General features: G+C 37.6%; 1 protein-coding gene across 1 annotated transcript; it reads right to left on the bottom strand.

The window, feature by feature from the left end:
* Positions 1-61,673: 61,673 nt before the first annotated feature.
* pcgf3 (polycomb group ring finger 3) lies at positions 61,674-135,423 on the bottom strand. Its single transcript, XM_030146217.1, has 10 exons — positions 135,319-135,423; positions 108,727-108,836; positions 104,069-104,186; positions 93,766-93,862; positions 90,546-90,601; positions 90,122-90,229; positions 80,054-80,142; positions 72,839-72,976; positions 67,954-68,034; positions 61,674-66,449 (listed from the first exon to the last, which is right to left on the bottom strand). Exons 2-10 carry the CDS (start codon positions 108,739-108,741, stop codon positions 66,402-66,404), a joined length of 750 nt encoding a protein of 249 aa, XP_030002077.1. The 5' UTR covers positions 108,742-108,836; positions 135,319-135,423; the 3' UTR covers positions 61,674-66,401.
* Between the last annotated feature and the right edge of the window lie 8,756 nt (positions 135,424-144,179).

The raw sequence follows: 144,179 nt of genomic DNA, 5'->3' as shown, positions 1-144,179 counted from the left end.
GCAGTGGTACAGCCCTACATCTTATGCAAATCATGGAAGGTTTTACATATCATACAGGAGATACACACAGAAAATCAAAGAGTTCACAGGAGAACATGTGAGCGGGATGATGTAACTGTTTGGATGGTGCAACAATGTTTGTGAGTGGGGGGAAAAAAAAAAAAAAAATCTAGAGAAAAACACATTTCATTAAAAACAAATGAACATCATGGATATAGTGAGATATGACCTGGTTTATTTAATGTAGGCAGCTGCTTTGATAAGGAATTGACACTTACAGAGAGGGTTTTCAGGCAGCGTTTGGCACTTGAGGGAGGTGATGCAATGATAATGACTTATTGAAGCCTCACTAGATGTGATATCGACTTCTAAAGAACCTCCCATGAAATCATTGCTCCCCGAGGCTTGTGTCGTTTGTTCATCATGGTGAAATATTGCACTGGCGCCTTTGGATAAACAGGATGGATTTGAGAGTCTCTTATAATATATGCTCCATTATACCTGGCAATTCAGATATGCAACGCAAGTCATGAAAAGATTCCATCTTTTGAAATCACATTTCCTTCTCCTAGTCTTCTCTGTATGGCAATTTTTACAATCATGAAAATCCCACAGATATAAACAGGAGATCAGAAGATTCAGAAGGTTCAAAGTCTTTGCATGATTTATCATTTTACTACAGGATGGGGCTTAATATATGCCCTGTGATGGATTTTCTATTGTATAACCCTGAATCTGACTAATGCAGAAATTATTGCAGGGTCCTGTTATATTCTTGCAGGAGTGAGTAAAACCAATAAATCATGTTTCCAGTGGGACTGAGTCTGAATGTTAGGATTTGAAGAAGAGTGAATCAGCATCCTCTAAAGACTGGAGAGAGTAGCTCTGTCTGAGGCTGAAGATCTGAAATGTTTCTGTCTACACACTGTGGTCAAAGTTTTCTGTAGGAAGTTTGGAGAAAATCAGTAACTCTGGGAGAAAATAATTCTCAGGTTGTACTTCCGTAGTTCCAGAAAAAGAAAAAAAAACTTCCAAATGCAGTAAATATTGGGCTGCTGCTGCTGTTACACTCTACTCTGTATGTTTATAACCACTCACACACATGTAGAACTAGCCCTCGCACTAAACTGATATTTAGTTTTTGGACCTTGTAATGAGTTTGAATGTTCTCTCCATGTCTGTGGGGATTCTCTCCACTCTTCCAAAGACATGCACCTTAGTAGGTTACCTGGTCAATCTAAATAAGGGGCGTAGAATTGCGTAGGGATGCTAGGGACACGTCCCTACCAATATCCAACCATTACTGTGTAGTCACTATCAATCCAACCGCTGTCTGTAGTGTTTAGTCAATGATTATGGCACACAAAGGGTTAACAGTCAGTCTCTGCCAGAACTCCCGCCTCTAACGTAAATATCGCTCTCTGATTGGCTCTTTGGTTTTGCTAACATGCATGTGATTGGCCATCCCCGCTGTCACTCCATCTACTTGTAAAAGGAACCTACTAGTTGGACCGCTAACGTAAGTTGTCAATATGTTTGGCATTTGTTCTGCCTGGGTCACGTTAGCTAGACGGATTTGAATATCAGTGGTGTCATTTACATTTGTACATGTGTTTGTTCACGTGCGTGTGTGCTTGGTAATTAGGATTTGAAGAATGTCAAAGAAAAGAAAATTGGACATAAGACACTTCTGTAGGAGTCAAAGTGTAAGTTAGTTCAAGGGTATAGAACTGCAGAGGCTCAATACAGATATTGAACAAAAGACACTATTTAATACCAAACAGAAACGCTGTTTAAAAGTTATTTTACTCATTATTTTCATGTATTTCTAGGGAAGAGAGCAACTATTTAAAAAGACACAAATAAAGAAAATTTGTGGGGAAAATACAATAAAACTTGAGATTGTAAATGTGATTCTAGATGTGATTTTATCCATATTTTTGGGGAATAAATTACATGTAATAATAGAAAGTAAAAGCCTTTTTTGCTCAGGCAATAACTGTACCATCAAACTCTATGATCACTGTATCCCTAATCTGTTCATGTCATGCATCAACATATTTATGTCAGGTAACAAACAGTAGAGAAGCAGGAGGAGGTAGAGGAGGAGAAGAAGGAGGAGGTAGAGGAGGGGAGGCTGGAAATTCCCAGTTGAAGTTAAATAATAATGCAAATGTCAGTCATGAGAATAACACTGCAGAATGCATTAAATTTTGTATTGTCCTTAGATATTCAGATATGCATTATAAACATGTCAATTACTGAATTTTTTTTTTTCCTGACTATGATTGTTTGCTCGTTTGATCAGCTCTACATGACATGAAATTCTGATTGCAAATGAAAAAAAAAAACCATCAACTTTCAGGAGTACTGCCTTCGAGCACTTTTGTGTCCCCACCAATGTCAAAATCAAACCTACTCCCTTGATCTAAATCACTCATAGTGAATGTTTGTTCGTCTGTATGTGTCAGCCCTATGATGAACTGGAATACTCCACCTTCACACACTGGTAACCAGGATGGGCTCCAGCATCCCATTACTTCCAAAGATTAAACCATTCAGAAAATGAATGGGTGAAATTAGAATCAGAATCATGTTTATTGCCATGTAAATAAACAGGATTCACATTACTATGAATTTGTGTCAGTGGTTTGGTGCATGGGGCGACACGGTGGTGCAGTGGATAGCACTGTCACCTCACAGCAACAAGGTCCTGGGTTTGATTCCAACCAGGGACCTTTCTGTGTGGGTTCTCTCCAGGAAGTCCGGCTTCCTCCCATCATCCAAAGACATGCACTGATAGGTTAACTGGTTAATTTAAAACCATGCCTTCACCCATGGGTAGCTAGGATAGACTTCAGCACCCCCCGCAATCCTAGTGAGGATAAAGTGGGTTCAGAAGATGGATAGATGGATGGTTTGGTGCATACATAGAAGATGGAGGAGGTAAGAAGCGTGCAGTAAAAAATAAACAAGTAAGAGAGTTAGAGTGGACTATGATGTTTTTCAAAATATACAATATGGACAAAACCAATGGCTTTTTAATGAGACTCTGATGTTGCAGAAGAGACTGTATATCGTTTCTCAACATCACACACTATTATTACACTATATTTATTTAATGTGTGGGAGGTAATTCTGAATAATATATTTCATGGCACGTAGCTGTCACACTTCCAACATTCGCAGATGTAGCCCCATGGTAACTCATGCTACTTTTAATTTATCTCTGAAGTTGGAAGTCAGAGCTGAGAATAGCACACCCAAGTTTACTGAACTCCAGTACAGTTAGAAAACCCACAGCAGTTCCATTTCAAGGTAGGTGTGCATACTGTTAATAACTACAGTAATACAGACCAGTGCACTGGATTTTGCAAATAGTCGGTCCATTGATAGAAGTTAGGCCAGTATTTTAATAAGATTCTAAAACTGTGAGCAGACATTAATTGGAACAAATCATTAATAGAAGACCATAGTTCCAATCTTACATATAGAAGACTCATTGTTTTCCAAAATATTAAAATCCCTGATTAATAAAATACAGCACAGAGAAACAGCCAAATAAAGCGAAATACACATTGCCAGCAAGGATTAAAAAAAGAAAAAAATGAATAATTACTTTTTGTGCACTTGTATTAATCTTCTGTTCATTATGTAAAATACTTAGAGTACCATGAAGTACAAGCCAAGGTACAATAGTTGACAAGTGCTGTTGTGTAACTGGGAAATTATATTATATTATACACAAAAGCAGACAATGGCTTATTGTTGAGTGATTTCTGATGCATTTTGATTTCAGACTTGTAATTTCTTGCAACTGTTTGAGTTGTAGCATTAAATAATGTCCATCAGACTTTAAAGTATCAATCTGAAATATTTCAGTATCATTCTCTTTGGCGGCCCCGACTGATGATTAGTGGTAATAAAGGGCTGAAGTCCTGCTTCTTCCACCACCTAAATACATTTATTTATTTATTTTTTAATCTGAAAAGTGGCCAATGGAGACAGATGAATACTGTTTTTCTACTTTTTAAATTGTTCCACCATTTACATATGTGATGTGTCAACTGAAAAGAAAAATTTCATGATCCAACAGAGTCGAGGTTTGTGGTAAAGATAAATTAACGTGAGGGTTCGTTAGTGGTTAATGGTTCATTCTTTATGAAATGAGACAGCAGGATGGAGATGGATTTCTTCTTAAACAGTGCTTTACTTTTCACATATGACAACTACCGCCACAACACTTCCTGACACATCATCTCCCATGACTGAACTAACCAATCAGGAGCTAGCAGTAATTAGGTTGGTAAATGTAAGTGAATTAGAAAAGGCAGATTCAACAGATTATCGTAGTTGCTTGTATACAACAAATGGGAATAATTAAATGTGTAAATAATTCTGCAAGTATAAATGTAAATAGTTAAATGGGTAAACACTGTCAAGATATTTTTAACAAATACATGAATTAACTTATCCCCTGTAATTTATTTCGCTGTTAAACCTTACATTTCTTCAGCATAAATTACTTTAACTTCTGAGCCTTACAATAATAAACAAACATCTAGTTTTATGTGAAATAACTCAATGGACTGTATCTTACATAACATGCATACTTATCATCACCAAAATTGCCCTTACCTCTGCAAATAGTCACTGGTGTTCATTTGATGGTAGTGAACAACATCTATTTCTATGAAAATCTTTGAGAATGTAATAAGCCTTTGTTTTCACAACATAATTCTGAAACATGGAAAACTTAAGATTAAGTTTTGAATGATCAATATTGCCGATCTCGGTAAAAGTGCAGTGAGACTTTACTAAAGTTAATGCCTGAACAGGTGTTTACAATAAAACCTCTTATGATCCCTGACCCCTAGCGATCGAAGACGGAAAAGCAATTTGTGCTATAATTGCTTTTTCGCCCTATATTATTTATAATTAGTGTAATTAGTATGTCTTTGCCTTGAGTTTAAGAGGCCTTTTGTGTAAGCCTTAAGCTTCCCACTCACTTCACAGAATTTTTAATCTACATGTGCTGTATGTGTGTGGGTTTGTGAGTGTGTACAATGGCCTTGGAGTCAATAGCTTCATTTCTTCATTTGTTTTTTCCACTCAGGGTTTTCAACCACAAAACCACTTCAATGCAGTTCCAGTTACAAAGACCAAAATAAAAATCAATGGTTTGAAAGAAATTAGACCCAGAGGATGAAAAGAAGTTATTATGTAAGTAATGATCACTGAAATATGAGACAACACTCAAGCGTATTACCAAGTTCCTTTATATGGATTCTATACAGCTAACATGGAAACAACACATTGAATACATTAAAGGGAAAATCTCAAAATCACTTGCAATCCTGTATAAATCTAGAAATGTATTGAATTCCAAGGCCTTGCATTTAATCTATTACTCATTGATTGTTCCCTATATAACTTACTGTGTGGAATTGTGGGGATCCACCTTCAAAACCACCATAAATTCAACAATAAAACTGCAAAAACGAGCTATACGTATTATCAATAAGGCTGATTATTATGCTCACACGGAGCCACTTATTCTAAATTCTTATGTGATGAAATTTTATGATCTCTTTTATTATAAAATAATGCAAATTATGTTCAGAGCAAAATCAAAAATGCTCCCAGACCCAATACAGAGGTTCTTTTCAATTCAGGACATTCCATATAATCTCAGAGGTGTTTGCAAATTTACCGTACAAAAAGCTAAAAAAGGTATGAAAAGGAGATGTGTGTCCATTATTGGAGTTAAATTTTGGAATGATGCCAACATAAATTTAAAAACATGTAATTCTTTTTTGGTTTTTAAGAAAATGGTTTGTAAAGCTATTTTTGAAGCTTATAAATGCGATTAATTATCTGTTGTTGTTGTTTCTTTGGAGGTTGGTAGCCTAAAAAGTTGTAATATAGGATAGGCTTTGATAAGCAGTCTGCTTCTGCCTATACCTTTTCAGTCATTATTCAACACATTATTCAACACATGATTCTTGATTTTGTGATTCTGTGATTCTTTTCTTTCTTTTGCGTGAAATGTCAATACTGTGTACAATATTTGGTGTTGTCATGACTGAATAAACTACTACTACTACTATACAGTTTGTATTTAGATCATCTTTTAAACTATTCTGCATAAGATAAAAAGCAGTTCAATTCAACTTTATTTGTAGAGCCCAATATCTCAACAAGGTTGCCTCACAGGGCTTTACAGAATTTGTTGAATATGAAAATAAACAGTTGAAGTAAATGGATGAACCCTTTCACACATAGTGGTCACTACAGTGGACAGCTATTCTACTGCTCTTCTCTTGTATATTCATGGGTTTTGCTGTTTTAGTTCCATATCAGCCAACACAGCGGACACTTATGCATCATGTAACTTTGCTGTTCTTGATAAACCTGATCAACAGTAACACGTTTGAGAGTAAATCAATTGTTATTAGACTATAATTATCATTTTTTCTTTAACAAAATGGGTATTTTTGCATATTATCTCCATGAAGTGAGTAATAACTAGTATTAGAGTATGTTTAAATATGAGAAAACATCAGATTAGCAGCATTAGAAGTGTTTTTATTTCATAGTTTTCACAGTATACCAGTAAATACACATTTCTTGGCTTCAAAAATTAAACACAACATATCCATTTGAGTGGATATTTTTGCAACTCCATGGAAAATAGGTTCATAAAAAGCTGTCAGTCGCTTTTTTTTTTTTTTTTTCATGCCTAAAGAGGAATTAAAACGGGAAAAATCATGATTAAGGTTCTCATAATTCATGCATGAAAGGGTTAATGTCCCGGGAATCCCCCATCCTACTAGTGCTGCATTCCAGAGTGCTGGGAGGTAGAATCCATCTCCCTTGGAGTCAACTTCATCCCACCTCAAAATATTCCAGGTGATCCATGTTGAACATAATCAATAAACATGGACCTGGCAGATCTAAGCTCCTATTTGCTTTGTTACTGAAGAAGCATTTTGACTGTCGACAACACAGTGTTCTCATACGCAAACGAGATGGAAGAGGTGAAATTAAGGATGAGCTAATTATACATTATGAGGTTTTTTTTTTTTCATTGTGAACTTACACATTGTGCGCCAAAATTGTTGTGTTGACATCACATTGTAGTTCACAGTGAGGTCAGGGTACTTCAATCTGGCCCCACCTTGCAACAAGGACCTCCAGCTTGGACAAATGTTCCAATGCATTTTACAAAGTTGGACGTCGGAAACTTCCCATCTCTCAGGACTCGGGAATGCAGCATTAGACCCTCGTCCTCGGCAAAAGGAAAAACTTCAAAAACCCAGTAGGAAAAGAGAAACCTCAGGGAGAATCTCAGTGAAGGAGAGGTCCACTCCCATGGACGGACAGGCTGTAGATGAAACCAGGACTGACGGACATCCATTTGCGGATGTAGTTCCAGTCTGGTGCAATGTCAATGTTATATCACAGAGACCAGAAATGATCCAATCCTGCACAAATCCAAAATAAATATGGCCTTTTCTGAAACAATAGAAGCATTGATTCCCAGAGTTAGAACAGAATAAAAGGTCAAATCAGAGCTTTGATAACATCTTAAAACTCTCTGTTTTCAGGAGGGAGGACCTAAACTGTCAGGGCTTTGATTTTTGGTCAAAACCAGGCTCTAAAATACAGGCTAAAAAAAATAATATGGATAAACGTCTGGTGCTTGTCATTCTGTATATGAACAGATACATTTCTTTTGTTTAATTTAACACATTTAATAATATTATCCTGTCTTTTTTTAGGACTTGTCGCCAAGAATTTTTGGGAGTGACAAGATTTTTGGAATCTTTCCTGCTTTTGTGTTAAACTACAGGAGATCATGGCTTTGATCTGATGCTTAAGTAATTCCTCCCACACACTGTATATCTTTGTAGTTTTTAATTTACAGAGTTAAATGTTGACTGAGGCGAAGCAGAAGGCACAGTATGTATCAACTTCTCTCTCAGATTAAAATCAAAGTGAACAGATGGATGAAAGTTTCTGGAAAATCCATTTAAATGTCTACTTTAATTTATTTGAATGATAGACAGACGCCGTTTCTCCGACCCTTAATGTAATTATATGCAGATAAGTTTCCACATTTGAGCGAGCGCTGATCTAAATGTCATCTTTTATTATGTGAACATCAGTCCAAAGTTGATCTTAGATTACTACCTTGATTCATTTAGATGGTGGTTATACATGTTCAAGTTTTGAATTTTGAGAGAAAAGTTTTACAGAATTTCCCTTTAAAAGTACAATTAAAGTTTGACAGCGCTTGGAGCTTTTATACAAAAACTAATTTGGCTTGTTGAGATGTTTACCAAAAACCCTTGAACAAATAAACAAGAGATGACACAGCTTTTGAAGCTCGCCGTGTGCTGAATGAAGCTTTCAGCTGCTTTTGGCTCTGCGTGTCGTTTCAGAGTTATCATTGCGAAGACAGAATAAAGCTTGTTTACTTTGGGTCTTCAAGCACCTGATCATGTAGTTGCATAGCAACCAGTTGGAAAGAAAGACGAGTCGACCCATGCATGGTGAGCCTCAGACTAGCCGGCATTGACTCCCACAACTCCACCAGTACCTCGAGTTAGGAAAACACTGTGGGCCATTTGATGCCATGAATGTAGAGAGGATGAATTTTAACCCTATAACGCATATGAATCATATTTGATACGTGAGTTTTGAAGCCCTCTACATGAGTGTCATTTTTTTCTTGAAAATCCTGATGTATACAATTAGATACATGCAATACACAGATAATCCACCAGGGGGGAGGGATTCATTCACCAGAGGCCTTTTCAGTGACACTACAAGATTGTCATTAATGAGGAAGGAGGTAGAACTTTGGCAATTTTGAAAAGGAATTACCAATTTGTTAGACATGTTGTGTTATATTATGTTTTTGTTTGTTCAAATATAATATTCGAGTATTGAGACCCGATGTATCAAATATGATACAAAATTGAAACTCATACATGGAAAGTTTTTTGGTTGTTCAGAAGGACCAATAAAGGCTCCAGTTTCAAAGAACTGGAATTTTATGTCAATGATTTCACAGTTCAGGCTTTACAGGGTTAAAGAAACGTTAATAATATGAGGTTGTGTTTATGTTTCTGACAATATTAAGTGCATGTGTAAATAGCTAAAAGCAACAAATGATTAGTTTAACTGTAGTATAAATTATTTTTTGGAGGATTGTCAACAGTCTATGGTTACTTTTTTTTCTGAATACTCAAACATTTACAAACAAGGCATCACACTGAATGTTCCCCCAATTTGTAATGTTAGAACATTTTTACAGAGCTGTACACACAGCCCTCTTTCTTTCATTTGGTTTCATCATTATGTGGATAAAGTCTTATGATCTGACCCACAGAGAAAAGGGAGATTTATACCATTTATCCTGCGGGAGGTTGTAGCGGTAAGAAAATCATCAGTTTATTCCCAAAACAACACCCGTCTTGGGAATATATCTGAACTTCTGATTTTTCTGTTTTTTTATTTCTACTGCCCTTTTCTTGTTTGAGATACAAACAACAATCTATACTCCTTATTTGTATACGGTGTCATTTTCCAAATAGACATCCGCATTTAAAAAGGGGTCATATTTTTCTAAACCCACTTTTATTAGTCTTGGGTTCATTTGTGTATTTGGACCCTAGTAGTTCCAAAAGTTTGAATTTGAACCCTCCAGGTGCTGCAAAGCTATCTTTATATTCATTCTGGCAAAAATCTAGTGCATTTCTACAACCCGTTTTAATTCCTGCTTAATTTGTTACATTTATAACTAGTTATGTAACGACATTAGCACATGTAAGGTCAAGACGAATATTTCTCTGAGTACGCCATAATTGTCAGCAGCAGCGGTTCCAAACTTCGAGCCAATTACCTAAAATGTTCAGATGTTAGTTGTACAGGACAGAGCAGCACTGCCAACAACCTGGAGGGGGTGGGGCGTGAAGTGGCTCATTTGCATTTAAAGGGTCAGCGCTCAAAATGACCTTTCTGGTGTCATTACTCAGAAATAGGGTTGAAGATGGACCTGTGGAGTTGAATTAATGAAGAATTCAGACCCACGCCTAGCATTTACAGTTTATGTAGACCACAGGGAAATGTTTTAAAATGCATAATTCCATTTTAAAAAAGCAAAATATCACTCCTTTAACACATTTGCATAACTGTGTATCACATATTACAAATTTTATACAAAATGTTCGGCCCTGCACAAAGAAAAGCAAAAGCCACACGTTTACCATTTACGCTATAGCTCTTATTTTGTGTGTTTATTAGTTTGGTTTGTGTGCACTGATATAAAAACACAATTTTGCTGGGATAGGTTGCAAGAAAAGGCCAATGCTTTGCTTGTTTCATGTGGGGTTTTGCAGAAATATCAAAAATGTTTCCAAGTACCTCAGAAAAACAAACATCAGTTTTATGGTTTGCAGTTGGTTAACAATCACTTGTGCATCAACTCTGTTCAAAACCATGTCAAAGTACTTTCACTGAAATTAATCGTTTCAGTATTGATGATAATTTTGCTGTTGCTCTGACTGAATGGTAATTATTTCAGATTTGAGGTTGATTTTGGAACAGATATCTGGCTGTTTCATAGAGTACTACAGATTATTCGCCATTTTGTAGTTTGCTCATGAGTCACGCTTTTAAAACATGTATGCGCCCTGACTCTCACACATGATCCACCACATTAAACTCTTCAGATGGTATAACATGCTTAGTGTGCGAATGTAAATTCACCATACAGTGCCTTGAATAAAACTGATGAATGCCCACAGGTGCAAATGAATGGCCCTCGATTGGCAACAATGAGGCTGCCATTCTCTATCCAGCACCAGAACGACGATACTTGCCAATTATGAGCCATTTCCTGCTCTCATTTTGGCACTCGAGCTCCTGCTGCAGCATCCTGTATTTATCTCAAGTCTGTTTATGAAAGGAAAGGCTGCATTCCTGGATAGAAATAAAATTAAAAAAAAAAAAAAAGCTTCCCAAAGGCCTGAGCACTGTGGGGTAATGAGGTAACGATAGCACTCACAGTGGAAATGGAGCTTAAGCACTCTGGGCCAATCTCTGTTTGTCAGGATTGTGATAACGTGTGCATGTAAACGGTAAATAGAAGCGAAGCAACCAGCTTAATCCTCTGAAGCCCATCAGCCGCTGAGTAGACAATCAGTGTATTCTGGGTTTCCACAGGAGATCAGTGACATTTCAGCTAATTGGTTCAAGGTCAATCGTCTTTAAAGTACACCTGTCACTTAATCACTACAGCAAAGAAACATATTATTGAGCACTTGAAGCTCTGACCAAGTCATGTTTGGTGGAGACACTGGATTTTCCTGTTTCCTACGACCATGTACAGTAATGTACATGACCAGTGATGCTGATACACAGCTTAGCCAAAAAAAAAAGTCCACACCTGGATTTAACTAAGCAAATAAGAGCCTTCTGTGATATAATTTTTACTGGGATTACTGTGTTTTAGCTGAAATACTGATGCACAGATTATCTTCTCATTTCTTAAAGCACCATCAGTCTGATAGAAAGCATAAACACTGGACTGTGTTTCAATGGAAAAAGGTCATGTGATCTGATGAGTCCACACTGACCCTGTTCCAGAGCGACAGGCACATCAGGGTGAAAAGAGGGGCTGATGAAATAATTACCCATCATGCCTAGTGCCTGCAGTACAAGCCTGTGGGAGCAGCATTATGATCTGAGCCGGTTGGTCAAGTCCAGTAGCGTTTTGCGTCTAAAATATGATGGAGAGAATTGTTGTGATATTGTATAAGATTACTGTAGTATAGTGAAAGGTGATGGAAAGAATTTTTTTTTTTTTGAGGATGAGGCTCTGTATTTTAAAGTTATACTGAAATTCATAATGAAGTTAAAAAAAAAAAAAAAAAGAGGAACACTAATGCAATTCAGAAAAGTGAACAGCCACTGAAAACAATTCAAACAAGTCACTTTGTGGCATTTGTTAAGTTTCCCCCAAAATCAAAATTTACAACTCATAAACAGGGGTTGCAAATTGGGAAACAAACTAAAACAAACTGCACAAAAAACATGAAAATGGGTAAAAACCAATAAAGGGTCCTTTTAGGGGGTCCTAAAAGGTGACTGAAAATAAAAAATTTGCAACCACCCACTGACTCTATCCCAAAGATAAAACAATTTAAAAAAAAAAAAAAAAAAATCAATAAAAAAAAAAGCAGGCCTTAAAGGTGGGGTCTGAGATCTTGGAAAAACTGTTCGAGCTAGCTACATTTTGAAAATACTCAGTTCAAAAGTCTAAACCCCTTTCTTCAGACATCCCTCTGAAGCCACGCCTCCAGAGTGGTGGCACGCGCAATGCTTGTTCCCGAGGGTTCATGAGCACTGCGCAGTAACAATTCACTGGCTCTGCTCTGCTCCGTACCTGGGTTGGGCTCCGACGCCGTCTACAGTCCGGTCTGGTCCGGTCCCGTACGTCTCGGGCTCCTACCCCGACTACGGCCCCGGCTGAGCCTCCGGCTCGCGTATCCCTCATTCAGTCTCCTCTAACACCCCCACTCTTCCAGAACAGCCCCAGTTCAGACCTATGGGACTAATGTTACATTTCCTAGTGGTTTATGTTAGTGACTAAACAGGTTGCAGGTGAACTTTCCATCCTAATGTAACTAATATAGCCAAGCTCTGGCTACGCTTCCTGTACAAGGCTCCAGCCTGTGGGTACGCGCAGAGGGGGGAAAGGGGGAGGGGTGAATGGTAGTTGAGTTTGATAGACATATCACCGTTCAATCATTTCGAGTGGGCACTCAAAATGATTGGATGGTGTTTTTTCAGTCCTACCCGTTCCACAGGTGACTGATTTTTTTAATTTTTGTGTTACAGCATTTAATTAATTAGTTGTAATCGGGGTGTGAAGGGGATTTTAAGGAATATAATAAAAAATGCTCCAGAAAAACATCTCAGACCCCACCTTTAATATTTGGAAATGGGAGTCAATAGCCAGAGTGGAGGGAGTAAAAAGGGTAGGGAAGGGGCCAACTGGAAGCTAACCTGGGATGTTGACACTTGGACAGCACACAGCCAACTGAGCTGGAAGAGCCAGCTCCTTTTAAAGACGAGCACTGACCAATCACAGCCAGGTGTGAAAAACATGGCAGGTGCACCTGATAATCACGAACAACCTGTGACCGAGATCCAACCAAGAAAGAAAGACAGCTGTGGGGTATGTGTGCCTGTAATACATGAAATAATACACAGATCTGACTGAGCAAGAAACATTTAGACATCAAAAATGTCCACACAGGTGAAGTTATACTGGCTGTAGTTACACAGACTGAAATTATTCTGACTAGAGTTGTAACTTTTCCTAAAGATAATTGGGCTGTTTTTTGTCCCAATTTCCCCCCTTCCCAACCAAGGACGACAAAAGCCAGATTATTTTATGTTTTATAAGATTATCCTGTAAGATTCTCTTGTGGTCTGAGGTGTTAAGAGTGAATTTGTCCTGATAATTGGCTCCGAAACGGGTCAAGGCCGAGAATTGTAAATAAAATAAACTTGTTCAATAAATACGACCAAAAATCTTCATGTGTGAGGGGAAAGCCAACAACTCCCAAGTCTGTGAATTGTGACATGGAACAGAATGTAGCCAATCAAGAAGCGACCAGACTGAGGAACAAGGAAGCAGGTGTGAATAAAAACAAGCATGGCATGGCTCACTCAGTACGCTATAAAGTCTGTGTTCACACCGTCTCAAGGATTTTTTCACAGTCTTTTTTTTTTTTTTTTAGTTCAGAATTTTTTCATCATAAACAGTCCCAAGAACACCATCATTCCCTCCTCTCGTATGTCCTCTTCCATGTTGCGTGTTGTGTTTTCTGGTTGTTGCTATGTTTCTTCTTCAGTTTTGTTAGATGACGTTTGAGATTTCTGTCTTGGAGGACTACATTCTAGATCGGTAGTGTGACAGAATCATTATATTTGTGGTGTTCTGTGTTGAGATTATCGGAGCACAACACACAGTACGATCAAAACTGTTCAATGCCTGATTTCTTATCTTCATGTGTGGGGTCTGTAACGGACAAAAACTCTCTTCAGATTTAGAAAATCCTTATGTGTGTACCCCACTTAAAGTCAATAACAACTGATCTGATGTTTTTACCTGCACTGAAGCATGTCCCCATGTCCCTCCGTACAGACACCTCTGTATCTCAGGTTGAATGTTGTTAATTCACATTCACACACACTTCTTCCACCTTCCTTTTTTTTTTTCTATTTGTTTTCAGGACAGTAGTCGTGTGTAAGTTCCTGCTATTATTCCGAAAGCTCAAACTATAGAAAACTTACACATAAACCAAGCCATGGTCCAGTTTGACCTGGATGGAGGCCACATCTGTTGGTCCAGAGGTTTAAGAATGATGTTTTTCCAAACCTCAACCAACTGTTTTCACACAGAACATCAATTTATAACATTCTCCAGATGCTGTACTCAAGAAGGGTATCACATTGTTCTTGTCAAACTACACTTCCTGTTGCACATAAAACTATAAAGCTGAATTTTCAGTACAGCTGAGGCAAACATTGCACCAAAGCCGTCTGCAAGTTGTCGCAAAATACACAGAAGTTGCTCTTAAAACTCGACAATACTGTCGCACAATAGTGAGAGTGAATTTTATTTTGCTGTATTTCAAAATACAAGTTTCTTTTTCCCTCAAAGAAAAGCAGATAGATGTTCTTTGTTTATGTAATTAGCCTACTTTTAAAAGCCCTTCAGTTTGTGGACTTTTTTCACTTTTTGGTTGTTTCCATAAAGGAGGGATGTGAAAGCTGTTGTTTGGGGTTTTGTTCGGTCCGTCACATGTTTTTCTCTTGGTCTCCAGAGTCTGGCTGTATTTTTTTAAATACCTCCACGTGAGAATAAAGCTGAGAACATCAGTCTGCCTGTGTGTGTCTCAGCATCTGGGTTCTGATGAAACTGTTACACAAGAACAGTCAAGCTTGACTTTTATATGGGGGGGGGGGGGGGGGGGTCGGGCTTTCTGTTGTTTGTATCAGCGCATGTTTCTTCACACAAGATGTGGGCACCTGGCGTCTCACTCACACATAGTGCTCAAACTCAGTCTTTAATTGACTTAATGAGGCCCAGATTATACGACAATGCTCTCGGGTGAAAACGATAAAATATTTTATCAGATGTGCCTTTTGTTTAGACAGCAACAACGTTTTTGGGGGTTGACAACGCAAAAAAGTGAAACCACCGTCCAGAGTGGAAATTTTTAAAATGCTCCACTCTTGCGTTACCGTCTAAAGGTTTGAAAACACAAAAAGCCTAAGGCAGGACTATTCAACAGGAGCCCCTCTACCCATAAATAATAAACTACAAAAGCACTCGGAGAGCACAGACCTCCACTAAGGCAGATCAGCCCCCCCCCCCCCCCCCCCCAAAATCACCACCAAAATGTAATCATTTGTTCCTTGTGCCAGTATCAATATTTCCTGAAAATTTCATTAAAATCCTTTCATAACTTTTTGAGTTATCTTGCTAACAGAGAGACTAACAGACAAACCCTGATGAAAACATAACCTCCTTGGTGGAGGTAAGAGCCACTAAACCGTACATATGGCTATTTGCGACACTTTCCATCATTTTGCATCATTTTGCAGCATTGCCATTGTTTATAGAAGGCCAGATAGATCAGCTTCAATATGAAAACACGGCGCATTCAGAAAAAAAGAGAAGAGACGCAAAGTTGACTGAAAATAGAAAATTTTACAAACTGTGATTTGTCTTGGTCAGAGAACAAATCAACATTGATGGTCACAAATTAAATGTTGTTTACATTTCTTACTTGCACTAACAGCCAGCAGTTACTGAGACTGTGATGGTACATGTTATACTCAAATTTAACACAACAGAGTAACAGTTAACTAAAAATGTTGAAAAGGTGGTGGTGATATGTGTCAATTGTACATCCAATATCAAAGTAATACTACAGGGGTCCGGCCCACAGTCCATAGTATCCGACAGTTTGGTCAATGAGAAAATATAGTTGAATAGCCTTGGCCTAAGGCAGTGTTTTTCAACCTTGGGGTCGGGACCCCACGTGGGGTCGCCTAGAATTCAAATGGGGTCGCCTGAAATTTCTCGTAATTGAAAAAACAAAAAACAAACTAATAAAAATATATGTTGAGTTGAGAGAGACAATCTCAATCCATAAAAGACATGACAAACTGTGAAGCTGAAACTGAAGCACTGTGGTACTGTTTATGTGTCAAATGTTCATTGTGGTCGGTTTCAGATGCTGCAGCTCTTTCATAATTCATAGTTTGAGTTCTTGTTTGTTCAGTATTAATTGTCAGCCTTGTAAATCCAAGCTGGACTGACTGTACATATCCTGACCAAGGAAAATCAAATTCTCACTTTGTGCAGTAATCTACACCTGACTTTTCTGCCTCCGTCCATAAAATGGGGTCATGAACTAAAAAAGGTTGGGAACCACTGGTATAAGTGTATGGGAGACTTACCACTCAGTTACATTATATATTATAAACTCTAACTCTTCTCATTGCACTGAATCACTAGAATCTGTTCATTAAAACCACAGTTCAGTGCTCGACTGGGTGTGAAGTAAACATTCATTGTCCCAAAGGAGAGATTTATTTTGTGTGTAGTGCTACAGTCCATTGCATTACATTAAAAAAGTCACAGTATACCAATATTTGACAACACAATTTACCATAACAGCAGTTCTTGTATATTTTATAAGTGCATGGTAGATATACTGTAAGGTCTAAAGTGCGTAGATGCTTGTGCACGAACCTTAAATTATTGAGTTCAACAGTTTAATGGAGGCCGCGCCAACTACGTCTAAAGGAGATTTGATTTAATGTTTTACCTTGACAGACAGGGGGTGTTGGGTCTATGTCTGCTATGATTTTGCTGAAATTTCTTTTGCCTCCATATGAACTCAGGCTGATTTACTAGGAGCAGAAGTCCATTTACACACCAAACTCTGCTCATAAAACTGGACGGTTTAACCCTTGTGGATCCTTCAAAAAAAAAAAAAAAAAAAAAAGTACATGCACAAATCAACAGCTCTAAAATCATCATATGTCAATATTTTTTCTGCTTTTGTTGCTACCATTATTTATTTTTATTTAGTATTTATTTTATTTCTTTGCACATCACAAACAGTAAGAAAAAAAAAAATTAAAAAACAATTTTCATGCAAGTAACACCATTGTGCAGGAGAGGATAGAAGACAAAAAAGGCTTGTATAAATACCTCCCCGGAAATAAACAATACACAGGAAAAAAATTAAAATATGATATAACTGAAATAATAATCTAAAGTAAAAAAAAAAAAAAAAAATACAAATCAGATGATATAAAGCCTTACATGTTTTGTAAATTACAATCCTTTTCAGATGCATTTTAAATAATGATAAAGAAGATGTTATTATACTCTCTATTACCATTTCATTTCATAATTTTAAGATTTGATATGTTTTCTATGTTTTTTTGTGAATAACTTTTGGGTTTGTGAGGCTTACAAATCACTGCATTCTGTTTTTATTTACATTTTACTTTGTCCCAACTTTTTGGGGAAATATTCTTCTGAATATTATTTGTCTCTCAATATGCCAGAGGTAAACACAGCATTATTCTTTCAATTCACAAACACTAAACTATTATTATTATTATTATGATTACTATTATTACTATTATTATCATTATTTTCTATTTTCTTTGAACATTTAATGATAGTTTCTATTCTACCCTATTTACCTTTTATATATTTTATTTTATATTTTATTCTTTTATCTTCTACGCTACAAAACCAAGACCTGGGTAACTATTTTTCGTTCTATCACGTTCCTTTGATCGAATGACTACAAAGCTGAGTTTGAGTCTGAGTCTGATTAATGTGGGCTGCGAGTGAAAGCACCACGTTTTCTCCACACAGGAAATTATCCCACAGTGTAACGTGAGGTAGCATGATGATGACTGATTTGTCACTAATCAAGAGCTAACTACCATGATGCAGTTCAGAAAAAAAGATGAATTCAGACGGCTGCTAAATGGAAATGATGACCTGATTAGGGATGGCTGGCATCTGACGCATTACATTAGTCCCATAAGCCCAATGGAAATTTTACATTATTATACACAATAATATTCACTAATAGTAATTCCCCACTTAGTTATTTAACCTCTTACTATACCTGCCTTTTTGACTTCAAACTGCTGCTTATGTGGGACCCTGGGCAATAAATGTTAATCTTTTTTTGTTTTTTGTTGTTTTTTTTTTAACCTGCCACCACCACCCCTCTTCAGAAGACAACTTTATTTTTTATTTATAGCTTGTGTTTAAGTAACAATCTCCAACTTTATATTCACATGTTCATCCATTCCTTGCTCGTATACATATATATATATAGTGTACAGGGACAGAATGAGACAGACAATTAATGTTAATGTTAACGAACACTGGTCACCCCCCATTATTATTTTATTTGTTGATTGTTTTATTTATTTACAGTTCCAGCAGTTATATTTTAGGCATGTTTTTAGGCACACTAGTCCCTTTTCTATTGACTCTCAAATTGCGCAAATATAACTTGTGCATAAAATTTTACCTAATGGAAAAATGACAGTCTCATTTTTTGATTAAAAGTTTTTGCGCTGGCAAGGTGGTTTTTCAGGTGTAGCACAAATGGCATATCACGCAAAACTGTGATGGAAAGACCTTTTTTCGCAACTAGAGTCAGGTGAATTAAAAAACCGGATGTTGACTGACGTTACAACAAGCGAAGAAGAAGAAACATGTTGCGGTTTGTGTGGACACACCAGGAAATCCAATTATTTTTTAAATTTAGTACGAGATAGAAGGGTAATATATTTAGGGATGGGAATCGATAAGAATTTAACAATTCCGATTCCATTATCGATTTTGCTTATCGATCTGATTCCTTATCCATTCTCTTATCGATTCTCATTGGGTGAGGGAATAAAAGAGTACAAACGAGTGTGCTTGCATTAACTGTCTTTTATATTTCCATCTCTGCACAGAAAATATACCATGTACAGTATGTACAAATTATAATAACAATAACAGATGATGCTGGGCCCGGCAAATTCCCTCCAGTTCAGTGAGAAGGTACTTCTCCATGAATTCTCTTGGATTTGAACTCAATCATCAATATGCAGCAAAATATTAACCTTCTTTACCCACTTTTCTTTCATATACATTAGTAAACTTACTTTTGAAAAACTCATGCATGCCTGGAACTCCTGTGCAACAGTTATTTGAGTCAAAACATTTTTTTTTGTCATAAAATGCAGAAGAATCCTTCTAAAATGATGAATTGAAGGCTCCTTTAATGGGTTTGGAGTATATTTGCGCAGTAGGTAGATCCATGTGAACCCAACTGGTGAATGAAACTCCCCAGGACCACACACAACTCCCTGAAGTTCTCTGACTTATTTTTGTTTTATATTTTTGTCAATCCCACCAGGCGGGCGCTTCACTTCTCTCCGCACGTGGGTGATTAAACAGCAGCTTAATAGAGTCTCAGGTGGTTTTGATGCCGAGTCGTGCAGATGGGTGGGTGGGTGGGGGGGTTGAGGAAGTAAATAAATGCTGCTGCTTATTACATTGTCTTGTTCTACTTCTTCCCAGAGAGAAGGGAATATTTCCCAGCATTCGCCGTGTGTGTTCGAAATCACAGTGAGAATGAGATTTCTGTGTTTTCTTCTCCACTTCAGCTCAGATTGTTTGTGCATCTTGCTTTCTAAATTGCAGTGTGGAGAAAATTGCTTCAGCTGCTTTTCACAGAAACCATTTGATCAAAATCCTGACTCGATGTGCCACTGATGCCACAGCAGAGAATAATAGACCCAAGACGGCAGCGAGATGCATCAGTCCACTTGTTTCCAGTGATTACTCTCATGTATTTGAGTTTATTTTTATTTATTTTAGCGTTGAGCATTTCACGCATAATTTACCAGAAAACCAGTATTTCTCAGCCTTTTTACCTGCCCATTAAATCCAGTGTCCTCCTACTGTCAAGTTCTTATGTATTAATTTCACAAACACAGAATTTGTGATTCAAAATATGATCATTTAAGGTAAATGTAACAGAACTGAAACCTCCATCCAATTCCTGAACAGCTTAGGGTGTGTTCATACGAAGACGGCTTCAGTCGTATCCGCAAAAGTTTTGTATCCGACAGGCCTTTCGTCCACACAAAACCAGCGTTCCCAGTCACTGAAACTGCAACTTTTTGAAACTGGGTCCCAGACTGGATTCATTTGAAAACACCAATTTTGTGTCTTCGTCTGTACGACCACACCACAACTTTTCTAAAATGATGATGTCATAGCCCCGCCTCTCTAACCTTTCAGTAAAGGTTAGAGGAGTAAAGGAGGACTGTAAGAAAACACTGGGGGAGACATTGGTGTTACAACCCGAAGGTGAAACATATTTACAAAGGACACCGGAGTCAAAGGAGTATAATTCAAAAGAACATATTTTATTACCTCCGTCAAGGAGGTTATGTTTATGCTGGCGTTGGTTTGTTTGTCTGTCTGTCCGTGTGCAAGATAACTCAAAAAGTTATGGATGGATTTGGATGAAAATTTCAGGAAATGTTGATACTGGCACAAGGAACAAATGATTAAATTTTAGTGGTGATCGGGGGGGGGGGGGGGGGGGGGGGTCTACTGATCTGCCTTGGCGGAGGTCTGCTGTATTTGATTTATTTTTGTTTCGTTCTTTGTCAGTTCACTTCTTTCTGTAGAAACAAGCTGCTTTTAATTAAGCAGAAACCCACCCTTTAAAACCTCATGCGCAAAGTAACAAAAGAAAAGACCAGAGTGGACCGGCAAACTAAACATAAAGATAGTACGCTGGACAGGCCAACCCTATACAGGGCCATAGAAGGTGCCAGCGCACCGCTACCCTATTAAAAGAACAAACCACAAAATAAGTCCTAACGAAAGAAAAAGCAAAAACAGGACGTCCGGATCCACCTGGCCAAACTAAAAAGAAGAGCTAACAAAAGGCTAACGAAAAGCTACGCTGGCATGCAGCAACCTGACTGGAGCAGATGCGCTCCTCGACATACACGCTCTGGACGCTTGCATCGCTAGAGGAGGAGGAGAGAGAGAGAGCCCCCCCACGGGTGCTCAACTAAGTTTAAACATAAAAATGAGAAAACTACGACAAAGGACACAAAAGTAGTTAACATAGAGAAACACAATCAACTAGGTAAAATCTCTCTAAAATTATCACTCAAAAATAGACCAAAGTCAAAAGGAGAAAAAGACTAGAAAAAATAGTGCACAGCACCTAACAACTGGTTATTAAAAACTGAGGAGCTGTAAGAGTCAGAAACGACAGATATAGATATAGATATATACTTTTGTGGATTTGTTATTTGTACAGAAACTCTGTTACAGGTCGGTTTGATGCATTTTATGAGTTACCAAAACAATGTCAATGTCTTTCAAACTCAAACAACAACCCCAACAAGAGACAACCATTCAGGCTAATACTGACTTTTCCAGAGGCTCACAAACCTGTACCAGAAAAGAGGAATTAATATCCAGACAAATATTAATGTTAATAAATGTTAATCATCCTGATCAGTCATGTGTGCGCTCCACTGTGTCTGTGTGACTTTCAGCTCCTACATGTTTGGGTTATAAATGAGTCCTTCTGGGTATCAGTAAAATTCTGGCCTCATAATTAATGGGAAAAGTCATATTGACTGTGCACAGGGACACAAAATAATTATTCAGAATTGCAAAATACAGAGGACAGATGGAAGCAAAATGTGTTCCATTAAATTGTTATGCAATCTAACAGGATGGAAAATTTAGTTAATCATAGATCTTTAGGTGATCGACAGTTAGTGAGTGAATAATTAGCGATAAACAACAATGTTGTAGTTGTCATATGTTAAAAAAAAAAAAAAAAAGGCCATTATTACTATTCAGAGTGGAAATGTGACAAGGAGGATGAATAAAACCTTGGACTAAAAACTAAACTTGAATTCCTGTGGAAAAAACCTGAAAATAATCTGCATAGCAGTATAGTTTTATTATTTTGGAAGGCAATAAATTGCACTTAAACAAGAGGGAAGACAACTTAAAGGATAAACAAGCAAATAAAATCATAAAAAATAGTAGTAGTTTCACCTGATTTACATTGTCTGATTAAAGCAAAATGAATAGATTTTGTAACCGAATTAAAGAATATACACTGATTTTTATCACTTCATGGTTTACAGTTATTGTGAAAGTTGATTTCTATGGGCTGAGGACATGATACTGATATTAGATTGATATTATTCAATCATAAAGAAGCACTAAATATATAATTAAACCACCTGATCAAAAATAGGGTTTTAAAAAAACTTGTCATATAACATTAATAGAATTTTTGTTGCTGTTGCCATTATGTTTATTTTAGGAAACCTTGGCATCATCAGACTGTCTCTAAAATCACAGTAAACCACAGCATCATTGGGGCTTATTGCTTTATTTTCTCAGTGTCTGTAGTATCAGTAAAGCACCTGTTAAATACTAAAACCTTTCAGTTGTACATCAAATCCAAATGCTGTATGTAAAATCTACAAATGTAGTTTTATCTTTATTTTCTTTAACTGAGAGCAAATATCCAGAAATATAAAACCAAACTCAGGCAGTCTGATCCAACAAAGCAATAAGAAAATGAAAACAAATCCAGCTAGTTTTTTCTGAGGCTGCAGCCAAAATGCTACTGGAATACACAAAGAGAAATCAGAGACCTTGAGCAACAGCTAGTCTTGATTTATTGCACCAAGATTATAGCGAAGCACACCCATGTCCTGCTAATTTGCATGTAAATGTATGCATGAAAAGCCAGTATAATGCAAAATTAGAGCCATAAATGTCAGAACCCTGCATGAACTGTAGTTTTCTGAGTGAAGATAGTAAATATCTGAGGCTGAGCGGACAAGTAGAAATGATTAAATTCTGACTCACAGGTGTCAGGAACGTCACTTTGAGACTGCAGTTGTACTCTTATACTTTGAGGTCATAATGTAGTTTTTAATGTAGTTCAGTTAATGTAGTTCATAATGTAGTTTTTTTTGTTGATGTTTTTTTTTATGTGGTGACTACAGTACTGTGGGACTAACTTTCTCATTTGTCTATTACCACAGAGCCAATCAGCGCCCTCGTTATATGTGTAGATTGGTAACCTGTCCCCCTGCTGCCACAGTACTGTGGTTGTAAACATCCCACATGCCATGTGCCTATCCAGTTCCAGGAACAGTCTAGGGCAGGGGTGTCAAACTCTTTTTAGTTCAGGGGCCACATTCAGCCCAAATTGATCTCTAGTGGGCTGGACCAGTAAAACAATAGCATAATAACCTGTAAATAATGACGACTCCAAATTTTTCTCTTTGTTTTAATGCAATCAAAATTAAATTATAAAAATATGTACATTCGCAAACTATCCAAACAAAAATGATGTGAATAACCTAAAAAAAACTGACATTTCTTGAGAAAAATAACAATATTACACCTCAACGTACCATTTATACATGCATATTAACAGATTGGATCAACAAAAGGCACAAAATATTTAATAACAGGAAGAATAATGTTAAAATTTCACTTTCAAAATGTCATGTTTTTCGCATTTTATTGTTAAAGGATAGTTTGTAAATGTTAATATTTTCATTATTTCATGTAAGTTTTTACACTAAAACAAAGAGAAAAATTTGGAGTTGTCATTAGTTATGTACAGATTTAATGTAATATTATGTTTTTCGTATTAAACTAAGAAAACTTGGAGTCATTATTTTTTATTGGTTATTATGCTATTATTTTAGTTGAGATCGCATTGGTCTGTATGTGGAACCTGAACAAAAACGACTTCGACATCCTTGATTGTTAATATCTTAAGTGTAATTTTTGTGCTTTGCAAATTCATCCCGCGGGCCAGATTGGAACCTTTGGCGGGCCGCATTTGGCCCCCGGGCCGCATGTTTGACACCCCTGGTCTAGGGGACCAGTTACTGGAGGCTAAGTCCAGACAACAACGCTCGTGGTATTTTTCTTTTGCTGATACTAAAAGTTCCACGTCCATATACGTGTTGTTTCAAGAAATATCTGCATCCAGGTGGAAACAGGAAAACTGAGTTAAAACGTTGTAATGCGTTTGTCACACCAATATGTGGCGCTGTACACAAACAAAGACAGAGCCACAGGATACACTAAAGTCACAGAAGAATGTACTGAGCATGTGCATGAGGTTACATTCGGGGTTTTCTTCTTCTAGTCATGTGGTACTATATCGTCATCGTTTCCATAAAGTCATGTTTCGCATATCTATACGGCAACACGACGGCGACGTTGTGAGATTTTTCCACTCTGGGACCTGTTCTCCAAAAATACCATTTCGGGGCACCAACAACACTGGTGTCATGTGGACGAAAGGCCGAAATGATATTAACCCTTTCATGCATACTGGTTACTACGGTGGACAGCTATTCCACAGCTGTTCTCTTGTATATTCATGGATTTTGTTGTTCTTTTTGCTGTTGTTGTTGTTGTTGTTGTTTTTACACTTATCTTTATTAAAGATTTAAGACACTACATATCTTTTCTGACATGCATTGGTAACATTATGTAGATCTCTCCTGAGCATTAACCCCCAGCATCACAAGCCCTCCCCATAGTTTTCACACAATTTATCAGTAAATACATGTTTCTGTACATCAAAAATTAAACGTGTGGTGTCCAGCTGAGTGGACATTTTTGCAACTTCATTAAAAATAGGTTCATAAGATTTTTTTTTTTTTTTTTTTTTAGGTATTTTTTCATTTTTTTTTTTTTTTTAATTATTTTTTTTATTTTATTTTTATTTATTTTTCAGAAGAAAATTTTCAATTGCATTGTTTTTTTCATGCCTAAAGAGGAATAAAAACACTCAGGAAAAAATTTTGATTAAGGTTCTCATAATTCATGCATGAAAGGGTTAAACTTTTGCAGATTGACATAATGTCACTGTCGTGTGTACAGGGCGTATACACCATATATCACCACAGTACTGAGGCAACAAGAGGTTAATGAGTTCATGGAACAGTACGCATGATTGGATCTGTGGCAACTAAATGTCCTTACTGCTTATTGTCACAGTACAAATGCTAACATTTGATTGGCTCTGTGGTAATGGACAAACCAATATTTCGTGCTACATTACTGGCAGTAGCTATTGCCTTTTTGTTAATTCTAAACCTGGGGAGACTAGTTTGATATGTTTGTGTCTGAAGGGGAAAACATGCAAACCTCTTCCATCAGATTGTGATTATTTACAGGCTGTTACCTCACCTGCCTGCTGTTTGTGTTGGTGCTGATCACCTGAGCAGAAGACGAGTGTGAGATTAATTGGTTTAAAGCAGAAGTGTGGAGCAGCAGATCAGATGAGGTCAGTAGGAGGCGGATCGATGAGTTGTTAAGCTCAGAGAGTCAATAGAAGTTGAGAGGCTGATTCAGTGCATTGATGTCTTTAACTTCATATGAACAACCTGAAGACGCTGGCCTCAGGGAGGATTATGCAGCTGAAAGCCCAGGATTTTTTAGGGCTATTTTTTATTTTTCGTGGGAAAAAGAAAGTCTCTGTACTCCCAAGAAACTGCAGGAAAAATGTGATGCTTACATGGATCCTTTTAGTGAATAGTCTATTCAGTTGGACAGTTTGAAGCCTTTATTTGGGTTTTACGTAACACAACAGGAATTTTGCAGTTTTTTTCAAATGGTCTTAACTGTAAAATCAGTTTAATTGTTGTTTTTGTCATTCTTAAACCCCTTAACATCCCTGTCGTTGTAGAACTTGGCTTAAGGTTACAAGCTGGCAGAAAAGGCCAAAATACATGTATTAAACTTTTATAATCTAATAAAAACACAACGTAAACTATATCGGTTCAGCTGAGTAGGTAAGTGGTGATTTAATAATAATAATAATAACAATAATAATAATAATAATAATAATAATGGATTGGATTTATATAGCGCTTTTCTAGACACCCAAAGCGCTTTACATTATTGACCCATTATTCATTCGCTCTCGCATTCACACTCTGGTGCTGGTAAACTACATTTGTAGCCACAGCTGCCCTGGGACAGGCTGACAGATTTAACCCTAATATGCAACATTTCTGCATTTACACATTTCAGCTATAGCCTGTTATTTAATTTTGACTCATCTTCTCACATCACATCCAATGTTTCCAACAACAGGCCATATATGAACATTAAAATGTTACTTAATACAAAAAAATATAGTAATTCGCTGCCTCATCTGCGAACATGATTTCTGGCTGAATTTGTCAGATACACACTGTTGCCCATAAGGGTGGGATTAAATATTTTTACCTCTTCTCATGAAAAAATTGTGACAAGGTGAATTATTCTAGATCACAGGTGTCAAACATGCGGCCCGGGGGCCAAATCCGGCCCGCCAAAGGGTCCAGTTCGGCCCTTGGGACGAATTTGAGAAATGCAAAAATTACACTAAGATAGTGACAATCCTTTTAGTTCAGGTTCCACATTCAGACCAATTCAATATCAAGTGGGCAGGACCAGTAAAATATGATCATAATAACATAAAAATAATGACAACTCCAACTTTTTCTCTTCGTAAATGTAAATATTTTCATGTATTTACACTAAAACAAAGTTTAATTTCACAAAAAAATGTGAATAAACTGAACAAATATGAACAACCTGAAATGTCTTACGTGAAGTACATACAATTTTAACAAGGTTCTGCCTGTTATTAAATGTTTTGTGTGTTTGTAGATCCACTGTGATCTGTAAGTTACAATGTACATATGTAAATGATAAACTGAGGCATAATATTGTTAAAATTACACTTATTTTTTCAGTTTGTTCATGTTAATAACATTGTTTGAAAGGATACTTTGCAAATGTAAACCTTCTCATAATGTAAATTTACTTTTTTTGTTTTAAAACATAGAGAAAAGTTTGGAGTGGACGTTATTTATAAATTATAATGTTATTATTTTACTGGTTCGGCCCACTTCAGATTAAATTTAGCTGAATGTGGCCCCTGAACTAAAATGAGTTTGACACCCCTGTTCTAGATGAAGTGTAACTGGGACCCAGTATGTAATTGGTGCAAATAAATTTTATTAGTTCATTTTGGTACCTGGTACTTTTCCAACTTTTTAGACCCAGTAATAAGAGAGAAATTTAGACATATTTCCCCCCAGGATGTACCTAATGGTGACCTCAGATAAATGCAAAAAAATTATACTCTTGCTCTGAGCCATCCCAAAATTAATGAATTTTAAATAACATGTTGGGGCCAGAATTGGGACAAGAAAAACTACCTAGGTGTCAGTGCATTTGATCTGGAAACATGGTTTAAAATGGTCTTATATACTACTATAAATAAAGACATTGTGTTAAATTTGACAATCCTAATGGTTTTTCTAATCCAGACATGTTTGTTTTTCATGAATCTCAGTCTCATTCCAGGTTTTGTGTGTAACCCATTGTGTCCACTTGTGTTACACGCGGAACCTGCCCATTTAAACACAAATAAATCACAAATTATTTTACAACAGCTGTCATTTTTGTTAAACAAGTCTTGCATAATTAGTTCGATTCCCAAAATGTACCTGTGACAGAATAGAGATATTAAAAAAAATAGTACAGTGTAATTTTTGTGTCCTTTTAACCGTGTTCCATGCGGATTTTTGTATAAAAACAATGCAAACTAATATAAAAATGTGTATTATCTGAACAATAGTTTCTCTTTTATCTCAGTAAATATTTATTTTTAAAATCGATCCAAAGTGCTTCCAAACTTGCTTCATAACATTAGTCTACATCTGGTTTGAATTTTTAGCCCCATGTCCTGTTTTTAGGGACTTTTAAAAAGATGTACAAATTAAGTATTGTTCAAAAACATAGACTGAATAAAGAAAATACTTGTTTAAAAGACTAGGATCAATATTGGTAATTGAGATAAGTACATGATTAATCTGAACTAAATTAAATATGTATTCTCTTCTGTTGTATATTTAGCAATGATTACATTAAATTTTTTTTTTGTTTGTTTTCATGTGGAAACATTGTGTTAACTGTAAATAGGTTTAGGCAAAATAAGCCTTAACTTCAGCCTAAACCTGTTTGGTCACATTATATATGGAACAATGAATATGTTGTTTTTGTTTGTTGTTGAAAGTAATTAACAGCCAAATAAACTACTACTACTATAGTTTCATAAGCACACCCAATATATTGAATATTTTTCTGGTATTTTGGAAAAGACAACAACACAAAATGTAACTTGAATTTCAATTTCAACACCAACTACACGCTAACATAAAACCTCAAATTTCTTCTTTTTTCAGACAACCACAGACTTTGTTCTGTCCAAACTAGCGTCACTAATTGTTACCAGATAAGAAGTAAAGCTTGTCAAGTGATTTATGTTGGAGGAGTTATTTTTAGGATTTGTACCCGGTCAATACCAGGTTATAGACAGGAAACTGATCCAAGACAGTATGGGAACAATGGGAGAAAACTTTTTCCATTTCTTCCTGTGAAGGATTACGTCTTTCAAAAGTTCACACTCTTCGAGGTAATCTTGAGAAAATAGCTTCCTGTGACGAAGGAAAATGAGCCCTGGTATCTCCAACTGTGTGGACTATGAGCCGGACAAATGGAAAATGAAGAGAGAGAGAGAGAGAGAAATAGGGGACAACCACGACCACAGGCAAAAAAAACTAATAAAATCCATCATATTGGTAGCTTACGGACTTTTTTTTTTTTTTTCATACAAATATCCCCGCCAGTTCAGAAAACATGGCTTTGCAAAGCAGGGAAGTTTAGTCTTTCCTGCCGCAGCTGTTCAGTTTATGAGCTACTATATTAAGGTTGAGGGGAAAAAAAGCCTTTCTGCAATATGTCGAGAGCTTTACAGCGGCAGCTCAAAATATTGGGTCACACATTTATACAAGAAGGTTTATCTGAGATGTAATAAATCAAATCTGTCTGCATCCACAACAAATATGGCAAAAACTGGAAAATATTCACAAAAATTGGATTCTATGAGAAGAGAAGTTGCGGTTATTTCTTTAAATATAGCGTTATTCGTTGGGATATTAAGGAATAAGGAGAAGGAGCTGTATGTGCTGAGTTAGAAAGTTATAAGACATTAACCCAAAAAGACCCAGTGTTACATTTAGGGCAGTTCCAAAATATTTTTTTCTTCTATATTTACTTTTCTTAAGTGATTTATCACAATTGATTATAACTAGTGCTGGGCAGTGATTAAATTTTTTAATCGCAATTAATCGAGTGGATTTCTGCAATTAATCACATAGTTATATGGGGGGGGGGTTGCCTATTGCCTTTCAGTGATATTTCAGACTTGAAGTACTCCGGTGATAAAAATAATTCCACATGTCAGTGCTTCCAAACAACTGTGTCCTTCTCAACCCCACCATCTGAAGACATTTAAAATGAAAATGTCCTTGGAACAGACCGGTACTTTTCTCCATGTTTATGTCCACACCAGTTTATTTCTGCTTGTGAGTGATTGACAAGAGTCTTAAGCCCACTAATAAGTACTAATACTAATAAGCCCAATAATATGTGATGTTCAGTTGTTCAAAGCAAGCAAAGGGGGCCCTCTAGTGGTCGGAATAATTTGCACTAACGTATGTTTTGTCCTTGCGGTGTTCCTGTAGTCAGTTCGGACATAAGAAGGAACTAACAGACACATTTCTTTCACTCTGTTTGAATGGCCCCAAAATCTGTGAGTATTTTATGTTCAGTTGTTGTAAGAATGAATAGTATGAAATACCTCTGATGTGAACCTTTGTTGCTGGATAAAAAGACGTAAATCTTAAGTTAATCTGTAAATGCTAATCGTTAGCGTGTCTATGGATTTTCCCATTCAAGTTAGCATCGAGCTAATTACATCGTAAATAGGTAAAGGTTTGTTCAAAGGCTGGCATATTATACCTAAACACAACCAATGAATTTACATAAACGTAACATGAGCCTGCATAAAGAATTAGCAACCCATCTCCAACTGCTAGCATAAACGAATTAGCTTAAACATGTTAATAACACATTGTAATAAACACATCCAAAATAAAGTCATAAACATGTTTCTAACGGCACGTTTGCATGTGAAATTATTTAGCAAACAACAGAATGATTGATACATACAGGCGTTGCTTCTGCAGGAGTTACACAAAGTTTGATTCAGCATTACTCGGAAAGTTTGCTTTCTCCTCTCAGCTACGTGCAGTTCACACAGAGCACCGGCACTTTGTGCGTGTGGAGTGCCAAAATAAAAGCATGAGTTTCAAAATAAGAGTCCTTATGTATAAATGAACTAAGACTGGCTTGAAAGGCAGAACAGCATTAACGGGAGATTTAAAAAATTGTCGGCGTTATTTAATGAATGCGTTAGCGCGGTAATAACGCGTTAACTTGCCCAGCCCTAATTATGACATAATCCTGTGTATTTTGTGTTTTTTTTCAGTGAACATCATGTATTTTCCTCCATTTAATTCACTGATCATACAGATGTTCATAAAATCTTAGATTAAAGATGAGGATTATTGTATCAAAAACAGAGGAAACTAAAGAAAAAGGGACTTTTTCAGCAAAAATCTATCATTAACTGAACATATACCAGGTGTGTCCATTTACTGTCATTGATTAAACTCCATGGGTTTTACTGGTGAATTGATGTTGTAGAACACAGGTGTCAAACATGCGGCCCGGGGGCCAAAACCGACCCACCAAAGGGTCCAATCTGGCCCCTGGGATGAATTTGTGAAATGCCAAAATTACACTGAAGATATTAACGATCAAGGACGTGAAAATCGTTTTAAGTCAATTTAATCTAAAGTGGGTCACACCAATAAAATCCAATAAATAATAACCTATAAATAATGAAAACTGTAAATTTTTCTTTATTTTACTGTAAAACAAAAGTTAAATTACACAAAAATGTTTACATTTACAGACTAGCCTTTTACAAATAATGTGAATAACTTTAACAAATATGAACAACCTGAAATGTCTTAAGAGTAGTATGTAGAATTGTACCAATACTCTGCCTGTTACTAAATGTTTTAGGCATTTTTGATCCACTGTGATCTGTAAGTTGTAATGCACATGTATAAATAATAAACTGAGACGTAATATTGTTAACATTGCACTTATTTTTCTTAAGAATTTTTAGGTTGTTCATATTTGTTCATGATATGTTCCAGTACAGTTCATAGATGTAGACATTTTTATTATAGAATTTAACTTTTTTCTTTTAAAAGCACAGGAAACTTTGAAGTTGACACTTATCCTATTATTTATATTATTTTACTGATCCGGCTCACTTTATATCCTATTGGGCTGAATGTGGCCCCTGAACTAAAATGAGTTTGGAACCCCTGTTGTAGAAGATGATGGTGTTTCCACGGTAACTACGTAACCTCTGAATGTCAAATGAGTCATATCTGATGACAAACTGCATTTCACACCAATTATTAACATGTATTGATAGAATTAGTGATTCAGAAGTTGTTTAACATTTTAGATCGGTAGATGGTTTTAGTCGATCAGTGGCTGTTTGGGTCTTTATGGGTTAAAATAAAAGTAGAAGTTACTTTTGAGAAGTTCATTGTGAGATAAGGTTGAGGGGTGAAAGGGTTCTTTTACCTCCATCTTACATATGAATCATGTCTCTGATGTTGAATAGAAAAAATAAAGGTTTTATACATTATGGAGCCTTCAATAAATTATGGTTTTATAAATATTTGATATGTTTTCTTTCATCCTACCTATTTCTGCCTCTGTGAATCAATCCTTCTTTTACAAAAGCAACCTGATGTTCACAGGTTTTATTATTTGACAGGTACATTGTTGCCTTATTGTGATTATAGAATAATATACTGTGTGTTCACTGTGGTCTGATATAAAAACAGGAAAAACTGTTCACTGAGTTCATTCAGTACAAGACAAGAAATAAGTTTTATTCTCAGGACAGAGAGTAGGTAAAGTGTTGAATTAAGAGCGTACAGGAGGTTATAGAGTGTGTGTTTAGTCCAAAAAGGGTAGTTTTCCTCCCATCTGCCTCCAGGGGCGTTTAGAGGTTTGTCAGAGACACCGAGCACTAACAGATGGGTCAAAAGGAGAAATACCAGAAGTCCTGGAGGAGAAATGGATCCTGTAGAAGACACTACACACCATAGAGGACTCATTGCATCTGAATTGAAAATCATCTCATAATCTTAATCTGTAAAAATTTACTTTCATTAATAATTAAAAAAAAAAAATATATATATATATATATATATATATATATATATATATATATATATATATATATATAATTTATCCAATCCATTTTTATTTATAAAGCACAAATTAGAATAAACACAAAGGTTTCCAAAGGGCTGTACAGTAAAATAAACACAATAAAACATAATAAAAAGATAAAATACTAAGATTAAAACACAACGAAACATGATAGATAGATAGATAGATAGATAGATAGATAGATAGATAGATAGATAGATAGATAGATAGATAGATAGATAGATAGATAGATAGATAGATAGATAGATAGATAGATAGATAGATAGAAAACTGACAGTGCCCCTAGTGGCCAAAAGGTGCAGGGCTGTCACACTGACTCATAGCCTAAGTATCACAAATCCGTAAGTCTTTCTGTGATTACTCATCTGAATCTTTTCCCTCACGGTGAACAATTTCGAAGTGTACTCCACCATAAACAAACCATTTGTTTATAGTATGAATAAAAATTATAATCATTACTTTTGTAAAATACATAATCTTAAATGCAAAAATGCACCACCTGTATTGTAAATTATCAAATAATTCTGTATTACACCTTCAGTTTAAAAAAAAAACCAAAAAACTTCTGAACTCATTATCACATCTTTTTACTTTTCTTCTCTTGGAATTTAACATAACAGATGTCATTATGGGCTGCCATCACAAAAAAAAGACTGTGCTTAAAACAAAAGCAATAATATTCTTTCTTCAAAAATAATCTGTATATTTTCTTCTAAGACACAAATGTATCATAAACACAGACTAGATAGATAGATAGATAGATAGATAGATAGATCGATAGATCGATAGATCACCCCAGATAAAATATCCATGCTCATAAAATCAACAACCTACGCGGTGTGAAAAGCCAAAGAGAAGAGGTGGGTTTTAAGAAGAGTTTTAAAATTAGACAGTGAGGAGGCCTGTCTAATGTGCAGCAGCAGTTCATTCCATAGTTTTAATTTCTGTTTTGACAATATTCATCTAAGTTAAATTAATGGAGTGTTTGGATCGAAGTGATATTGACCTTATGAGTGTAAATCATTGAAAAATCAAGAACATGATGGGTTTAAATGGGTCAGAAAACCAACTTTCACATTTTAAAAAAAGAAGTTTGTTATTAACATTTGCTTTAAGGGTTTTATGCCATTATTGGAGCAACTGCAAGAGTTACAACTGACCCGTGTTACAACTGTCCCCAGTCTCCCCTACACTATTAACACCCAGGCCTGCTGGTAGAATGAAACTGTGAGGTAGACAGGAAGTGCACGGACATGGGTGTGTGTGGGGGGGTGAATACTTCATAAGATGGAGGGGGGGGTAACGGTCCATCCTTGTCAGAGCACGCAGTAGCAGTCCATGATTTTCGCCGGGGTGGGGGTGATAGCGTCATTGTCCAAGCAGGAGTGAAAGTGAAACTAACTCGCTTTAAAGTTCCTCTTATTCTCCGGGCAGCACACACACACACACACACACACAGGAGCAGTGAGTGACAGAATCTCCACGCAGCAAAAAAAGGTTTATATATCGGCTTCATATTGGCCGATGTTGATTAATTGGTGATATGCTATAATTGGCCCGATTAATCGGCCGGACGATTAATCGATTGGGCTCTACTACAGTAATTATTATTGTGTTTAGAATGAGCTCCGAAGCCAAAGTTCAATGTTATTTTTGATTGTTTTTTTTTATATTGTACGTACAGATTGTAGAGATCTGAACTGGCTCTATCCTTACTGAAGGTCTGGCAGATTTATTTATATTCTGGACCTGTGTGCTAGTCCACATCCTACAGTATGAAATGTGTCTTTACTGACATTGACAGCAGCAACAGCAACCTACAGTGAATGAAAGTGAAACTCAGAACACAAACAACTCAAGTCTAATGTCTGGGGAGCATTTTGGATAGAATTCCCACATGTGGTTTTGCATTTTTTCTTTTTTGGAGACAAGACTGAGTTGTTGAAATTCCACCAAGTGCGATGTCTTGCCATGTGTGACCCTCTGTCACCAATCATTCATGTACAGTTGTGGAAAAAATGATTAAACCATACTTGTTTTCTTCAATTTCTTGTTCATTTTAATGCCTGGTATAATTAAAGGTACATTTGTTTGGACAAATATAATGCTAACAACAAAAATAGCTCATAAGAGTTTAATTTCAGAGCTGATATCTATCCATTTTCCATGTTTTCTTGATAATAACCAAAATCACTTCAGTTCTTACATCAATATCTATGGCATTGTACGGACAAAAACAGTGCTTTTAGGCATTCCATATTTTCTTTTCTGTCTGTTTTAGTCACATGATACACACAGGAGTTAGTACTTGATTTCATAACCATTGTTTTTCATGACTTTTGATGGTCTAATAATTTTTTCTGTGACTGTAATTTGAAAACCTTATTTATTTATTTATTTGGGATGGTGCAGATTAATGAACATCTACAACAACTGCAGCTGTAAATATGCCAGATTGTAGCAACAGTGCTAATTTCCCTCTGTAGTCCCTAGGCAGGTGACAAGAAAGACAGTTGACAAAAAGGCAAAACATCGTAAAAACACACACAACAACACAGTGACGACAATCTACTGATGGTCACAGGCTTGGTTTTCCTTCATCCAATGTTTAAGTTGTGATCTGAAGGAGGCATATGATTATGAGTCTCTTATGTTGAGTGGTAAACTGTTCCCATATTCAGCTCCAGTGACTTAAAGTGTAGTTTGTCCGAAAGTAGAAGGTATGAAATAGGGCTGCACGATTTTGGCAAAAAAAAAAATCCCGATTTTTTTCCTCTAAAAACTCGATTTTCGATTTTGATTTCGATTTTTGGGTAAAACTACAAAAGACAACAGAAGTCAGCACACCATTTTCGTGAGCAGCCAACAATGCAAGGCACTGCTCTGACCTCAAATCTGTGATGGGATCACGTGATGAACCCACAGAAGTTTTATTCTTAATTAAATCTTTATTGAATGAAGTAGAGTATACAAACAATGTATACAACAAGAAAATAACAGAAGTTTGTCAGGGGGAATACACTATATAATACAATGTCCAAATCAGAGCAAATACTTATGTTTTTTATAGCCTTTTTGTTTCCGCATTTATCTAACAGCTTTAAATAAAGTTCAACATCTTTCAAAAAATAAATAATATTTGGTTTTGTGTAACAGAACTTACATTTGTGAATGAAAAATTTAGCAAGTAAGAGGACTAAATTATAAATATGTACATATATATATATATATATATATGTATATGTATATTTGTTTTGTTTTGTTTTTTTTTCCTGGGTATCTGGGCCCACAGAAGTGATACCAATGTAAGTCAGTGACAGGCATCAGTCGTGCGTGCGTGTGTGTGTGCGTTGACCACGTTAATATGAGTGATCCACATGCGGTTCTATTTAAACTGGGGGATCCGTGCGTGGAATAGACCGACCCAGGACACGCTGGAGGGATTCTATCTGTGGAGCTGGTGGATGTGTGTGGGCACAGGGCTGTGTGGGCTCCTCTGCTTGACGCTGATGACCCCGAGACTCGGACCCGGTTCGGAAGAAGACAGTACGGTACGGATCTGGGACAACGGAAGATGAATGATCCGCATGTAGTTCTATTTCAGTTGCGGGATCCGTGCGTGAAGCCACAGCTTACATTGCTATAAGTACTGAGGGCTCATGAACAGATTTAAAGTCCGGTCATTACACAGACTTCTGTGACAGACCGCTGTCACTGATAGGAGGAGGAGCCTACGGGAGCCCGCAAGCGCGCGGCCCGCAGGTACGAGAGAGATGAAATCGATTTTACGATTTCCCTTTTTTAAAAATCGTACTAATTAAAAAATCCGATTTCGATTTAAAATTGATTAATCGTGCAGCCCTAGTATGAAACCTCATGCTCTGTGATCAGTCCATCAGTATGTGGACTATTGATGGTCTTTAAGCAGCATTAAACAATTCCAGAAGTTGGTATTTGAGGGAAAAAAACTGTAGAGCCAGAGCAGACAAACCTGTCAGTGACATTTGCCCCTAAACACAGTATCTCACTTTTTTTTGTACTGCACATTGATTCACAACTATTGGATAAGTGTCATTAAGTTATGTCCACAGCCCAGAGGATGGACTTTGACTTTTCTTTCGGAGCCACAGGAAAGTGCACATTTGTAGTTTTGAGTGATTAAATATGTGATCCTGACAACTATTGAATGGACTGTCATGAAATTTCATCAAATTGCCCCTCAGCGCTGTGTGTCCCAGGCCAGAAACATTATCAAAGACACCTCACACCCCCACCATGGACTTTTTTCACTTCTGCCCTCTGGAAGAAGATTCTGCAGCATCCGGTGCAGAACCACCAGATTAAGAAATAGTTTTTCCTCCAGGTCATCAAACTCTTAAATTCATAGTCTGTGCACTGCAAAAATCTAAATCTTACCAAGTGTATTTTTCTCATTTCTAGTCAAAATATCTCATCACACTTAAAATAAGACATAATCACCTAAAGAGTAACTTGTAAGTGATATATAAAAACTTATTTTTAGACTATAGATCTTGAAAATCTTATTTCAAGAAATCTGGCCAAGATAATTTTCACTTGTTCCATTGGCAGATTTTTTTTTTGCTTAAGTCAAGCAAAAAAATCTGCCAATGGAACAAGTGGAAATTATTTATATCATTTTTTTTATTATATTAGAAACAGAGAAAACTGAAGAAAAAATTACGTTTTTAGCAAAGATGTCATTGACTGAACATAAAATAAGTGTGTCCATCCACTGTCATTGATCCAACTCCATGGGTTTTACTGGTGAATTAATGTTGTAGAAGATGACGGTGTTTTCATGTTCACTACGGAGCCTCTGAACGTCCAAATGGGTCATATCTGATGACCATGAAAAGATGACAAACTGTGTTTTACACCAATAATTTACATGTATTGATAGAATTAGTAGGTGAACAGGTAATGAACAATTTTAGTTCAGTTGATGATTTGGTCACCGGTGAATGTTTGGATCTTTATGGGTTAATTTTTATTCTTATTTCTATTCTCGTTGCTTTTATAAGGGATTGATTCTTGCACATCTGATTTAAAAAAAATTCATGTTCATTATCACACACTGCAACAACGGACTGTTTTTTGTTTGTATTGGTTATTGTGTTTCTGTGACTTTATTATTATTATTACTATAACATACGTGGATGTATGTGAAGCCAGTCATGCAGAACTAAAAGGTAAGCAGAATACAACCTGGTATTTTAAGTAGTTGTTATTACCCCACTGCAGTTGCAGACTTGTGGCAGTTTATGGTTTGATTTTAAAGTTCACTGTGTGATATTTAGTGGCATCAAGAACTGAATTTGCTGGTTGGAAGCAAATGAATACCCTTCAACTTCACTGTTCTCTGCAGTGGTGGGACGTCTCTAGAGGCGGTGTTTAGTTCATTTATTCTTGGCCTTTTGGTTTGGAGGAAAAGGCTCTATTTGACAGAAAGGCATGTTAATAATGGATGCAACCCACCAAAAAAAATGTCAAAATAGAAAAATTTGCTGCTTTTTCACAGATGGTTTGAGCTCAACATATCTTGACCCAGTATTTTTTTTTTTTTTAGTGTTCCCGTCATGTGAGGGCTGAGACCACCAGGTAATATCAGATACTATTTTAGTTTCATCTTCACTGAGGTTCCAAAGGAGCTAAAGGGATTCTAAATGTGATGGAAAATCATGCAGGTTATAGATCGGCTGAACTACAATCATTGCTGTGTCAATGACTGTGTTTACATGCACATCAATATCCTAATGACTGTGAGTTTTGAAGTACCCCCTCTTTCTGTTTGCCATGTAAACATCATATCCTTATTTCACCCATCCCGATAAGACATTATCCTGGTTTTGGGAAACCCAGATACCCTAACAGTTACATGGATACTGTTACATGTATTCATCTTATCCCAGTTTCTTACAGATTAAATAACTTTCCATATTTTTTGCAGTGGTATTTAATAGTGCCATGTCTGCTAGAAAACCAAAGCGGCCTTGTTTTCAACAGAGACGGAATGTTTAAAGCAGTAACAACTAAAATGTCAGCTCAAATGACCAAGTAATGTTGTAAACATCACAGATGCCCTGCACAAACAGCCGCAGTAATGAGTAACCGGGTCAGTATTTATTATAGAAATCCAAATTTCTGTGTGTCATGTAAACATCCCATCCAGTGTATGGTTGAAACTAATGATAAACCACATAACCCGGATACTAGTGTGCAGGTAAACACTCAATACAATAACATCAGCGCACATTTTCCACAAAAATCTACCACAGAGTTGAGGTTTAAAAACAACAGTATATTTTCTCAGAGAAAAAGAAACAACTTTAAATAAGAACTTGTTTGTTTCTTTGCTAAAACGCTAGTAACAAAACTATTGGGTGAATTCATACCAAATTTGGTTTATAGTGACCCAGTGACCAGTGACCCAGTGACCCAGAATAGATCTGATTGTATTTTGAGAAAAGTTGGTCAAAGTTTGAATTTTTTATGATTTTTTTTTTAAAGCTTTTTTTCCCATTTACTTATAATGGGTGAAATTTCAAATGTCTGTAGCAGCAAAACTATTGGTTGAATTCATACCAAATTAGGTGTATACATTGCCAGTGACCTAGAATAGATCTGATTACATTTTGGGAAAAATAGGTCAAAGTTAAAATTTTTATTGATTTTTTTTTTTTTTTTTTTTGGTAGTTTTTTTCCCCCCTATTTACTTATAATGGGTGAAATTTCAAATGTCTGTAGCAGCAATACTATTGGTTGAATTCATACCAAATTAAGTTTATAGATTGCAAGTGATCCAGAATACATCTAATTAAATTTTGGGAAAAGTAGGTCAAAGTTCACATTTTTTATAAAAAAAAATTTTCCCATTTACTTATAATGGCCGAAATTTCAAATGTCTGTAGCGGCAAAACTACTGGTTGAATTCATACCAAATTGGGTTTATAGATTGTCTGTGACCCAGAATAGATGTCAATATATTTTGGAAAAAGTAGGTCAAACTAAAATGTTTTTAAAATTAATTTTTAAAATCTTTTTTTTTCATTTACTTATAATGGGTGGCATTTTGAATGTCTATAAAAACATCAATTTTATTTCAATTTTCTTCAAACTTGGCACATATATAGAGGCAATTTATGCTGACATCAGCACATGCATAGACGTGATGACATCAGCTGGATCGATTCCAAAATAGGCTACAATATGTGCGAGGGGTGGGGTTTGTTGTGCCTGGCACCACTTGTTTATATATTATGTTATTATTTTACTGGCCCGGCCCACTTCATATCAAACGACTGAATGTGGCTCCTGAACTAAACTGAGTTTGACACTCCTGGTCTACATGACACAGGTACATTGTGCAGCCTGGGCTGTCTCTGTGGAGGTTGTAATGTTTGTACAGATTCAGACCACAGCTTGTCTCCTGTGAACCACTCTGTGATGCTGCTAATTGGAATTGGTTCAGCAATGAATGGGCTCTCACTGTGTGTGTGTGTGTGTGTGTGTGTGTGTGTGTGTGTGTGTGTGTGTGTGTGTGTGTGTGTGTGTGTGTGTGTGTCTGTGTAAATGCATGTGTGAGCCGTGGGGTGGGTTCGACAGCTGTTACCATGGGGACAGTTAATACCCGAGCTTGGGGAGATGTTCCTCTGAGTCCATGAGTGTTGACACTCTCTGTAGTCTTATATCCAGCTGACACAGATCACAGTAGACAAACTTTGGCTCTGTAATTCTTTAATCATCAAACACAGAGCTGCTTCTTTTTCGGTTTTCTGAAATAATAATGTAAACCAAAGAAAAGCTCATCTGAAAGCCATCTGTTCTCAGCAATTATGGATTTCCCCATTCTGTTTTTACACATTTTCTCTAATGTTGGAACATTTAAGTTTGATGTAGATGCTGTACACTAAAATTTACATCTTAATGTATCACACAAATATAAAAAAAAAAAAAAATACAGGAAGAAGCATCATCCTGCAGTTGAGTATTGGAATAAAAGGACTCACTAAATGATATTTTAATGTCACGCTTGTGAAGTATGCATTTGTTAAGCATTTTCTACTATTACCTTTGACCTGCAGAACATCACTGTTCCCTTTTTTCCCACATTTTTTTTACATGAAGGTCATTTAAAAGTTCAGTGTGTGATATTTAGTGACATTTAACAATAAAATTGCAGCTCACAACCAACTTATTACTCAATACCTGTGGTGGCTGCTCGTCTTTCAGAGAAGGGAAGCTCATTGGCAGCTTACATCAAAAAACAAAAAAAAAAAGTCAAGGTATTTAAACATAAATTCGTCCCTCTGTTCCTTTTTAAGAAAATGGTCAGTGACCGTATCGTACCAACTAAACAAGAAAACGTTGAAATTATGTTAAATTGAAACAAGGAAGTACAATGAGTGTGTTTTATTTACAGTGCAAGAAATGAACAAGTAATTTCATTGTGGTTTCTCTCTCCATTTCACAGCAGAATGCGCAACGGTATTAAACTGAACTGTGTCAGTGAAGGAGTAGATCTGAAAATAGCTGTCAATCAAACAGGATTCAGCCTTTCGACTGATCCTCCAATCAGCACGTGGAAGCCCAGCGTCCGGCCTGGCTGAGCTCCGCCCACAGCTCCATTCACCCACAGAGACGCTGAGCATCCAGAGGCGGGACAACATCGTGGCATTTATCCAATTACCGTCCAGTTTTGAGGCAATGAAAAAACTGTTCCACTCAGTCCCATTGAAGTGCATGGACGCTGAGCGTCTACGGGCAAATGCACTGAGCAGAGATTGTATGAGAAAACAGCACAACGGGAATGTATGAGAAGTGAACAACATCGAGTCTGTAGATTTGTGATAAAGCTGATTCTGAACGAACTCGTCTGTGAGATGAACGTGTTCTAACACATTTGTAGTCAATGAAATGTCAACAGAACCGAACATATTTAACCATTTAATTTTCGTAATTTTAAGGGAAGCCGAGCTTCCCTTGCAGTCTATGAGAAATCGCCTGTGCTCAATACACAGCTATTGGTGTTATGCTTTGTGCTTGTTAGTTAAAGGGGTCATATTTTGCTAAACCTACTTTTATTAGTCTTTGGTTAATTTATTTGTGTAATTGGGGACACTAATAGTTCCAAAAAGTTTGAATTTGAACCCTCCAGGTGCTGCCAAGCTATCTTTATATTCATTTTGGCAAAAATTGAGTGGATTTCTACAACCTGAATGAATTCCTTCTTAATTTATTATGTTTTATAACTAGTTACGTCACGACATTTGCACATATAAGGTCAAGACTTCAGATGAACATTTCTCATAGTACGGAGAAACAGGACAGAGCAGCACGGTCAACAACCTGGAGGGGGTGGGGCACATCGTGGCTCATTTACAGTTAAAGGGTCAGCATTCTAAATGACCTTTCTGCTGTCATTACTAAAAAATAGGGTTGAAGATGAACCTGTGGAGTTGAATTAATGAAGAATTCAGACCCAAGCATAGCATTTACAGTTTATGTAGACCTCAGGGAAATGTTTGAAAATGCATAATTCCATTTAAAAAAGCAAAATATGGCCCCTTTAAGGTAACATTACCTCTGTTCTACAATCAAACATACAGTAATAGGTGATGAAAATGCACCTTAAACCTGGATGTCATCTGTCATATCTCATAAAGACCCAGTACTACTTTTGTGGTAGTTCCCAAATGAATTTTTCTCTCTATTTAAGGTTTCTTAAGTGATTTATCTTCATTTATTATAATATGATCCCCTGTATATTGTCTTTTTTTCAGTGAAAATCAGGTATTTTCCTATATTTAATTCACTGATCATATAGATGTTCATTAAAGCTCAGATTAAAGTTGAGGGTTATTACATATGCAGCAAAACATATTATTAACTGAACATAGAATAAGTGTGTCCATCCACTGTCATTGATCAAACTCCATGGGTTTTACTGGTGAATCAATGTTGTAGAAGATGACGGTGTTTCCACGTTCACTACGGAGCCTCTGAACATCCAAATGGGTCATATGTGATGACCATGAAAAGATGACAAACTCTATTTTACACCAATTATTTACATGGATTGATAGGATTAATGGATCAGCAGGTATTGAACAGTTTATATCAGTAGATGGTTTTGGTCACCGGTGGCTGTTTGGGTCTTTATGGGATATACAGGAAGTCTTTTCTGAGTTGCTGAAACATGGTGACACAACATGGTGGATTCCACGAACAGCGACCCACTCACTCTGGAGAAATAAACAGCTCATTTTAATTAGAGCCTCCTAAATCCCTTTAAATCTTACACACTGCCCCTTTAAGCTTGTAGATTTTCTCTGTCAAGTCACGTAAACTTTAATGTCCCGAAGGAGAAATTAGTTTTGGACTCAGCACACTCTATTACATTCCCTAACAGAAGCATCGTACAAACATATGGACACATCTGATGGTTTAGAAGGTGACTCTAAGGACTGTTGTGTGCTTAAGTTCTTCACCCTTTATTACACTGACAAACATGTACATATGAAATTCAAGCGCAAACCTGTTTCATGTCTGTGTTTTAATGTTACATCGATAAATATGCACCCGTTGTATCCTCTTGCACACTTACTGTATTAACTGTATAGTTTATTTTATTCTAACCTCTCTGTTTATGTTTTAGTCTCATAAAAGCCCTTCTAGAGACGACTACTGCAAGATAACTTTCGCTATTAAAATGATGATACTTGCACTGGGGAGCTCTTTCTCCTTTTATGCATACATATATATTTCCATCTGCATTAAGTAAACCATAAATAAATAACTGCTGTGAGTCCTGCTAAGCTCTAGGGATTAAAATATATTAGTTTAAGCCTCAGACTTTTGGACATCATAAACATTAATGTTCTTTTTCTCCGAGTATTGATCTGGAGATGTATTTTTTTATTTATTAACCTTCATTTAACAAGGAAAAAATGACTCCTTGAGATTAAAGGTCTCTTTTGCAACAGTGTCTAGGCGAGGACAGCTGCAGAAATTGGAGAAAATATAAATTTCATCCTTAGATCCACACTAAAAATACATGAAATACAGAATAAAAGTCAGTGCTAAAGCCATACAGTGAACACCATACAAAAACATACATATAAAACACCACCAATATCTTAAAACTATAGTAATATAAAGTATAGAGATGAAGTTTCGTAGCTAGCATGACTGACACAAACTGAAAACTGAGCCGCTGTCAAATGCATACATTAAATATTAAATTTCATAAACTTTCACGATACAAACTCATAATCAGAGAGAAACCCAAATGTTTTAGTTTAGCGTCGCGAGGCAGAGATGCCAACTTTGTGTCTTCATTGATGAATTATTGACCTGTGCTTTCTCCACCGGCCTCTGCGCTGCATTGCACACAGCAGTAATAACTCGGAGCAACAATATTGCAGAACCCATAAAAACACCAGAAATGAAAGGAAATGAAAGGAAATAAATAAGAAAAATGAATTTGTAAAAGACAGGAAGATAAGATTTCTGTAAACAAGGAAGGGTTTTTTTTCGTCTCTGAGGTGCGATGTTCTGAGAAAGTCCAACTTCACTTTCATGTGGGTGATTTACAGCAAATTAAAGACGAAGGTGGTTCATTTTAGACTCTCTATGTGTCAATATGAGGCTTAGATTTGTGGAGCCCTGAGTAATTAATGTTAATGAACACTGGTCACCCCCTTTTCTATATTATAAAAGCCAAGTGGCCTCTGTGTGCTTGTAAGTGTGTACGGGGATTCACACAAAATCTGTAAAGAGCCGACTGTCGCACTTTGGCATACATGTGTATTTTTGGTCGAAGAACAGACTAGCGAAAACGACATGTTGATCGGACTAATATTTTGGGCGATATTAGTAATTTTGGAATACTATAGCCTTACAATCATGTTGCTATGCCCAGAATGCTTTGGCAGTGACTGCTGGACAAATGCGGTACAGCATGAACGAATACGCAACAGCATAAAAACTACCACATCTAGAACCCGTGGATCCTCATGGGTCAAGTTATTGTTTATTATTTAGCTTGTTTATTGTTTGATTTATTTACAGTACAGCTTCTAAATCCCCCCCGATGTGTATCATTCAGTAGTATCTGCAACCAAATTGCCCATTTTTTCCCCTAGGATGGTGAAGCCATGACCCGCCCTACTCTGCCTCTAATTGGCTAGTACTCGCTGCAATCACTGATTAGATTGGTTAACTTAAGGCATGAGGACTGATGAGCCAATCAGACGCAGAGTAGACTGGGTCATGCCGAGGAAAACTAACTAATTAGCTAACTAGCGCTGGCTACCTCTGGAACCTGATTGGACACCTCAGGTGCCAGTGCCACCTCAGTTGATTGACAGGTTACTGCACGTCTTGTTGAAAGATGCGCGATTATTGGAAATGCTTTGAGAAAGGTAGAATAAATGTCTTTCAAATGAGTGACACATATCGACAGAACCTACTTTCATGGAATACATAATTCTGATGTAAGTTTTAAGGTGGTTCCCAAATGTTTTAAACTACTGACCATATGACTGCACATATGGAGAAGAGATTTTGTCGCCAATAGTTTAACTGTGTGAGTAGGCTAACGTTATGAAAGGCTAACGTGATGAAAGGCTAACATGATGAAAGGCTAACTTTATCCTATGTTTGCCTCATGTTGAATACATTTTCATTTATGCAGCTGCTTGTGTGACCAGTAATACCTACGAACTGCTCCTGATCAAGTCATGATCATTTTATAATAGTGAGCAAATACTACTGATGGATTTTTGGTAAACTAAATACAGTAGTCTGACATGTCACTATATCCAAAACAGGGCATTTTTCTGGAATATTAAAAAAATAAAATAAAATAAAATAAAAAAATTGAGAGTATACCCACTTCTCCAGGGACCACTACACCATTGCATACAGGCATTGTGGGGTAGTGGTCCCCGGGGGGTCCTCAGGTGTGAGACAGGAAGAGGAACACCTGTTGTTAGTAGCTAAGTGTCTGAAGTGTGTATCTGTTTTGCTGCATGGAAATAAAGTAAACTTATTTTGGAAAACTCATGCACGCCTAGAACTCTGTTTGTGTCGGAGTGTGCAACAGATTTTTACTTCGGAGTGAGAAGGGAATCAGACAGGGACGGGGCTGTCAACACTGGCAGTTCTGAGGACATCTTTCCACCCATGCTTGTCTAGTTACATCAAGAGAATTGGGCGCTGCAGCTCTGAAAAAAACAGTGACACATGTAAATTTATGTACATCTGCAGGGTCGTCCAGAAAGACACGAATCACATACTTCGATGGTTCTGCTACGACTGTAACCCCAGAGCTGTCAGCATCTTCGTACGTTATGGAGGAGGTCATTTAAGGACAACTCAACGGGACCAATTAAGGTTTCCCTAAAATATAGACTCACACAGAACTGCCTGCGCTCCTGTTTTGTTTAGTTTTATAGCTGTGCCAGGCAACCTAAGCACTGCTGGTCCCAGGAGGACGCTACTGTATCCAGTGTGCAAATGTGTTTTATTGCGCTGCGAGTAGAAGCCCTACATTTCTATTCAGCACCACTTTATCTGAAGGACTGGGCATAAGACTGACACCACCATCAATGTGAAGAACACGAGTCTTTATGAATGTTTATCACTGTTGTCAACAAGCGTCAGGGAGTTATTCTAAAGTTGACAATGTTTGAGAAGTCTTTGTTCAGACATGTTGACATTTACCAAAACAACATAACCTGTCAAACGCAGGCTTTAACAGCTCTAATTATAACGTTACATGAACCTGTCATACGTGGTTGGTTTTGACACTGGATGTCATGAGACCATTATAATCATGTCATGAATAATTCCCTTAACCTCAGCTACATGAACATGACAATATGATGACATGTCATTAAGTGTTATTGCATCGTCGGATAGTACAAAGGTGTCATTTGACAGATTAGTTCACACGTGGACAAAACACAGCCTGAGGGCCAGAAGTGACCAGTCGACCATCTTAATCCATCCTAACACATCCTCAAAGGAGAGCAAAACAACCCCCAATAAATTAACTGAAGGCAGCGTTGTACTGATAATGCACAGTGAACAGTGAACATTAGCTCCTTTAGCAGGATCTTTAACTTTACCTGGGATTTTGACAAACCTCAGCGCATTTCCACTGAAATTACCTGGGTAAAAATTTTCCCTCAACCCTAAACTTTCCCTGAAAAGAAGTTCCTGGTGGGGGGGTATGTTGAGCTGCATTATGTAATAAATTCCCATTATGTAATAAAAGTTCAAAATGTAATAAGAATGTAACGTCGTCTTGTAATAAAGCCGCATTATGTAATAAACTGACACATTTTGTAACTAGAAAAGCACTCGGAGAGCGCAGACCTCCGCCAAGCGCAAAAATTCCCCACATAATCGGTGATACAAATCCTACATTTATTTTAAAAAATAAATCCGCCTTCTGGATCAGATCCGGATCAGCCTTTGAAATGTGATAGAGGACCCCCATTGTCAATTCCTGAGTTAAATTTCATGAGTTTTGTCAATAATTAAGCGAGATATTGGGAAACGAAAATTTTGGCCCCATTACCACAATGTTAACGAAAATTTCAAAGTGATCCAGAATCCAGGATTTCTTCCGGATCACCCCCAAAAGTTAATCATTTCTTCCTTATCCCATTTCCAACAAACCCTGAAATTTCATCAAAATCTGTCCATAACTTTTGAGTTATGTTGCACATTAACGGACAGACAAACAAACAGACAGACAAACCAACCCTGGCAAAAACATAACCTCCTTGGCGGAGGTAATAAACTACCTCAATGCCTTATGTAGTAAATTTTTTCGCATTATGTAGTAACTTATTACAGTTTGAGAAATTTATTACAAAATGCACTTGATACATTTTTACAAAAAAAAATGTAATAACATGGTTCATTATGTAATAACAATCCAAATTAATATAATTTCAGAGCAATTTAGAAGAAGTTAGTTACAGGAGCTACAGGTAATGTAATCAGAACTTTAACCGCACAGTTTAAAGATTAATTTAGCACATTACATTTTCCTGAAAATACAAATGTGTCAAGTGCATTTTGTAATAAATTTCTCAAATTGTAATAACTTACTACATAATGTGAAAAAATTTACTACATAATGCATTGAGGTAGTGCATTACAAAATGCGTCAGTTTATTACATAATGCGGCTTTATTACAAGATGACGTGACATTCTTATTACATTTTGAACTTTTATTACATAATGGGAATTTATTACATAATGCGGCTCAACAGGGTACGACTTTTCAGATCACCCAGAATTTTTGGGGGTGGGCTATGTGTCAAAAACAGAGTTGGGAGTAACACGTTACAAAAGTAATGCATTACAATAACAGATTACTTTTTGCTGTAATGCAGTAGTGTAAGACATTACTAATCAATTTTCAGTAATATTTTCAATAATGTTTTAGTTATTGAAATATTTGCTGAAAAAGTCACTTTTACTTCAGTTTACTCTGTTTCTGATATAATAACTCAACTTTAATCTGAGCTTTAATGACTATCTACATGATCAGTGAATTAAATATAGGAAAATACATGATTTTCTGTGAAAGAAACGCAAAATACAGAGGATAATATTGTTATAATAAATGGTGGTAAATCATTTAAGAAAGGTTCAATACAGGGAAAAAAATCATTTCAGAGCTGCCACAAAAGTAGCACTAGGTCTTTATGGGTCAAAATCACTGTTTTGAGAATATTCTGTTTACTCCTACAGTGCATTCGTTTTGCTCCTACGAGTGCATTGCAATCATCTGTCTGCTCATCCAAATACACTGAAGAGTGTGTTTGCCAAATACGCTCGGCAACTGGAAACAACTAAGCCTCACTTGAACTTGAAGATGCAATGGAAATGCAAACCACACAACCAGGAATTCTTTTATCACTGCAAAAATCTAAATCATACTAAGTGTAGTTTTCTCATTTCTAGTCAAAATATCTCATCACACTTAAAATTAGACATAATCACCTAAAGAGTAACTTTTCAGTGAGATATAAGAACTTATTTTTAGACAATAGATAGACAGTGTTCCATTGGCAGATTTTTTTTTTTTTTGCTTAATTCAAGATTTTTTTTTGCTTAATTAAAGCAAAAAAAAAATCTGCCAATGGAACAAGTGAAAATTATCTTGGTAAGATTTCTTGTAATAAGATTTTCAAGATCTCTTGTCTAAAAATAAGTTCTTATATCTCACTGAAAAGTTACTCTTTTGGCGATTATGTCTTATTTTAAGTGTGATGAGATATTTTGACGAGAAATGAGAAAACTACACTTGGTAAGATTTTGATTTTTTCCAGTATACCCACTAAATAAATTCCTGGTAATAAAAGTTCCTGGAAAGGTTGCTATAAGCTGTTGAGATGTCAGAATCAGAGTTAGGATGAGAAGTTTACTCTGAATGCAGCATTTTTAATCAAAGCATTCAGTATGTTTGATATGTAAAGAGTACCACGCCATTATAAGAAATACAACATAGAAAGATATTTTTGGTGCTAACTATTGAGGTAAAAAAATCTTCTGGTGCAACAAAATACAGGTCTGTGAACAACTGACATTTACATTCAAGCCCAACATTTATAAAACTTCAAAATGATACAGTATTTAATTATTATTTGCTGTAAAATGTAATGTGTTGGGCATCCATATGTCACATCAAGTGCTTTAATTCAATGGATATGCATGTAATTTCTGTGGAGCAGCAGGTGCGTTTCTAAACTGCATTTCCAATTTGCACATTAGCAACCTTGATGTATAGCAAATAAAAAGATGGTTACAAAAGGAGGGTGGGGGATTTGTTGGGTTTTGTTGCCATATAATCTTTTTAAGGCCATGATCTGGATTTGTGAAGAACTGTGAGATAATATTATATTACGATATTACAGGGCGCCGGCTACTAATTGTGGGCCCCATGAAAGCTAAATTTCATAAAATTCAGTATCTTGTCGATCTGTCAAAGGGGGGGGGGGGGGGGGGGGGGGGGGGGGGGGGCATAACGTCACTTGTGCTAGCGTGGAAATGAAACTGAAACTTCCCATGCTTTCAAAGTCCAATTCCAGACTTCTGTGTCTCTTATACAGCGGATCTTACAGGATATTTTCACGACTTCTAACCTGTATCCACTGGACCCCTCCTCTGCTCTATGGGCCCCCCACAAATGCTGGGCCCCATGAATTTGTCATGCGCACCCCCCCCCCCCCCCCCCCCCCCCCCCCTTTTTGGTGCCCCAGATAATATGCATGCATGCATGAAGAACAGCAGAAACAAATGAAGAACTTTGACCAACTGTGGATCAGATGGAAACTACAAAAAAAAAAAAAAAAAAGACTAGTGTCAGGTTTTTGTCAAAATACCTCTAATATTTCTCAGCTCCTCAACCAAAAGATCAGATTTTCATATTACATCTACTGAGCAGACCTTTAAATGATGATGTTAATGATAATGAAGAACCAGCTCTTAATATTAGCATAACAGTTTTGGACTTAAACATGCATGAATTTACTTTTTCTTCTGCTGATTTTCTGTTAATGCTGTAAAAATTTGGCCAGAGAAAAAGCTGCCCAGAGCACATAAAACATACTTTTGCCTTTCATCAAATCTACATCGATCATCACTAACTCCCAAAAACTTTTGGTGTCTGAATAAAACTTGATGAGAACACAGCAAACATTTCTAAAGTCTCCTTCATGTTCTTGGTAGATGTCATGTTCTGCAGATAAAGGGCTAGCCGAAATTTCCTCAAACTCCACATCCTGTCACATCATTTATCTGCTTTTTCCAACTGCCTTCACGCCGAGGGGGGTGTGACGACTCAAGTTCTGTGAAATACGTCCAGGGATTCCAGATGTGTCAGTTCGAAGGCCCGAAAATGAAAAACACCACAGAGCTCACAACCTGCTCTGAGGTATCACAAGAAGACCAGTCTCTGCTGAGGTCACAACCCTAAAATGTTGGGATACTCTTTATTTGATCATCCAAGAGCCGTTTTTAGAGTTTCATCAACTTCCCTTAATTTGGACTCTTGATTCCCCTGTTGATGTAATAACAAGCAGCACCATGGGATAAAACATCAATGACAGGAAATGACAGATCCACAATCTCCACATCATGGACCTTGTTAATGAGTCAATAATGTGGTTTTTCTCTTCCCATTTCACACATTTGAGCACTCCGCCCACAGATACCGACTGAAATAGCTGCCGTCTAATGATGCTGAGAAAACAAACAACATATCGCATCCTGTTGTCTTCGGAGAGTAATTTCCCCTCAAACTGCAAGCAGCAAATACAATCCTGATGCTCATCTTGCTCCACAGGGGGGCATCGAGACAAAATGAAGTCACGTATTTATCACTTCAAATGAATAATCAAGTTTCAGGGGATTAAAGACGGCCATTCGTACTTGATTTTCATGCATCCAATCATAAAGTGTGTTGACACAGCTGCTTTGGATGTTGTTAGCTATAGAGACTGAGGATTTGTTGACTGAACTTATGATCTTGGCACAATATCAACAAAACCCAAAGGCTAATGAGCACAGTTTTTAGAGATTTGCATTGAATTATAGATGTTTTATTGTTTTCATTGCTTGTGTATTCAGATTCTTTTAGTATTCTAGAACCAGGGGGATGAAAATTAGTATTAGCAAAATATTTTTGAGTAATTTACTTAGACTTTTCACGAACATCTATCAGGGTTTCTCAACCTTTTTTGAACCAAGCCCTGCTAACGGTATCATGAACCTATATAGCACTGTAGATAAAGCTGTGAGAAAGTGAAAGTCAGCTCCCCTCACCTTGCAACTGACTACCCGCTGCCCCCGAAAGCAAATTTGCGACTGTGGGGTGGGGGGTGGGACAAGACTGAAACCAGAGAGTCAAGACTAAGACAAGACCGAGATCAAGACAAGACTAAGTCCAAAGAGAGTTGAGACCAAAGAGAGTCAAGACTAGGGATGCACAGATACCGATATGAGTATCGGGCATCGGCTCCGATACTCAGTGTGTGTACTCGTATTCGTACTCGTAAAAGATATCCAATACAATTTCACCAATACCACTTACGGCTGTGTGACATTCACAGTTCAGTGCAGCAGGTACGCGGCGGTGGAATAATGTGTGGGGAGTGTGAAGAGTGTGGAGATTTTTCAAAATAAATGATGGTGGTAAAAGTAACGCTGACTGCAAGTAACGTTAAAAACACAGACAGATACAGACGCAGCGTACTGTCCATCCTCTGCGTACATTCCATCCATTTACCAGGTGCTGGCAGATGCATACCCAGAAGAAGAATACCACTGGGAGTACGGAGCGGTGCGAATTGCCGCCAGCGGAAGTGAAAACAAATTTATCACTCATTTCTCTTTTCTGTACCTGCTAAAGCTAAGCTATTAAACCTTAATAGCAAAAACGCTGCAATATTAGTATCACATTAGTGTTACCTCTGTCGTCTCCATGTTTGTTATTACTGACTTTCTTCTTCTTCCTCTCAAAAAACTCTACTCTTCTTCGTGGTATTTGTCCAGTATGGTTAATTCAGAGCGGCGCCCCCTGGTGGATTAATTGGGAAATGTTCATTCCAACACATTAAATGTCAGTAGCAGCACTTTGTTCCAGTCAGACTAATGACAATGACAGTAAAGCACATTTACAAAAGGAACTAAGAACTGGAATGGGATTATTAAGTACTCGCATCAGTACTAGATATCAGCAAGTACTCAAATGTAAGTACTCGTACTCGGTCTGGAAAAAAGTGGTATCGGTGCATCCCTAGTCAAGACCAAGACCCAAGAGAGTCAAGACCAAGACCAAAGAGAGTTGAGACCAAAACAAGTCCGAGACCAAAAAGAGTCGAGACAAAGACAAGGCCAAGACCAAGACAAGACCGAGACCAAAGAGAGTCGAGACCAAAACAAGACTGAGATCACAAAAAATTGGTCTTGAGAACTACATCACTAGTGATTTGTGGTTTTACTGTTTAAAAATAGAGCTAAGCTAACAGAGCTATAATGTAAACCCTCATCTGATGTGAAGATTATAAGACAGTGTTATTATGACTGAATTTTTGATCCCATAATATCAATGTTTATCCAGTAAATGATACAGTCTGTGGAGATGTAGCATTAATTCACTGGTGATACTGGTAGCTGTGATGTGTTAGCTTCAAGTAAAAACAGACATTTCTCTTTTGTCACAGCTGTAAGACAAAATTCAAAAACTACATTCAGGCATTAAAAACACCCCAACACATAAAAACCCCCACCATACAACTGGTTCAATTGGCTCTAGTTATCACCTCCCCCTGCTGGCGATAGTTTGTAGTACCAATATAACGTTGAACCTCTTTTAAAGGTCGGTTACCACTATGCACATTTCTATCATCACCCTGGCCAGCCGTCTACAACTAATGGTGAAATCTATCACCTCCAAAAGCCTAATGCTGATAACAGCTGTATAGCAGCAATAACTGTCATGCTTTAAACCTGTTATGTGTGAAATGATGTTTGAAAAAATCTATTAACTTAATCTGCTTGGAGTAACAGGGATGATTCAGCGCAGCTTCAAATGCCTGCAAAGATATCAGCTGCAGATATTTTTTATTTGTATTTTTAAGTAAATAAATCATGATACAGTGTCTTTTTTTTTAGACCTTCTAGAGGTTCAGTTATATAACATCCATATGATCCTCTTTTGTGCACTTTTTTAATAGGTTTTCCATTAAAATTGTCTTCAGTAAATGTCCCAGGGGGTAAAGAAAATGCCATATTCCTGCTGCGTCATGAACTTGAATCCTGTCATTTAACTGTCAAAATATCCCAAGTAAAAATATTAATGGGGGGATGAGCCAAAGATAGAAACAGACACATTCATTAAAAACTACAGCTGACCTCATTTTGTGGAAACTCAAAGTGTCAACCTGCCAATTTATTCCTGTTTGAGGAAAGGATAAATATCAGGATCTGAAAGCACACTGGTCAGCATCTGCAGAGAAGTGGATAAAAACCAGAGGCCTCACCACCGACTGCCTGACATTTCAAATCTGCCATGAGGCTGTGAGGCTACGAGGCGTCGGCGACACATGAGTGAATATGCTGCTGCTGTTGGTCCTTTGATTGATACCGCCAGCAGTTATTTTGGGTCGTTGTGCTGCTTTTCTGGACATTGCCTCATTTTTGCTCCTTTTCTTTCCTACTGGACGTGGCGGCTCCAGACATCATTGCGTTTCTTCTCAAAAACTACCTCCACATGTTTGACGGGAAGTTGAAAGACGCCGTCTGGACAGCGCTACATTTTCTTTATCCTTTGGACGGAGGGCAGACTGGAGGCTACATCTAGAGGTACAAAGTGGTGTCACAAAGACGTTGGTTTGCCTCATTTTCCGATGTAAAGTCTTCTTACTTTCTAAGGTTACCGTTCCTGTATCAGCTAGTGAGATGACATTTCCTCATGAGTTACTACCGCTATAACAGGAGCCTTATTGTAGAGTATAAACCACAATATGCCAAGGTTTTACTGTATGAAATGAAATATTGAGTAATAATGTGGGATCACGGCTAACCATCCATTGATCGTTACCTATTAATATATTTCAGCTGCAACATGTAGCTTCTTATTTCCTTAATGACCATCAGTTTGATAGAAAACTTGAAGACTGGACTGTGTTTCATTGGAAAAGGTCATGTGATCTGATGAGCCCAGATTGACACCGAGGCGATTTACATGACCACTACGAGTAATCAGATAATTGTAATAATAATTAAGTTTAATAAGTGTTTACATGCACTTCCGAAATGCAATAATTGAAAAACCTTAGTTTAGATGTTTCAGTTCATCATCGTATGTAGTGACGGTAAACTCAAACTTCCTATGATTGTCTTCTGCTCACATTTGGCTACGTCACTTCAGTTTTCTACAATTTAATTTTGTTTTTTTTTTTTTAATGCGCAGAAAAGAATAAAATAAAATAAATCAGATTAAAGGGCATACATGCATTAACCCTCTGGTATCCAGGTGCACTTTTTAGGCACACTTTGCACTTCGTTTTAAAAACTTCATATTATTTTTCACAATTTAAATAAGGTTTGAATTCAAAAGTTGTTCATTTTTGCATGATCTTTAAAATTCTGGCCACCAACTAAAATTTGCACATTGTAAACAAAAGAAAATTACAAGACCAGCATCTGTCTCCCAAGTGTGCCTAAAACGCACTATTTCTTCCATTTGATGTGTATGATTAGGGCTGACCTGGATTTACAAAAATAAAATCAAATTAGAGCAGAAAAATAAATCAATATATCATATTTAATAGTGTGATTTATAGGTGTGCCTTTTTGGCACACTTGGTGACAGATGCTAGTATTTTTGAACATTTGACCTAGCACCAAAAATAATAATGCAAATTAACCAATGTTTGAGTTCATCATTGACATATGCCAGGATGAAAAAATCTAATAATATGTGATCCACTTTTTATGTAGTATATTGAAAAAAAATTTTTTTTTTTTGTTTTTTGCATCAAAAAATGATTTGTTTAATTACAAACATGGGATTTAAAGGGTTAAAAAATGTGACAATTATTGAGTATTTGGTATTTTTATTTACGGCTCAAGTTGATGAAATAGAAAAAAGTGTAAAATAATTAAAAACGAACTATATGAAAATGTTTTGACATTATTCCACAAGTGTGCCAAAAAGGCACACTTGGTGTTTAGTAAGGGCCTCGCTGGACGGGATACTGGAGGGTTAAGACATCAGAATATTTGGAAATGTATACATCTGTGTTAATCTGATGTCTTATAATCAGATAATTGTTATCAGATAAAGTATGTTATATTATGTTTATACACTACAAACAAAAAAGTTAAGGATATTTTACATTTTTAGGCTATTTTTTTTCTTTTGGATTCTTGCACTGTGCTTTTTACTTTTTTTGTGTGTGAATTGAAACATTTTTTAAATGACCAGACATAGTTGTATTTACAAATGGCAAAAAAGGCAAAAAAAAAAAAGTTCTCAACTTTTTGTTTGTAATGTATGATCATTTAAATAATCTGAGAACTCCAGAAATCAGATAATGATTGGATATCTGTAGTGCATGAAAAAAGGCTCAGTGTTCAAGAGTGACGAGTGCATCAGGGTGAGATGAGAAAAGGATGTGGTGATTACCCATCATGCCTAGTGCCTACAGTACAAGCCTGTGGGGGTAGTGTTATGATCTGGGGTTGATTCAGTTGGTCAGGTCTGGATGCAGCATAGTTATATGACTGCCCAAGGAGATAAGGCTTGTGGAATCAGTGTCATCTTTGAAGTCACTTCTTAAAATGCATTTTTCTAGACTTGCTTTCATATGATGTCTCTTTTTAATGTTTTTAATGTTGAATGTTTAATTTTACCCTGTTTTGGTTATTCATTTATATTGACATACATGATGTTGTTTTATTCCACTCCTTCATTTCACATTTGACAGCATCATGTTATGTTATTTCTGCCCTCTCCACTATGATACATTCAAAGGTAGTCATGATTTTGTGTTTGCTGTACTTACCTCTTTTGTGTTGTTTGCTGTTTTTATTCTGCTGTTGTGCACTTCTGCTTTGTCTGTCAAAGCACTTTGTAGACTCAGTTTTTTAAAGGTGCTATATAAATAAAGTTTTTATTATTATTATAAAATGAGGTCAGCTGACTACCTGAATATAGGGAATGACCAGATTTCTCCAAGAGAACAATACATGAATTCATTAGGCTCAAATTCTTAAAAAAAAAAAAAAAAAAAAAAAAAAGGAAAAAAAAGTGGGTCAGAAAACAAAAGCCCACACCTGAATCTCACTGAGAATCTGTGAGATGTGATGAAGCAGACTTTACACAGTGGTCTGACTCTCCATCAATACAGAAATTTTGTGAAACATTAATGCAACTCTAGAGAGAAATAAATATTGTACCATTTCATAAGCATCAGGTGGCATAAACATCAAGGTGAACGTGTCATTGAATTAAAGCTAAAGGCAGTTCAACAAAATATTACCTCTGCTCCATCAGTATAAATCTTGCAGGCCTCGTGGAAAGCCTCCACTGCTTCACCACCTACCCATTTGATTCATAGCTCATGTAAATAATAACTACAGCTCCAGGTCACATCAAATATTTAGTTACAAAAATGTCCCGTGACGTCCCGTTAACCAATGGAGGAAACAAATGAGTCTTCAAAGCAGCCAAAGCACTTTTTAAAAGGCATTTATTGATGAAATACACACTTAGGTTTTGACAAAAGCTTCTGTAGTTTTGTACGTAAGAAATTCCAGCCCCATTCTAGACCCAAAACTCCTTGAACTAATTGTGGCAATGGAAACCAGTTCATTACATGTGCAATAAATAACAATAATACAAAAGGAGGCAAGGAGAAGGACACCTGAATAGATGTCTGTTAACCTGAAAAAAAAACTCAACAAAACTGAGAACATTATGTCACAGAAAAAAAGAAGGGGTTTTAAAAAAAAAAAAAAAAAAACAGAACAGAGACGAGACTAAAAATAAAATCCAGTCGTTTTGTATTTCGGGTGCATTAGTGTATGTTCTGAGATTTCCTGGTCACCCTCAGGACCAGAAGGCATTTAGTGACCTGAGGAACTGACTGGAAAAAAGAAACAAAAGCAAAACATTGGAGTTCTACTCTGAAACCTGGAACCATCTGAGAACCGTATATTGCACATTTCCTTGCAAATACAATAACCACATTGCCAGATTCACATAATTTAGTTTTTTTTTCCTAGTTATTTTCCACCTGACCTAAAATAACGTGTTTGTTTTACACAGAGAATTGACAATAAACACACTCAGAATAATACAAAAGTCATAAATTGCAAATTCATAATTTAAGCAATTTTATGCATGAGTCCGGTATAGGTTTCACTGAAGGTAAAAACAAGGAAAGAAAAAATACAAATTGTTGAGCAAATCTCTCTTGGAGATTCATAAACCAAGAACACTACTGCAGAAGTCACTTTCAGTATAAATAAATAATAATACAAAACTGGACAGATTTGTTGATGATCTGCTATGGCTCACGGGGGTAAGGGGCGGGGGGGGGGGGGGGGGGGGCACGCCAGGTTCGGTAACTGACGACCAGATTTCTCAGTTTATCTGAGAACTACTGAAACCAGCAGTCTAAGTGTAGCACTCATTTCAACAATGCGTCTGTTTATAAAAAAAAAAAAAAAAAAAAAGGACTCTACTGCTCCTGCCATGATCCCCCAGAGCACAATCTCTAAAAGCATCAGTCACGATCCTGAAGTGGGGAAACAATCCATAATTTAACCAGTCATTTGCTCCTCAAACTGCACCACCCGTGGGGTTGTGATTCAGTGCACTTGTGTGGTGCCTTTCAGAGCAGCAGCAGCAGCAGCAGCGCCGTGCCACCCGGCCACACCATCCATACCCCTTTTATTTTTTTGGAGTGTTTTTGAGTTCATGTAGCCGTCCCAGTGACCCTCAAGGTCTCCTTCCCGAACAAATACAAAGCCTGTCCGTGAGATTACTGAGCTTTACAGACCACGCAGAAACGAGGAAGAAAAGCGTGAGCTGGGCAACAAAGAAAACTGTAACGCTTCCAGAGTGGACACTTACTACAGCGGGGTAAACACACAACAGCCATTTTAACTTGCCAGGAATGATTAAGCTGCCAAAAGGCTTGAAATTAAAGTTGCTGCCTTCAGACACCAACCTTCTAAGACATCTCTGAATGTGGAAAGTATGTGCAAAAGCAGCCTGAATGAACCGTTTAGTCATCTTAAAAAGGTTCAATGTGTAATATTTAGTTACATGGAGTGGTGGAGTTGCATACAGTGGCTGCAAAAAAAAAAAAAAAACTTCAAAGTTAGACTCAAGTGCTTGTTTTGTCCTTTTGGCTTTTTATTAGTTAAGGAGATAAAAACTCTGGTCCACTCCGACTTACAGCAGTAGATGATGGAGATGCCTGTTAATGACGAATGGTGTCGGGCTATAAAACCGGAAAAATCCAATTTGGGCAACGACTAAAACACAAGGACGACACTGTCCGTCTGTGGATATCGTCGCTGTCGAGTAGAAACCTCTTATGTCCGAAACTGGAAAAACAATGTACATTCTACATAAATGAATGGAGTTAAGAGATGTAGTCACAACCTGTTTTCAACACTTAAAAAAAAATAAATAAAAAAGGTCGCACATGCAATATTTCACTGCATTATCTTTGGTTTTGATAACAGGAGACATTCTCTGGATTTAACAAAGCAAATCCTTCCATGGGTAAGTGCTGCAATGGTTAGTAATGTTTCAGCTGTAACAAGTTATTTAACTCTTAACTGATGCAGTGAGTAGCCGCTCATGTCTTAAACGTCAAAAAGATTGGACAATGCCAGGATTGATTAGGAACGTAAGGCTTTTGGCATCATTTTCACACATGGATTAGCCTCCATAAAGTCCAGACTGTAATTTGAGACGTGATGAAGACTTGATGCAGTGGTCTGATTCTCCATCATCAATAAAAATTAATGTAACTATGGATGGAAAAAAATAGTATTAAACTTATTGTGACGCTACATAAGCATTATGTGGCAAAAAAAAGAGATATCATAGTGAATGTCTCCTGTAATCAAAACCAAAAGTGGTGAAGTGAAATATTGCTTATGTGACCTTTTTTTTTTTGGCTGTGCTGTATATTTCTACGGGTGTTTTCAGACTGGGTATCTGGATCTGTGCCTGAGAACAAGTGGGTGTTACAGGGCTGAAACAGTAGGTGACGGTGTGGAAGGAATTCTGTAGCTATCCAACAAACGCAGAGGTGACAAACCCTTACGTCATCAACCAAACGACAACACTTTTCTATCTGTTAGCCTGTTTGAGACAAAGAGAAGAAGAGCGACCGTCGTTGTCCCTGATCTATCACCGAGTGGTTCGGTCGATAAGGCGAACCCGTACTGATCCGAGCCTTTTTTAGGAGACAACAACAGCGCCATCTATGGTCTCGTGGTGATTAAGTCACTTCCGTTGTCGGAGTGGTGATTAGGTCACTTCCGGTCTTGGGTACGGATTGCTTTCAGGCGGCAACGTTCCCTACTGGAATCCATGCGGTCCGTACCCAGGACTACCTTCTCAGCTGGACTCAGGTACGGTACTCGTGCGTGGAACGTTTGCATTCACATTGATAAAATTAAGTGGACTTTGGGGTCCAACATACTCGGATACCCAGTGTGAAAACGCCCTAAAACCGTCAGGCCAACTTCAAAACTGACCAATACTATAATTTTGTGAAAAAAAACAAAACTAAAACCGAAATGGACTCATGAGGTTTCCGCCCGACACTGACAATATACAGGGTGGGGAAGCAAAATTTACAATGAACATTTAGTTGTTTTTTCTCAGCAGGCACTACGTCAGTTGTTTTGAAACCAAACATATATTGATGTCATAATCATACCTAACACTATTATCCATACCTTTTCAGAAACTTTTGCCCATATGAGTAATCAGGAAAGCAAACGTCAAAGTGTGTGATTTGCTGAATGCACTCGTCACACCAAAGGAGATTTCAAAAATAGTTGGAGTGTCCATAAAGACTGTTTATAATGGAAAGAAGAGAATGACTATGAGCAAAACTATTAGGAGAAAGTCTGGAAGATACTGTTAAAGAAGAATGGGAGAAGTTGTCACCCGAATATTTGAGGAACACTTGCGCAAGTTTCAGGAAGCGTGTGAAGGCAGTTATTGAGAAAGAAGGAGGACACATAGAATAAAAACATTTTCTATTATGTCAGTTTTCTTGTGGCAAATAAATTCTCATGACTTTCAATAAACTAATTGGTCATACACTGTCTTTCAATCCCTGCCTCAAAATATAGTAAATTTTGCTTCCCCACCCTGTACATGAAAAGACAGTTCATATCAGGTTAGTAGACGCTGATGAAAACATTATGAATTTCATTCCGCTCCTGCAACTAAATCCTCCCCAATGTTTACACACTGAACCTTTAAGAACATGAGGACTACTGTTGGCGCCGACAGGCCACACGGAGCCGTGAAACCACCGCGAATCAAAATTTCATGCGGCTCACCCGAGTTTCACACAGATCGCAGCAGGAGATAACAAACAGACCGACAGGCGTTCAAGGTCAGAGCGGAGAAGCCGAGTACGAGAGCTGAAGTCCTGACAGATCACGGCTTTCCTCACAACGCAGAAGACCTCATGGTGGGGGGGGGCTGATACGGACCCGGGTCTGCAGCCAGGCAGAGACCAGAACTCCTGTAAGCCTCTTAGCTCGGCTGTCAAGCATCACGGCGCTGATGTCTCAATGTCGGTGCCAATAAAAAGCAGAAACATCGATCCATTCTGGTGCACGGGATGTGGAGGATGCAGCCGGTGATACGCGCCCGCACACCAGAAGGTCGAACCTCCAGAGAGGCCGACCGCAACATGGAATATTTAGGCTAAATCAGCCGCGTGTGATTCTGCAGCTACTTTCAGAGCCAATTATCTGTTTGAGATTGAAGCAAGTCTCAATTTGAGTGAGAGGCGCAAACTTCTCACCAGAGAAGCCTGTAATAAGTGTGAGGTTGTCTTTGAGGCAGGAAATTGCAGCTCGCACACCCAATTTCTCACCAGTTTTCTTTTTATTTTTCACAGCATCAGCCCCGTCACAGTCTATGACTTATTTAAAATTCCCTCAGTGCTGTCTCCAGAGCAGGCCTCGGCAAGGGGATAAACCAAATCCAACAAATCAATAAAATATAAAAAAGCCAGCACCTTCTTTATCAACACAGCAACACAGCTCTGACAAGACACCCGAAGACTTGAGCACGGAAAGGTACAACTGAAAAAAAAAAAAAAAAAAAAAAACACCTTTGCACCACACTTCTCTTCTGTCTCGAATAAGGATGAAGTTTGAGATGAGGAGGTTTTAGCACCACAGAAAGCACCAGTGGCAGAGACCACATCTGACCGTCAAAGTGACAAAACAAAAGACCCCCGCCCTCCCCTGAATCCAATCAGGCTCCCCATCCGTCACACAGATCACAGGGTTCTCCAAACAATACTCGATACACAACAGCAATAACAGGAGGCTTTGTTCACGCTGCAGCCTTTCATGCTGAACTTCAAACTGGTACTCGCATCCCATTTTTTTCTTTTTTTTTTTTTTTTTTTGCGTCTACTGAAGGAATAAAATGAGTGAACATGTAAAGCGGACGTCATCTGCTGCCAGAAGTAGTACTTTTATACGACAGTTGACAGAAAAGTTTGGTTCTGATTGGATTTATGCAACTGTTCTGTCATGATCCTCAACTCTGCTGAATGTGTAGGATCCATTCTGTGTCTAAACCAATGCAATCCATGAACACAAACGTGGTATTTGGCCATTAGAGCTGCAACAATTAATCGATTACTCATCAGTTATTAAGGAAATCATCAACTTTGTGAGGATCAATGAGTGTTTGATGAGGGTTTGAGATTTTTTTTTGAAGAAACTCAAGTTAAAATTCAGATTCCAACTCCTTAAATATGTTTTTTTCCCCTCTATGACAGTAAATAACACTTTTTGGAGCATATCGTTGCTAGTCGCAGTCCTATTGGCCAGGTCTCACACACTTTAGGGAAAACAACAACCTTTTTTCTTATGTATACACAAATCTGATGCAAATTCAAATGCAACAAATAAAGGTGCATGTGAACTCTACCATAGAAATAAGAAAAAAAAGGGAAACATGAACATACAAATGTAACATTTGTTCAAATCCAGACCCTTTTAAACAGTACAAAACAGTGTATGCAGTGATCTGCATAATACAGAAATGTATTGAATGCGGTTTGTGTTTGTAGTTGTAGCACCTTGTATCGTGTTTTACAGCTTAATCGCTTGAAAAAGCAGACGTACATTAAAAGGTTATCGCGATCAGACTGAATGTACACAGAGGAAGTGACAAAACTTACAAATACTGGATTTCTGTGAATGTAAGTCTTCGAACTTTCCCTGTCATGTTTAATTATTTTGGATGGTTTTATCCTTTTTCCTTGTATGCCGGGGTGCAGCAGTGCGATCTAAAATCTGGGCGTCTTAAGCTGGAGACACTGATCTTATTAGAAAATGAGTTAAATATTGTGCAACAGCAGGAAATTTGCACTTACAGACAAAATAGCACTGAATAATTACACAGTTTGGGAGGAATTTTAACCAAGAACTGACAACACTATTCCGTGAGGAAACCAATACAGGAAAGCTCATCGTTTCTGGTTTACGCTGATAATTATATCAAAGAAGTCGGATTTCTCACAAAAGTGTAGATCAGATTTAATTTCTTTATCTCAACACCATTTGGATGCAGGTTATATTTTTATTCATTAAACCACTGCAAAACAGAACTTTCTAAAGATGTCAACCAAGACTGGAACCTCTTAACATCTTTAAGTTTACTAATATTTGATGTATTTTTGAAAACCAAAAAAAAAAAAAAATGGAGCTGTTTGAACACATCACTGGATTTACTGAACTGAAAGTTACCCCGCACTGTGCAGACGAGACCAAGAGCTGCAGGAGTGGTTTTGGTTGAGCTGGTTTGGTGCAGACCTGCAGGCTGTGAAACATGTACAAACCATGTAATAGGTCCTAATGCAGCAGGGTTCCTACACATTTGTCATTTTGAATCATGAATGCTACAGATTTTGGATGTAAAAACCAATAACTGATGTTTTACAGCTGAGGATAAGCTAGAAGACTCTGCCTGAAGAGCACTATATACACTGCAAACACCACAATACTGGGGTAGATAAGAGGATTTACAGAGCAGGTATGGGTAACCGGAGTGAGGTTTTTTCTTTCCTTTTCACCATAGACCTAGGTTTGCATTATCCGATTTTGACCTGGGGAGTCTGTGGGTGCATAGGAACCCTGCACGTGAACATACAGACAGAACAAATAGATGTATCAGGTACATATCAATTGTAAGAGTTGATGATGAGAGACAGTGAGGTATTATAATCGAGGTTTGACATGGAGTGTACATAGGGATCCAGTTGTGGTAGCATGACAAACAGTTTGTTCACTTTTTACATTGAGATTTAAGACATGTTTTTGTTTTTTGTTTTTTTTTTAGTTTGAACATTGGTTTGTTAGGAACAGCATGTTCCCGAGGCACAGTCATCCTCAGGATTAAAAACAGACATTTATGAGCACCAAATGACCAAAGAGTAGTCACTATTTAGAATTTCATATCAAAATGTTCAAAAAAAAAAAAAAAAAAATCTCAATCCCTGTGCAAAACCTGAATTTGTGTGTGATTTCAGTGGCTATTCTGAAAGCAATTCCAAGTTCTGAAACTATTGTGCCAGAAGCAATAAGTCATTAAGTTTTCTCTCTCTATATATATATATATATATTTAACACCGTGCAACTTTGCACATTTGCAGCTTCAAATGGCAGTGAGGAGAAACGGAAAATTTATCACACCCTCATTCCCAATAATGTGACTCCAGTGATTTGCACAGTGCGTTCATGTTAACTGACTGCTGTGTGAGACGCCACCAAAAAAAAAAAAAAAAAAGGAAAAAAAAATAATAGAGAAACTAATTCCAGCTCTGGACAGAAAACTTGCTTGCTGCTGCCCTCAGTTCACTGTCTGTGGGCGAGGGAATGTTCTACTAATGTGAGTGTAACGTGATGCAGGCTGATGTAGTTTACATAAACATGTAGCTTTAACCCTGATGTCCACCAGCACCGGCTCTGCTCCGACTCCTGGAAATGATTGGTATGGAGGCTACAATAGCAGCCAATGTCCACTTGACATAAAATTAGAAAGTCTCACTCTCCTTTTAGCTATTTAAATACGAATCGGCCATTTTTACCAAAGTATGGCATTCATTTGAAAGGTGCATTAATAATCCCAGCCGTTAAATCTTCAGAACTACTTGATCCACAAGTAAAATCTGTCGGAAACAAAAGGCTGTTTGACAGTTTGTGGTCGACTTCGATTTCTCACAGAGATATTTTGTATGCGAAGGTCATGTGGGTCGACTTTAAACTGAAGAAATTTGTTTAGAGGAATATCTACATTTCTGTGGATAAGAGCTAAATTACAGTCACTAACCAAAACGCTGGTGACTCCATATGAATGTATTCTTTTTGGTAAAACGTTAATGCTGATTATGACACATTCATTTGCTCTGCAGGAATGCCTTCTATTGGCACTTTCTGGATATCTGAAGCCAGTCAGGAAAGCAACACATGCTGAACTGTGGTCGTGTTATATTATATTGGAATTTAAGATTTACCAGTAACCAGTAATATGCCGTCTTTAACACTTAGTTAATATGCATATTAGTAGTTGATTCTTTAGCATTTGCATTTATCCAGTCATTGTACATTCTTGGAAGTCACCAATTCTAAGACACAACCAATGAGCTGGATGATTCACATGCTTACACTGTGAGTAGAAGGAGAGTAGCCAATAAAGAACAGACATTCGTTTCTAGTGTCCATCTGAACCATTATGGAGCCAGCTGCCGCCAGTCGACATGAGGGGTAAGAGCAGAAGGAAGCGTGTGGTATGAGGGTGTAGAATGCCACAAACATCTGCTGCAGCCGCTCAAAGTAAAAGCTGTAAACATGTGGGTGCATCTCAGCAGTGTACGGGCTGAAAAGCTGCAGAAACACAAGGACGGACAAGCAGGACTGATGAAGAAATCAATAAGAATTAGCGACTTATGTGCTCAAGTATTTTCATGCCTTAAAGGATTTTCTGAGATGGGTGTTTTGTAAAGCGTTGTTACCTTAGAATGTTAATGAAATGATAAGAGGCAGGTGAGATGGGGCGGACGGGGTGGCGAGATAGTTTGAAGCTTTCTCTTTACCTTCACTCAAGTCTTTTAATGCTATGAGAGCAACATATTTAGACCCCACATTCTCACCAACGGCAGAGGATTCCATATATTTGTTTTGTGTCTTTCTCCGACGACATAAAGATGCATTTATATATTTTTGATACCGATAGCGAGTCTGTATTAAAAATCCTAATTTATCTCCTCCGGACAAGTTGCCCAACATATAGATAGCACTTCTGGGATCCACTCTTTAACAGTCTAAAGTCTCTTACTCTCTTCAATCTCTCGTAATGACATTTTATGTACAATATTGGTATATAGAACATAAATTACTACACAAAAAATTTTAGCCTATTCACAATTGACAATCATCAAGAACCCAATAGCAAATTAGACAAAGTCAACAAAATGAAAAAAAAAAAAAAAAAAAAAAAAAGGACATTTTACTTGATAAACAGCTTAAAATTGATGCCTGTTATATAACTTTTCCATATACTTTCTGCGCTCCCAAGACGTGTCGAGTGTATTGAGAAAAGGATTAAAAAAAAGAACACACCTATTATATAAAAACCTCCTCCTCTCTTCAGTCCTTGTCTCCGGAGGATGAAGTCTGCATGAAGCTCAAAAAGACGATCACGTGCTTCCCGACATCTTGTTTGCGTGTAAACAGAGCACCAGTAGTGTCTTGGTTCCATGTGTCTCTTCTGTACAAAAGTATAAATATATGCTTTCTCTCCATTTGTGTATGTTTTTTTTTTTTTTCTTTTTGTTCACATATCTAGGATGTAGCGGACAAAAAAAATGGTTGTTTTAGTTCCTAAAAACACACCAGTGTTGCAGTATCCTGTGCTGGAGGTTGCCAGTTCTGTTGTACTTGTCCCCCCTGTTAGATCCCTATTTGCTGGCTTGTGTGGTCTTGTTTTACCGTCAGGTGTTTGCTTGGTGTTGGTTGATCGTCTTTGCATAAATAAAAAGGTTTCGGCACAGTCCGCGGCCACTGGGCTAAAAACAACCGTTGTGTCCATTTTAGCTACAGCAGATCCATCTTAGGTCTGTAATGGAGCAGGAGGGGTGATTTCTACAGAGGGAAAAACAAAATACATGAACTTGGGGAAAAAAAAAACAAGCTTAATAGACCATTTACTAAAACCTTTGTACTTTTTTTGTGAAATATTTTGCATTTGATGTATATATACACAACTGCACGGTGTTCCTGATTTCCAAATCTGAAGCCACTGAAACCTTTGAATGTGATCAAGAGGAAGACAGATGGATGTAAACAACCACACAAATCCTGCTACACTTTTGCACAAGGAGTAACATATAGCACCGACAGACTCATACTAAAATCTAACATCTGAGACTGAAGAGTGCATGACGAGTTGTCAAGGTTACCAGAAGTATTAACCAGTGGCTAACAAACAAGCATGTCATAAGAAAAAAAGGCATTTTAATGCTAAAAGTGAGTGCCTTGGACATTTCTTCCTGTTTATCTACTTTATGAATTTCTTTTTCAAAGCGCAACTCTAACAAACTCTTTTTTTGGGTCCTAGAAGCATTCCTTCCCATGATTTGTTATTAACCAGTGGTATTGGGCATTGTATTTTTCAGCAAGTATTGATTTCTGAAGTCTTTGCAAGTTTGTTTATTTTGAACATAAAACCAAACAACAAAAGGATTTATATAAAAAGAAAGTCAAACATTCAAAAAGGAGCAGGATGAAGTTTAATTTACAATCTCCCGCCCCCCTACCCCATCCTTCTACCCACCTTAAATTCCTATGTCAAAAGTTAAAACATTAGTGCCTAGTAGATAAATGAACATGGATTTGTTTTATTTTCATTATTCTAGGCTCTGAAAACACTGAATTTGGCACTTTGACCAACTGTCCTGTTGCTTCCTTTAACAACAGTCTCATTTGCCTTTTTCCAGGGCGTTTTTAGTTGACTGCAACATTGGTAATGAATTTGAGGCCAGGCAGTTCCACTGCATCCAAGCAGGTGTAAGAAGAAGAAATCAGTACAACAGAAGTAGGTCTTTCAGCCCCAGATGACTTCACTGAACTCATCAGTATTTCGTATACATCTGTGTTCCGCAAAGTGTTGCATTTTTAACAAGTGTGTTACAAAGGATAAATTTAACCTTTGTGTTGTGAACGTTTGCACATTGGAAAATAAGGGCTCATTATCAAGTCTCCAAAACAGTTGCTTTATCTCCATGTGGTTCATCCTCTTGTTCTCAATGGAGCTAAAAATTATAAAATGTTCAAGAATTACGATTCCTTCATGTAGAGTTCATACTATTTTTTCCAGTGAGAGCCAATGTATATTTATGGTGTTTTCAATTTGCCTCAGGAAATAAAATGCAGTTTTGGTTTAGTCTTAGTGTGCAAAGAACTTTTATAATTATGTGCTTGAGGTGACTCGGTGCTTTTTATGCTAACAAAAAGGTTCCTTTCAAGACCCAATATTTGATCCAAGTAGGTCTTTATACTCCAATGCACCCCTTATATTCAACAGTGTTATTATAATAAACTAAAACAACCTCGCACTACACTATGTTCTATCTAATACATCAGTTACCTTAAATCTCCATCTTGTCACAACAACAAATTTCAACGTGTGGTCCTTGCCCAGGATTTCCTCGTTGCATAAAATGTCCAGCTGTGAAAACACAAGGAAAGACCAAATTACTGAAGAGAATAAGGCTCTTAAGTGCACTTAATAAGATGCCATAGCAGTGGCCTTAAACACTGAGCAGTGTAATGCAAAGAGAAAAGTTAAACTACTACACTCTTCCCCCTCTGCTCTCATTTTCCAGTCTGTTCTAATGGCGCTCTTTTGAGGAGAGCAAAGCAACGGAGGCTTATTTTGACACTGTGTGGCCCCTGGCAGACGTGCCGCAGCAGCAGGGTGTATTAGGAGAAAGAGGAAAGTTCAGAACCAAACATGTCGCTGCCTCCCTCGCCAAAATCTACCTCTTCTCCTGTGAAGTCAACATTGATATTCTGCTGAGCAGTGCCTCGCATCTGCATCTGCCAATCAATACTGCGAGACACAGCAAGGAGGAGAGAGAGCGGAGGCTGGAGAGGAGCACTGCCACAGCGTCCCCTGCTGGTCAAGGATGGAAGAACAGGCTAATGGATAAACATCACACAGCTGATGAAAAAAAACAAAAATGACTCTGGAGGAACAACCGGACAGCTCTGATGCAGCGATTTAGAGTCAGAAGACATTTAAGAAGTCTACACACTCCACCCTGATGTTCGACTAGAACATCTGTAGCTCACATAAACTGTTACCAGGGCAGCAACTTAGTCTCAATACTGACTGATCTGTAAATTGTTTTCTTAAAATCTATAGTTGTCACTTGTTCAGGGTGTACCCCGACTTCGCCCATAGGTAGCTGGGATAGGCTCCAGCACCCCCTGCAGCCCAAGAGAGGATAAAGCGGGTTCAGAAGATGAATGAATGAATGAATGAATCTATAGTTGTCTGAACCTATAAAAAGTAATAAAGGCAAAACAAATGTTGATTAATGTTTTCAATAGCATAAGACAGCATCTTGAGATATCATCTACAGTCATGGAAATGTATAAAAACGTCCCAGAAGACATCACTTAAAAAAAAAAAAAAAATTCAAATTTCTTAATAGATGATGCAAAAATTGACAACTAAAATCAATTAAAGAATGTTTCAATTGTTATCCAATCAAATATACATCAACATACTGTATGAGATCTGATCTGCTTAATGTCGTAAATCAAGTGTTAAGCTAATTAAAATAGAAAAATGTAACTGTCACCAATTCACTTTGATACCAAAATTAAAAATATAACTTGAGGAAGGATTTCCCACTGAACTGTGGATGATGATGAAAACAAATGTTAACAACCAGGATATTTTGGAGCTAGAAATGTAGTTTCTAAGTGTAAAATGCCCATTGACAAAATATAATTGGTGTGGAAAGGAAGCACATTTCTTACTTATTTCCTGAGTTTTCTCTTAAAACACAACTTCAAGCAGACTGAAAATAAACATCATTTGATGATTCATGAGCAGATATGGATCTGTTTTAATAAAACAAATGCTCTAAAGATATACTTGCACTGTTTAAAATTTCATGATCTCCACTGTGATATTTCCTACTCTTGGCTTAGAGATCTGTGATCATTTAGGAAGTCTTTTAGAAGTAAAGTGATTTTTAGTTGCGTATTCATTTATTCATGCATACAGCTCCTGTGAACTCATTTAGATGAGTGACAGGACCATGGTGGTGGCTTTGCAAACATGAGAAATGAGTAAATGGTGCACTTTTTTTTTTTTTTTTGACAAAGCAAATTTTTGTGAAGCTTGTTGCTTAGGCCGCTGCTGAAAAAAAAGCATCAGTTTGAACAACAGCTTTTGATAGTCAATATATAGCACAACAATAGCTGGCGGGGTTCTCTTATGGAGGCCGACGATATGATGGAGCCTACCCACTCATCTCTGTGACAGCCAGTAAAAAAATAAAAGTCTCGAAAAATAGAAGACAAGAAGGCGCCTGTTAGGATTGTTCACGGCGTCCTAAAAATCCATCTGTCAAATTATCGCCCACCGCTTCCCCCCCGCTGCTCTGAACAGGGCCGTTAAGACAATAAATAGAAAAATTACCAGATCAAGATATCACTGGGGCTTGTTTGTTCCTGAATTCGTTAAACACAAAAGCTCTATATGAGTCAGCACAGGAAAGTATACCCAGCTGACCTGACTTTATGTAATTTGTGATTAGCTAAAGTTTTATGGCCCACACCGTCCAGCTGGTGCACCAAACAAGTTTAAACAAATGCCAAGACTCAAAGAGATTTGTTCCAAACGCTACAAATCCAAAACATGCAATCTTTATCACTGTTCACCAAGTGCTGATAATTGTAACTTCACAAATGTTAAGTATGGGAATTAAGACGACAACAAACAGTAAAACCTCAACACTGCCGATAAAAAGTTCAGGGAAGACACTAATCGTTTACAAAAGGTTAGTGAGAAACTCATTTGGATAAAAGAAGGCAATGAAATGCTGAAAAACTAGGTAAAAATGTCCGATTTTGACCATGTGACTTTTTTTTGTAGTGCTTTAAACCTTAAAAAAAAAAAAAAAATCCCATAGACGACCAAACCCTGCCATATGGAAAAACACCAGAACAGACTGTTACTACACCTTCTGAAGCAGTTTGGACCAGCCTTATGTTATATATCACCATCACTTCATTTTCACAAAACCTTCTAGAATAAACTACCTGATCGTAATACTTCAAATCAGAGACTGGATGCCTCTTGGAAAGCTTTAACGTCTTCTACCATTTCCACATAAACATTAGCATTTATATCCCACTGTTTTTAAACACACTGAAACCAACAGTGTTGTATAAAGTACTGGAAAGTCATACTTGAGTAGAAGTACAGGTACCATACCAAAAAATGACTTTGGTAGAAGTTCAAGTCACCAATTGAAATTCCACTCAAGTTCAAGTCTTTAAGTATTTAGTATTTACTGTACTTAAGCACATCAAGTAATCTACAGCCCCTTTTACACAGCACTTCTGTTCCGGTAATATTTGACCTTTATTCCGGAACGACATCTGTTTAAATGAAATGATGGCATCATTTGGTCCCACCTCTGGGATAAAGGTGGAATCATGAACGCCATGTGAAAGGAACACCTCTCGTTCCACAACCAAGGTGTGACGTTTTGATGACGTATTGCGTGTGTGACCCCTGTGCTGGGAATATTTCAAAATGAGCACGGGCCATGTACAGTAAACAAACATATCAACACGACCAGAAAGATGTCGAACTGGGGAGACGCCATGATCCGCGAGCTGTTGTCACTTCGGGCGGAGGACTCCATGGTTGTTTTATGAGCCAACACTGCTATGCTCGGGGTATTTCTGATGCACCAGTTATACGTCACACTATGCACAGGTCCGCTGGGTAAAAGTCTAGCCTGTCTCACTTCTGTTACTCCTTTGGCGTGACTGTGGAAATTGGTCAATGGTGGAAAAAAGGTGGGATCACCATCTCACCTTTTTTCCGGGATCTCTGTGTAAAAAGTGGCTTACAATTAAATGTACTTGAGTAATGAAAACAAAAGTACAAGTAAATGTTAGTAACAATCAAAGGCAGTCAGAATTTGGAATATTAGGCTGCTGCTCACATCTAGAGATTGCAGACATGTTGAGTGTGGACCGTCGTTTGCACTTGTTCATTGCGCAATTAGGCCTAATGACAAATCAGCTTCTTGACTTTGTTGCAGTCACCAGTAATCTCTGCGGTGAAAACTAAGAATTCCCTTTAATTTGTTTTTGTAACGAGTAACGATACTGTGCATTAGCAGTGCATCAGAGTAGAAGTATGCAACTGAGTTACAAAATGTAGTGAAGTGAAAGTGAAAGTAAACAGAATAAAAACTACCCAGTAAAGTACAAATTCTCCCAAAAAATACTTGAGTACAGTAGTGAAGTATTACTACTTCGTTACTATACAACACTGGGTACCAAAACAGACAGATGGGTTAAGTTTTCCATTTTTCATCACGCTGATGTCACAAATATGAAAACAGGAACAGTAGATTCCCTTAAAGTGAGAAGAAGCCCTGCCAGTGATGCCTCCTGTGTGAAGAACACAAGTACTGTAACACACTCTTCCCAACGACAATAAACAAATACTGCTCCTGTGTGGATATTTATGCATCACACACTACAATATTAAAAGGGAGGGAGTGAAAAAATACATATACTCTGTTGCCCATAAAGTTGGAATAAAACATTTTTACCTCTTCTCGTGAAGTGACTGTGACAACGTGATTTATTCTTAGTAGATAACGTGCAACTGGGACTCTGCATGTAATCATTGCACCGAGTCAAATTTGATTACCGATGTGTATAAACGGGAACAAAAAAGAAGAATGTGTTTGAAAACAAAATTATTCCGACTTTATGGTCAACAGTGGATGTAGTTTCCACAGTGATGGAGTCAACAGAAACCTCTGAATGAACGTCAATAGCTGCTGATTTTATCCTTTACACTAAATACAAAATCTAGATGTTTGAGGCTTGTACTGTGTCGAAGCTGTATTGTATGTATTCCTTTCGGTGGATCAGACAGTTGTAGAACTTCAAAATGCAGTATGACCTTTTCAGATTTTTGGTTGTTTAAAAACAGTAACCTGCAGGTCAAAAGAAGCCTCGAGCTGTGATACGAACTGATTGATGTTAAATGTTACTTTAAAGGTTATGAGGTCGTTTAGAGTGAGGATGGACTGACAAAAAAAAAAAAAAAAACATGAAAAAAAGCACTGATCATTTCCATTTGACTTAGTCTGTATCCTGTGTGTTTGGTTAATATTATACCTTCACTTTACTCTCCACTGATCGTTTCCCCTGAGCACACTGCTCTACAGACTGCTGGAGCAGGTTATTATTATGTGTACCTCATTAAATGATGTCAGGTTAAGCTTTTTGGCGATGAACTTCTTGAGGTGGAGGACGGTGGCTTGGGCTGAACAGCGGATCCATTTGCGCTTCAAACCTCGAAGCTTGCTGCTGTTGCACTCCAGGCAGATGCTGACCTGTTGGAGGAAACGCAAGGACAAACCAGGTGATTAAACAACCTGATGTGTGAAATGGAAAACGGCCTTCAGAGCATACTCCAAACACAGTGTGGTGAAGACATGGAGAGAAGTGCCGTGACAACCTCAACATCTCTAATACTAACCATCGAGATTAAATTAAAAAAAAATGTTAAGTTGAAGAGTGACAATTTCTTCTGAGAGCACATTTTAGTCTTGCAGAGTAAAAGACATCAGCTACTTCACATCTTTTACACTTCAGCGTGCTTTTTCGAATTGATGAAGCAGAATAAATACAACCATTTACGTCGCAGCCTCTGCAGAAGGTAGTGAGAGATCATGAACAACTTATTTAACATAGATACAGATATATATATATACATGCATTACAATGAACAGAGAAGCATAGGTTTTTTTCACTTTATGGTTGATTTCCTTTATCTGTACCTTCATTTTATAATTTGAGAGAGAGAGGATGTGAGGCAGAAATGGGTCTAAAGGCACCAGAGCACAATGGAAGTAGAGTACTGCTATTGTATACTGTTACAACATATTATTGTGTAATAACAGTAATTACAGCAATTAGATCAGTCCTATGTAGCAAGACGAAAAACAGGGAAAGAAAACGAAAAGAACAGAAGGAGAAAAGAAGAAAATTGTCCATTCTAGTTGTGTGTGAATGTCTGAATGTAATGATTAGGTGCATTGTGATATCTGGAAGATTGTTACTTGCCATCACTTGCCATTTTCTGTATTGAAACGTGCTTCTGTAAATAAATCCAGTGGATGGTATAAAAACTTTATCAGTTCCAGTTTTGAAAGGATTATTTTCTTAACCCTTTAAGATGCTAATAAACTAGTCAAACCCTCCACTTCAAGCTTTATGCATTTAACAACCATAGACGCCTTCATCTGTTAAGAAAAAGTTAAGTGAAAATATTGTCATTGTGGAGATGCTGTGTTGCTGATGCGACATATTGGACAGCCTTGATAATAACAGCCTTGATAATAACTGGTCACAGCTGTAAAATTGCCTATTTTTACATCAAAATTCCCTAAATCTATCGGACATAAGTGAATTTTTAGTTTGGCTCGAGTGCTTATAACCTACACTGCAGCCCACTACCATTCAGTGATGTCCTCATTGAGACAAAACAAATCTGCTTTGACACATTAAAGAACTAGAAGCACTCGGAGAGCACACACCTCCGCCAAGGCAAATCAGTGCCCCCCCCCCCCCCCGATCACCACCAAATTTAATCATTTGTTTCTTGTGCCAGCATCAACATTTCCTGAAATTTTTATCCAAATCCATCCATAACTTTTTGAGTTATCTTGCACACAGACAGACAAACCAACGCTGGTAAAAACACAACCTCCTTGGTGGAGGTAAAAAACAAAGCCATTTATATAGAGTAGAAATGGTACAATATAAGGCTGCAACTAAGGATGATTTTAATAATCAATTAATCTGATTATTTTAATAACTAATCCATTAATTGGATAAATAACCGAAACCAAAAATGGAACTTACGGCCCTATCTTGTGATTAAATCTGAACCGATCTTCTAAAAAATGCCAGATCAGCAACCAATACCGACTTATAGATCGGATTGGGATATCCCTGCCGAATTTGTTGCCAACTCTTAAGAATCAATTTGGATCGATTTACTCAATTAGTTGTTGCAGCACTAGTAGAATATCATTTCCAGCATTTGCTAACTTCAGGACAATAGAAGCAGATATGATGCTGTTTTAACCCAGACACCGATGTTGATTTTCTTTTCTGCTTTAACTGCACGTCTCCCTGAACCATCAGTCTGTCTTTGGCTTCTTTCATATGACCGGGTGTAACGGCCACTGTCCTGCGTGCTTGTTTTTCCCCTGAGGTGACTTGGGCGGTGGTTTTGGCAGTCTGTAGCTGCATGAGTCGGAACGCATTACAGCCACTGAGCTTCTGCCTCTACATAAAAAAAAAAAAAAAAAAAGCCTTGTATTTTCTTTTTATCCTTCTTTTGAGACGGACATTACCGACGCTACTCAGGTTTTTGTTTAAGCCTTGAAATCTCTGCTTTCAAATAAACACTGGCAGAGCTTCAGAGCACCCCTGCCCTCTATAAGCAAAGAGCAACACCATAATAACTCTGCCTTCCAGTAGCGCAGGCAATGTAAGAGGCTCGTAATGTGAAATAAAAGCCTTGGCGGAGATCTGGACTCCGCGACGACTCGATTGCAGTCTGCAGAGCACTTACATTACATTACAGTACATTAGTGATGTAGTTACGGAGCTGTCGAGTTCTGCCACGGCTCTGTTTACTCAAAGATGTGACTGATGCAACAGTGAGACCTTATCAAGACAATATCCTATATGCCTTTTTGATGCCACGGGGAGAAAACTGAACACAATTTTTCAGGCTCATTATTTTGAACTGTAAATGCATGCGGAGACCTGCGGCGATGTTACGGTTCATGTTGTTTTTGTGAAATCTTGTCTTTGTACCGAGTTTTGTATGGAAGAAAAAGGCCCGACTCTGTGGGAGTATTGAGTTAGACCACTGTTAAATCAGGCTTCCAGTATTCAACATTTGATTAATAATTTAGAGCAAAGCACTGTTCTCCAATTTCTCCAAAGCGAGACCTTTTATGCCCAAAATAGCAGTAGTTTATTAAATTTACATGATCTTTTGTTCACCACCCTCTGAGGTCTGATCAAAATTTGATAACAGCCTGAAGGTGAACAATGTTCTCATATATGTGAAAATATTAAACCTCCAAACACTTAATGTCTACATGTACTGCTGATACTGTGGGTTTCTCTGATTAGCCGTGCTTTCTTTTGCCGCGGTTTGATTCGTTTTCGACTGCTTTCATTAGCCGTCGCTGCACTGCTTCACACCCCAAGGTTATGCTCGGAAAGGTCGTCCAGAAGACAGCGGGGAAGTCTTCTGGAGGTCGGCCATGCGTGCCTGCTCGCCTGCCGCTTCTTACATTTGAGTGGCTTTTATATCTTCAGCGACACCGTGACGGGAGACAGTTCTCGTGCAATTGGTCTCTCATTTTCATTCACCCCACATCCTATCATTCATCTGGACATTTTCTTTCTCTGACTTTTCTTTCTCTTGTTACACATCGCGAGGTCCCGCTTGAAAAGAGTCATTTAGTTTAGCATTTTCTCTTCTTGATGTGGTACACATTTCTTCTGGTTTCGTATTATAAGAGTTGGTATTCTCTCCGCACACTGCAGAGGCTTCTACATGAGCCTGCCACAAATATTACATCATCTATAGATTACAATGCATAATTGCACTTTTTTTTTTTTTTACATATCTGTGAAATAAATTACAGGCTTCTATTTATTAGATTACCTTTACACCATCATCCATTTCAGTTTTGCTTAAGTACTAGAATAATTTCAAGTCACCAGTTTAAAAAAAAAAAAAAAAAAAAAAAGACACCAAGAGAATAGTTATATTTCATCACTATTTCCACATCATTTCCCACCATTTGAGGTTTGACTGGTGTCCTTTTGATGTCATCATCTTATTGCACCCCTTTCCTTCTTTTGCTATTGCTCAATGGCATCCGAGTGGAGAATTAATACTGCCACCTGTTTATCCCCCCACTACCACATTTCGATGAGCAGCTATTGATGTTAAAAAAAAGGTATAATACTGAAGATTCACATGTGCTTATGTGTCTGAAATTTGTGTTTGAGTCCGTTTTACGTTGGGACCTGGTTGTTAGTTGAAATTAAGTCCTTTCGCATATACAGCTGTGGAAAAAATTATTAGACCATCAAAAGTCATCAAAAACAACAGTTATGCAATCAAGTACTAACTCCTGTGTGTATCATGTGACTAAAACAGACAGAAAAGAAAACATGGAATGCCTAAAAGCACTGTTTTTGTCAGTACAATGCCATAGATATTGATGAAAGAACTGAAGTGATTTTGGTTATTATCAAGAAAACCATGGAAAATGGCTAGATATCAGCTCTGAAATTACACTTTTATGAGCCATTTTTGTTGTTATCATTATATTTGTCCAAACAAATGTACCTTTAGTTGTACCAGGCAATAGAATGAATAAGAAATTGAAGAAAACAAAGGTGGTCTAATGATCTTTTCCACGACTGTAGAAGAGTCAAAACATATGATTAGCGCATAAATGTGGTTTGTCGTCAATAAACAACCAGCTCCCACCACAAACTTCACATAAACACACAGGTACATTCTAATCTAAGCTAAAGGTAGCTTTTGTGCACCGTTACCGCTGTACAAGAGCAGAGGAACTGAGTTGAAGAGAAGAGTGAGTGCTAGAATTTGGAAAACTTGACAAGTCTTCTATATACAACAGGAGTTAAATTAAGACCCCAACATAAACTTCACCTAAACACACGTCTGCAAGCATCCATACTGAAACTTTAATGTCAGACTGAGATCTGTTTTGGCTGTACTATTCAGTTTATTAGTCATTAGTTGTACCCTGTCTGAGTTATTTGTTTATACATTTCAATAATAGACATTGGATATTTAAGCTACATCTTACCTGCCCTTTGCATTTTTTGTTTACCTAAAAGGCCTACAGAGGTGTAATTTTTACGTTTTATATTCCAGCATCCAGTGCCAATAGATAGCTCTTCCACTTAATCAGACTTATGTGCGACTGTTTGGCTTGTGCTATAATAGTGGCGTAAAATAAACAGAAAATGAAGCAATTAAAATCGATAATGATTTATATGTGTGACCAGAAACTGTTAATTAAAATTACACCATCTGGACACTCCGATTTCCATGGTAGTTACTAAAATGGCTTAAAATAATTGTTTAAATCTCTTACTTGCAAAATGTAATAAAGCAGACAAACTCCAACAAATTTGCCAATACCGTCATGTTTCCTGTAGTTCCAAGACCTGATTTAGTTAAACCAGTTAATTTGTGACGGAAAAACAAATGCATCTTAACACAGAGAGTGAACACTGCAGACTTGCACTGCAGGCTAAAAAACAAATAGTAGTTTTCCACTTCTTTAATCTGACCTTTAACGGGGTGTTGACAAAACCATTCTGCATCTGTAAACTCATTTCTATTTTTTTCTTGAATTTCTCTCAAAAATCTCATTTATAATCAGTCTTCCTCTGTGCTTTCCCTTCATTCCCGCCCTCTATGACATTTGACATTACTGTATTCAGCTCACAGTCTGCGGCATTAGTGATTCTGAACACATCCCGCGCCGCTGCTGAATAACCAAAAGGGCACGATCTTCGCCCTCATCGGGGCAGCCTGCCTTTTCCTGCATGACAGCAAAGAACTGGCTGATCCAATACGACCGTCTTGTTTCGAAAAATCTACCTCGTGTGTTGTTTCTTAAAAAAAAAAAACTTTATATGTTGTAAGAGTAATTTTCTCTACATTTGTTGAAGCGTTACAGTGCAGGGAGGGCACACCGTTTTTGCGATAGCATCTGTCCAGCACAACAAAAACTCAGCTCTCTGCATTATTAATGTCATTTTGCTGTGCTTCAGAGTGCACTAGAATACAAATGAAAATCGGGAAAAACCTATTTCCATTTTAAATGCATTCATTGGATGGCAGTTGTGTGGTGTCTGTGGTGTTGCGGCGGCTTGATTTGTAAAGATCCATTTAGTGACGGACAAAAGAAACTAGTAATTGTCGAGCAGCCTGGTAAATCACACGGGGGCACGTTTATTAAAAGCAATAATTGATGTGCAGGCTTTTAAAGCTATTGTACCAATGATTATCACCAGCATTAGTTTTCCCTTTGTGTTTTTACCCCGGACAGACCACTGTGTACCACATAATTATTTTACCCAATTTGCTTCTCCTAATCTTTGCTAAAACACAAACCAATGCGCACTGCCTCATAAAGTTCCGATTTGAAAACTAAATATCATCTTAAACCCAATTTAGACAAAAGATTCACAGTGAAAACGTGCAATTTGTCGATAAATGTCACTCAGCAGCTTCTTAAATCCTGCCAGTTTACACCAATGCAATCAAAATGAGACAGTGTATAGTTTCCATAGCAATAATTCTGTGTTTCTATTAAAAAAAGAACAGGGTTTGGAGCTTCTTGGAGTATGAGTTTGCCTGGGTAGTACAGATGAAAGAGTGAAGAACTGGTTGAGAATTTTCTCCCCTCTATTCCCAGAGTGGTTTTGTCTTTTAGAGCAGTCTGTGTCATCTCATACCCACATAGGCAGAGAAAACTACGGAGACAGATTTCAACAGGGGAACAGGAGAATGCCGTGCGTCATAGTGAGCTATAGCCCATAAATACTGAGTAAAACGCACTATATATCACCGCAGTCTAAAACTAGCTACTGTCACTTATCAAGCCGAGTCGCAGCAGCCGGTCCAGACTGGCAGGTTCACACTGTGGCGACGTCTGCCTGTGACATCATCAACTGGTTTCACAGATCTTTGTTCTGAACGGGGCTTTAACCCTTTCATGCACAGTGGTCACTCCAGTGGACAGTTATTCTACAGCTGTTCTCTTGTATATTCATGGTTTTGTTGTTTTACTTGCATATCAACCAACACAGTGGATACTTATGCACCATCCCATAATATAATGCAATTCATACCGTGACTGTAACATTCCTGTTCTTGATAAACCTGATCTCCAGCAACATATTTGAGTGTAAATCAATTGCTAATTGTTATTGGACTGTAATTAACAGTTTGTTTGTTTTTTAAGTTGTTGTGTTTTGTTGTTTTTTGCATATTATTTGAGTGAGTAATAACTACTATTATAGTATGTTAAAATGTGAGAAAAATCAGATTAACAACATTAAAAAAACATTTATTTCATCGTTTTCACACAGTATGACAGTAAATGCATGTTTTTTTTTGCTTCAAAAATTAAACACATAGTGTCCAGCTGAGTGGACATTTTTGCAACTCCATGAAAAATAGATTCATAAAAAACAAAAATTTCAATCACATTATTTTTTTCATGCCTAAAGAAGAATAAAAACACTCAGGAAAAAAATCTAGATTAAGGTTCTCATAATTCATGCATGAAAGGGTTAAAATAAGTCCTAGGGCTGTTTACCTGTTCGTCACTACGGTGATAGTCATTATCTTCTTCTGGCTTCTCCTCTCCTGCCTCCTTATTGGCTGTGTCCTCTGATTTTGTGTCACCTGTTGAGGAAACAAAAATGTCCGGACTTAAAATGTGTTGCTTCTCTGGATTGTGTCGAGCAACAAGTTTAAACCCGCAAGCAAAAGGCAAAGACAGAAAAACGAGAAATAAACATGTAGTTAATGGGCCGCACACTGTCTAACATTTACATTTTGTCTGTTTCACTCTTTATGCTCATTAACTCATGTCTGTGCTGGGTGACACTGTTGAAAAGACTTGTCTGATGCCCAGGAAACAGTCACTCTCATCCCGCCGTGGTAGTTAAACAGCCTGTGCCTGCTGGAGCATAAGAACACCTCCTGCAGAGGTCCATTTATATAAGCCAATTAAATGTCAGAGGGTGTCAAAAAATCCTTGATTCGACTTATCCACCATCTGGGTTCATCTAATGTAAAAAACTTTGTAAGACAAGAAGAATCCGCTGTTACCACTTGTGAGGTTCCAACAAGTTGCAGCTTACATCAATGTCAGTCTAAATTCATGTAAATAGGGCTGCTCGATTATAGGAAAAAAAAATAATCACGATTATTTTAGCAATAATTGAAATCACGATTATTAAAAACGATTATTTTTTAACCTTACAGTTGTTTATTTTTTTCTTGCAAAACAATGTAAAATATACTCTTTAAACATAAATAAAGCTTTTAACCACTAAAACAAAGTATGTTCACTTTTGTACAAAACAAAATTTTTGAATGCAAATAAGTGTACTGTAAATTCAAGTATGTTTCCTTTAGTAAATAAGTAGTGCACTGGAATTAAACTGCTATAGACTTGCCATAGAACTGTAGCAATAAAAAAAAAAAAAACTCACGTAAAGTGCAAATTATAAATTCAAGTATGTTCAATGTAGTATGAAACATAGTAAATTCAGTGGCGTGCCGTGAGGTTTCAGTTCAGGCCTTCTGTATACATCAGCCACCTAAAATACGCACGTTAGGGTTATACGGGTTAGGGTTAGGTTAATACGGGAGTTGCAGCGTAAAGAGATTCGGAGACTGAAGATTGCATTGCGGACGAAGTTGTTTTTATGTGTTTTAGTTTTTCATAAGATTATGATAACGGTGGCGGTGGTTAAACTTTAGATGGTTACAAAGGTTTGTTGTGTTAGCGGTCGGTGCGGACACAACTACGAAACACTTTTTGCACGTGATGTGTTTTTGCTCTTCGTCTTCTTCATCAAACCCAAAGTGATTCCATACAATTGAATCTGACTTGCCTTTTTTGTTTACCAAGCACTTCTGCTGTGATTCTCCTGCCATTTGTCCAGACCGCTAGGTACAACTTTCCTCTTGGGGTGGACCTGCCGGCTAGCTGGCAGCAGTAGTTTAGGGGGGCGGGGCAGAGCAGCTCATGGTAGTTTGCGTGCGCGTGAATTACAACGACTCAAAATTAATAATAGTTTTTTGTCGATTACATAATTTTTGTAATCGTTGCGTGTAATAATCGAAATCGTAATTGAATTTCGATTAATTGCACAGCCCTACATGTAAATGTAAAACACTTGATTATGTTCATATTCATGATCAAATAGTTGCTTATTGGCATCATATTAGTAGCATACCGACTATGAGTCATTATCAGTCACTTAAAAATGATGTGAATCTTCAGTGGTGTCAGGATTTGATTAAAACTACAAGTCATGTATCAACAATTCCCAAAATACTGCATCTTCAAAAACCACATAGCTTCTTTATCATAAATTAATCTTTTTTTTTTTTGTTTTTTTGTTTTTGAGGAATTGCTTTCAAAATGTGTTTAATTCCACCACCAGTATCTGTGTGACCCACCTCAGTATGCAAATATTACAAAACTAGATAGGAAATACTTCATTACACGTGGAGGTACTGGCTGAGTAGCAGAATATGGGATAAGTAAGATAAAGCCTGCTTTATAATGAACATTTCAGTGCCAAATGCTGCCAACAGGCTAATACAAGGTGGGTGAAGAGTAACTAGGCATTAGAAATTGCTTATAGAATTGTTAGTATCACTGAAGTCATAACGAAAACATTTTTTACACAGACAACACTAATGGGGAGTTCTTATTTTACGGATTCAGGAGGTTCTCACTGATTACCCAGATGACGTCCTTCAAAAGGTTGTTCATTCCATCCCTGGCCATTTGAGGAAACTGGTCGGCCCCACAGGTGCTTACGTTGAAATATGAAGATTTACTTTCATATTCTCATATAATAAAGAACATGTATCATCTGTTTCAATAAACTTGTCATAGGAATATGGATATTATTCCCAATTTTTAATGCTTTATTTTTCACCCACCCTAGAGATCATTGTTACGTCGTCAACATTGATATGAAGTGTTACCCGGACATGTAATTACAAAATTAAATTAATTTTCTACAGCTTTTCAAGGTGCCCAAAGCGCTTTACATTATTGATTCATTATTCATTCACACTCTGGTGGCAATACGCACTAAATGGCCCCTCTGACCACAACAGAACATTCATACACCAGTGTGAGTAACACTGCAGGTAAGGTGGGTGAAGTGTTTTGCCCAAAGACACAACAGCACATAACTAAGGCAGAGCGGGATTCAAACCGCCAACCCTTCAGTTGCTGGACAACCTGCTCAACCTCCTGAACCATGGCTGCCTCAATGTAGTGAAAACTCGGACGGGATTTACTAAAAAAGTGCATGTGTTGGTGAAATGGGAATCTGTCATGTACTGTATGACTCCAGTGAATTATTTCCTGTGAGAAATACAGCATATATGTTTTATTTACAACAGGAGTATGGTGTTGATAGAGTCATCACCTCATGTTATCCCACTGAGGTGACATTTTTCATAAATAACGTATGAATTCTTGAGTAAGAACCAAAAACACGACTATGATCCGATTTATCTTTTACCTAAAGTGAGCATTTTTACTAGATTTGAAGAAGAACTGTCTCAAAGGTCTACAGAGACACCATATCCATGAGATGGGATAGCAGGATAGACAACGTGACATCATATCACTTCCGTTTGTGGCCACTTACGCTACATGAGGCCAGGTTTCAGCTTCATATCTATTCAGAGTTCGTCTGGTTTTTTGTCATTTGTGTCTTTCTCAGAAAACTCAGGAGGTTTTAGAAACAGCAGCAATCTTTGGCAGGTGAACATAAGGTAGGAAGAAAAGCAGACTTGTCACACACTGCACAACTGAAGGTAGTGTGTTCAGAGTAGAATGGTAGGGAACTGTTTAATAAGACTCTACACAGCGCTTTGGTTTGGAGCTGTGCTGAACTCTGACTCAACTGTATTAAGAGTTTACACCAAGGGCTTATGGTGAGGGGAGTTAACTGAGGGAAAAGAATCTGGAGAGTTTAAGAGTTATGATCCAAAACAACAGTGTGAATTTACTGTATAGCATTAATATTGTAAAAAAAAAACACATATTCCACTTTTAAAATTCCAAATAACAGTGTAAAGAGTATGTCATCATATGTATAAAATCTGAGAAGAATCAATTCTAGCATTTGAATAACACTACTTAGGCTACGTTCAGGCTGCAGGCAAATGTGGCCCAAATCCGATTTTTTTGCCCATATGTGACCTGTATCCGATCTGTTAAAGACAGTCTGAACAGCACAAGTCCGATTTTCTCAATTCTGACCCAGACCACTTTTATATGTGGTCCTAAATCCGATATGTATCTGACATTCTGCAATGCAGCTTAAGTCTAAATGGCCAGGTCGCATTTATCTGACCTTTAATTCATTGAAATGCGACAAATGTCACAATTCTGCATCCCAAACACTGTACGTGCCGGTGTGGTCACATATTACTTCAGGACCTCTTTTGCGCATGCGGGTCACTTCAGGGTTGCATTCAGTTCATACTGAAAACTGATAGAAGTCGCATTTAATGTGTAATATGAATGAGCGCACACACACACACACACACACACACACACAAATAAAAAAGAAAAAAATCGGATTTCAACAAAAATCCAAATTGTGCATTAAGACCTGCTGTCGGAACGTAGCCTTAGTTAAAATAAGCAACCGAGTTAACATTTGGTTTGTTAAAAACATTCAGGTTTTTAAGGTAAACAAATTGATTAAAAAATTAAAATTGCTTGTTTAATTATTTAGTTTTCTTATAGCATATTGCAGGTGAGTTGCAACTGAAAAAAAAAACCCTGTAATCTGAAGCTAGAGCATAAATTGACTGAAAAATCATGTCCAAAATCATATGCATTTTCTGTACAGAGCCCAAAGAATTCATTCAAATTTTCCAAAATAACATTGCTTCGTGTTTTGGCTTTCAGTAATCAAACTTTAATTAAGCAGTGCTTTTTCATCAATGTAGATGGATCAGAGAATACAATGTTACTAACAGCCATGGGTCTGGGGGGAAAATAAAGCTATATCAACTCTTCTGCCAATTAAAAGATAATGACTTAGATATAAATATTCAGGATATAATGAAATCTGGCCTCTGACGTCTTCAAATTGTTTATTTTGCCAAACCAATAGCCCTAAAACCAAACATTTTCACAAGATATAAAATAGAAGAGAAGTGAATCCACCCAATAAAGAAGCTAAAACTGCATGGGGAATACTTGATGCAACTCAAGTTAATAAAAGACATTTTTCATACCATCTTGTCTAAAGACGCTGATCTTTAACTAAATGAGGGACTTCTAATGGTACTTGGCTGGACTACTATTTATATTCAATATTTATGCTTTCTACAGAATATATTTCTATCCTATGTTATTTAGACTATATTGTTATTATTGCATTTTTAGCTTTTTATTACACTGTCGTATCTGCATTTTGTTTTTAAATTGTTTGTCAACTGTTTTATGTACTAATGTCCTGTTTTTATATTCTGTATTTACCGTTGTGCAATCATGCGACTGTACACTGTCCCCGTCACATGAACAATAAAGTAAAGTTTACATCTCATCTTCAAATTACACTACATAAGAACAGAATCCTGCTTTCTTTCTGCAGAGAATCAGCACAAGATTCCTGCTTTAACCATCCAAACAGTGCAACACAGACACATAACCAACTTTTAAACCCCTCCGGTGAAAAGCTCCGACAAAGTTGTCTAGGACAGGTGTGAGAATAAATTTCTTTATGGATTTGCTGGTTGGTCATGATATTAAAGCATTATTGGATTTTCAGATATGAAACTTTGTTATCAAAGTCAAAATTGCAGCTCAGTGACAAAAATTGGTGCACAGATAGCTATTGCTTTTGTGTAACCTTTAAAAACCAAGACGCTGTATTTCTTTTATGGATTCAGGGGATGAAGTAACATGATGTGTGTGGGCAGCGTACGCCTGTGTGATTGTGGATAGGATTGCGTTTACCCCTGTGTGACCATTTTCTGTTTGCGCTGCCTGTCAGCAATTCCACAGAGAATTAACGGGAGGGGTCTGGGCTTGCTCTGTTGTCCCTGCAGTGATTGTCTCCAGAGTCGACCTTGCTGATTGCTTATCAAGAGGAACATGCTCTTATTGTCGAGCCTCGCCTTCTAACAGCCTCAGAGTTTCTCAGTGACTCCATGAATATCTAGTTTGTGTTTCATGTTGCATCATCCCTACTGGGAGGACTGAGGTCTGTCTTAAAATACGGTAAAGATAAACATTTACTGGAAGATGCATACATTTACATAATATCTTATGTACAGTCAAAACATAACGGTCTGAACAATGATGTTGCCATGTGAGGCTGTATTGGGAGTAAGGCGGAGTAAATTATCTGTTTGTGTGTGGGAGTTAAAGAGAAAAGTGCACTCAGCAGACCCATCATGGCTCCATGTCCCCCCTTTTACTGCGTTAAGTGCTCAGGAAATCAGACGATTTGGAGGGATCGGTCTGTTGTTGTTTGTGGCAGCCAGGCTTTTGTATAGATGGTGTCAATTAATGCTTAGAGGAAATTTTACAGTATGTATTGAAGAAAATGAACAGTTTTGAATAATGTACCACATTCCACAGAAAAAAAACTTTAAATGCATTATGATTCTGCATATTTATTATTTCTGTACAACGGTGATGTCCCTATCTGTGTTCTACAACTTGCCTCTCTACTCATGAAGAATATTGTTTTACTAATGTACAGTATCTTTATGCTGTATGTCTATAATGTTAACTACAGATACACTATTTCCTGCTTCAGCCAAAAGAAGAAAAGCTGCACCTTGGAGTAATTTTATATCTTTGTCATCACCATGTTATGCCTTCAATGTGTTGCATGTCGACATGGTATCAAACATTTTTTCCATTTTCTGTATTAAAGCTGAAATACCAGTATCATACTAGTGTTAAGATATTACTGCAGCATCCCTCCATGTCATGCGAGTCTGTATTTTGAGTATTAAACATAAGAAACACTGCAAACTCCAAAAATAGGACCAAGGGTCCTGTAGTCCAACAGCATGTTTAAAGATATTAATTGACTTTCGTTTGACCTTTCAGGGTCACTCAAGGTTAAAAGTCATGGCACTAAATGAAAGCCCATATGTGACTTCCTATCTATTGCCAATAGTAATTATATCAATATCTTCAACTGTTCAAGTTATAGCACTTTGAAATTTGCCCCATTATAAACCAATAGGGATTTGTAAAATTTCAAAAATTCATAAAAATTTCAAAAATGTATATTTCTGAATTCTTTGAACAAACTTGGTAGACCTTCCCCCAAAGATATTCCACAACAAATAAAGTCATTCTGACTGACGGTTTTGGAGAAGAAGATTCTTGAAAAATTGTTTAAGGACAGACGCCAGCTGATACCAGTAGTCCACTGGACCTTTTGGGCTGTTGGACTAGAAAAGGTGGTGCTCAAAACTTTGTAGTTCTGCAGACATGGACCCTGAACTGAGACCAAAAATGAAGCAACAACCACACTAGCTCGATTCACATGGCACACTCATCATAAGAGGACCTGCAGTTGGACATGATTAAATTGCATTTAGAGTGACCATATCTGAACAGATTTCACTTCCTGCGGTGATGACTGGAAAGAGTACATAGAGCCATCCACTTCAGATGGGATTACCAAAGATACATGTTAAGAGTAAATGTGAACAAGGCCTAATGTAACTGGGGGGATTAATAAAGATGCTGTCACACTTTGGACAAAGTCTGCAAAACCCCTTCTTCCATCCCAGCATGCACCTGTTGGCTATTACCCGATAACAATGTATCCATTCGAAATACAACAGGTGGGGAAACGGCACCTTCTGTAAGCTGCTAGTAATGTTAGCGTGTGTGTAGTTTTTAATGTGTGGCTCCTTTCAGGAAGGATTTCAGGATGAGCTGCATCTTCCTGTGTCGTTAACCTCAGTCAGAGGTAGAATTACACAAACCAGTTGATTAAACAGGGCCATCAAGAACAGCTCCTGTTCCAAATCCATCACCTGTAGTTAAGTTTGCACATTGATCTGATTTACAGAGTGATTTTGGTTTACTTTATGCACGCAGCTTCCACTTTGAGGAAAGAGTTAACTCCAGCTAAAAAAACAAACAGCAAACTGACTGAAGCTCTGCAGTGGGTTTTACAGGGAAACTGAACTGGATGCTGGATACCACATTTCCAACAATGATGTGAGTAAAACGAATAGATATTTTCAGCTCACTCGCACTGAGAATTTTGCCTTCTCAACTCATTACAGAGAATTTGAGGCGGACCAGTAAACAAACATTTTACACTTAAGTTGTAGGGCAACTTGAACATTTTACCAGCCTGCCGATCTGCTGCCTCGAGTCTGGATTAAACACTGGCCCAAGAGTAAACACACTAACAGTTTCTACTTCAGTGGAGTCCTATAAACGCAGCTCCAAATCACATGCAACCATTTGATCATCTTCCCCTGTTTTAATATGTCAAATGCCAAAAAATACCCATTGTTTCCCAAGGACAGAAGAAATATCTGTTTGTGTTTTAGCATAGTGGAAGGAAATGATGCATGAGTCCCCCAGCTTCTATTTCTGTTGGCATCTGTGTAAATGATCCGTAAAGTGTGTTTGTGTGTTTTTACGTGTGTGTGCTGCAGCTAAACCTGACTTCGAGCGGTGAAGCACAGGAAGCTGGAGAATAGTTCCACTTCCATTTGAGCCTTAATTACCAAAATCAGAGAGGGGGGGATTAAGCGAGCGATTAGGCCTGCCAGCATGACAGCCCTCTGGGTGCACGTTTTAAACCATCCCTCAGAGGCGAGCTGGTTCACAAAATCCGTTGTGCACAACAACTGGGCATGGGACTCATTCTGATTGGCTAAATTGCCTTCATCTCTAAAGCTTAATGGCTTCCGCTGTTATTTGTGGCCGCGCTGCTAATGTTAGTCATTAAGGGTTAAGACCACCATTCTTCATCTGGTAGAGTGAGAGGAGCAAGACACTGATGCTGTCAAAGTGAATGACATTCTGGAAATGCATACTGGATAGTTCAGAATAACAGAACATATTTGACTTCAGCCAAACTCTGAAATTAGTGCTCAAGTAGAAAAACTCTCTGGTTTATAGATATGTCATTAATCTATGGAATCTGTGGAATATTTATCCCATAAAGACCCAAACATCCAATGGCAACCAAAATCATTTACTGATATAAAAAATTAAATCACTGTTGATCCATTAATCCTATCAATCCATGTAAATAATTGGTGTAAAATACAGTTTGTCATCTTTTCATGGTCATCAGATATGACCCATTTGGATGTTCAGAGGCTCTGTATTGAACGTGGAAACACCGTCATCTTCTACAACATTGATTCATCAGTAAAACCCATGGAGTTGAATCAGTGACAGTGGATGGAGACACTTGGTTTATGTTCAGTTATTCAAAAGTCACTTTTTCTTTAGGTTTCTCTATATTTGATATAATTATCCTCAACTATAATTTAAGCTTTTATGAACATCTACATGATCGGTAAATTAAATGTAGGAAAATACCATATTTTCACTGAGAAATAAAACAAAACACAAAATACAGAAGATAATATTACAATAAATGGTGATAAATCACTTAAGGATGGTTAAATATATTAAAAAAATCATTTGGGAACAGCCACAAAAGTAACACTGGGTTCTTATGGGTTAAACTTCTCTTCATCCAGAGAAGTTGTTTATGGTACGATTAAATGTGTTTATTTTTTAACATATATTTATTCATTTTTACAAAAAACACCATAAAATAGTACCTCCCTTCTCCAAAAAGGGGGAAGAACGTATGAAATAATGTATCATATAAAAGAAAAAAGTCTATGTAATGATGAAAACAGCAAGGTCAGTCACCTTATTGAAGAAATGTTAACACAGGGTCCCATATCTGGTCAAACACGCTGCCTCTATCATCATTATAATACCTTAGTCTTTCCAGATGCAGCGTGTTTGCCAGCTCCCCCAACCAAAGGTCAAATGTGGGCACTGACTCCTTCTTCCACACTCTCAGGATCAACATTTTAGCAATCACCATACCAAACAAAACAAGAACTTTCTCATATTTTTTGGCTGACGGTAAAGCGCTAGAAGCCCCAATAAAGAAAATGAGTGGAACTGGAACCTAGAGCTTCCCAAAAGCCACTGAAAAACTATGAAAAATACTCTTCCAGATTGAATAAAGTTTACTGCATGACCAGAAGGAGTGCATCAACATTAAATGTGTTTTAATAAAAGTTTGTGCCACTGCTTTTAAAGATTTATTTTAGGCATTTTACCAGCGCTACACTACACTGTCTTTGGTTTCCTGTGTGCCTTCTTGCAGGAACAGCAACAGGCTTCAACAAAACCCTGAATCCAATTAATTTTTACGTCATGCCAAAATTGTACTTTAGACATTTTAAGGCCTAAAATTCAGCATTTTAGACTATTCAAGGCCTGCTTAGTGTCATGTGGGGAAAAAAAACCCAATGGGAAAATCTTCATGGCCACTTTTTGTTCCGGAATGTTTGGTTGAGTTGCATTTTGTTAAAAGGCTGAAATAAACAGGAGGATATGCAGGGCTGACTGTACCATTTCGCTGATCTAGATGAGTCTTCATGTTGCAAAGCTCTCCTTTAATGTCCCCAGGCACCTCCATGCCCAGCTTCTGATAGAATTCCCTTTGCTTCTTTATCTCCGCTGTACAAAAATGGACAGAAACAGTGAAAATGAGCGATCGCAGTGTGTTCTGGTCGAGGTCAAAGCTACTATCTGTCTCTTAATAATTCAGTGTTGTGTGAAATTATTGGTACCAAATTGTTTTATCCAGTATTCATTAAAATTAATCAATACAAAAATGTGCTGTTTTGACTCTAATGAAGTTCTGTCTCTCTTTCTGTAGTCAATTAGTCAACTAATTAAGACTGAAATTCAGCACAAAGAGAGGACCCATTGTGATTATATTCTGTACGTTTCATTGAAGTACCGTGGGGGGAAAAAAATAGATGGCACTTACCCTCTTGAAGTCCCGGTACCAATTTGTAGACAATGTCTTGCATTGTTCGGTCATGGCTAAAAAGACAAAAGACAGCGTTATCAACTCTACCAACCAACCTCTACATGCATATGAATATATATCCAAAGATATGAATCACACTGGTAAATGGTTGTCATTATAATGTTCTCCTATTTTCTGCATATTCTTTGCTTAATCTACAAACAACAAAGACAACAAATTCCTTGACAAAGAGCTGGAAGTCTTAAACTGACAGTCTGGAGAAATGTCAAATGTGTTACGACAGACTGAAAAATGCAAATGACAGGGTCCAGTGTGGAGCATACGCCCTGTCAGTTTGAGTGTTAAATGGCCTTTCCTCTGGAAGCAGCGTAGGTGACACAGGTGTACAGCACTGCTCTGGTCTGCCATCCCCATGACGCTGCATTTTGACACCCAGCTGTGGCAGCCGGCTAACGGGGACGACATGGTGAGTTTGTGGAAATGTAATGGAGGGAATGGTGGCGCGTTTTTCTCCCCTGCTGTCCACTGGGAGAATAATGGCATCCGGGGCCAAAGTGAGCTGCCCAAGGCCGGATGCAAAGAGCAGCAAAACACTGACCCCTGCTGGACAGGAGCGATGCCACAGCCAAATTGGCAGAAGAATCTGGTTTTTAAGATCTACTGCTTATACACAGGACAAAATATCTTTATAAAATATTTATTTAAACAAAAGATTCCTATGTGCACTGCTGTGTTCGGTAACCAACACTGGAATTAACAGCATTCATAGTTATTATATGAGCTCAATCAAAGTCGAAATGAGGTCTTTTTTTGTTTGATTGCCCGTCTGGGGATTGTAAAGGTTGTACTTTACTACTTTTGGCTTCATCTTTTAGTTTGACAACTGTAACAGAATTTATTTGTCAATATTAGAAGAGAAGGACTGTAATTTTGTAATGAAATGTCATAAACGTTCGACCTCTGCACCAATATTTGAAGTCTAAATCTGTCTAAGAATGTCTGCTTTATTAATGATAACATCAGCCTGCCCAGGGACTACAGGTGGAAATTAGCAATAGTGCTACAATCTGGCACACTACATTTCTCCTGTTTAAGGTTAATGTATATTGTGCATTGTCCCTGTCTAGATAAATAAATTAAATACAAATATTTCAAATAAAAAATAAAAAAAAAAAAAGCTTTAAGGGTTGGGCACATCATGTGTATGACAAAACACATAAAAACATCATAATGTTCTAAACACTCAATGGCCAGTACACTCAGGAATACACATATCTGTAGAGTAACACTGAAATATAATTTAGTGTGTAATTCTTATGAAAAAGTAGCACAAATAATGAAACATAAGTACACCTAGAGATGTTAATATGTATAGGTTTGTATAAATATGTCTAAACATTTATATAAATATACATTAGATGTTATCATGTCTAATTTGTGCACTGTAAATTATCAAACAATGTTTTAAATGCTAGGACTTAAAGTATTCTGACAAATAATAATGTGATCTTTGGTAAAAAGGGGAAAAAAAGAGATTTTCTTTGTTTATCTAACATTAGCACTCTGACTGATGCTCACGAAGATTTTATGATGGTTTCACTGTCATAACCAGAATAATTTCAAGGATGGGAGTAATAAAGTGGATTAATGCAATCAAAATAGACTGAACAGTACAAGTGGAAGGATATCATGTGTTGTGAGGACACTTACGACAGCAATTTTGAGTTCAATCTCAAACATCAGCTTTGATAAATCTCCTTGATGAGCAAACTATCTAGGCCTTATCTGTCATCTGTTAGCCATTTATTCTCCGAGGGGATGTTTCCCTATCAACTCCAATTTCCCACAAACAATGAGGCAAAAAAAAAACCAAAAAAAAAAAAAAACAGATGCGTGAAAAGCTAATGTGTTTGAAATGGAGCATTTCCTGAAAAACAATGAGTCTGCAGACGGCGTAGTTTAGGCGGTAATGACTAAATTGCTGGTACACATTTGGGTGGTGAATTAATCAGACATTAATGCATGAGCGCACAGAGGAGGCACAGACAACACAGTCCCACAGAGAGGAGGATTCTACCCCCAGAACAATAGGAAGGACCTCAGTGGTAAAAAAGCGAACAAATGTTAAATACATGGTCAAGTTCAGTGATGTAAGTGAACTATATATGCAGCCATGAATAAACAAATAATAATTGAAGCAAGTACAAGGTTTTCCAAATCATTTCTCTAATATTTAAGCTTTATTTATTTAGTGCTAATCATAATACATGATTATCCTAAGGAACAAATTCAGGTCAATGCTGAAAACAGCATTGTTTTAAATTGCCTTAAATATACAAAATGGAAAAAAACCCCAAAAAAAACAGAAGAAAGCAGGGAGGAAAAACCTCTACAGAAGGAAAAACTTCGAACACAGCTGGGCTCTGGGTTGGCAGTTCTCTCTAATGGTTTGGTTTAGGTTTAGTCCTACCATTAAAAGAAGACATGCTGACTGTTGTTTTAAGTCAATACTGGAAGGATATAAATAAGTTCATAAAATAGGCTAAAAGTCTACAGGTGCAAAGAAAACAGGGGTTTAAAATCCAAGTGATAATTTTTACAGTGTTTTATAAAGAGCACAAAACAGAAATACAATTCAGTTCAAGAAGTCAAATGTGTAAAGTTACGAACATAATAAAACAATGCTGTTTTCAGTCATTTAGATTTAAAAGTCTGGCTTCTTTCAAACTACTTTCACAATCATTTGGAGTAAATGCCTTCAGTTGTTGCCACACAATGTTTGATTCTCCACCCTGTGATTATGTTTACACATCATTTTCAGAAATGGTTCAAGGGAGAAAAAACAAAAAACACACAGACTACCCTCAGCAGAGAGGAAAGATGCTCCTCCGTTCTGCAGAGAAAGAAAAATGAGATGGAAGGAGGCGAGCAGCACTTTGCTCCTTGGTCTGTAGTTTGTTGTTTACTGTCAGTGTTCCACTGATGCCCCAGAGGCAGCGAGCAGCTCTGCACTCTGATGTATACTGTCAAAATGTCAGTGTGTGTGTGTCAGTACGGACATGGATGTGCATGTGAATGTGTGTGTGTGCGCTGCACTATATGTCTGTGAGGGAGTAAAGAAGCCTTGAGAGAAAAGGAGAGTAATGTACAAGATGGAAATCAAGACTGGAGGAGGAGCGTGTCTGTGTACAGAGGTCTGCAGCGGCTTTTCACTTACCCGATATACTGCAGTGGATGGCTCTGATGAATAACAATCCTACACGTAGGACACGTGTTGTTCTCCTCCAGATACTTCACTAGACAGCTTCTACAGACTACACACACACAGGAAACATATGGTTAGTCTTTGGGTTACACATTTTATAAATCATGCATCACATTTTTTTTTTTTTTTTAACTTTCTAAAACACTTTTACAGTACAGTAACAACAACAACAAAAAAAAAAGCACAAAACAACAAGGGGGGGATGCTGTTCCTTATGCACTTGTCTGCTTTTCTGCATCAGATCTGGTAAAAAAAATTAGTGTCCTTGAATATGATCCGTTTCTCCCATCTTCGATTAAAAATTCCCAACTTAATCCTCAGATGAAATGGTAATTTTTCCACGGTATATATTTCCTCTATAATGTCCAGCCATTGATTTGGTCGAAGAGGGTCACTTTTTAACCAGTTCCTTGTGACAACATTTTTGCAGGCAAGAATTAATATTTTAAATAAGTAAACGTCTTCTCTTTTAATTACATCATCATCATCATCATCAGGTATTAGACCCAAGTGGATAGTCTTTGGGTCCACTGGAATTTTATAATGTAAAATGACCTCCATTGCCTGAACAACACCGTTCCAAAAGCGTATACTGTTTTTGGAAACTGTTCTACTGACAAATGTCTTACTTTTTCTACAGAACCCCTGTTTATCTGTTGCAGACTAAACACGGCAATAACTCTACATGACTTGAAGACTGATTAACTCCAAATACTCAACACAAAATTAGCATCTAATCCTGCAACTGGAAGTGATTTGAGGAAACTTCACTGTTTCTTTGCACTGTTCGGAATCTATGAATTAAATTATGTTTAACAACTGCAGGCAATTTAGATGATCAGCTCAAACACTCAGTGGTAAAACCACTGATTTCCTGCAGTTTTCTAAATAAAACTCTACACAGATTGTCACCACACCACTAAAACACAAAAGTTCCCTATTAATGTATTCATACAATTGCTTTATAAATCAGTTACTTGCCCTTTGTCTAGTGACACCCTGAGACAGCGAAAGTGTTTATATACAGAAATAAGGAGCTCAGTAGTATTTGGGTGATCTTCGCTGCATAATAAGCTTTATAGCTCAAAGCGTTTTACATAAAAGGAACTTAGATGCAACAAGAAATGGACATAGAATGAGAATAAAACAAGCTTTGAATGCCATAATTAACAAAGCATGAGACAGAATAAAACCAACTTCATTATATAAATGATGAGAATGCATAAAAGGAGCCAAAGCAGTGTATATATGCAAAAGAGAACTTCAGGAAGGTCATATCTAGATAAATGCTCAAGTGAAAAGACGCATGTTCAGCTTTCATTTAAAAATATTTATCCAAATGCCTGTAGGTTGTGCATTTTCTTTCGGCTGTGAATAGGAATGTCCAATAAACCATTTAATAAGGGAGTCGGAACAGAAATGTATCCGAGTTGTAGACCATTAAGGGTTGTGTGTATAGGGAGGAGGACATTAAAATCAACTAAATGCTGAAGGAAGCTGAAGAAGAGCTGCTAAAACTGGACTTATGTGTCTGTGAGCCTAATTTTTCTACCTCTGTTTTCTGGCTCCCCCTTAAGTCTAGAATAAAAGCACTAAAAAAAGCTACCATGTATAATATCCCATGAAAATATATGTTCAAATATTTATTTTGTCTGAATAACAGCCCCGGTGTTCAGTCTGCAATGTTACGAAACAGCAAAAACACTGACATCTCCACCTTTGAGAGACTGCAAACAGCTGCAATAAGAGTAATAAGTCATTAGTCAACATCAATTATTTACACCTAAACGGACTTCACCTCTGTAGTCCTGTGTGTACACAATAAAAGATAAACTGTAGTATTCCCTGCATGTGGGTCTGTGATAAATCCCTACAGCTGACATTTTTATTGCGGTGGAACTTTCAGTGTCAGAACAGCTGCACCGGCGACGTGATGTGAATCTCTGTCGACTCAACAAAAGGTGGAGCTCATTTAATGGTGAGAGGGTGAATCGGTCTCTTGTCTAGGTTCTGGTGTTTACCTCAGCTAGCGAGGCCCTCATCTGTGGTGACTGGGTTCCCTCTGGTGGACACTACAAGTATTACACTGTGGATCACCTTGTCAGTGTGTTGCAAATGGGATGTTGTCATTAAATACAACCTGCTTCTTATAATTCACAGAATGGTTTTAACCCATAAAGACCCAGTGCTACTTTTATGGCAGTTCCCAAATAATTTTTTTTCTCTCTATTTAACCTTCCTTAAGCAATATCACCATCATTTATAATATTATCCTCCATATTTTGCATTTTTCACTGTGAATCATGTATTTTCCTATATTTATATCTGATTTATCTTTTTTTTTTTTTCATTTTATTCATTTATTTAGACTGGGACAATGCACAATATACATTAACCTTAAAAAGGAGAGATGTAGTGAGCCAGGTTCTAGCACTAGTGCTAATTTCCACCTGTATCCGATTTAGATGTTCATGAAAACTCAGTAAATTCAAAGATTATTATAGCAAAGCAGAAAACTGAAGAAAAAGTGAGTTTTCAGCAACGATATCAATAACTTAACATAAATCAAGTATGTCCATCCACCGTCATTGATCCAACTCCATGGGTTTTACTGGTGAATCAATGTCATAGAAGATGACGGTGTTTCCATGTTCACTATGGAGCCTCTGAACGTCCAAATGGGTCATATCTGATGACCATAAAAATGTGGCAAACTGCATTTTATACCAATTATTTACATGTATTGATAGGATTAGTGGATCAGCAGGTATTAAACATTTTAGATCGGTAGATGGTTTTGTCACCATTGGAGGTTTGGGTCTTTATGGGTTAAGTTTCTGTTTTTTGCAGCAAACAATGGCACTAAGCCCACATTCACAATGCAGAAAAAAGCAACCCATATTGTACAGATACACCCCTGATGTTTTCAAATCATGACTTATGGCTTTAGCTTGACATTCTGAGCTGGTGAGAGTCACTTGGTGATGACAAACAGAGGATTTTGAGTTTGGAAATCCATTTCAGTAAAGCCAGTCACATCAAAATCCTACCAGTTTGATCTATACACAGAAACTGGCATCTACTGCTACAAAATGAAAAAGCAAAATAACTGAACTTCACTCAGTTTCTCCCCCATCCTCGTCTTTTGCTCACAAACTCAGTGGTTTCAGTCATTTATGAACTTATAAATAAAACCATGAGCACTGAGCTCACTGTCCTTTATTTTCTTATATACATGTACAACTGCACACTGCATGTAGCATCTTCATTATTGTTCTTTTGTACATGCAGGCCAGTTTTGGACATCAGCTATATGGGTGCTTCTATGAAACTGGGTTTATTTTGGTATCTGGCCCTTTGCCAGCTTTTTAGACCCAATAATAAAAGAGAAATTTAGCCATATTTCCCCCCCAGGATGTGCTTAATGATGACCTCAGATAAATGCAAACAAAAAATTATACTCTTGCTCTGAGCCATCCCAAAATTACTGAATTTTTAATAAAATATTGGGGCCAAAAATAGGACCAAAATTGGAACAGGAAAAGTTACCTAGGTGTCAGTGTCTTTATTTATAACAGTATCTAAGACCATTTCAGGCCATGTAATCATGATAAAATGTACTGTGTTAAATTTGAGGATCTTAGCGGTTTTTGTAATCTAGACATGTGGGTTTTTCATGAATCAGCAGTTTCATTCCAGGTTCGTGTAACCCATCGTGTCCACTTGAGTTACATGTGGAACCTGCCCATTTAAACACAAATAAATCAAGAGTGATTTTGCACCAGTGGTCATTTTTGTGAAACACTTTGCCTTGCATAATTACTTCGATTCTCAAAATGTACCTGTGAGAGAATAAAAACATATTCCAAAAATAGTAGCACATAATTTTTGTGTCCTGTTTTTTTTTTTTTAAGATAAAAATATAAAAAATATAAAAGTGTTTTTTCTGAAAAATAGTTTCCCTTCCATCTCTGTAAATATTTATTTTTAAAATAGACCCAAAGTGCTTCTAAACTTGCTTCATAACATAGGTCTAAATCTTGCTTGAATTTTTAGACCCACATCCTGTTTTTAGAGACCAGTTACATAGAAGCACCCATGTGGCCACTATTGAAACATAAGGACAGAAGCCAAAAAAAAAACAAACACAATCGACCTCAACAATAAATTCAAACTGAGCCTTAACACTTGCAGAGTGGCTATAACCATTGAGAAGATAAAGTTTCATTTTCTCCACCAAGGACGTTATGTGATTGCTCCTGCCTGTCTGACGACAGGATTACAAACTACAGCACAGATTTTCCTTTAACTTAGAGGGGGTAGAGAGGAGGTCAAGGATGGACCTCTTACAATTTGGAGTAGATCCATAAAGAGAAGCAAGGGAATAGTTTGTCACTTACTTTAATATTGTAGGACTCAAGGTAATGTGGAGCTTAAAATGATGACAAATTAATAACACTGGCATCAGATGACAAAAATGAGGGAAATGTGCTATAATGTGCAGATTGTTTGTGGTGTAACAATACTACTGAGAAGCATGGAGATTGTTGGCCTTGGTGTGAGTCTGTGCATGTGCACACTTAGTTTCTATCTGTTCCAGATGCTGACTGACTATACACTGGTTTGATTAGATCAGGGGTGTCAAATTCATTTTAGTTCAGGGGCCACATACAGGTCAATATAATCTCAAGTGGGTCAGACCAGTAAAATAATAACAGTGAAAAAAGTAAAATTATAGTATGAAAATGTTCACACAACTACCTGACATTTCTTAGGAAAACTAAGTGTAATTTTAACATTATTATGTCTCAGCTTATCATTTACACGTGTTACAGATCACAGTGGATCTACAAAGGCACAGAACATTTAGTTACAGGCATAACATTGTTAAAATAGGATTTACTTCTCTTAAGACATTTCATGTTCTTCATATTTGTTCAGGCTATTCACATTTTTTGACAATAGAGGGAAAATTTTGGAGTTGTCAGTATTTGTAACATTATTAGGATAGTATTTTACTTGAAATTACATTGGGCTGGATGTGGCACCTGAACTACAATGATTTTGACAACCATGATTGTTATTCAGCCGTCCATCCTCTGCACCGCTTTATCCTTATGAGGGCAATGTTTTGGGCAAAGTCAGGGTACACTTAAGCCCCTTGTACACAGCACTTCTGTTGTGAGAATATTTCGCCTTTATTCCCGAATGACGTCTGTGTAAACGAAATGGTGGGATCATTTGGTCCAACCTCTGTCAAGGCTTTGTAACGCTTCTGGAGGGTACTAACAGCCATGATAAAGGAATCATGATTTTGGAATGCTATGTAAAAGGAACACCTCTCATTCTGCAACTAAGGTGTCATTTTAATGATGTATTGCATGTGCAACCCCTGCACTGGAGGGATTTAAAAATGAGCATGGGCCATGTACAGAAAACAAACATATCAATGCAACCAGAAAAATGTTAAACTGGGGATCCACGAATCATTGTCACTTCGGCCGCCAGACTCTATCCATGCTAACTTTTGTGCAACGGTGAAAGACGGGCCAACTATGGAGAGGTTAGCAGCCCGGCTATGCTCGTAGTATTTCTGAGGCGGACATGATATGTCACACTATACGCTGCGCTGCGTCACTACCCCTTTGATTCCGAAACGTAGGTCCGCTGTGTAAAAGTCCAGCCTGTCTCACGTCTGTTAAAAAAAGGTGGGATCACCATCTCAACTTTTTTCCTGTGATCTCTATGTAAAAGTGGCTATGGAGACAAACAACCAATCACTCTCAGTAACCTACAGGCAATTTAGATTAACCAATTTACCTACAGTCGCAGAAAAAATTATTAGACCACCCTTGTTTTCTTCAATTTCTTGGTTGTTTTAAAGGCTGGTACAACTAAAGGTACATTTGTTTGGACAAATATAATAACAAAAATAGCTCATAGGAGTTTAATTTCAGAGCTCATATCTATCCATTTTCCATAGTTTTCTTGATAATAACCAAAATCACTTCAGTTCTTACATCAATAGCTATGGCACTGTACTGACAAAAACAGTGCTTTTAGGCATTCCATGTTTTCTTTTCTGTCTGTTTTAGTCACATGATGCACACAGGAGTTAGTACTTGATTGCACAACCTTTGTTTTCGATGACTTTTGATGGTCTAATAATTTTTTCCATGACTGTATTAGTGCATGTCTTTGTATGGTAGGATGAAGCCAGAGTACCCAAAGAGAACCCAAACAAACACAGGGAGAACATGCCAATTCCACACAGGAAGGTCCTTGTTGCTGTGAGGTGACATTGCCATCTATCCACTGCACCACTGTGTTGCCCTATGGTTGTTAATATATTTCAATTCTTCCTAAGGGCCAGATTGGACCCTTTGGCGGGCCGGTTTTGGCCCACGAACCATATGTTTGACACCCCTGGATTAGATTATTCTCACTGTCCTGAATCCCAAATGCACAGCACTGGGAATAAATGTGTCAAGTTCAATTAACTGCTCCAGCCTCTGCAGGAGACAGAGTGGCCTCCAGCTCAGAATCCACACACCCCTCTTATTATGCACCGGGCCGATATGATTTCACAACCCATGAAAAAACCCAACAACATCCAGTGTGTACATGACAAACCACTGGAGCCTGGCTTCATGTCAGTAAAGCCCTTATGTTAGTTTTCACAGACTCTGTGCCCTCTAATAGACTCTAATGACTCGGCCAAATCTCATGTGAGCATTGAAGGGCACTTCAGGTCGCAGATGAGGCACTCAGGCTCAAGTCCAGTCAACTCAGTGACTCCCAGGCCAAACAAACAGCTGATCCCCATCCGCACCTCTTCCTCTCATTTCAACAAGCTGTAAAACATGTGCAGCCCATGCAAGAAACTATCTGCTAGTGCACTGGACTACGCATCAAAGCATGTGATGAATTTAAAAAAAAAAAAAAAAAAAAAAAAAAAAGAGATGAGGTTGCAGAATTTGAGTCAGGAAGTGTGTGCGTAGACAGTTGGGGAAATTTGGAGGGAGTTCAGATCTTAAGAGCAATGAAAGATCCCACTAGAGTATTTTTGATTTATTAATTTTGACTTACTGAACATTAACTGGCCACTTGACTGGCTCAAGAGCTTCATATCTGCTCTTCACTGTGAGAATGGTGTGAATTCACTGGTTCAATCCCTATATTCCAAATAAGAATCTCTCATCAAGTCAAAGCTACTGTACTTTCAAGACCCCTTTACAAAATAACTAATGGAAGCATTGTTCTCTGTAAATGTGTGCCCTATTCACTTTATAAACTTGGGTTTACGCACATAATTCTGAGTAAATTTCTTTACTTCCCCTTTTCTTCCTTCTGTAAAAACAAAAAAAAACAAAAAAAAAATTATGAAACTGCGGTTAAACTCAAAAGAAATAAGGAACTAAACAAAACTTAAAAATCATATGACTGACTCTGGTGAGCAAGTTCTACGTTTACAGGATCAAAACAGTTTTCCTCTGCACTGTTGAAAAACACTTATTAAGGATCCTTTTTTTCCTTTTTTTTTTTCTTTTTTTTTTAATTCACTTTTGATTACAGTGACATTTTATATACAAATGTGTCTGCTGTGACTCTTAAGCCATTGGACCAGATGTTTCAAGTTAGTCTTTTCTCAAAGCTTTACCAGAGAAACTACAGAGAAATACGCAGTATATCCTCAGCTAAAGATGTAGATTTGTGTCCCAACTCATTACACTTTCTGATTATATTTCCTCATGTTGTAACATATGTTAAAATAAGACACAAACAGGATTTTGACTTAAAATCCAATCAACCAATTTCTTCTTCTTTTTTTTTTTAATTGTTATTTATTTAATGTTATTTTATTTAGCCTATTTATTTATTTTTTCACATCTAGAATTTGTGTGAATGCCATGTGCCTCCTGTTCATATTCCTGATGCGTTTGTGTGTGTGTTTATTTATTTTTCATGTTTATGTTTATATCCAAGTTGGGGGTGGGGACTTATGTTAAGAGGGACTGTAAAAAGGCATGTCTGAAAAGCCCAACCAGGGGCTGGAGTTGCACACTAGCTAAACATCAGATGTTCTATAGATCAACTATGTTTCACTATATGTCCTGATAAAAAAAGTGAATGAATGAATGAATGACCCTGCGTCAGTTTATGTCCGAGGCTATATAAAGTATTGATTGATAGTGTTGGTACAACAATAAAGCATTTAATAAAAACTATTAAAAGTAAATGACTGATGAGCATATTTTGTGCCGCATCGTGGATTTTTAACCAACAGTGTAAAGAAGCTAAGCTGAGGCTGGAGGACTTTTACACCACACGATAGCCAAAGCTCGGAGCAGACACTATAATGACTGTGACTACTGATGGAGACGGATGGCTTTGTCCCAGCTTATTGAACACACCCAGCTAATGATGTACCATCCCAAGAATGAGAGATGACATGGTCTCACCTTCGTAGGAGGCCTAATAAATGTGCAGATTACCCTGAGGTGACAGGGATTTTCTGCGATCTAAGAGTCTGTGTGGTCACTTCAGCATTCAGTAGCTGCTGTTACATGTTTAACATTTTTCCAACCTGACTAACATTATCCAGATTAGATTCCCACTTTAACATCTGTGTTAACGTCAGATTGTTTTTGCATACAATGTGAGAGAAAAGCCTAACTATTCAAGAGTCAAATCTTTCAAGTGCAGTTTTTCTGACATGTAGATTTTAACCAAAGAAATTAAGCGCTTACGTGGTTTTCAGGTGATGATCTGAATCTCTCCTAAAAAGGTTTACACCATCCCTCGCAACCCAATTGAACATTCCTTATGATCAGGCCTGTCTCTTCTGGTTAGAGCAACATAATATATTATTTGAAAATCGTCATTGCAATGTATGTGTGCACAATAGTCACATCGCAGGTCCTGCAATGTAGGAGGTAAATGAATTCGACATGTTCTCATCTAATTTCAACCTGGGTACCTGACACACACTGCGCACAGCAATCCACCAATCACAACTGTTCTTAATCAGTTTGCCAAGGGAGACCACGCCCCTGCACATGGAGTGAGGTGCTGGTAACAACATTGAAAAATGAGCAACAAACAAGAGAAAATCACCAAGAACTAAGACTTGGTGCCAAAAAGAAAAGCAACATCTGTTATCTGGAATCATTTCGTCTACAAGAAGGATGACACTGAAACATGCGTTCTGTGTCGACAGTGCCTTAACGCACCTGTCGCCACAATGAGAGGTAACAATTAATTTGTTTGACCATTTACGTCGGCACCACACAGCTATTATATCATCCTGAGCACTTTTTTCTCGTATCGTAGGGTTTAAAAAAAATAAAAAATAAAAAATCGCAATGTCAGTTTTTTTCCAATATCGTGCAGCCCTGCTTCTAGTGGATACGCAAGACATATTTATTCTATTATCCCTATGGTTAATGGACTATTAGGGTCCATATGAATGTATCTCATGACCACCTTTATCAATTTTATTATTCCATCTTATTCTTAATTATTCTAAGTAAGCCAAGTGAGGCTTTTCAGAGGATTTTATTGAGTAATAAAGTGCTTATTGCCATGATTATTTCTATTTTTTCAGGTTGAGGAACAGAATGACTACACATAAAGTTTGACAGTCAACACCAAATCTTCACAACAGACAATTAATATCCAAACTAATTGTGTATGCTTCATTTGAGTTGATTAAATTAGAAAAGGTTGCATCAGTTTGATCAACTCAGTCCTTTGTTGAGTAAGAGACAAATCTTTCCAAATTCTGCATAATGAAGGTTTGCTTTTGTGTTGAGCTGTTTGTACAAGATCATGACGATTGTTTAGGCAAATTGAGCAATCAACCAATTTTAAAAAGGATCCTCTAGGAATGCACAGTACTTCAACACTGGATGAATTCAATAGAAGCAATTCATACAGAAAGAAATAAACGGATTAAGTGTCAATGACAACAACACAGTTGCATAAAAAAAGCGCTTCTAGAAAGAGCTCCACACATCACAGATGCATTTTTCTGGCTTTTCACTGTATCCCCTCAGGTACAAGTCTGAAACCAGGAGGTAACACCTTTTAGCCAAAACCCTGAGGGACACAGACAGCTGGTGTGTGTTTGTGTGTGTGCAAAACAAGAGGAACTGGGGAGACAGAAACAAGAGTAGAGTTGACAATAACAGAAGAGAGGCACAGGCGAGAAAAGCCGCCAAGAGTGTGCGTTTGTGTGGGAGGAGGGACGTACAGGTGTGTAAGCACTCGGTGACGGTGGTGGCGTCGATCAGGTAGCCCTCACACAAACGGCACGTGATGTGGGCATTGATGTGACACAGCTTTATCTTCCTCGTCAGCATGTCGGGGTTCTGTGGGAGAAGGATCACAACGTTCGTGATTAAAGCAAACTGTGGAAAATAAAAAAAAAACAAAACTCCACATTAGTTACGTTTCATTAGTAAGAAATATCATAGTATTTCTCAATGTTAATATCTGAGAGGGGTTTCAAATGTCAATACAATATGTGGACATTTACTTGCAATAAAATCTCACTGAGAGCACAACTCCCAGCAGCTGCATTATAACTGTAATTACAGCCACACAACACTGGATATTATCGCTGCATTTTATGTCCACTAGCACCGCTTCGTTGTTTTTCTGTGCTGCTTTTATTGCCGTTTTCTGTTTCTGGTTGTATGTCAGTGACGGAAAGCAGAAGCAGTTTTGCTGGTGGTCTGCTGGTGTTCACATTGCAAACGACAACAAATTTTAGTGGGTTATTAAAAAGGGGTTTTAGTTCCATTTCATTTATTTTCTCCAATTAGATTCTTATTTTTTGAGGATAAGTACATGGTCATCAGTGGCTTCATTTTCCCCCATAATACCCCATTTACAGGTATTATTCAATCTTCCCTTCACCACCGTCCAATAGATTAAAATACAGGGGTTGGACAAAATAATGGAAACACCTTAAAAAATCAACAAAATATAATTTAATATGGTGTAGGTCCGCCTTTTGCGGCAATTACAGCCTCAATTCTCCGAGGTATTGATTCATACAACTTGTGAATTGTTTCCAAAGGAATTTTAAGCCATTCTTCAGTTAGAATACCCTCCAACTCTTTTAGAGACGATGGCGGTGGAAATCGACGTCTTACTTGAATCTCTAAAACTGACCATAAATGCTCAATAATGTTGAGGTCTGGGGACTGTGCCGGCCATACGAGATGCTCAACTTCATTAGAATGTTCCTCATGCCATTCTTTAACAATTCTAGCTGTATGGATTGGAGCATTATCATCTTGAGGTGAAGGTGTTTCCATTATTTTGTCCAACCCCTGTACCATGTCTATCATTATCACCAGTTCCATAAAAAGGAGATGATATAACACCAGATCTGACCTCATTCGGCTTCCTGTCCCTTTTCACACAGACATTAAAATTTTATTGTTTACCTTTCAAGGTTTTTCAGTTGACTTGCCTCCTAACAAAAGCGTCTAAACCCATGTGAATACTCTTAGTCACAAAATGGGAACAACCAAAAACTAACATGCTTTTGCATTCCAGACTCCAGAACGCCTTACCTGCTGAGATTAGATTAACAAAACCTATAGCTTTTATATATCTAAAAAGTAGCTTTAATGTGTGTGAGGAATTGCAGCAGTTTTATCATTATATTTTTGTGAAGCTCTTGGTAAAATTAAAAAAAAAAAAGTGCAATATAACAAAAGCTGAATTTCATTATGTTCTTAATGCTGCTGTTCTGTTAATCACTCTGAAGAGATTCTAAAACCTGATTATACAACACCTCCACAAACTGCAATATTCAGGCTTTACTTGTATTGTATTTGCACCACAGTGGCGTCTCTACACAACCAGACAGGCTTTGCTGACAGGCTGCGACAGGCCACTGATGGTGATTCACGATATTAAAGATGTGCATGAGTGATGTGGAGATCAGTGATTTGAAGGACAGACACCAAGTACGTTAAGTAGGTGAGTGAGTAAGTGAGTGACTAATTCTGCATACAATATGAACAAGTGACTGGGAGCCCACTCCAACAGAGCTGAGCAAACAGAAACTCAGACGCTGTATAATCAGCACGATAATACATGATAAGTATTGTTTCTGCCCTGTTGATTGGACTCCAGTTGTGGTTTGGACTCAAAGCAAACACATATTTCTTATGTTTAGAATTGAGACTGGATAAAAACACTTCATGTACACATCAGGTTTTGTTTTGTTTTGGTTTTTTTTTTTTTGCAATTCAGCTTTAGTTTTCCAGATTTTAGAATGAATGCTTTGATTAAGAGACACTGATATGGCAGAATGGGGGAAAAAAAAAAAAAAATATATATATATATATATATATATATATATATATATATATATATATATATATATATATATATATATATATATATATATATATATATATGACATCAGATATGATTTACAAACCCATTGTTTATCTCATATTGGCCAAAGCGGTTCAAGTCATATTTTGAATCATGACTGTGGCTGATTTTGCCAGCAATTCTATTTAGTTTTAGTTTCATCGTAGTTGTTTTAGTGGTCGTGCTTTTTGAAACTTGATTTGACTTGCACGCCACTTAAAGTTACTTTCACTTCTACTTATTAACCAATGACACTACATAAAATTCAATTTCAGTTAGATAAAAATATATATAAAAACAAAAAAAGTAATTTCAACTACATAACACATCCAATACCACTATAGGAGGATGATTCACTGGCCTCATGGTTCCATTATGATTCATCGTAATGGCCATATACTCAGTTTTCTATAATCTTGCATAAGCATATTTATTTTTACATCTAAATCTCCACTTAGTCTTATCAAGAATGGGTTATTTAAAAAAACAAACACAAAAAACACACAATCAGACTACAGCCATCTGGAATATAAACAGCTGCATTTTCCCCTAGCGGCATCTGTGTGAGCCACTTTAATCTGTAACGGACAAAACCCTCATCTGTGTGCCGACAATGCATTTTAAGTGGAGCTGAAAATACAGGTTGTTTTCACATAGCAGCTGTAAGACAGGCCACTTCCTGAAATAAACTTTACTGACTACATCCCATTACCTGAGCTTTGGTTTAGTTGTAGCATGCAGGTATATCCATGTTTCTATAAAGTGGCTTTGTGATGGGAGCGTAAACAGTGACTCGACAGGTGGTGAAACCTGGGGTTTTCTACGACCAAATGTGGCTAAAACTCCCTGACTATAAGGGTTCGCACAAACACGGGTCACAGGGCGAGCCTCTTAAAGATAAAGCTGGACAGAAAATTTAACAGCACCTCTTCCAATCTTTTCCTTAAACTGGGCGAAGTGTTTATGGTTGCCCAGGTTGAAAACAGTCAACATACTTCCTCTGATTCATTGCATTTTTGTGAAAACAGACCTTACAAACAGCAAGTGTCTTGAGTAGTTCACGCTTCGTAGCAATTTCAGAAAATCTATAATGTGCCCAGAGGTCCACTTTCAGCATTCTGGGTGCGTTGTTTATTTGTTTATCACCTGCTGTGAGTTTCCACCACATCAACACAGAAGTGAAATCAACCAGAAGACAACCTACAATTCAATGCAAGACGGCAACAAAACTTTATAACTTTATTGCCCAGTCTGAAGCTGCAAAAACAGTATAGTATGAATTTTAATCTACGCTGCAGACTCAAGTATTGATTTACTACTCTGAGAAAATGCCACATCTCTGCCACAGAATGAAAAACTTGCACAAATACGGTCATGGTGATGAATGTGTTAATAAAGTCAGTTTATAACCATGAAAATATCTTGCTTTTGACTGTACCCTACAGAGACTTTCAGCTCATCTCTAAACGGCCTGGTTTTGAAAAATCTGAAGAAATTCAAAGGGAACATCAGAGTAGTCTTTTTAAAATCTCAAGTGCAGACAGAAAGCCTGAAGAGGCTGCTCGGCTGTCTGACTCCTGCGGTTCTCCACTGGGTGATAAGGTATCCGTCTTCCTGTTCGCAAATTCATTTTACTTGAAGCTCATCCTCTGAAACTGACTGATAGCGTCTGCTTCCACCAAATCAATTCTAGTACAATACCCCTGACTCTCAGTTCTAACCCTCTGACTGAATCCCTTTCTCCTACTTGTAGCACACCTATTTAAACAGAAAACAGCTTTTTGTCATTAAAATTGTAGAACAACAATACAAACGATTCTTTCCCTGTTAACAGACATAGACCAGGTTTCTTGTGGAGTGAACACATGACAAGTGACGAGCTGACTGGTCTGAAAATATGACAGGCTGACTACCTAACAGACTGCAACAACAGACAGTTTGCAGCCAAATGATGTGAAATTACCTCCAACCACTATTGAGGATAATGGCTGGTTGTGCCTGGTGAGTAACACTCTGAGACAGCTAACATCCATCATTTAGAGGCTCCAACCTGTTCTGAAACCCTCACTGACTGCTAAGTCTGTAACACAGCAAAGTGTCTGGACATTAAGACAGATAGGGAGACGCAGAAGACACCAGACGGACAATGACGGGATAATAACTCAGTCAGCTGTGGGTAGACAAAAAGGCTTAAATGAATGAAGATGCATCAGGGCGTTAGACATTTTGAGACCCTGAAAAACTAGGGTTAACTAATGTGAAAACATGTGCCAATAAAGAGACTTTGTTTTTAATGGCACTTACTGGTCCTTCGGTGATTGACAAACAACCTGTGGGAATGTAGGATTTACATTCTGCTTTAATGGATGGATGCCAGTTTTGAAGACACGGGGCTTCAAAAGGATGGATTTAGAGAAACTTTCCAAGGAGAAGAAGCAATTCCCAAAAACCAGGCATTATAAAAGAAGTATCTTCCAAATTCAAACCCTACAGGAATAGTGTGATTCTTACCCCTAACACCGCCATGCGTCGACTGTGGATGGTGCAGCAGCCACGACTTTTCCTGCGGTTGTGCAGCTGACGGGGTTAACTCCGCATCATGAAGAGCCTCTCATCGGGGCCTAGAGAAGAGGAAGGAAAAAAAAAATCTGTTAAAAAGCTTTCCCATGATATTGCATATTCAATATAAAACTGAAAAGCGGAAAGCAGTCTCAAAACTGGAAATCATTGTTCACGGAAGACCAAAGAATCGCCTCATCCTGACCTACAATCTAATATTTCATTGGACCACCTTTTCATCACATGCCTTCATTGTGGCACTGTGTTGATAACCTTATGAAATAGCCTATTTATTTTCCTTATGTTTTGCACATAACATAACTGAGCCTAAAACTGACCAACTGAAGCAACCGGATCATAGTTAATCTGATGGTTAAAATCTACTCAAACCTGTGATGTCTGATCAGCATTTCATTTCCATCTCAATACTTACTCTTCTTGGCAGTTTTATACTGTATTTATTGTATTAACAATGTGTTGTATGATGTACACTTGTATATAGTAATGTGCTTTATATACTGTATTGTCTTGTTTGTATGTTTAGTCTGTCTTTAAATGTTGAGGACTAAAGATGGAAAATAGCTTCCAGCTATAACTGGCATATTTATACAAAGTAATGTTTGTTGCACTGAGTGTTTATTAATATGCACTGTCCTCATCAAATAAACAAATAAAAGAAAAAGAATCTCATATCTACATATGCCAAAATGTTTACACCTTCTAAAAATGTAGTAACACAGTTCTTTTATTAGATTTTGAGGCAGACTTTATAAAGATTTCAAGGCCCCACTTATAGGCGACTCACATTATTAACCCCCCCCCCCCCCCAATAATCAATTGTTGAATTAAAAGCAAACCACCCAGACCAACCTGAAGGGCAAATACATTCTAGGATCAGCCACAGTAAGAAACAAAAACGCCACCTCATGTAAAGCCATTTTAAAACAAAGGTTAATGCTCCTGAATGTTGTCCTCCAGACCTCCAGACACAAAAAGATCCCCTTCTCCCAGCAGTGACTAGTCGTTGCATCATTTTGTGATTCATCTTTTAATTGTAGGAGTGCGACCACTCTAGTCACGATGGTGAAGGGAATGCCAGGCGAACCCACGGCTGTTTCATCCCACTCCAAACACACAGACGGACAGTTTTAAGAAAGGAAAAACCGGCTTTAAACTCTATGGTGACAATGCTAAGACTCTCAGCCGGTCTGTCTGCTCATCAGACCATGAAATTAGCCCAGTTATTCGACAGAGATGAAACATGGTGAGGGCAGCTGAGGACAGACTCGGTACTGCTGCCTATTAGAGAACCGCCATGCACTGATGGGCTTCACACAGATGTTATCGTCACATGGCACCCGGCGACTCCTCCTCTGTGATGTAATGTTTTATTTGTGCTGCGGTAGGGTCGACTATAGGGCATTGCACAGCCAGCGCTTCTGAAATAGAAGCTTAAAACCTTAGGGGAGTTTCTCTTTCTAATACATTTTTTCTGTATGAGGATATAGGTATGGGAAAGCAGAATTTGAAAAGCTTAACACAACATAAAGCAGAGGCAAACACTGAAATAAAATAAGCTGAAATAGCCAGCCGTAAAATGTGCAGCTTTGCTCATTATGAGTAACGGTGTAAAGAATTCTGAGAATAAGAACAGTCAGTTATGAAACACTGAGTAATAGACAAATGAGTCTGGCGTTTTAGCAGAGCATGTGCAAAACCTACACATCAACCACACATGATTGTAAAAAACTAGCACCCCTTCCCACCTTTTATAATACCACAGCAACTTTACACAGGCCTGAACAGAAGATGGGAATGGAAGATTAAACCTTAACTTGCATTCTAAACATAAGGCTCTACTTTCAATAATCATTTGTCTGCAGTGTTGTCTATTTATACCTCATTAAAAAGATACAGCTGGAAGATTGTGTTCCTCTCATGTATTTCTGCATATACAAATAATGTAGCTTGTGGTCACCAGATTCATTTTAAATCCTGAGTGAGCACTGATTCCTTTATTCCTGTCAACATAAATATTAGACCATGATAAGGACTAACATTTTGGATATCATACATTCTGTTGACAGGAAGAAAAAGTTATTTTTAAGTGGAAGGGGATTTCCAGCTCCAGGTGCCGCCGCTACTAGTACCACTACCACTACTACTGGTCGGTAACACAACTAAACTTTAAAAAATAAAACCATTTCTCCCCTGACAGATAGGTCTACTGTAGTTGGGGCCAAGAAAACAAGACTGTTCTGTCATAAACCCCTTACCATAACTTAAAACTAATTAAAGCAGAAATTAATTTGGTCTAAAGTCAACATTTCCATTATCGAACACAACTGTATGTTTTATGTATATTTATCAGACAGCTGAAATTACTTTATGTTGTTTAACCCATAATTTCCCAGTCTGCAGTGGAGTTGAGGTTTTCCCCGAGTTGCTGGTAGGATTAGCGTGGATAGTTTCACCATGCACTCTTCCCCAGTTCCACCCTGTTACTTCTGGCTCCAAAAAGCCAATATGGAAATGGCTAAATGATCCAGTGCCATAAAACAGCTGGTCAAGAAACAAATGGTGACAACAGCTTCCACTTTTCATATAAAGTGTGTGGGAGTAAATGATCACCACAGCTGTTTTGTTCTTCTGCCAGGGAAAGGTTGTCGTCCCTCATGATTATGTGAAGAGGTTTCTAAGGGTGTTTTCACACTGGGTATCTGGATCTGTGCTGTACCTGGATACGCTCACACCTTTCCTGCAGATGTTGCGTTCACAAGCCCGTACCGCGGCCTGTGCCTGAGTACAAGTGGGTGTTACAGGGCCGAAACAGTAGGTGGTGGTGTGGAAGGAATTCTGTCGCTATCCAACAAATGTGGAGGTCAGAAAAAGACAAACCCTTACGTCATCAACCAGCAACTGTTGTGTTCATTTGTCTACAATGGCAGCAAGACAGACAATACTTGTCTATCTGTTTGCCTGTTTGAGGCAAAGAGAAGAAGAGTAACCTTCGATGTCCCTCGTATCAATGAGTTGTTCAGTTGGTAAGGCGAGCCCATGCTACGCGGATCTGAGACTTTTTCAGGAGACAACAGGAGCGCCGTCTATGGTCTCATGGTGATTAAGTCACTTCTGTTGTCAGAGTGGTGATTAGGTCATGTCCATTCTCGGGCAGGGATCGCTTTCACACTCCAACGTACCGTACTGGAGTCCACACAGTCCGTACCAGGATTACCTTCTCAGCTAGACTCTGGTACAGTACTCGAGTACCAAACGTTTGCATTCACATTAATAAAATTAAGCAGACTTTGGGGTCCAACATATTCTGCTACAGACTCAAGTACACAGTGTGAAAACACCATCTGTGATTTCTCAACAAGCCAGAGCCATTTCTCAGTTAACCTATAGTTTTCTTGTATTTATGGGGTCACAGATAAAGCCATGGAACACACAAAGCACCAGGTGGGTTATTATTAGGTCTTCTGCTTCACTGCTGTACAAGCCACCTCTGTAAACACCTCTGACTCATAGTAAAGTTTAAAGAGAGCTATGTTGAGTAGACTTCATCTACTGCGTTTATGGTTCACTCACACTTCTGCTTTCTCTTTATTGCTGAATGACTTCACATAACATTTTACCAGCTACTAAAGCAGTGCACACAATGCTGGCACAGGAGTGGACTGCAACACACACACACACACACACACACACTTTTCTAAATCTTGGCTGATGAAAAACTCTATTCTTAACAGAATGGAGTAAAACAACATTGTGAACTAGGACTGTGACATAATTACACATGGTTTATCCAAATATAGAGCCCTAAAAATGCAATCATAAACCAACACATAATCTGTCATCTACACAGAATATTTAATAAGTATCATTAGGACACCAGTGATAATGAAAAATAAATCCATTTACTTTTTTTTTTTTTTTGACTAATCAGTTGATACTTTCAGCTTTTACCTGTCAGAGGTGGTGTTGAAGGTTGTATGCTAAAATATTTTCTTAGAAAGAAAGAGCAATAACAATAAAAATATTTACCAGTTAACGTGCTCTTTCAGTGATTAATCATTGAGGACGTGTTCTCTGCTGTGTGATTGTGGTCAAAGGGTGATGAGCATAAACCACTATAAAAAAAATACTTCTGAAGACATCAGAGGAAAGCAATCAGAGTGTCAGATACGTGGTTGTTCCCACTCTAGTGGCCTTTTTTAAAATCATGCTGTAGTGATTCACTATCAGACTGATCATCACATCCTCCTACTGAAACCTGTCCAACAGCAACAGTTTCCCACAAACCCTCTACATTCATGCCACCAGTATGTTTAGAAACCAGTCGTTCTGGTTTCATCAATTACTAACCATGGGGGGGGGGGGGGCGGCGGAAGAGAATCTGGAATAATAATGCCACAGCTGTGACTGTGTGAGTGTTGGAGGTTGTGAAGTTTTTAGTAAACAAACAAAAATTCAATTACAAATCTCAATATCATAAATAAGGACGTATGGGTGTACATATAAATAGGTTGAAAAACATCAAATCCTGCTAGAAATTACGCAGTTTGTGTTTTGGTATAATATTGCTTGATTTGTTAGATTTCTCGTCACTCATCTGCAGCAGTGGCAGCATCCATCTGTGCGTTTAAGTACTATTGGGGGTAGTCTGACTTTTAGGCTCAATTACATCAACTGAAAACAGAGCTGACTGTCTCCCTGACAAAAAGGATAGGGCAGGTCGAGGTTGAGAGTTTTAGTGATCTGAACTTTGTCCTTCACAGGGTCACATAGGCCAGCTGACCTTGTACATAGGAAAACTGCACAGATGAAACAGTATCCGCATTAAATGGGATTTTAGTTACTGCTAGGAGTCAATCCGGCCCTGTTTAATATCTCAAACATTTTGTACTCTGTAACCAAACATGCAGGAGAGAGGCTGAACAAGGAGAGAACACACCGTCATTCAGTTAAAATTAGTGTTTTGTTGTTGTGAGACTCAAACTAAATGTGTTGTCATTTCAGATATATTTTACTGCACAGTAAGAAATGTTTCATGTACAAATCAGTGAAGTACCAGATAAGCATCAAGTAACAGACAACAACCTCGAAACATAAGTACACATTTCCCACCAGGAAGTCATTTAGGTACTATGAATACGATATGTCATTTCTCAAGCACGTATTGTGAAGTAGTATTGGATCGTGGGAGTCATTTTCACTACAGAAAACTGCAGAAGTGAAAGTGGCAGAGGCCCATTAAAAATGAGGTGATGCAGTTCATAATGGAGGTAGGACAACACTGACAGACGATAATGATTCTGAACATGTCCTTTAACGTTATGTCAAACAGCTCTACATTGTCCAGCAGTAACAAAGTTTACGATGTCAAAAATGATCTAGCAGGTGTCTTCAGCTACAGGTAAAATGTTATAATTGGGCAGTAGGTGAAATAAAAATGTTAGCAGGAGGGGGAAATCTTCCACTTCAAACATCAATAATTATGGCCTCTCCTTTCCACAACCCTAGTTAAAACCCCATGGACAGCCACATCATTGTCTTTCATTCCAACAACTTTAAGCTCCCATTTAGTATTGTGCACACATTTAAATAGTGGTATTAGTGTGTACTACAACACAGAGGCCTTGCAGCTTCCAGGGCACAAACTCATTTAGAGCCAGTAATAATGTAATTCATGCCTTCACCAACACAAACGCAGACAGAAGTCCTCTGGAAAGAGCCAAGACTGAAGATTAACAACATTTGCAGTCAATCATGAGCTCAACAACTGTCTCAGTAGCCGATAAGTACACACTGAGACACAGACGCACACACACCCAGAGGGAAAACACACACTCACACACACTCTGGCATCACAAAGAGCCCCTGTTGGCCTGCCTGTGGGTATTGGAGTGTTTGGCCTCGGTATAAATTGGCTGCCAGCTGGAGCGACGGACACTGAAGGCCTGCATCGGAGGACGGAGCCAGGAGGAGAGGCCTCTTCTTGTTGTGGAAGCTTTGGCTTCACTTCAAACACACAAACGCCTGGGCCACACACACACACACACTTCCAAACTGATATAAACAGACATGCACACCAAAACACATACACACACACACTCACAAAAAAATGTAAATCCACTCTTGATGAGCTGCACATATTCACACATGCAGCAGCGACACACACACACTCACACACACACACTCACACACACACACACACTCATCCCCCGTCACACACACAGTTATTGTCTCCTCTTAATTCTGTTTGATGGCCCTCAATCCTCCAGCCAGGATTCGGTGCCTGGGGAAATCAGTCAGACAATAGATGCGATCCAAAGTGAAGCAGACTGCAGCAGGCCAGGAGGCCGCCCGCACTGCCAAGAAGCACCAACACTTGAATAATTGAGCTTTGAGTTAAGGCTGCGAAGGCCAGGAGTGGTGTTAGTGAGGCTAATGTGTAGTAGACGTCACAGGTCAAAGAAAACAGGCCCTAAAACTACACTTCTGTATCACCATAAGAAGCAATCTGAAGAAATATGCACACTAGGTCAGATTTTTTTGCAGAAATGCAACAATAAAGTGAGTAAAGCTGCAACTTTATAGAGCAACACCATTGTAAAGTTTGATGGAAAACAGTCAGTGGGGAAAAATATTTTTCTGATTTCAAGCATAAATGTAACAGTGCGAGCAGAGGAAGAATACATGAGATGGAGGACGATTATGTGTCAGCAAGTCTCTCCCAGAAGTGTGCAGAAAAGGATTCACAGATCTGATATCGTTGACATGATAGACAGTTTAACCAGCAGACAAAAACGACTTTTTATAAAGTATGTTCTTCTGCCAAATAAACCTCCAACATTTAACTCCCTGTACTTTTACTTCTTTCAACAGAAAGTGTTTATATCCGATCTTTGAACTCGCCAGAAGACATGGAAGGAACATTAAGTCTGTGGTGTGGAAAATTCCTAGATACAGACTATATTTCTGGTGACGTTCACAAGGATAAAGTAAGATTTAAGACTCACTATAGGTACAAACATAAAGACATCAAAGTGTGAATCTGAAATTTTCACACAAGAAAGGTGCTGCAAAAAAATGTAATAGGTGACAAACTATAGCACTACAATAGAACTGAGCCTATAAATTATAACTGCTTAAGGTGAGACACTACAGGTGAATAGGGTAAAATTTTAAAATAATAGATATCACCATGAAACTTCATCAATTGATTACTTACACAAATATGAAAAAAGTGTATTATAAGTTTTTGAAATCTGTATGTTTAATTATGCAAATTAAGCATTATCTCATTAAGTATACGTGCTTTTGCATATATTTTTGGGAGACAGACCTGAACATATGATTAAGCCAGGTGCAAAATTCTTTTTTGGTTTTTTTTTTTCCCCCCACACACAAGATGAAAAAAAAATTACAGAGGGATTTCAGGATGTCTGCCTTCATTACCTAGGATATCAAAATATACTGTCTTAAAAAAAAAATTAACTGATTTCTGACATATTTTTTTTTATCAAAATGTTACATAAATTAGGCCAGGAATGATTTATTAACAACTCCCTATGTAAATATCTTCAGAATGCTGCTAAGTGTACAACTGGAAAGTTTGGTGTACATAGGTGTTAGTAAGTAAGTAAGTAAGTAAATTTTATTTATAGAGCACTTTTCACAGACAGAGTCACAAAGTGCTTTATCAATTCAAATCAGAATCAAATTAAGTTTACAGAGACCCAACAGAATCCTTCAGGAGCAAACACTTGTGATTGGTGACAGTGGCGAGGAAAAACTTCCCTGTAACGGGCAGAAACCTCGAGCAGACCCCGACTCCTGAAGGATGGCTGTCTGCCTTGACCAGTTGGGGTTAAAGAGAGAGAGAGAGAGAGAGAGAGAGAGAGAAAGAGGAGAGAGAGAGAAAGAGAGAGAGAGAGAGAGAGAGAGAGACAGAAGACAGAGAGAGAGAGAGAGAGAGAGAGAGAGTTAAAGGAGGAGAAAAGAGAGAGCGATAAAGATATAGAGAGACTTGGGGGGGGGGGGGGATGACACATGGAGTACGTTATGATGAATACATAGAGTGTAATCAGTTTGTGGTGGCCCTGGGTCAGGTGGGAGACTAAAAAGCCTTTTTGAACAGGAGGGTTTTGAGGTGTTTCTTAAAGCTCTCTACAGAGTCCATGGACCGTAGGTGTAGAGGCAGGTCATTCCATAGACGTGGTGCCACAGCTTTAAAAGACCTGTCACCACGTGTGCTAAAACAGGTCCGTGGAACCCATCAGCAGGTGCTGTCCTGAAGACCTCAAGCTACGAGTCGAGCTGTAGGGCTGGATCAGGGAAGCAATGTATGCTACATAGGCTGAGATGTTTAGTGGAGAATAACAAAAAAATAATTTTGAGAAAACAGCATTTAAAGATTTAAAAAGGGGAATTTAATAGATTTTTATAGGAAACAATTGCTCAAAACAGAATAAATGCTCAGGCCCTCAGTAATAATAATATAGAATATTTCAAGCTCATGAAAACTGATTTAAACAACATGGCAAGCATATAAGGCCTACAGGGACGCACTGAAACCGATACCAGTATCGGGTATTGGTCCAATACTGAGTGCGTGTACAAATACTCGTACTCGTAAAGTGCTCCGATACAAACACACTGATACCACTTGACGGCAGAGTGACGTTCACTTCATAGTGCAGCAGGTATGTGGCTGAGGAGTAAGGTCACCAGTATGGAGATTTTTCAAAATAAATGACGAAAGCAACAGTGACTGAAAGTCACGTTAAAGACACGACGGATACGGACGGAGTGTATTGTCCGTCCTCTGTGTACATTCCATACGCAGTTCTGTCTGTTTTCTGGGAGTCTGCAGATGCGTACTCAGAGCCATAAAAAGATCATCATATTATCTTCTAAGGCCCTGTGTGTACCCAGATGGAGAAGTAGTACCACCAGGAACCGTGGAGGTAGCAGATCTTTTCAAAGAGCAACTGTGTGAGTTAATGAAAAACTACCAACATATTTATGACAACGACCCTCATCAATATCAACATTAGTATCCACATTAGTATTATGTCCTCTGTTGTTGCCACGTTTGCTATTATTGACTTTCTTCTTCTCAAAAAAACTTTACTCTTCTTCGTGAAATTTGTCCAGTATGGTTAATTAAGAGTGGCGCCCCCTGGTGCATTGGAGTGAGCATTTCTCAATGAATTCATTTAAATGTCAGTAGCAGCACTTTGTTACAGTCAGACTAATGACAATGACAATAAAGCACATTTTCAAAAGTAACTAAGAACTGTAATAGTATTATGAAGTACTCATATCCGTACTTGGTATCACCAAGTAGTCAAATGTAAGTACTTGTACTTGATGTGGAAAAAAGTGGTAGCGGTGCATACCTAAAGGCCTAGAACTGCAGTAACTCTACGAATTAACACTGGTGTATCATGCACAAAGTTGCCGACAAAACCCACGCTAGACAGTTGTATGGACACAGAACAAGACCAACAGTAGATGTCACAGCTTTCTAAAGGATCAATGTTTAGAAATAGACCCGATACAGCACAATTAGGGCACAAGAGATCACGTATCAATTCATTGAGAGGTGCAACATGCATAATCAGCCACTGCTGTGTGGCACACTCTAAACCCCTCCCGGTTTCCCAAGGTTATGGTCAGATGTGCTGCTTCCTGATCGTTCTTCAGCTAACCCAATAGATTGCTTTCGTTTTTCACATCTTGCAAGGTGCTATTGCTGCTTTCTTTTCCTTGAAAGATGTGGTGTTAGGGGCATTTTGGGAGGTTCTGCGGTAAGCTAAACGCGGAAGTGTCAGAGTACGCCCACATGATGAGTCTCAGCGAATCAGGTTAGCAGAAACCAGCAGTAGCCAACTGAGACTGAGATGTCGTCATTAGTATTAAATCCTCCTTTGGATATTCATGATTGGATAGGATAGGATAGGATAGGATAGGATAGGATAGGATAGGATAGGATAGGATAGGAAGAAAATGCCTTTATTTGGGTTACATAGCGTTGTGCAGGAGACTCCGAGCTTTACAACGATACTGGTCCTGACAGACTTAAGTAAACAGACGAAACTTGGCATATCGTGTTGGAATGACAACTTCCTGGTAAATTCGGGAGATACTTACTGCCACAAGTAAACAACCTGTAATAAAACAAGTGGTGCCACAACAAACCTCGCACGTATTGTAGCTTATTTTGGCATTGATCCAGCTGACGACATCATGTCTATGTGTGTACTGATGTCAGCAATCGCCTCTATATATGTGGCAAGTTTGAAGTAAATTGAAAAAAAGAAAGGATGTTTTTATAGATATTTGAATTTCAGTCCATTATAAGTAAATAGGAGAAAAAAAAAGATTTTACAAAAAACATAAAAAAATGTTAAAGTTTGACCTACTTTTCCCAAAATGTAACCACATCTATTCTGGGTCACTGGCAATCTATAAACCAAATTTGGTATGAATTCAACAAATAGTTTTGCTGCTACAGACATGAAATTTTGCCCATTATAAGAAAATGGGAGAAAAAAACTATTTTAAAATTTCATTAAAAAATTTGAACTTGGACTTACTTTTCCCAAAATGTAATCAGATCTATTCTGAGTCACTGACAATCTATAAACCCAATTTGGTATGGATTCAACCAGTAGTTTTGCTGCTAGAGTGTTAACAAACAAAGAAAAAACAAACCAAAAACAATACCCCTTGAGCAGGGTAATTAACATCTTAATGTGAATTTTCAATATTTTCTTTATAGCAGCTTGAAAGAAAACATATTGAAGCAAAACTGTGACCACTGCTTGAAAAATCGATGTTTTTGCCTGCCGTGTTTCACCTTCAAATAATATTTTGTTACATGGACAATATTTCCTCAAACTGACTGAAAATTAGGCTAAAAAGTCCTTCTTGAATGCTTAAAGGACTCTTTAAAAAAGTGACACAAAGTGGCTAGACCTTCTGAAGAGTCTCATCGGCCAAAAATGGAACAAAAAAAAACAATTTATCATCAAACCTTGAGAGTTTAATTCCTTCCATAGAAGAAAATGACCAATGTTGAGCAGCATGCCATACTGGGAAAAATATGCTTAATAAGAAAGAACTGCAGAAATTAAAATATAGGCTATTTCAGACAAAGACGACGCAAGAGGATATTTCATATTTACGCCATATTTCCTTCTATTGCACAAACCTGTCATGTCATCCCCAGGAGCATAAAGACTACCCTCTCTCTAACCAGAAAGATTAAGCATTGTCACGGTTATTAGATTCTAATATTTTCCTATAAAACGGATTATCACAGGTTTAATCCAGATAATAGGATTAAACCTCAACCTGAATGAAAAGTCATTCCAATTAGGCCAGTCTCTTCTGATTGAGGTGGTTACATGAAGCATTTTATTCTGATTAATCTATTATTCTGATTGGGTCCATGTAAATCCAGCTATAGATTCTGTATCTGTACCGTGTTGTACTATCGTATTGTTACTAGCCAATGGAAAAGTCTTCATTTACAAAGACAGAAGTCTACAAATATGTCAACGTACTTTCAGTTACACAGACGTAATTGGAGAATTGGAGGGTGGGGTATGAGATTATGTAGCATTGCCGCACAGTCCATGTATTTGATGATATTTGTCATAGCCACTGATAAATGTTACAATTTATACACTTTAGTAGGTTCATCCTCAAATGCTGCAGTTCAGGGCCCATTAAAGCCATGTTAATGTGCTGCTTGACACAGTGACACATTTACAACATATTTAAAGAAACTTCTGTGCATATCTCGTATGATAAAACAATAAAACCAACTGTTTGGAGTGGTGGTGTTTTTAATTATTAACGCTGGTTGTAGTCATGTGGGGTGAGCCACAATGATCCTAGAGGGGAAATGGGGTAGATCAGAGCAGTAATGGAATCTGGGTTAGTAGTTTATCTCCGCTACTAGCTCTGTGTGTAGAAGACGACACTCACACTAAAAGGGTTAGGGATTCCCAATGGAGTCTCAGCTGCAAAAAAAAAATAAAATAAAATAAAAAAAATCACATACACACTCAACACTGTAAGGAGCGTTGGATAAATGTTTCCACTAAATGACATATGCTATTAACATGGCCAAATGGGCTTGTTATCCAGCTCTTTCGAGTTCTCAAACACAAGCGGCATTATGGCGCATGAGGTGGTCCTACTGTGCAGACAGACACAAACACAGCCTCACAAAGAGCAAGGATATCAAAGAGTAAACAGTCTCAGCGCCCAGAGGCTCAGGGTGACACACTGGCCACCCTAAAGGCTCAGAGACAGAGGAGATAAGCTTCAAATGTAGAGCCGAGGCTTTGAAGAAATCTCTGGAAACATGTCGGGCTCAGCCTCCCATCTGTTGAATATAAAAAATAAAATAGTCCTAATAATTACATTCCCTGACATTTCCCTGTGAAGAGACATTAATTTCATTTTATATTCAAGTTTCTGTTTTGGTTCATCTCAGTTCGTGTATAAAAATCAAAAAGTCACAGGAGCTCCCTTATCACCCCAGTCTGAAGATTAGCTACTAGTTTTCCTGCATCTCAGTAACTTACAAACTCAGCACTGTTTGCCCAGATGTCTTTTTTCCCCCCTAGTTACTCATTGTATTGTTGCTTGATTGACTTCAATCCTTTAGCAATAGGTTTCCACCCAGCATTCTTCCTCATTCAAGTCCTGGCATCTGGATAGAATTTAATCGTTGTGATTTGGAAAGCGGCCACCAGTGAAAATCAGCTCCTTCCTCAGTTTTTCGGTATTAGTCACTGCAGTATCCGAGTGGGTAGAACAACTTTTTGCCATTTGTCAGTTTTCAAGTTCATGCTACATGTCAGAGAATACTGTCACAAAATGAAGTCCTTACTCACACTGTTAGATGTTAAATTTAAAGCTAAAAAACCTACACAAAAAGTTAGAAGTTCAAGTTTTTCTTAAATTACCAAGTTTCGTTTTGATATAACATTCTTATCAACTTTGTCCATAGAGAAATCTGTGCTCTAACAGCACAAAATAGAGTACATCAATGTTATAATTCCGGTTAACTTTTTTTTTTTTTTTTTTTTATTAACTCGTCTGAAGTTCTAGATTGCATTTCAGAACTTTTTTTTTTTTTTTACCCAGAATTAAATTTGCCTCTTAATTGCAATAAAAAGACTTTGTTTTGACAGATAAAATTCAAGCTGTTTATTTATTTATTTTAAAAAGGGAAAAAAAAAATAGTAACAGATTCATCTTATATTCCCTTATGCACTGTTGAATGAAGCAGAATTTAAGAGCAAACGAGATTATCTGATGAAATAATCATAAAAGTATGATTAATAAAGTACTCAGTAATTTCTGCTTTTTTTTTTTTTTTATTTTGAACACCAGACATTTCCCCCCTCCACCTCTCTGTATTAGCATTATCCCAAATCAAACTTTCAGTAGTGCATCTTTTTTTCCTTCCTTGGTGAGAAAAAAGTAAGGCTTGCACTTCAGTTTATTTCCAACAACAAACAGGTATTGTCAACAGTGTTCCTTCATGAAGAGGGGGGAAAAAAAATCCTAATTTATTCACAAGTGTTGCATAATATTAGGTTTGCAAAAAAGGTCGGTGTTTATCATCAGGCGTCAGTGCTGTGTCAAGCTCCTGATAACAAGACATCTCTATCAACAAACACTGACAACTCCTGCTGAACCTAACTGCTTTTTAGTCCAGAGGTTTAAGACCTATCATTTGCAAGGGGGAAAAAATGCTTTGTCTGTCCACTTCAGGTTATTTTATCACTGATTAATGTTGCTTGGCTCATATCAGAAGGTGCATCCCTGTTTGAAGTTGAGAATCATTAGACTCAGTGGTCAATCTGGCTCTAGAAGACAGTGTGTGGATCCCAAGAAACAGTTAGCTGTAATGAAGTCATTAAAAGAAGGCAGCACTACAGACTGCTGCTCCTTCAGTGGATAAACACAAGAGAGATAAAAAGGAAAAGCGGTTGTTAAGTTAAATTTGAACTCATAGTAAATGTGTTGCCAGAGGGACTCAACATTTTCTGTTTAAATTGTCAAATATTGAATAAATCTGTCAAGACATGCAAAAATACACGGATAAAAGCCGATATAAAATCTCCAGAATATCAGCTAGTACTGTAAAGGGAAATTAAAGTAAATTATCTGTTAAACCCATTATTTATTCTGAAGACAGCAGATGGCTGACAGCAGTGCTTGAAAAGCAGCTTGAATAACATAAATGAACCTGAGTCAATGAAATCACCGACCTCTAGACAGCCGTTTCTGATGACTTGATTAAATAAAAGCCTGTCAGAAGAGTAGATGTGCCTGTTGTTTCCTCTGAAAAATGTCAAATACCGGATTCCTTTCAAGACGCAGCTTCGATGAAATGCTGTAATCTGGGCTGCATGTCGTCAAGTTGCAGAGCAGATCTTCGCCATCCCAGATAATCATCCTTCAGACCACCAACAGCCAGCCAAATAGTGCTGTATTTTAGCGGTGGCTGCTGTTTTAGCCATGTGTCTTCAACCAACGACAACATCAAACTGATGGTCATTCCGTTTCAAAAAAGCTGAGCATTTCTTAATATTCACACCAGTGACTAAAATTACTTCTGAACTCTACAGTGTTGTTATGGGTCCACCACATTTATAAAAGGATTTATAAAAGCTGAGATAGAGTGGCTTTTACTCTGTATCAACAGGTGAGCAGTGGTAGAAGTAGTGCTGCCACTAGCGACTAGCTAATTTTCTAACGATTAATCTTTTGACTAATTTTTCAATTAGTTGACTAATCTAAACGACTAATTTAAAAAAAAAAAAATCAACCATTTTAGTGGATGTGTGTGTGTGGGGGGGACTTAAGACGCTTGTAAGACAGGGGTTTCTCTCTCTCTGAGATACGGCCGTACTGTGCTGTTTTTAATCACCTTTTACATGTTTCTTTTATAATGTTTTAAATGCGTTTCTTTTTCCCTTGTCGTTATATTTCAATGTCCTGTGTAAAGCACCTTGAATTGCCTTGTTGCTGAAATGTGCTATACAAATAAACTTGCCTTGTCTTACCGCTGCAGGAGCCAATGCTGCGACAGACCTGTGGCACGAAGCCGCGGTCATACCCGTGGCTTGTCTGGCAGTGGTCGCAGGGAGATACCATTCCTACTGCGTTTGAGACGGGAGGGACACCAGAATTAAACAGGCGGTCAATAGGTAAAACCACACGTCGACAAAAAATAAATAAATAAATAAAAAAATTTCAAAAATTGCCGTCGACTAATTTTCATGGTTGATTACATCAACTGAGTTAAAGCACTAGGTAGAAGTAAGTAATGCCGCATTTCCACTACGTGGAACCAGCTCGACCCGGCTCCACTTGGTATTCCTGGAGACTGTTTCCATTACAGGATACTACAGACTTTACAGTACCTGGACGTCATAGCGATGTGGCGTGTTATTTTCGTGTCATCTGTTCAGAGAGTTGCTGAAAACTCACTTGTGTGTTGTCTCGTCTGAATTTTTATGTCGGCCACCAAAGACTGAATCTCCTCGACCGACCATGGTGTAGTTTTGGGCTGTTATCATGTGAATTAATGTACCGCTATATTTACTGTCAACTTCCGCATCTGTTTTTCGTAAAACGGCGGGTCACAGAGAAAACTGTCTGATCAATCAGTGGTCTGCAGTGTTATATGTCATGGTTTGGTATCGCTTGGAACCTCGGCAGGGGTGGTACCAAAAAACTAGTACCAGGTACCAGATTCCAGGTCCTTTTTCGAGCCGGTACCACGTAGTGGAAACACGGCATAAAAGTACTAATACAGCACTGACAAAACTTAAAAACTTTTTAAAAAAGGTGTGCATACAAATTGTCATCAACAAAATGCTCTTCTCATCATGTTTTTCCATCAAGTTCATACCCTCATATTACTGTATTAATGTTTGTACCGATTTTTTTAGCAGTATACATTTAAGGTTGGGCCCATCTTAAATACTTTTATGTTGTGCTGGGCAGTTTCATCTACAGCATGGTATCTACAAGATGTCTTCCATAAGATCATGTTTTTAAAGTCATTGTCTTTTTAGAAGTGTGTATCTTTGTAAAGTCAGATCTCACAAATTTAGGGGAGGAAAGGCCAATTTTCAGCTTTGTAATAATGCATTTTCTAGCAAATTCAATAGTTTATAAAAATCATAGGTACATTTCACTCTTCACTTTGTAGATTTAAAATGATGTCATTTTCACTGGACAGAAATCGGATGAAAAATGGTCAAATTAAAACTAGGTAACATAAATGTAGTAGAGTAGCAATAAAATATATGTAGCCAACTTCAAATATAACACTGCTCAGAATGAAAATCCTCAAAGTAAAAATGTCTCAATTTGTATTCAAGTACTTCAGTAAAAGTTATTAGTTGCTTTCCACGTTTGCCAACTGGTGCAAAGATGTCAATAAAACTCACCACAGCAGCGGTGTTAACCCAGACACTATTAGCAGGGTGCCTCCAAACTGTGTGGTTTCTGAGTTTTACTGCCTCACAAATTAACTGTCTGCCCCAAATTTGATTTTTTCCAGTGACAACAGTGTCCAGAGGCGGTGTGCTTTGTCGCCGTCATGCTCGATAATCCACCTAAAAGCATGATTACAAATGAACCTAAGGGCTTGACTGCAGGACAAAGTAAAGGATTAGCTTTTAACAGCCAAAAACATCCAGTATAAAAAAAAAAAAACTAAAAAAAACTCATGTCCATTATGAATTTTACAGCTGTTGAAACTATTCAACAGTTTTTGTCGTGTTAGAATGATCAGTTGTAATTGTATTATTTGAGGAATATGGCCAAAAGACATTAGGATTCATGCTGACTGTTGCAGTCCAATACCTGCCACTTCAACAAAGCCTCAGTGGTGTATTTACACCCTTATTTACCCAAGGATGGTTTGCTCAGCATGCATTTTTCTTTCAACACCACTCTGGTCCAATATCCTTAGCTACACCCGGTAAAACCACAGCCACATCCAACTTGCAACTTAGCAGCTTCATTGGTTTAAGCCACAACAATAGCAGGTCATGTAGACTCGAGGCGCTCACCTTTGTTTCCTGCTTTCAAAGCCAGTGGGCACTCCTATTAAAACTGCTGACTTTCAAGTCCCAAACAACTGGGTTTTCACAATTTCATCCAATTCAAGTTACAAAATTTCTTTTCTTTAGTAAAGAAAGTGTTTCACCCTATATGGCTGTGAAATAAAAACTACTGTAGGGGTATATTCCAGAACAGATAACCCATTTTGCTTACTAATGGTGATCACTATTCATGGTGTTTAAGATGTTTTATTTAGGGCATAACCACATCTCTTGTGCCCTAGAGCAACAAAAAGTAGGACCATTTTTAAATTTGGTCAGACAAATATTCAGCATCCATTCTGACAACTGATGTACAGTTTGAGACACTTTTAAAGCTGAAATACCAAATATCTGTCATATTTACTCTACAACTAATGTGGGAAGAGACTGAGGATGTTACCATAACTCTGGAAAATTAGGATAGTTTGTTTTGTTTTTTAAACATGTTACACAGGACAAAGAAATTCATCTGTCATTTGCAACTATAATGTGCTATATTTTTACCCCGCTTCAAAAGAAAAAGAAAGAAGGTGCTTGCAGTAAGCCATAAACAAATATTTCAAATCTAGTCATACAAATACTTCCAAGATCATAGTTGATATGCAGCAATATTGCATTGTTTCAAGCAGTGGCAAGGAATCCCAGCTCCATAAAGTAAAAGTCCTACCATGTATTGGTTCTACCTGTTCATTTAACACTGGTGATTCCACTAATTATCCCATCTACCTAAATGAAGAGTTCTGCTCATTAAGATAGGCTGGGTCAGTGAATGGTTTGAATAAATACATGGCAGGACTTTTCTTTATGGAGCTGGAATTCTCCACCACTGGTTTCGAGTAGGTATAAAGTGTTTTTTTTGGTAACTTCTGTGGTAGTGCACCGAGTAAGAGAAACCTCTTCAAGTCAAAGTGGCCTCTTCTGAACCTCTTGACCTACTGACCTGCAGGATGACACCAGAAACCCTAGGAGGAGGGGGAGGTACTGAACACCACCACCACATACAGCATAGGCAGTTGTGAGGGGTGGCAAAAGCAGGGGAAAAGGATGAAATGTATGGAAAACACAATGGTTTACGATAGTTCATGGCTTAAAAAATGCTCAGTTGATATGAATGCATTAAAAAAAAAAAGCATAGAAAAACAGCATTAACATCTTTAGTTTTATGAATGTAAAATGGCTGAGTATCTGGCATTCTGATTTGAACCAAACTGAAGTACATTAGAAAAACTTAATTCTGAGATCAAACAACAAATCTATGACTCAACTAATCATCTGTCCACTGGAGAAACTAGCAAATCTTCATTGGGATCCACATTCAAAATGTTCAAAATGTTGACGCCGATTTGCAAATAAAAACTGCTGTGTGAACTTTTCCTAAAAGATAAAAACCCAAATATCCTTAACCCAGGGTGACACAAACATCCCTGCATAGGATTCCTAGTGTGTTAAAGATTGAATAAAATGTGTTCATTGAAATGCAGGGTGATGACTAAGGACAGCTGTACAAAACATAGCCTGTGTTTGACAATGACAACCAGAAAACTGAGCCACCATGATGGTGCAGTGATGTCAAGGAGAGCTGGTTGGAACAGACACACCATTACAAACAAATGATACCATTCATGTTTGTCCTACACATATTTAACACCAAGATGAACAACTTTATTAGTGACATGTTTACAAAGTTCTTCATGTGCTCCTAGGTTTTTCAACATGGAAAAAAAGTAAGCAGCAAGGTAGCTTCATGTTGTCATGGAACTAAGCTGAGGACTTACATTTCAAGCTGATTTTCCCAAAGTACACTCACTTCTAAAATGAAATGTATTAAAAATAAAGTTCCCGCTCTCATAGTAAAAATAAAACATTCAAATTATTCTGCCAGCGGTGGTGAGGAAGGTTGTTGCAACACGGAAGTGGCAATGAGCCATTACATGGGTTTGTTGGTTAACAAGCTTGCAGTAGTGTAGTGCTCTATTCTAGTTTCAAACCACAAATCATGGGCTGCAGGCCACAGGCAAAGATGGGCTGTGTCGCACAAAGACCCAGCGATGACAGTTATTACCCATTTACTGTACGGGCCAGGCTTGAGTACAAGGAAAGTAAGTAATTAATTCCTCATTTGGCCCGCTGATGCTCATTCACAGAGGCTTTCTAGGCTCGTTACACTGACTAAGATCCTAAACAGAGCTGTCACTTGTGTCGCTCAGCTGCAGGAATTCAGAAGAAGTTAGTGCAAACGCACACCTCTGCTGACCCTTGACCAGGTTTTAACAAACAGCTGACAAACCACTAAATAGAAGCTGACTTTGTATATTGTCTGTTTGTGGATTCATCATTAACACCTCAGCGAACCGTGCAGCCTTAAAAAAAAAAAAAAACAGACGTCGACAAAACCCTTCTCCAATCTCAAATTCATTTTAATGCACATCAGAGTAACTAGCAAAATCAGTCTTTCAGATCTGGGCATGATCCAATGTCCTCTGTGCTTTTCTGTTCATACATGAACACACTCATTGACAGCTTGCATCATGGAACAAGCTTTTGTGTCAAGTTTAACAGACTGTTTCTTTCTAGTCTCAGCTCAAAGACTACAGGTGGATTTTTAGATAGGATATTTTGCCTCTTAATAAAGAGTTGACCTTACCATAAATCAATCAATACAACAACTCTAAAAATTACATTTGTTTTAATGGTTTTCTTGCTAACCATAGTGCTGATTAAATCTTCAAGTGCTTAAAATATGTACGTGAATTTCTACCAGATTGTATGCAGATAATCCATTTCCACAGAGGAAAACAAGAGGACTCAGAAGATGACACATTGCCCCAAGCCCCCACAGCTTGTTAGTGATGTTAGCTTAGTCTCACTGACTTTGCCCATATAGCTCTGCTCCAGAAAACCAACCAAAATTATAACAAATGGCATGACTGTCAGAAAAAAAGACAAAAAAAAACAAACAAAAAAAAAACAGAATAACCAGACCATGAAGATCATTGCATTAACCGTAAAAAGTGTTGTCACTCTATCGTATATAGTGTCACTCTAGAATAGCTTTGGCTTTAATATGGATCTGTCCACCTATATAGAGGTCTGATGAATATGCAGTCCTTCAGTCTGGCCGAGGACCCATTCTGCCAAAGGGAGTGTGGCCATATGCATCCTTGAGCCCCTCAGAATGTGGTCTGACTGATCAGATCTCAATGACTCCTGGTGCATGCACACCTTGCATTAATGCTCACCCGTTGTCACTGGATCACTTTGGACACATAACAGCTCTAATCCTGAGCCAATGGGAAACACCCAACACTGTACTATCACTGAAGGTCTGAAGTCCCCTTGAAACACTGTTTTATATTGAAGCACTTCCTTTTCTGTGGTTAGAGCAAAAAAACAGGCACAAGGGACAGGAAGTGAAATGAACCACAATTTTGGCAATTGCCTGCTTTCAAGACCGTAAAGGCAGTTCATCACAAACTTCCTAGAAGTGAAGGCCATTGATGAAGACCAATGCACATTAAGTAACGGTTTTAAAAATGAAAAAATGACAATGGGCCAGGAAGGAATGCCATATTATGAAAGATGTATATCCATTTCCTGTCATTCAGACTGAGTCTTGCCTTGGGCTTTAAAACATTTAGTGTCATCAGCTTGCAGAGAAAAAAAGTTCTGCCAAAATACCTGCTACAACTAAAGTAGATTCCAAATGTCAATTTGAGGATTAGTTCATCAGGTGCTCATTGAGATCTCAGCAGGAACTAAATGTGCATTATCTATATTGTTAAATAGTCACACCTTGAGAGATAAACCTAGACTAGGAGCTCCAACCCAACAGCACTTATCAGCAGTCGTCTTTGCATTAATTTGACTGCCTGCCATCGTGCTACAAAACACACAAGCTGTCTTAAAATACATCAAAACAAACCTCAAATGAGGGTAAATACAAGCTCTGTGTCTGTTTATGTCATCTATGTTTAATGCAAACCTTGTTCAAGTTCTGAACAAAGAATCAAAACACACAAAATATCCAATTAAACACCAACCATCTGAAGCACAGAGCGTTTCCACTGCACGTCTGTTACTTTGCAGTTGTTACAGCAGGCATATGACTTTCATTATTAATTTTCTTCAAATTTGTAAAACCCGAGTGATAGCCTAATTATCACTAATCCATTAATCTTTTTGTGCTAACGCATCTAAATCACTTCCCTCACGGTGAACAACTTCAAAGATGACTCCATCATGAGCAGTCCATTTGTTTACATACCAAACCGACAAGCCACTCGGGCCTTTTCCAAAATTTTTGTTGCAAGTGCATTGTGGGAACGGGAATTCCACGCAACCGCAGCAGCAACAAATATGGAGACAACAAGCAATGAAACCGTGTCCACCACCAGGTCAGAAAAAAATGGAAGGAATCAAGTCAGTTGTCATCTTATAATACAGGGTGTGTGACGTGAAAAACAATACTTATACATCAGTTTCATGGCATTTCAGAATATGTCATTGTGTCATCTTATCATAATGTACTGTAAGGAGGTGAGTGAGGGGTGAGTGCCCAGCATAGCCTGTAAGCTTGTGATGCTGTTCTCTGTGAGAAAAGTGATTTAGGTGCGTAAGCGCGGAAAGACTAATGGATTAGTGATAATTAGGCTATCATTCCGGTTTTACAAATTTGAAGAAAATTTTGAGATGAAAGTCACACTAATGTCAACAAAAGCCAAGCAAAAGCACTGAAGTTCACATCACTTGTTGACTACCAGATATTAGAGCTGTTGACATAAAACAGATGTGATCAGTTAAACTGCAAAGCAGGATTATTCATGAGTCTTCTCTAGAGCGAGTATGACTCACCTGATCAAATGAGGTTCATCTGAGGTGCTTTGTGCCTCTGAAAATATTATGTAAAATCTAAAGTCTACCACATTTATTAGTCCTCCCAGCATTATTACATATAATAGAATCATCTCCAGATAACAGATGGATTAAACTAACAAAAAGGGTAATAGTTTTATTGCCATTTGACTGACACTTTTCACTGACCTCATCTAATTCCCTTCTGATATGGTTTATGGCACCTGAGTGAAGATTGTGTGTCAAAACTTTCCACACTCTTAGCTTCTGATATTTAATGACACATTTTGATTACCATTATCATTTCAGGCAATTTTTGTACAATTCAGTGAATAGGACTAATGCCCATTTTATTTATATGCATGTTCTTAACAGGCCCTGTGTGAATATGAACCTGTAATGAACAAAAAGTCATGTAATTAATTCCCCACATAACTGACCGTAGGTCTTCATACTCTTAACAGTTTCATCATCGTAAGTGAGAATTCATACAGATTTTTAGTGCCACCAGTTTTCAGTGTTAAGTTTAGTTTCTCATCTAAATTACAATTATTAGAAGTTGATAACACTTTGTTTTACCCCTCACTGCATATGGTTTCAGGTCTTTGAGCTTTAACTCCTCCAATTTTAGTACTTTCAGTTCACTAATCGAAACACTTGCAAAAGTCATACTTGACAGTACTGTCTTCACCTCATAGGACCATCAGACATGAGCAAGTATATTCCTGCTGGTTTAGTAACACTAACCCTGTATCAGATAAGACTTGTGACTCAGGGATGTGCACCAACGCTCGACTTTCACGATCCTATTTCATCTTTTCACCCATACCTGTCACCACATGCCAGCAATGATGGACCCCTCTGTTTAAAAAAAAAAAAAAAAGACTCAAATTTTTCATATCTTTCCAGCTATGGTACCTCAGTGGGGTCTTAACAATGCAGTTAACTCATCAAAATGTACTCATCATTTATAAATTCAGTGTACATACAGTATCCTTATCTACACTTGGGTGAACCCTGGACTGTCCTTTTTTTCTAGACAATTTATTTTTCAGTGCTTATAAAATGTTCAAAGAGACTGTATCAAGGACGAAAGTCAGACCAGAGCAAGGAAAAAAAACAAAAAAAAACAAGGGATTCTCCACCACTGAATGTTTGCTAATTTAGGAAACTGCCGGAGATTATTTCCTGTTTGAGAAAGACAAATGCATCTTCTACCTCTTAAGTCACTATTGAGTTTTTTCATTACCAAGCAGTCCCAGCTCTTAAGAGGCCATATCCTACTGGCTGTCCTGTAGGGCTGACAGCTTTATCAGCCTGCACAGAGGGATCTTTAACATCGCTGAAACTGAGTGCAAATGCGCGTTTTCATGGGGTAATGGTTTTTAAGCATTTGTAGACATCATGGACATAAATCATGCTGTAACGTTAGAAAAGCTCATTAGATGTTATTCAATTTCAGGTCAGGGGTTAGTGGTCCAAAAAAGCTGAGGGTAATTGGGGTTTCCCTGCAAAGCAAGCAGAAATCTGACTCGAAGGTGATGCTTGGCGGGTATGTGCGGTATTATGCAACCAGTCCTTTCATAGTGGATCTTTAAGGGACGCTCAGCTGGCCGAAAACCATCAGAAAGGCCACGGGGTTCCTCACAGAACCCCAACAAGTTCAGATTACAGCCACAGCTCTGGTGACACTTCAAATAAGAATGCATGAGATTTACTGACATCACATAGAAAGTGCATCCTTTGCCTTCTGGCTGAGGCTCTATAGAAGCAGCTATGATGCCAAAGTCACATCTCTTATTTCTTCATGTCTTTGAAAAGCATCACAGCATGACTGGGGCTGTTTTAAACATGTTGGGTGCAGATTGGTGGCAGCATGTTATAAGATTTGAGGAAGAAACAAATATTTGCACCTTCAAACAGCAGAAATTAATTCATTAGGAGGTGGCATTTAAGTTAAGAGCTTTCATCGTGCGTCCCGTTTGGTATGTTACAGAGGTTTTGATTTTACAGTCAACTCTCACTACAGCTGGAGTTTCTAACATGCCAATGACGATGCAGCCTGGGGCAGATTTAGTGTCAATGAAAGCAGAATTTAACGTGAATATTTTATTTATATTCTTGTCCTCACAAGACCCAGGAAGTCTACTCAAATGATTTGATTCCATGCATCACACTAAGGAATAATTTAGTGATCAAAACACGCCAGAGAGTTATATCTGGGCTAAATTTGTCAGACGTTTTTCCTTTTAGACATAAGGGGCCATAGTTACACTCCAAGTCTAAGAGCTCAATTTGGATTTATTTGTCAGATTGGAATTCCTTCTTCAACAGTTGGAGTTATTTTTGTAAATGTAGCCAATATCAGTATCCACTGTCAATTGTTCACGTCCTGAACTGACCCACATGTGTAAAAAAAAAAAACCCAAAAAAGTAAATACAGAGCCAACTGAAGTCAGTTTATACGACAATACATGGGAACTAATGAAGAATGGCAAATTTCAATCTAGAGTGACAGAAATCCTGACTTCAAATATCACTATTTAGACAGAGGTCACCCAGCAAAAAACATTTCAATAGTACAGACATGCATCAATTCTATGATCTGAATCCGAATTGAAAAGGTCAGATTTTGTCATTTGTACGGTTAAGGGGAAAAAACATCTGAGTCACATAAGACAAAACTTTGCCTACAGTTCAAACAATATTCAAGTCACTTCTGAGTCATCAATACCTTTGACTCCAACACATTATTGAGAAGATGAATTATAAGAGAAGCAATTTCAGAGAATTTAGTCAGTTTGATAAGTATTCAGATATTCTTTTTTGTTTTGTTTTTTCCCAGAGACTAAAACTTAAACCACTTAAAAGACAAACACTTTTTTTTTACAGCGTTACCATTAAGAAGTGCTTGACAGAATCCACTTTTCACATCATTACCATCTGTTAACAGATACAGGACTTTAAGATGGAGAACATGATTTGGCTTAAGTTTTGTCCCATCTGCTGTTGCAGCTCAGAGTACAACTAACTTGATAGCAACGATCACTTGTATTCATTCGTATTATGTTTTGCCTCAACAGACATGTGCAACTAAGTCTCCGTGTGGGACAATAAAGAACATCTATCTATCCATTTATATGTACGGCCTACACAATGTTTAATTCTGTATAAATAACTCATGCAACAAAGCCATCTCCAGGTTTAGAGGTGCAAATCAACTAAACCATGCTCCCTGAATTGCAGTGCTTAAAGTGAAGGCTCCCAGTTAAATCAAACAGATTTGGGCTTGCATACAAATGTGTTATAGTCACGGTTTTCCTAAGATCATCTCTTGACCTGCTGCTGTGGTCCGGCCTCTCTCTACCTTTATCTCTGGACCTGCTGCTGGGGTCCTGCCCCTCTCCACCTTTATCGTCGTCACTCACTTATCCATATAATTACAATAGTGTTTATTATACTGTTCTGTACGTGTTCTAGTTCGGTTATCTGTGCATGTGTCTCCACCTCCCTCTCCCCCAGTCTCTCTCCATCTCTGTCGCTCTCTCTTTTCTCCTCCTTTACTTTCTCGCTCTAACCCCAACTGGTCAAGGCAGACAGCCATCCTTCAGGAGTCTGGGTCTGCTTGAGGTTTCTGCCTGTTCAAAGGGAAGTTTTTCCTCGCCACTGTCACCAGTCATAAGTGTTTGCTCCTGGAGGATTCTGTTGGGTTTCTGCAAATTGGCTTAAAATTTGATTTGATCCATCTCCCCTTTATGTCAAGCACTTTGCAACATGTTGTTTTAAAAAGTGCTATATAAATAAAGCTTTACTTACTCGTATTGAATGATGATTTAAAAAAAAAAAAAAAAAAAAAAGCTCCATGATCTCCCCTAAAACTGCACAGACTTGTTGGCTGCTCTCTGCATGCCTTTCCCCCCCTACAATGTCACACACAGGGTTTTGCTGCAGCAGTCTGGCGAGTGGCGACATCCACCCTTAAAGAAAGAAAATGCACCAACTTTTTTTGTCCTGGTTTAATCTAAACCTCATGCACATCCTCCAAAACACACGCACGCACACACCTGCCTGAACTTCGGACGGCAGGAGGAGGAGGAGGAGGAGGTTAGCCTAATGGGGACCACGGTATTTGGTTCAAGAACATTCCAGCTCAATGGGAAAGAAGAATTGGTGTTTGGCTCAGAGGAACAGCATTTAAACATGACGAGACAGGCTGAGGAGCGGCTGCCACTGGCTCTTCTCCGCTACGGCTAACCGTGTGCATCCCGGCTGGCGTCAAAGCTGCCTTTAAAAACGCACTTTTCCCCCTTCAAACCCCCCATCCCCGGTGTGCAACTGCAGGGCCCGGCGCCGCCATACACCACCACATAGACACATAAAACAACACGTATAGCATGCCCTGTAGCACCAAGCGGAAAGAGACATGCGAAAAAATGAAGAGGAGGGGGACAAACCGGGACGGTAAACCGGCCGTAGACTCACCGACAACGGAAACATGCGGGGAGCAACAGTAGTTAGAGGAACTAACCTGTCTGGGAGCAGCACGGTCCGCTGGATATTGGGTTGAATCCGAGTTAAATCCACTATCAGTAAAACAAAGAGGCGAAAATAACCGAGCGGCCGCGGAACAGGCCGAAACAGCACTCTTTAAGAAGCGACGCGCATGCGCAGAGGCGGCCAGTCGGCGGTGGATGGAGGAGGAGGTGGGGAGGAGGTTCAGGAGGGGGTGGGGTTGAACGAGTGCGACCAATTCTCAAATTGATCTGTTGAGTGTGTCGTTCATTATTAATTTATAATATTAACCCTTTCGTGTATGAATTATAAGAACCTTAGTCAAGATTTTTTTTTTTTTTTTTGAGTGTTTTTATTCCTCCTTAGGCATGAAAAACAATGCGATAGTTTTTTTTTTTTTTTTTAATGGAGTTACAAAAATGTCCATGCATTTAATTTTCAAGAGTTCAAGAGTTTTTTTTTACTGTCATATGCACAGCAAAAACAAGTAGTTATACTACGCAAAGAAATTCTTATTCTGTTCATCTCCCTAAAACACAACACATTAAAGATAAATAAGAATAGGGGAAACAATAGTAATAATAAATCCACTATAAAAATTAAAACAATTAAAACCAGCGGTAAAGAGTTCTGTGCTATCAGTATGTGCTTGTGTTGCGTGCGGCATGTTTAAGTGATTAATTTTTGAAGTAAAGAAACATGTTTATGTTTATGCATTCCAAAGCGACTTACAGGGGGAAAACCAATCAAATCACTCAGTCGATCAAATTTTATTTACATAGCGCCAGATCACAACAAAAAAGTTATCTCATGACACTTTATATATAGAGTTGGTTTAAACCAGACTCTAAGCCAATTTACAGAAACCCAACAGAATCCTCCAGGAGCAAACACTTGTGACTGGTGACAGTGGCGAGGAAAAACTTCCCTTTAACAGCAGAAACCTCGAGCAGACCCAGACTCCTGGAGGATGGCCGTCTGCCTTGACCAGTTGGGGTTAAAGAGAGAGGGTAAAGAGAGAGAAAAAGAGAGAGCGATAGAGATAGAGACTGGGGAGAGGGGGAGAAGGGGGGAGTAGGGGGAGACACATGGAGGCAGTTGAGGATAAGTGAGTGATGATGATGAAGGCAGGAGAGAGGCAGGACCACCGCAGCAGGTCCAGAGATAATCCTGGGAAAATCTGTGATAAACCTGGGAAAAACCTTATTAAAATATTTAAAATGGAATGTCTGTTTAAAACCCAATATCAGAAAGTGATATAAAAACAATGAAATAATAACATTTTTAATGCTGCTAATCTGATGTTTTCTCTCATTGTAACATATTCTAATGCTAGTTATTACTCACCTCATGGAGATAATATGCAAACAAAAAAAAAAGGATTTTGTCGAACAAATGACAATTGATTTATACTCAAACATGTTTCTGCAGATCAGGTTGATCAAAAACAGCAAAGTTTCAGTAATGGTCTGAATGTCAGTGTATGGGATGATGCATAAGTGTCCACTGTGTTGGCTGATATGGAACTAAAACAGCAAAACCCATGAATATACAATAGAACAGCTGTAAAATAACTGTGCACTGTAGTGACCACCATGCATGAAAGGGTTAATGGCAGCTGTTTTACATGGGAGTGGGACAAAAGTCAACATACTGAGCTGCAAATGAAACACAGCTTTAAACTGTACGGCAGCGTAATAATCCAAATAAAGATCTTATAACACTGGTCCCAAACCTTATCTGTTATCAGACAAGTTCAAGTGGGGTCGAGCAATTAAACTATAAGAACAGGGATGTCACAGGTACGGGATACAATTTAATATCATATCGCAATAAAATGTTTATTTGACATTGTGATGATTGACCTTAACAATCAGTGTGTATTATGTGTATTAGACTATGTATATTTTAAATTTCTGATTTTTTTAATTTTTTTTTTTGTAATTTTAACTATGTATATGCTGATTTTGAAAAAGGTTTTAAATTAAGAATTGTTTTTAATATTTATCTGTAGATTGGCGAAATATTCTGCTGTTTGCATCATGTTTTAAGACAGGGGTGTCAAACTCATTTTAGTTCAGGGGCCACATTCAGCTAAATTTGATCTGAAGTGGGCCGAACCAGTAAAATAATAACATAATAATAAATGAATAATGTCAACTCCAAACTTTTCTCTATGTTTTCGAGCGAAAAAAGTAGATTTACATTATGAAAAAGTTTACATCTACAAACTATCTTTTCAAAAGATGTGAATAACATGAACAAACTGAAAAAATAAGAGTCATTTTAACAATATTATGCTTATCATTTTTATCATTTTTTATCAATATTATGTTTATCATTTACACATGTACATTATAATTTATAGATCACAGTGGATCTACAAATACACAAAACATTTAGTAACAGGCAGAATCTTGTTAAAATTGTACTTATCTCTCTTAAGACATCTCAGGTTGTTCATATTTGTTCAGGTTATTCACATTTTTGCAAAATTATATTTTGTTTTAGTGTAAATACATGAAAATATTTACATTTGCAAAGAGAAAAATTTGGAGTTGTCATTATTTATATGTTATTATGATCATATTTTACTGAATCCTGCCCACTTTAGATTGAATTGGTCTGAATGTGGAACCTGAACTAAAAGATTGTTAATATCTTAGTGTAATTTTTGCATTTCACAAATTCATCCCAAGGGTTGGACTGGACCCTTTGGCGGGCCGGATTTGGCCCTCGGGCCGCATGTTTGACACCTGTGTTTTAAGACAAAAAAAGTATCATAACACAAAAAAGCCCTGTCACAGTATTGTTGTCCTTTTATTTAAAAAGAACTCAAATAGCACTTATTTTATTTATTAAAGATAAATAAAACAAGTAGAGTTTTAGATCAGGTGTGTTTTTGTTGTTTCGATATGACTTGTCATATATGGAATTTATGCTGTTTTTTTTTTTGTCACATATTTCATTTACCAATTTCAAGTCACAGGTTATAGTATGGGTTCTTCAATTTTCACTCCAGTCCAAAAAGTATCCTTTAAACTGAAAAGAATAGTGAGATACTGGGTGATAAGAACATTGTAAAGTCAAAGTTCAACTGCCTCCGTACTGATGAAATCCTGCTCACGTGGACTATGAACTAAATAATAACAAGGTAATAATAATAAACTAAATAATTATGCAAAAGTGCATGTTGTTACAGTATTTTACATATGAATTAACTAGTATCATTATGGTATCATTAGCCTACTATTTCAGCTGTTTATTCATACATTAATTAATGTTATTTCAACCCATGAATCATTTAAACACTATGCTTTTATCTGTTACTCTTTGCTATATGGAACATTGAGACTATACAGTACATTTCGAAGACTATATCAACTAATTTCAACGTACTCTGAATTAAAGGGTTTAAACTGACACATCCACTCTTTTTCCTTCTTTAAAATATTTGTGAACATTCTTTTTTTTTTTTTTTTTTTTTTTATCATATCTCCTTTTCAAGTAACCTCTAGCAAATGTAGAAGTATCCCCTGGGTTACATGTAACCGAGCCTTGCTTGTGAATAAATGATTTATTACACCGAAAGTATAAATTCTGGCAGTAATTATTATGCAACCTACATTTAACCAGGTAAGTCCCTCTGAGGCTGGAAACCTGTTTTGCGAAAGAAACCTTGTCAGGAAAGCAAAAACAAATGGCATACGATACTAAAAAGTAGGCTGCAATACGAATAAAGTATCAAAACTAAGAAGAGAACAGAAAAAGTAATTCGCAGGGAAAGTCAATTAGTATTACATTTCTGCAGTTCCTTCTTCACAAATGTCTGCTCACAGTAGTAGAAGCATAAACCATGGATGTATGTATGGAATGTGAGATTTTTGACTGAAACTAACTTTATTTCAAAACTTTAAATGTTATAAATGTACATCTACATGAGACAAATGTCTTAAAGGGTTAAAAGAGAGGGAGGAGTGTGTTGTCATGTTCTGCTCAGAGAAGCTGAAGAAGTGAAGAGCTCCCACTCTCTCTCCTCTGACAGTTTCAATAATGGAAACACCAGCACGACACTCTTCATAAATATTATCATTATTATTATTATTATTATTATTATTATTATTATTATTATTATTATGCCAAGATTTTGCCAGTTATGCAAAGTGTTGCGGCCAAGCGTAGGTTTATTTTACATTAAGTATTTGGGAGGAAGTAGTTAAATGACTAGGAGTTAAATGACTGAATTACCAGATAAATGCAATTGTAATGAATTACAGAAAAATATGTTATTAAATAGCTGTTACACAGCTTTGGTAATCATCAAGACGTTATACTCAGATATATTCTTTTTGCTGAAAAGCTCATATATAGAATGTAACAGCAAACCATGCAAAGGCAAGAAAGCGCTCAGAATTTAACAATATTTTCCCAGAGACTTGAATCTAGGTTTTGTATATTGGTTAGAAAATTCATCAAAAAGTAATCAAATAAAATTATTTAAATTTCAAAGGTAATCTATGCTCTTTATATACCACTGGTCTACAAGGAAAATGCTTCCAGAATACAAGTAATGAAATTTTACCACATGAGAGTCACTGATAAAGAAAAATCAAGTAAAAAATGCTGGTTGGCTGAACTTTCCAAGATACAGCCTTGGGTCAAAATGTGAAATTCAAGAATTAACGAGAGAATGGGTTTGACTCAAAAGGAATATTTGTCTCAGAGCTACAAGATCTACTTCAAAACACTGTCTGCACATTAGAATACATTCACTTTACAGGTTCTATTTAGTGGAAGATTTATAAAACTATTATATAAATGTACATAAACCAGTATATATGTGTAGTAACACTTAATCATATACCTTGAAAACATCAGCAAACCGGCACTTTTGTCATTTATTTTCCAATTAATCTTATTAAAATACGTAACATTTAGCACATTTAATCTCTGAAGCAAATCATTTCTAAAAAATTGTAGACCAGTGTACTCAGTGACAGGCAGTAAAACTGTAGATGAGACATTATACTCTAATACAGAGGTTCAAAAAGGAGCATGTGACACCAGATCAATTGCAGGCTAATTATTCTGTGTGTATAGTCGCTTTAAATAATGGATTTAATATAATAGGAGTGCCCTCTACTTTACTGCAGGGGAAGCTGCATCAGTGCCAGGGATGCCAGTAAAATCAATAAACTCATTCGCAAGGTCAGGATTGTCATTAGCCAAAACCTAAAGACGTCTGAGTCATTGAGGAGCAGGAGGTGACTAAACAATCCATCCCAGCTCCTCCATGGCTCACTAAAGACAGCAGGACTCATTTATCCAACAGACTCATTGAACTCTGCTGTCATGAGGAACATTTTAGGAAATCTGTCTTACCTTTCATGTCAATGTTGTCTGACAGCTCAACTCTGACACACTGTTGTTATAATCTAGGCCAAGGGTGTCCAAATCCAGTCCTCTAGGGCCGCTATCCTACATGTTTTAGATATTTCCCTCCTCCAACCCACCTGGAAGCCTTTACATCGTTATCAGACTTCTGCAGAGCTTAATGATGAGCTGATCATTAGTTGAACCAGGTGTGCTGGAAGAGGGAAATGTCTAAAACAGGGGTGTCCAATTCTGGTCCTCGAGGGTCGGTATCCTGCATGTTTTAGATGTATCCCTCTTCCAAGACACCTGATTCAAATGATAAGCCTATCTTCAAATTCTGCAGAAGCCTGATAATGACCATCAGGTGTGCTGGAGGAGTGATGCATCTAAACATGCAGGATACCGGCCCTCGAGGACCAGGATTGGACACCCCTGATCTAAAACACGGTGGAGAAGTCTCTAAGTCCGGTCCCTCGAGCACTGGACTTGGACACCCCTGATCTATACAGCTCATAATACACATTGTTTCACATCTGTTCCTATTGCTCACGTTTCCTCTTATTTAATGCTATTGCTACATATCTGATACCCTGCTTTTAACTTTGTTGTTATTCTTTATTACTGATTATGCTGCTGTAACATAACAATTTCCTTTGTTGGATAAATAATGTCTAATGCAGGGGGTGTCCAACCCTGGTCCTTGAGAGCTACTATCCTGCATATTTTAGATGTATCCCTCTCCCAACACACCTGACGCTCATTGTCAGGCTTCTGCAGAGCTTGATAATAGGCTTATCATTTGAATCAGGTGTGTTGGAGGAGGGATACATCTAAAACATGCAGGATAGTAGCTCTAAAGGACCAGGGTTGAACACCCCTGGTCTACTGTCTACCTGTATATTGTTCTACAGTTGTAAGCAGAGTAAATCCGTATAATCATGATGATTCCACACAAAATCTGACCTTGGATGTTTTCTATTGTTTTTCAAAAATAAAAAAATATATATAAACATTAAAAACACATTTAAGTGATCATTTAATTTTGTGCAAATTGTTTTACTGTAACTAATCTGTATTTATATGCTAGTATATGTGTACTTCCTATTGCTATCTTATGCCAAAACCAGCCCGCAAAAGGGTCCAACCAGACCAGTGGGCTGAATTTGTGAAATGCAAAGATTACTTTGAGATATTAACAGTTCAGGTTCAGGGGCGGCATACAGCCCAATTTGATCTCAGCTAGACCCAAGCAGTAAACGACTATCATAATAACCTATTAATAATGACAACTCCAAACTTTTGATACTTTTATGGCAGTCCCCAAATGATTTTTTTCTCTCTATTTAACCTTTCTTAAGCAATTTAGCATCATTTAATCTTGTATTATCCTCTATATTTTGCTTTTTTTGGTGAAAATCAGGTATTTTCTCCTGTTTAATTCACTGATCATGTACAGTAGATGTTCATAAAAGCTCAGATTAAAGATGAGGGTTATTATATCAGAAACAAAGAAAACTGACCAAAACAGGAGTTTTCAGCAAAGATATGAATAACTGAACATAAAACTAGTGTCTCTATCCACTGTCATTTATAAAACTACATGGCTTTTACTGGTGAATCAGTGTTACAGAAGATGACAGCATTTCCACGTTCACTACAGAACCTCTGAATGTCCAAATGGGTCATATCTGATGACCATGGAAAGATGATAAACTGCATTTTACACCAATTATTTACATGTATTGATAGGATTAATGGATCAACGGGTATTAAACATTTTATTTAAATACATTGTTATGTTTGATGGTGGATGTTTGGGTCTTTATGGGTTAAATGTTGTTAAGAGAAGTATTAGGTCTCTTACTAAAGGTTTTGTGCCTCTGTAGATCCACTGCGACGTGTAGGTTGTAATGCACGTGTCAATGATAAGCTGAGACATAATATTTTTTTCAAATTGCTCTTATTTTTCTTAAGGAATGCCAGGTTGATCATGTCATTCACATTTTGTAAAGAGTAGTTTGCAGATATAAACATTTTCATGATATAATCTTACTTTTGTCCCTCTAAAACATAGAGAAAAGTTTGAAATTGACATTATTTAGAGGTTATTAATGTATTATTATTTTGCTGGTGTGGTCCACTTGAGATCACATTACAGTATATGGCCCCTGAACTTAACCCTTTATCAGACAAGTGACTATTTTTGGTAATTTCCGAATACATTACAAGACAGTGAAAGCAACAGTTCCAGTGAGGACAGTGAGTAAACAATCTCAGGTACAATGTGGTCTACAGGGTCTGTAAGGTCCACCTCTGCATGTACAGTGATTTGTTAGGTACCATGAAGTAATGGTACTAATGTAAGGAATGATGTTCAAAGGGAGAATGTGGATGTGGACAGGGGTCTGGATCAGCACTTATGTTTTTGTAATGCTCTAAAAGTGATGTTTTAATATCCTAAAATACATGTTCCTTTCACTTTACGTATGTTTTTCTTGTATTTTTTATATTTATGTCTTGTTTTTTTTTTCTTTGCCACTTCCAGGTAAGGAAATAAATATGGTAACTTCACTGACCTTGATTTTCTCCATAACAATACAAATATCTGAGTAATAAAGTCTTGTTAGGTCCTCCAATGATACACTAAATTGAAATTTTGAATTTCAGAGTATTTCTCTCCAAATGTTTTTTACTGAGCCAAGAAATCACTTCTTAAAACACATTTTTATAGACTTGCTTTTATGTGATGTTTGTCCCTTTTCATTTTTAATTTATTTATTTTTAATTTGAATTTTATCCTGTTTGATTATTAATTTACATTCTCATAGATGATGTTGTTTCATCCCACTCCTTCATTTTTACATTGATTTGACAGCATCATGTTACGTTATCCCTGCCCTCTTTACTCCGATTCACTTAATTTATTCAAAGTGTCATGTTTTTGCATTTGTTGTACACATCTCTCTTATTGTGTTGCTTCTGTTTTAGTGTTTTTACTTGCATCTTGTATCCTGCTGTTGTGCCCTCTGCTTTGTCTGTCGAAAGCACTTTGTAAACTGTGTTTTTAAAAGGTGCTATATAAATAAAGCTATTATTATTACACTGGTCAACAACAAATTTATTGTTTAAGTTTTTTGAGCTGATTAAGGATCATTTTGGTGTGCTGAATCCAAAAATCACATTAATTTTGCTCAATCAGGTCAACTTTCTGAACTATGCTACATATTGGCTTTTTAATATTTTTCCTTACATTTATGGGCATTTTCACATCATATGATACAAAATTCTTTCATATTTCTTGCAATAAACGAGTTCTGAAGATTTTACTTTTGCCAATTTATGATTAATGTTGTTTTTAATATTACAGGTGAATGAAATGGCTTTGACTAGAAGATCTTGCAAAAATAAGCCTGACGTATTCTGCTACATCTGCGGTGAATACATAATAAATAATAAATACATCCTGTTAGAAAATGATTTTTTTTCTCTTAAAACCTATTT

Source organism: Sphaeramia orbicularis, chromosome 10 (assembly GCF_902148855.1).
Source record: "Sphaeramia orbicularis chromosome 10, fSphaOr1.1, whole genome shotgun sequence".
Lineage (NCBI taxonomy): Eukaryota > Metazoa > Chordata > Actinopteri > Kurtiformes > Apogonidae > Sphaeramia > Sphaeramia orbicularis.
The sequence above is the reverse complement of the archived record's forward strand: the minus strand, read 5'-3'. Positions and strand labels throughout refer to the sequence as shown.

Bases quoted from the DNA above. Each gene is read 5' to 3' on its own strand.
- pcgf3 (XM_030146217.1), bottom strand. The intron at 72,977-80,053 runs GTAAACAGCCCT...TTCCTCCAACAG, and splicing joins ATCACCGTAGTGACGAACAG to GTCAGCATCTGCCTGGAGTG. The intron at 68,035-72,838 runs GTACACATAATA...GTGTTTTCACAG, and splicing joins ACCTGACATCATTTAATGAG to CTGGACATTTTATGCAACGA.